Consider the following 144,179-nt stretch of genomic DNA (forward strand, 5'->3'; position numbering starts at 1 on the left):
TGCAGAGAAAATATAAACCATCCAATGTAAACTCTATCCACTCTCACCTTCACTCCTGTCATCGTAGAGGAACTGTCTGTCTTCCTGTCAAAAGTCATCCCTTCCCAGGAGCTGTCCTCTTCTCCTCACACTTCCTCAAGGATAGCATTCCTGAAGACTTCCTATTCCCTGCCTCATCACTTTTTCCCTCTACAAGGCATCATTCCATTAACATTCAAATATGTTCAAATAGCTTCTTTCTTCAAACCAAACCAAACCAAACCAAACCAAACCAAACCAAACCAAACCAAAAGTATCCCTTAGTTTCTACTGACTCTGCCCCAAGGCTTACTCCTTGCTAAGCTGGCCAATTCTAACCACCGTATCTTTTAATCTGATGCCACCTGCAAACATAGCAAATGTTTACCAGCTTATCAATTCCTAGATCAGCGATCAGAACGAGCCTCACAAGCCCATTACAGGGACTAAGACGACTCTCACTGACGACAGCTCTGGAGCTCTGGGCGTTATCGATGGCGATGGGAAGATTAGTGTGGGCACTGGCGCAAACGCGCCCACCTGTGCTCTAAACATGGATGCGCATCACTGTGCGAATTCTACCTCAAATGTAACAAATAAATAAACAAATAATAAATGCCGGCTGTGTGACAAGAAAGCCGAAGGCAACGGGTATTTTCTGAAACCGATTTAACAGAAGAGGCCCGCGGGAAGGTGTCACTGGAGAAGGGCCCCTCCCCAGGCCTCCTTCTCCCCAGGTGCCCCCACCTGGAAGCCCCCCCTCAGGCCTTGCCTAGCAACAACTCATTTCGATCTGATCCTTAGCTCCGCCCACATAGTGAGTCCTGGACAGTTGGCCCTGTTGTCCGGTGGCGCTGGACGCTTTGGGCAGAGCGACCAGGTCAGTTCTATGACCCCCAGCGATGGCCACTCCCTGGGGCAAGTGAGCGGCTGTGTGGCTTCCTTCACAGACACAGCTCTAACTTCACAGAAGAGGGGCTGCTGGAGGATCAGAAAAAGAGGAAGAGACACCTGACGCTGAGAGGAAGGAGGTGGGAGCCACTCCGGCAATGTTAAGAGCAGAGAATGTGAGACCCGAAACTCTCTGTGGTGACCTAGAACAGAAGCATGAAGCGTCAGAGCTTCAAATGCAGCAGCAAACTGCTCCTTGCTGACATCAACTACAACAGAAAGACTTGGAAGTCAAACTTCTGAGAGGAAGACAGAGCTAAGCAACAAGGTGCAGGAGCTGCAGTCAGCCCTTAGACAGGAAATTCTGGAGCTGGTTGTACCATCAACCCCTGCATCGCCTTCACTGGTGATGACATCAACCCTCAGGCTACCGCTGCTTACAAAGACGTAGAAATCAAACTTCTGAGAAGAAGACAGATCATGCTAAAGAATAAGTTGCAGAAGCTGCAGCCAGCCACTTAGGAAATTGGCGCGGGGTGGTTGGTGGGGGGCGGGGGCAATGTAGCCGGCCAGCTGAGCACGTACCAGAGCAGGCACAGCACCGCACCCCAGAGCCGTCCCGTTCAGTGCTTCCACACCTGCACCTGCGTCCCCCCTTCCCTGTACCCCTGCCATCCTGCCTGGTCATGGGCAGAGGTCGGGCAACGGGTGCTAAGGCAGGCAAAGCACCGCCACCCGCTGCACCCGCCCGGCTCCCCGCCATCCTGCCGGAGCCGCAGTAGCGGTTGGGCAGGGGCTGTCGCTGGCACGTGCCCGCCTGAGAGCAGTGGCTAGTGGGGTGGCAGGTCACGCGCCAGGCGCGCAGCAGCGGTGGGAGCCCCGCGCACAGCGCCAGGATGTGGCACAGAGAAGGCAAGCGGAACGCAGAGGCGCTCGGGATCAGCTCTCGACTACGCTCAGCAGGTACCGGAGCAGGCACAGCACCGCCGCCCCCCGCCCCCTTCTACCTCAGCGGCCAGCCATTCCAGTGATCTTGACTTTCCCCCCCAAACTGAGCTGAACTGTGCAGCACCGGGCCCGAGAGCTTCAGTGGCGTCTTACTCCTTTTCTGTGATTCAGGTCTGAGTGGATTTCTACAAAGCCTGGAGCCATGTACGTGGCGTATTTTCAACAAGGGTACATAGTGCTTGATGTCTCCCTCTGTCAGTTATAAGTTCAGAAACCCACGTTTATGAGCATGTTTATGCTTAAGGAACCTAGCAATGCATGGGTAGTTGGGACTCAGGAATGATTCGTCATCAGTTTAAAAATCCTTGTGGATTGTTTGCATCTCTTTATCCTTTATTAAGTAGGTTCTTTCAAATCAGCTTTTTCCAGGTGGCAGAAGAATATAACTGCAGAGAGCTCCCATGCTGAGTCTAGCTCCTTATGTTTCAAATGTTTTAAATCTCAAGGTCTCTAAGTCAATAACACCATTTGGGCACAGTACTCTCCCTTCTGCCAATCACTGGTGGCCAGAGAGGCGGAATCTGAGATGCAAGCAGCTCTGTTGTGAATATAATACAAATGAAAGGGGTATCTCCCCCAAAGAAAGGCAGTATTAGGCCTCCACATCCACCTCTCTAAAATGCTTTTGAGAAGAGTTTGGGAGGCTCCCATTAAAAAACAAACACACACCTCCATGCCAAGCACTCTAGAAGGTACTTTATATAAATCATTCAAATTCCCCCAATATTCCTGTGACATAGAAAACGGACTCACAAATGTTTAGTAAACATCACACGGATCTAGAACTTTTAATGCTTTCATTTTACTATTTATAGTTTCTTTTATTTACAAAACTGAAAGAAATACAAAATAATTTTCACTGTACTCTGCACTAAGCATATGCTAAAGTTAATTTAAAAAATAACCAAGAGACTACACGATTGGCAATAGTATTTTTTATTATTAATTTTTTCTTTTTAAAGGAGAAGCATGCTTTTTTTTTTTTTTTTTTTTTTTTTTTTTACAGCACCTGTAAACAAGTCAGTGAGTGTGGAGTTTCTGAGTTTTTATATATATTTTTTCCCACCCACCACGGAATGTTAGCATACTACACCACCAAACTGCATTACATAATAGTTATGTAGGCAAAAGTTACTAAAGGCAAGTTAGGCAAAAACAAAGGTAAAATTTCATGGCTAAAAATATAGCAGCAACTTCTAAAAGATGATTTTATTAAATCAAGTCATTGCACTTGGTCATTTTATTGCTACAGCAAAACAAGGCCATTAAGTTTGTAACACTTCTCATTTCTGGTTTCAACTGATTGTCTCCTTCTGTTCATACATTTCAAGTTTAAATGCAAGCATAAAATGTTTACCAACACCTAGAGAGCACTTGGGTTTGGTTTCAATGATCACAGTAAGAAGCATATAAAAAAGAATCATCTGTTACTCCAGGCCCACTTTCCTTTCTCCCATCTGCAGACTTAGATTTTCTGAAGAAGCTTCAGAATTAAATTCTGTAAAGGAGCTTTGTGGTCACATACGCGTGCACACACGTACTACTACTGATACTGAAGCACAATTAGGAAAATTAGTAATATTGTGTTTCAAAAAACAGCAACCTGAACGATACATTCACAAATAACTTGGCAATGACAGATTCCGTGCTACTCACCCGTCTGTCATTTATGTTCTCAGAGCAAATAATAATGATTTACCCCCAAGTAAAGGCTGTTATTGTTACACACCATTTTGTGTTATAAACTTTATGAATAGGAATTAACAAAATTCCCATATCAAGGACAAATACTGGTAACTTGCTAGATTTTAGTAACCAGTTTTCCCTTTGAGTTTGTTTGGTTTTCTCTACTTTTTGGTCAAAGGTAGAAAAATAGAGACAGTACTTTAATTACTTTTCTATTCTGATTGAGGAAGTTTATAAGCAAACACTTTAAATGTATTTCTGGACTCATGACCATCTTGCCTTTATGTGCTAGTGAGAAAATGACCAACAGAAACTAACAATAGCCTGAAGTCGGCTGGAAACTTCCCCACCCCATTATTAGGGGGAGGAGGGGCCATGTAGAGGTTTTTTTCAGACAGAAAGCTGAGGATGATTTCTAGGACACACTGTTTATTTCTACTTGTGGACTTTCATTAAAAGAAAGTAAGGTCTAACTTATTTAACAAGAAGGAAGTCATTCATTTGACAAGTCATTTAAAAACATTAGAATAGGAGTAAACAATTTTGTTCAGTAATGACCTCATCAGAAGAGCCCAAGGACTTGAAAGAGTTAAAACATACATATTCAACACAATAAGTTTGCTCCAAACACTCGTGTAAGTTGTGAATCTAATATGAAGTAATTATGAATTGGAATTTCTACTATTTTTGGCTTTAGTTATTTTATTTGAAATGTAACAAAATTAATACAAGATTTCAGAATTATAAGATCAAAATTTTAAAGGAAAAATATTGGTTTGGTGCTTTAAAATAACATAAAAAGGAAGCATGATAGAGGGTACTCAAAATCTAAATCATTTGCAATAAAAAAATCTTAAAATCTAAATTATTTCGCAAATGAATGTCAAATTTCTACTTTTATTATAAAAACGGACATTTTCAGACTACACATATAACACTTTAAAATATCCAACTGTTCATAAATGACTCTGAAAGAACTGCTAATTCATCCATTTTGTGAAAATGCATTTTTAATATGGTCAACTATATTTGGTTTTAAATAAGGTACGATTTAATGATATATTAACACTCTTTATGAAGTTGCTTCCTAAATCACAGTCCAAAATATCTCCACCACTTAGTTTGGTCTATTAGGTCAATTAAACATTGTAAAATCTAGCATTTACATAATGATAACTTGTCAAAGTATGAAACCTCACACTGAACTTCTGAAAGTTTTGAGTTTTGTTTACAATTATTAAAAATCAGAGGAAGCGGCATAAAGGATTAAATCACAAGATTATGAAATGGGTAATAGAGAAGCCTGTAAAATAAGCAGAAAAGCACAGCAATAAGGCTGGTGTTTGCATGTCATGTATGTGCTGTAGTTTTTAGGCACAACAAGTTAAGGGTTAAATTGACATAAATTGACATTTTCAGTTCTTTATACCCAATGAATTTAAAATATAGCTCGTATTTTTCCAAATATATTTAACAATCCAATATATCTTAACTAAATTCCTTTTATAAATCCTATAGTGCAAGCAATATGAAATATTCTAAAAGCAGAAGAAATTATTTTGATTAATTCATTAGATATTCCTATATGCATGGGTGAGTAATCTGGATACAGCTAGAAAACTCCCATTACATCGCCCAGAATATAAACAGCACTGCAAACAAACAGGCACAACAGTGTCATCCTGGGTAAGAAGCTAAAAGTGAAAGAAAAAATACATATTTATATATATACACACAAAGTACATATCCCCTAAGTATAACGTAGTGACTATAGTTACTATAAAGCTAATTTGTCCCTCTCAAATAGTATATTTTACAGATTATTTGTAAAGATATCACCATATTTATAGTATAGATCTCTTTAAAAATAATACATTTCAATAAAAAAAACTATTGTGAATTTTCCTTTTTATACAGATTCAGTAGTATTTTCAAGCAAACTAAAAAAGAAGTTTGCAATCCCAGCATGTAAGAAATAAGGCCTCTTTTCCCCCTCATATTGGCAAAGCAAAATATATATAAAAAATTCATCCTCCCCCTACTTTTCTATAGATATTATAGTTCATATACTCATATTTCTTTCCCACAACATCAGCATTTGTTATTTTTAAGTAACAAGTCAATTGAAGTTCATAGTGTTGCCTCTGAATCCCCATTTCATTATAAATACTGGGTCTGTGCCTCTTCAAGAAGACAGGACAGCTTTTTTCAGCTTCTCGATTTCTACCTAAAATACAAAACATAAATTGAGCAGCAGAGACAATATCTTTACCCTAGTCAAGTTTTTTTTATTTTATTTTATCATATGTCATTAAGATCTGGTCATACTTTCAAGCCTACAGGTGCTGATTTCCAGTCTAAATCCAGTTTCCAATGGTGTGTACAAAGTTCAACAGAAGAAAATGTCACCATGCAAGTTCCTAAATGGCAGGCAACAACAACACAAAGGCAACTACAGTTGTTTCAGCCAGAAAAAGGTTATGCCACGTGAGCGTTTAGAAGAACTGTAAGAAAATCAGCCCCACAAAGAACGAGGATCTTTGAAACCAAATTAAGAATTTATACACAGACCTTTAACAAAAGGGACAGTATAGAACAGCAATAATTATAATAATAATAATAATAATAATAATAATAATAATAAAAATATATACATAAAGTACCAGTTTAGTTCTCTTTTTCATGTACAACCAATGTGATATTGGTAAATCACTTAATCTCACTTGGTCTCAATTTCTGTACCTGCAAATAACATCTTCTAAATTGTTATCTTTAAATCCCAGAAATGCATTTAAGATTCAATGTACTGGAAATATTTTGACCTGTAGGCAAACTCTATCCTTCAATTAACAGAAGTTCGCAATTCAGAAACTTAAGAAAATTTGAAAAATTCATTAAATTATCACAATAACTACAGTTATGTAATTTTGATATATTACAACTAAGTTGAGGCTCAAAGAGATTAAATACCATGCCAATGGTTTCGTGCTAGTAAGTGGCAGAGAACTTGTACTGATAAAGTCTAAGGCCCTAAAGCACTGTTTTTATAGTCTCTTCACATTGATATATTTTGATCATCTTTGACCTTTCCTGGCATGTGGAAATATTTAGGCCTTACCATCTCCTGAAAGCATCATCCCTCTACCCAAAAGTCTATACATGCTATGGCTAACCTCTGACAAATAGTTCATTATTAAACAACTAGAGGCCCAGTGCACGAATTCGTGCACCAGTGAGATCCCTTGGCCTGGCCCGAGGGATTGGGCTGAAACCGGCTTTCCGACATCCCCTGTGGGGTCCCGGATTTCGAGAGGGTGCAGGCCAGGCTGAGGGGCCCCACCAGTGCACGACTGAGGCCAGGGAGGGACACGGGAGGACTCCAGAGCATGTCCGGCCCATCTTGCTCAGTCCTGATTGGCTGGACCCCAGTGGAGTGTCTGCCCCCTGGTTGTCAGTGCACATCATAGTGAGCGGTTGAGTGGCCTTAGCATATCATTATTGTATTACACTTTGATTGGCTGAACAGCTGACCAGGCAACCAGACACTTAGCATATTAGGCTTTTATTATATACAATGAGCATTTTTGTCAGTAAAAAACTGTAATTCAATATGCTCACAATCCTCTCCAAGGGATTCTAACCATTCAAGAATGGTCTGTTGCCAGCCATGTGGCTCAGTGGTTGAGCATCAGGAGGTCACAGTGTGATTCCCGGTCAGGGCACATGCCTGGGTAATGGGCTCGATCCCCAGTGGGGTGGAGGGGGGCTAGGCAGGAGGCAGCCAATTGATGATTCTCTCTCATCGTTGATGTTTTTATCTATCTCCCCCTCCCTTCCTCTCCGAAGTCAATATAAATACATTTAAAAGAAGAAAAAAAAAAGAATGGTTTGTTAATTCCAGGATCTTTCTTGATATTATTATTATTAGACTAATATGATTATTATACATTTTAGCAGCATTGGATTGGGACAATTCTTAGTCTTCAGACTGGATGAAGACAAAATTGCTCAATGGCCTGCCTAATATGCTATTATTGTCTCTAGTCCAAAGATACATTGACCAACTGTACCAATTTTAATGGGAGAGGATACACAGAAATAGAAAGAAAAAAACACTGATAGAAGAGAGAGTAGGGGGTGGAAAAAATAATCCCACGTGCAGTCAGTAATACTCCTGACAGACTGTATAAATTTAGAAATTAGGTAAATACTTATATTGCTGGAGTTTCTCTCATCTAGTTCTTTTATGTTCATTATTCATATGTAGTGCTATATAATGCTAACTTCATAGTAACTCAAAGTACTACTTTTAATTTTGGGGGAAATATAATTTCTCCTCTAAACAGATGATTCTAAAACTCAAATGCCTAAAGAAGAGTGCTTTTACAAATACGAGTGAAAAGTTTCCCCATTAGGGAAAAAAAAAAATAGTACAAGTCACCGAGTGGCTAATAGCTGATTTGGCTAAAAATAGTGAGTCAAACAACTTTCTTCAAAAACTAACAGTTCTGGCCCTGGCCAGGTAGCTCAGTTGGTTAGAGCGTCGCTCCAATACAGCAAGGTTGCAGGTTCGATTTCCGGTCAGGGCACATACAAGAAGCAACTAATGAATGCATAAATAAGTGAACAACAAATTAACATTTCTCTCTCAAATCAATTAAAAAACAAACAAACCCAACAGTTCATTTGATTCTTGTAATATTTTTTAAAATATTTTTTCCCTTTATTGAATAAGATATTACAAATGTGTCCTTATCCCCCCAATGTCCCCTCATCCCCCCAATCCTGAGACTCAACACTGTATTAGTTCCTCTTATCTATATCTTATTTTCATATATGAATATAAATGTGTATGTATAAAATGTAAGGAATAAAAATCAAGAAAACATTTTAAAATTTCTCAATTTCTACCGTGTTACACACTGGAAATTTAAGACCTTTTTAGCATGTATCCTCTAACATTTATCAATTTGACAAAAGTTGACTAGCTATCTAATATGTACATAGCACTGTGTTAGAAGATATGGGCAAAGATGAAACAGACATAGCTCCTGTCTCCAACAGTCTTATAGCTAAAAGGTAGGCAAAAAGAAGTACATAATGTAACAATGATAAGATAAAATTAATTTCTTACAAAACTAAAGTATATGAACTTGGAGAAACATAAATTAATCTTAATCAGAAAAGACTGGTACCAACTTAAGGTGACTGAGCTGGGCCCTGAGAATCTGTAGAACTTGGGCATGAGAAGATGAAACAAAAGGAAAATAAACAGGCATAGAAGTTCAGATGATTAACTGTAAGGGACAATGGAGGATCAGCAAGTGAGGAAAGAGAGATAAACTAGGATCAGGTCATAAAAGACATATGCCGAGTCAAGAAGGTTAAACTTTATTCAGCAATTAAGAGAAAGTTCTTAAAAGTACCGAGCAAGGAAATCTGAGATAAGAATGAGAGAAGTTTCACCAAGCCAAACAGAAGATAAAGAGCATGAGAAATAGTGGGAATAAGGAGATAAATGTTAGGATGTGAAGCTAACAGGCCTGAATGGAATGGAATCAGAAGAGAACAGAAGTACCATGTCCAAATGCTAGAAGGGCAACAAAACCATTGACAGAAACAAAGAATCAGAAGAGCAGGAAAGGAAGATGATAAATTTCACAGGGGACATGCTAAGTCTATGTTCAAGTGGAACACCCAGGAAAACTAATAGCTAGAAACACAAGATAGAAGATGGGACAAGAAGGATTAGATTTAGATGGCGATGCACTAGAGCTAATCAAGATATTCAGGGGCTCAGAGAAGAAGAGGGAATGCATAGAAAGGAGGATCAAGGACAGTACTGAGGGAGCTCCTCACTTACGCCACAAGAAAGGAAGAAGAGATGGAAAAGTTAAAGATAAAAATGCAAGATCATAAAAATCAAGAAAATCCTTGAAAGAGTGGCAATGTCAAAATGTGAAATGCCGTGGTAACTGCAGACACTTTGGAGTTGCCATCAGTAAACTAAAAATGCCAGGGGTGAATTCAATGCCAGGACTGAATTAAAAGTGAAGAATTAGAGACTGCTAATGTGTGCTTTTTCTTCTTCTTCTTCAATAGATGAATCCCAAATGAAAAGAGAAAACTACAGTAGATCCAGAAGGTATCTGGACATGAAAACGGGCTTTTCTTTGTTTTATTTAGACTAAAAATAAAAAATAAAGTGCTTTCATGGAAGAAGGGAAAGAGCCAGTAAAGGGGATATCTCTATATTTAAAAGCCTAATATGCTAAGTGTCCGACCGTTCGACCAGTCGCTATGATGCACACTGACCACCAGAGGGCAGATGCTCTGACCAGTAGGTTAGCTTGCTGTTGGGGTCCAGCTGATCAGGACTGGGCAAGACAGGCTGGACATGCCCCAGAGCCTTCCCACGGTCCCTCCCCGGCCCCAATCATGCACCGGTGGGGTCCCTCAGCCTGGCTTGCACTCTCTCACAATTCGGGACTCCTTGGGGGATGTCAGAGAGCCAGTTTTGGCCCAATCCTCGCAGGCCAGGCCGAGGGACCCCATCAGTGCATGAATCCGTGCACCGGGCCTCTAGTGTCATATAAAGGTAAAAACAAAGTTTTGATAATTGACTAAATATCTTCACATATAACACCTCAACAACCAAAACCAAATAAGGCTAAGTGACTTCCTCAAGTTCAAACTGTATAACTTAATCCCTATGAGCAAAGGTTCTGAAGTCTGGCTGCTTTTGTTAAAAATTTCAGCTCTACCGGTGACTTAATAATTCTAAACGTTCTTCATCCTTAAAATGGGAATAATCCTACAAGTTGTTATGTGTGTCCAATGAGATAATGTACAGGAAGCACTAAGCCTGACTAACCCATGGTTTAGAACTGGAAGTCATGAGTAGAAGCCAGAAGAGGAGCTCAAGTTTTTAATGGCAAGTCCACGTCCTCTCCATGTCTCAGTGCTAACAGAAGAAATGGGTAAGTGTAATGAGGCAAGGGAAAAGTTGGGGAAAGTATAAAATAAATAGAGAATGGAATGAGCCTCTGAAAAAAGGCAGGACACACTTTCTCTGACATATGCAGAAAAAAAGACAAATGAAGGCCAAAAATCAGTGAGAATGGGGAAAAAGTTAAGGAAGACAAAGAAAACAAGTGAAATTGTCAGTCATCAGCACAATGAAGACAATGACATTACAGTTATAAAGTAAACTCAGTGAGAGATTCAAGTTAGCAAATCTATAGCCATCCCATTACCACCACCACCACCACCACCAGCTTTGCTCCCAGCAAAAGTAAGTTGAAAAAAAGAGAACTTAGCTCCAGTAAGAAGTAGTGTTGAGTGCAAAAGATCTAGAAGTAGACACTCTTAAGAGGCAAGAGCCATGCTTTACCCACGTGCCTCATGCACCGCCAATGAGAGGTAGTGCACAAAGAGCATGTGCTCAATCACACAATGGAATGTGACAGGGAGTCAGCAAGAGGTTAATTAAATAGTTACAAGCAGCAAGGAGTGTCCAGCTGAAGTAGGATAGCATCATTTGTAGTGGAACCAATCACCAAGTTGGGATGGAAAAAACACATCTACTTTATCCTTCCTGCAATCTCAATGCTGGCAGAAATGAGTTACCTCTAGATTACTTCTCAGTGCCTTCTCTTCTTCCAAATCTTTTCGTAGTTTTTCCAGTTCTTTCCTAAAAACAAAGTCTTAATTACTGTTGAGGCTTTCAATTAAAATATACATTTGACTAACGTTACCAGTCTCTGTGTTGCCTGACATCCAAAAACATGGGGGAAACTTTTTAAAGGAAAGAGCCATGTTAATTGAGAAAAATTTCAAAATCTCTACATGGAATGGTTCAGTATAAGAGGTAATACTCAACAAAACATGGCACAAGTACTTGAGAATAAATTTTTTTTAAAGTGAATACAGAACAGCTCATGACAAAATAACAACTTGTTTTTAGAAGCAATTGCCCATATTCAGTTACCATGCATTTCCCAGGCCTAAACAATTTGGTAAAACGATTGTCAAAATATGCCCCTGTATAAGGCAAATTATAGTTTATTAAATAAGATAGATAACCATTTCTCTTCTCTATTTTTTAAATTAAACGTTACATTAAAATCCCAAAACCAAACCAATATACAAAATAATTTCAGCCAACAATCCCTCTTCTTGAACTCATGTGTTCATTTTGCTATGTTCTATCTACCTCTTTATAGTCATTTTTCCTTCCACACATCTCAATATATATTGTATATGTGTCTTTTTCACAAAGTATTTTACACAACATTTCCATGTTGCTAAAATTTTCATATTTCTGATGACTGCTGTTCGGTATTCAAATATTCAGGTTTTTTGTTTGGTTATAGTTGGTTTTGGGGGGGGGGCAAAAGAAATTGGAGGAATAGGAACTTTATTTAACATCATGAACACATCAATAGATCAAATTTCTAAAGCAAAAAGTGTGGACATTATCAGCCTCCTGATATACTAAGAAAATTATCTTCAAGAGTATTGTAGAAATAGTTTGAGAAAACTGAAAATTCTCATGAAGAATATATGAGAAAAAAGGAAGTTTTAAATTATATAACATCAAAACTAATTTCTTCTGTGGTTTCAATGATTATAAAGCTATATTGTGATTAAATTTTCTACTAATTTTTAAAATATTTAACTCATATTTATGTAGCGTTAAGTTTGATATGTGATATAAAATGTACTTCTAAGCTATTTAACTTCCTATTTTGATAAAGTTTTCATTAAATAAAATAATGCTCCTTTTGTCCAATTATTCTATTATTCTGAATTTATTATACATTTAATTTATATCTAAATTAGGATCTACTCCTAGAATATTTATCCTGTTCTCTATATCTATACTTATAATATTGTTACATTATTCTAAGTATCTGTTTTGATAATTTAGAACTACTTTCACAACTTTATTGCCTTTCAAAAACACATGTACAAATATAAGCTTTTTACATAGCATTGTTTTCTCTTTACAAGAATAAGATCAAACTACACACCTTGTCCTGTAACTTTTCTACTGAAAATATAAATTACTGACTCCATCACTCTTTCCATGGCAATCTCCCTCAGTTTTTTAATGACTTGTTCTATGTATTTGAGGTTTTAATACTGAATGCATAAAGTCTATTTATGCATTAAAGATATAATAACAAAGCAAAAAGCTAAGAACTCCAAGTCAGCTTAGGAAATAAAATATATAACACCAGTACCTCTGATACCCAAAAGTGACCCCCCCTCCTCAATCCCATTTCTCCCATCTCCTTCATAGGATGAGTTTTATAGTATTTATTGTTCTTTTTCTTCTTTCTAATTCTGTTTTGCATACAAATATATCATGAAACAAAATACTGTTTTGTTTTTCAACTTTATGTAAATAAAATAATACTGTATGTCTCTAATTTACTTTTCCTGCCCCCCCGCAAACATTTCTTAAATTCATGTTAACACATGTAGCCATAATTCATTTATTTTTATCACTGTACACTGTACAGTATTTCTCTGCATCAATATACATACATATATGGAATATATATATACTAGAGGCCCATTGCAGGAAGATTCTTGCAAGAATAGGGCTTCCTGAGGCCGGAGTGAAGCAGAGAAGGGAGCGAAGCCCGCCTTGGCAGGCTTCGCTCCCTTCTCCGCTGCCTCGTTCCCTCCCGTCTTCGCTGCCTCGGCTCCCTCCTGTCTCCGCCGCTTCGCTTCCTCCCTTCGCTTCCTCCCGTGTCTCCGCTGTTTCGGCTCCCTCCTGTCTCCGCTGCCTCGGCTCCCTGCCGGCTCTGCTGCTTTGCTCCCTTCCATCTCCGCTGCCTTGCTCCCTCCCGTGTCCGCTGCCTCAGCTCCACTCCCGTCTCTGCTGCCTCAGCTCCGTTCCCTTCTCCACCACTTTGCTCCCTTCTGCAGCACTTGGCTTCCTTCTACACTGTCTTCAGTCTTTGCTCCGTGCCTGTGTATGCAAATTAACCTCCATCTTTGTTGGGTTAATTTGCATATCGTTCTGATTGGCTGGTTGGCATAGTGGAGGGATGGTCAATTTGCATGTTTCTCTTTTATTTGTGTGTGTGTACACACACACTCTCCTGTGATGCTCTTCTTTAGTTTAAATTACTGCCATTCATTTCATTTTTCCAGAGAAAGTAAAGACTTCTAAAACACCTCATGTTTAAAAATATACATCATGCCCTAACCAGTTTGGCTCAGTGGCTAGAGCGTCAGCCTGCAGACTGAAGGGTCCCAGGTTTGATTCTGGTCAAGGACATGCACCTTAGTTGTGGGCACATCCCCAGTAGGGTGTGTGCAGGAGGCAGCTGATTGATGTTTCTTTCTCATCGATGTTTCTAACTCTCTATCCCTCTCCCTTCCTCTCTGTAAAAAACCAATAAAATATATTACAAAAAAAATAAAAAAGAAATAAAAATATATTTAAAATATATTTAAAAACATATACATCATAAATATTTTATTCATTTTACAGCTAATTTAAGAGCACCTACAGGAAATTTGTATATGTAATTATTAGTTCATTAAGCACACCTCGTATCAAAAATGTAAAATGTCAAAATCAACAAATCAGGAGAATTCTTGGGTACATGCATGGTACTCAGTAAATATTTCTTAGATGAAATAACTTACAGTTTATAATGCGTATATTACAGAATCTGTGGAAAAAATAGCCGAACTCAGAAGAGAAAAACTAAAGGATTCAAGAAAGAGCCATTATATATCAAATTACAAATACTCTCCCTACATGATATATATGCATAAAATAATTTAAGTAGTCATTCAAGATAAATTTTTATTTGTATCCAAGAGATGTTTATAAAAATGCTCTGCAAACTACAAATACACTCTATTATTCATCTCAATATTGTTTTTATTAAAGAATCCAATGCCAACTGAGTATTGGGGGAGAAATGGTACATTCAAGCTCAGAGGTAACATGATATCTGGTACGGACTTTTACATCAGATTCCAGGAAATACTTGTAGAGGCTACAGGAGACAGTGAGAAAGGAAAAGAGCACCTGACCCTTCACCCTCATGCAGTTAGATAGCTGATCTTTGATCTGTTTAACTACTGGGCTTTTGCAGAAAACGTTCTTAACTTTCACTGAGGGTATTTGTCAACATACGCCATTATCAAAAACTTTCAGGGGTAAGAGATGGGTCTTAGAAGCCACCTATCCCAACCCATTTGTTTTATAGACATGCAGCTTGGCTCTAGCAGAAACAGTGATCAAAGTCCTCTGAGAAATAAACATACAAAAAGATATACCCAGATCCAACATACAATATGGTTTTCCTAATTTTTTAAGTTTAATTAACTCCTGAGTTTGGCCAGTAAATGTCTAGCTTTAAATGATAGGTATGTCTGTACCTTTCCTATAACTGGGCTACCTGGACAAGTTTTCTAATTCAAGTTTTTGCCAAGAGGAGACAAGCACTATCAATGGAAATTTCTTTGAAAACATACTTGTTGGTACCAGTAACTTGGAATACTACATCTGTACTTCATATGATTTGGAAGAATTCTTTACACAAGTGTCAAGTAGTACTCCAGGAAGCAAACCAGGGCTTCTTACCCATGCTCCTTTTTCAGTGCTTCCACAATGCACAGCAGTTCAATCATCTCAGCTTTAATTTCATCCAGGGAACTTTTTTTCCCATCGTCTGCTTCTAATTTAGCTTTGATTTCTAATGGAGTTAAAAAACTAGCCACATTTGGTTTTGCAGGACTTGAAGGTGTTGAAAGGTACAGAGATGGCTGAAAAAATAATAGAAATTATTATAATTTTATTTGTATTTAGATTTAAGTCCAAAAGGTTTTTACAGCAAGGTGATGAATAAAGCAATATGTCAAGATAAATAGTAAATTTGGAATACTAAAAGCAGTCTGGTGTTCACAAATGGAAAACACCACACCAAAGAATGAACTTGCAAATCACTAAGGTATTTTTGTGAGAATTATCAAGGGTTTTGTTTTCTTTAAAAAAAAAAAAAAGAAAAGAAAGAAAATACATTAGATTTACATTATGAATGGTTTGCCTAGTGGAATGTCTAGAAGCAAGAATATACAGTCCCTCCTTTATCTGCAGTTTCCCTTTATGCACTTTCAGTTAGTTGGAGTCAACCTTGGGCTGAAAATATTTCTTTTCTGTCTTAAAATATTAAATAAACAATTCCAGAGATAACAATTCCTGTTATCTAAATAATAATTTTAATATGGAGGATCAAAACAATATTGTAATGGTGATACAGTATTCTCCCATTATCTGTGGTGGATCTGGCATGCACATTCTGAGTAGTGTGATTAAATCTCGAGTTGTCTCGTTCTGTCCTGCCCAGAATGTGAATCATCTGTTTGTCCTGGTGTCCAAGCAGCATATAGGCTACTTGACTGTTAGTGACTTAGTAGCCATCTTAGTTATCAGATCAACTGGTCCTGGCAATTGATACGCTAAAGAGAAGCCACTGATGCTTCCCAAAAGGAAAAAGGTATGTATGCATATACATATTAAAAATAAAATTATAGGAGACCTGAAAACAGATCCACCACAGATAATGGGAGAATACTGTATCACCATTACAATATTGTTTTGATCCTCCATATTAAAATTATTATTTAGAATATCCAAAGAGCTTCACTTACAAGTAATTATGAAGTGCATATAGAGGCATTAAAATGAAACATGATTTGACAACCTATTTTTACTATTTCACTAAAATAACAGCAAATAAAATTTCAATGGACTGCTAACAGCTCAGAGAATCTGATTACGTGTATCTGATAAACTGGAATAGCAGCCAAATGCCCTGGAATGAATGGAAGGAAGAAATATGACCTTCTTAAATATGACTCCATTGTGGTAATACTACTTTAAATAAAAATGGCAAGAGTTTAGAAAAGGGTCTTAATATCATAAAATAGATGGGAGGAACCATATATTCCACCACTCATTCCAGTGCTTATTATCATACCAAGCATCAAGCTAGATAAGAAGTGAACACGTGAATGCTTCTGCCCTAATGAATATGTTTCATGAAAGTAAAATAAATGAATAGATCTATGCCTTAACAAATAGAAAACATATAATATTCTTATATTACGCCTTTAAAATAATGTGAGGTCTTTAAAAAAAAAAATCTGCAGAGAACAGTGTGACAGCTTTAACAATTCAATTTTTTAGCAGGTATTATTTTATTTCTTGGCAGAAGAGATATTTCTTAAAGGACACTTCAAATTACACAACTTTGATGTTTAAAAAGAATCTTATATAGTATATAAATCTTAGACCACAGCGCACACCTCACCTTTGGAGAATTGCAAGAATCCTTTTTAAATTCATATGGCTTTATGTTGGCACTATCTTCTTCTTTGGGTGACTTCAAGATTTTTTCTGGGCTTTGAGTTGGCTAAATGATTTTTTTAAAATCAAGAAACAGAAAACACCAAAGCAGGAAAAGTTAGTACTTGATAATAAAATAAATAACTTTTCTCTCTGTTCTCTGCACCTACTGTTCCATTATTATTAACTGGATGTTACATAATTTCAAGCTGAATAAGACATTTGCATAGCTTGAGGGAAAAACAGGTTCCCTCTCAGCAGTGAAAATTTTCTCTAGTTAGGTAATTTAAAAGCACCACAGTGCTTAAAAACGAATATATTAGCACTAAAGCATTACTAGTATCCCCGGCAATGTATAAAAAGCATAAAAGGAAGTTCCACATTTATATACCAGGATTTGTACTACATGAATCACTTCCTACTTCAAGGAGAAAGATGTTTTCCATCTTTCCTAAAATGTGTATGTACCACTCAACTCTAATTATTGTTGTTGGTCAGGCAGATTATACAATATACCATGTCCTCTTTTGAGTGCTCTGTGGTTATGGTCTCAGGACACTCTTTCTGATTCTGGAACCTTCCATTCCCAGCTCTTTAAATGAGCAGGACACATTCCCCACATCTCCTTAAATACAACCATGTACCACTTGAGTGCAACAGCTATCTTCCAGTTTTTTAAACTTCAGTAAAGCTATAGAGTAGTGATTCTCAACCTTCCTAATTCCGTGAGCCTTTAATACAGTTCCTCATGTTGTGGTGACCCCCAACCATAAAATTATTTTCGTTGCTACTTCATAACTGTAATTTTGCTACTGTTATGAATCATAATGTAAATATCTGATATGCAGGATATATTTTCATTGTTACAAATTGAACATAATTAAAGCATAGTGATTAATCACAAAAACATTTTGTAATTATATATGTGTTTTCCAATGGCCTTAGGCGACCCCTGTGAAAGGATCATTCGACCCCTAAAGGGGTCGCAACCCACAGGTTGGAAACTGCTGCTATAGAGCCTCCCTCGATCTTATCTTCAGAAGGATTCTGGAGCTGCTAAAGTCCTCGTTTTACAACAGTAAGTGTAACTCACAGAATGCCCGCCATTGAAGCGGCCAGGCAACCTTCTTCCAGGCATCTTCGGTCTGTTTGCAGTGAGATGGAGTAAGTTTTCTGAGGAAGCTATGTCATCAAAATTCACAATATCTGGAGAATAAAATTCAATGTATACACTAAGAGATAACTGTGCATTTTGAAAGGTAAAAATATTTCTGAATTTTTAGCAAGCTTTAAATTAAAGGACTCACAAGTTGACCTGTGCTTTTCATATGCATTTAGAAAACAATACTCACCCTTAGAAAACAAACTTCCTCTTCACCTGATACATTTTATAGCATAAGACTTTAGTAACAATATAAAGTTCATGCTTTTAATAGACTTAGACCACAGCAAAAAGTTCTTGGAAGATATAAATCTGTACTTGTCACAAGCTGTTGTTGCATAAAAGAGCTGTCATCTTAAGTTCTTCCTTATAAAAAAAATAATTTATTTCAACTCAATTAATTACTGTATCATATAATAAAATCAAAAACTTTGTTTGAAACTTCAGGTAGTACCCTGATATTCAAATTTTAAGGATTCTACTATATCTGGGACCCACACTGCTGCTTTCCAGTTGCTTTTCTCAATGTGAAGTGAAAGTACAATTTAATGTGTTTGATATACTGTATGTATGCATGTAACAGTATACTGTAGCTGGGATGCACACTGTTTATAGTTCACTGCACTTCTGCTGAGACATCACCATGTTTAGAAGTTATAAGGTAGTTATAAATCTAAGGCAGATGGGAGATCAAGGAAAAATCCTACATAGATCATCCACTTGTTTCCCAACCATCAAAGGCTGGCTGACCTTCGATCCAATAACAGATGTAAAGAGAAACCTAGTAATTCATATCTCTGAAACAATAATGTATAATGCCTTTACTTTTTCTACATGATCCAGAAAACCTTCCCAAAGAAGCTGATCTTTAATTTTGAAGCACAGGTATCTCTAAGTATACAAAAACCTTAAGGATAATTGCAGATACTTCCACTGTCACTGTTATCTTCCTTAAGCCCAAATTAAAAACTAGGGATATTAATCACAGTCAAGACCCTTGAAATGGCAGATTTCTTTGGCCTAGTCTTCCAGGTATCGAATCATTCTTCATGTTATCGTTACCTGAATGTTTATACACTTTCTGTCAAATATTTAGATGCCCCACCTCAGTTATATTATTTTATAAAAGAATCTAAAGATTCTAATCATTACTGCCCTCAGCTTATTCATCAATTTTCATATTCAAAGTAATTCATTTATATTTTTTTAAAGGGATGAAGAAAAAAAGGGTAAGGCAGAGGAAGTTAGGTATCACTGTTTGGCAATATGCATTTTGTGACACCTTTAAATGTCTGTTGACCACTTAATTCCTCTTCACCTTCACATTTTGGAATTATATTCTGGGTTCTATTTTATATCTAGTCACTAGGTTAATACATCACAATAGGCAATCCAATGTGCTTGGTTTAATTATTGTCTTGAGTCAAATAATTGTCTGTAAGTAATTATAAAATATAACAAATCATAATAAACAGTGGATTTAATGTATAAGTCATTATATAGTGTGAAAGACCTTGAGTGTGTGTGTGTGCATATAGTGATATATCACACACATACATATATATCACTTTATCTGCAAATGTCACCAATAAAGTAAATAATCAATATTTTTTAAATGTTAAAAATATACTGTAGTATAAAGGGTGAAAAAATATTTTTTACACTGATGTTTATTGAAAACCTAAAAAAAATCCTTGAAAAGTATAATCCAATCATTTTGGTCCCCGGAGATTATTTTCAAATGCATATTGAAGCAACTTGCAGAAAGAAAAAGAAATAAACAGAAAACCATAGAAAGGAATGAAGATAAATGAAACTGAAAAGGTAAATAAAAGGTAAATTATACATCATGCTCATGTAAAAAAGGCCTTTTATGTGTCCAATTTTGGGCTACAACACCAAGATAAATGATTTTACTATTCTAAAACTCTCTCAGGTCCTCCATTGAAGCCATTAGGTTAACAAAATGAAATAGTGCACATCTTGGACTCATGATATATTAAACACTTTTCAATTTCTCTGAGTAATAACAATAGATTTAGACTGCCCACATGGCATAAAAGGCATGACAACCACTTAACTCTTGCAATCATAATGTCACTCTGTCAGCCATTTAAATTTCTAAATACTGCCTAAGACGACATGGAGTTTTTAAAAATCACAATGAAATATCAAATTGGGGGAGAAAATAAACTGATTTTTATTATTTTCAAGTAAACAAAAAACTTTTATCAAAAAATATCTTAAAGTGACCAGGAAAATCTTCCCAACATGAATTTCATTTTATTTTAAAATGGAAAACCAAAGGGTTAGAATAGACAGACAAACATGTAGACTTTTAGTAAAATTACAAAAAAATATCAATGTGCACCACCTATTTATACTGAATATAATATTTTGATTTCTTTTATAAATTGTTATCTTACCAAAATGGAGAAAGGTAGAATAATTTTCTGACACGTAAGAAGGGAAACATGGCAAACAGGCTAGGAAACAAAATCTGGAAAGAAAAGTCAAGGATAGAAATGTCTAGAAAAAGGACTAAACCAAAAAAATTATTTTACAAAGCAGGAAAAAGGAACAGTTGTAGAACGAATAGAAGCAGTTCAATGTTTAGCATATACCTATTACAAATAATCTAAACTTACATAAGATGTGTCCTGGATTTTAGATTTTTTCTTTCATTTTTCAAAGGGAAAATTATGATGGGTATAAATTTCAATAAATTTCAGATATTTTTTAAACAAGCATTTTTTTTATTACTCACTGAACACTAAGACAGTTTCCAAAAGGATGTTTTAATACTAAAATTAGTGGTCAGAGTAATAAATCAATATATTAACAACTCAATACTAGTATAGCTGTTACTAAAATTAAACTACCTTTTGATTAAGTTTTAGTCTTCAGCATATAGTAAATATGAGAAAATTTTAATTCTATGATCTAATAAAAACTATATTATTCTTTTAAAATATTTCAGTATAAAAATGCAACTTAGTATAACACTTGAAATCTCATACATATGTAAGTGAAAATTCATTAATATAATAACTCTCTAGAATGACATTGAGGAAATTATTAGAAAATACAAATTTTAGCCCAAGAAGAATTTACCACAGAAAAACAATTTAAAAAGATAAAATACACCATGACCCATGTATCTCAGTGGTTAGAGAGTGGCCCTGCATACAAAAGGGTTGCAGTTTCAATCCCCAGCCCCAGTTGGGGCATGTGCAGGAGGCAACCAATCTCTCTCTCTCCCCTTCTCCCTCTCTTCCAGTCTATCGAAAAATCAATGAAAAAAAATATCGTCAGGTGCGGATTAACAACAACAAAAGGATATATGCTACACTCTAAGAATACTTCATCATCTGTGCTTTTGACATAATTACATTACCACTAAATTTTCTATTTTAAAACTAATTGTCAACTGTCTGGAAAATTAACTATTTAGGCCACATAAAGTTTATAATTAACCAGTAGTGGCAGCGAGATTATCCTAACCATTTTTTATGAAGTGTTTGAAAAAGCAATTAAAACATGGTTGTAACAGCTCTACAATTAGTAGTACTATTTTATATAATATAAGAGGATATTTATAAACTTTTCAAAAGAAAAATAAAACCAAATTGACTGTTCTAGTAATGTTTTTCTTATATGTACAAAAGTCAGAGTCTGTACTCATATACATACATGTGTTTTATATGCCTTTATATACAGGAAAATCCTATCTGAGAGGAGGATCAGGAATTTACATCCTTCCTAGATAGGAGCAGAAACAGAACGAGATGGGGTTAACAATGGAGGAGGGGAGCAGAAAGGAAATAACTTTATACCAACTTCCATGTCAGGCATTCTAATAAGTATCATAGAAGTTTTGGGCTGTTCAGTTGTTACTTAAGCAAGAAAATAGATTAATAGAAGAAACATGCCAATAATGACCATCAGCTAATAATTTACAACCCACATTTTTTAATAGCAAGGACAGTGTACTTTCTACTCTGTCATTTCACTTGAAATTATTTATTACTTTACATCATAATGAAACTCTAAGAAGATTTTTGTATTTTTAAAAACTTTCTGAAACTTGTTAAAGGGCTAGACTGATATGCTGTTTAAAAAATTTAAAACCTGAGTCAAAAATATAATTTAAAATAAGCCAAATTTGAGGCTGTATTTGATGTAGAACACAGTTTCTGAAGAAGAGGTAAAACACCTTTCTACTACATGTACTAAGATCATCTGATATTTTAATAAAAAGAAAATAAGGAATAACCTGAGTTATGGTCTGAGACATAAGCTACTGTCGGCAGCTATGTCTTTTTCGTTGACACACTACTTATGCCTAAAACAGTGCTGAAGAGAGAACACTTCTTATTTAGTAAATATCTGCCACTTAAAATGAGCTCAATTTTCAAAATTTATATTTTCTGAACTTTACAGGGTGTAAGTGTGGTACACCTAGCGCAGACTGATAGCTTTATTCCTGAAAGAATAAAGGACAGCAGCTGGAAAGTCAGCTGTTAGTTTCTTGACCATATATATAAGTCTCAGCATCTCTAAGTTACTCCCTTATTCATTTGATAAAGAAAGAAATCAGAAAATTTCAAAACCCTGTTCCACAAAGCCTTTTTGGTTTTTAATGAAGACTGAATAATGGCTATGGATGTAAGATAAGAATTGGGACCAAAAACAAGGCAAAAAGTAGAACTTTTCAACCACCAATACTTTCACACTGTTACACATCATTTTTATTAGAAATGTAGCAAAGGAAACAAAATTTACTGGTGATCGTATATAGAAAAAGTTTGGAAAACTAAAAATGGTTTTTATTTACTTACAAAGGAACAGAAAAATACGCAATATAGAAGCTCTAAATATTACTTCTTCAGCTCCCAAAATGACATTAAAATTTGACTTCTGATAAAAAGTGAAGATAATTGTGGAAATTAAAAAGGTAATGTCCATGGAGTTTTTATTTCCAGAGTTAAAACTGTGCACTTAATCTTTATTTCTCCAACTATGACTTTTGAAAACACATTTCTAGCAGTATTTTACATCAAACAGAAAACAATAAGAACTGATAAAATCATATTTTCACCACTAACCTCAACAGAAAGGAGTATTTTTAAAAACACAAAGAGAATTTTATTTTATTTAACTAACAATGAATATGAATAATTTCGTCAGATAAAACACACTGAACATATTTGAGTGAATGCCTCTAAAGTACAACCAACATCTCAAATTCCAGAAATTATTCATGAATATGGCTTCATCAAGAGCAAGCAGGATCCAAAATACATAATAAAAGGATCTATAAAACACTTAAATTAAAAAACTGAGAGAGGCCATGTTTAGGTCAGAGCTTTGGCATTGGCAAACTGAAAAGAGGAAAGACAAATAAAATCATCTGAAGAATTTTGGAAGTTGGTAAGTAGTACATTTTCTAATATAGTGACAAAAAAAAATCTAAGTGTAACTGACCTTGCGTTTACATCAACACTGAAACTAAAAATGTATTTAAAATATTAAAATTAAAAAAAAATATTTCATAGAGTCCTTAGTATAAAGGGGATTTAAAAAGTTCCCTTCTGGTTTATGTGATCTTGAACATCTGATGTACTTTTAGCTTACTCTGTTTAGATGTAAAATAGAAAAATTAGTATTTGTCTCTTACAGTTACTGTAAAGATAAAATAAGAACATATATGAGAAAGTGCTTTGAAAATGTATAAAAACTAAAAACAAATTCTAAGTACTATACAATAACCATTACCACAAGTGTACAGCGCTTTAATAGTGAGACCTTTGATTTGTATCAAGACTTTCTCTGTTTCAAGTGTTCCATTTTAGAACTAATATGGATAAAAGACTGGAAACTAATAAAGATGGTTAACAGGCTAAAAAAATCAGTCTGAAACTTAATGAACAACATTTACCTAAAGAAGTAAAGCCTGCTGATATATAGAAAGAGAGTAAGTCACAAAAAGCCTATTTGTCTGAATTGAAAAGTATATTGGTATTAAGTAGAAAATAAAAATATTCTTAAATGTAATCTAGTGCTGGCATTAAAGTCTACATCACCTCTTTATTTTTAAACTTCTAAAACTAAAACATCCTCAGATCTGCCTGACTTAGGTGGTGTGGTCTTTCTATTCTGAAGATACAGAACGATAAATGGATGAACTCTTAATAGCCACCTCAGTCCTCTGGCCAATAAGGAAGTTTATGTGAATCATAAATATTCTGCCTGTTTATCTTCTTTTATGTTTTTCTATTTTGGCTTCATAGATTTAAAACAAATTTGAATTAAGTTCCACTGTATCTGTCCACACACAAATTGTATATACAAATTTATTTTAAATCGTTTCTGAAAACTATACCGGCAACTTTTAAAATGTACCACCTTTCTACACGTTAACTTACCTGTTTCTTTAAAGCTCCTAATTGTAAATGAATCTAGATCTACTGATTTTGGTCTAAGTGGTGACTGTTCAGAATCTAACTTTGGTTTTGATACTGGCTCAGTTTCAAATTTTGATGAAATGGCAGGCACTTCCCCATTAATCCTGAAATGAGAAAATCAAACAGAGGCAAAAATCACTTGTATGTGAAACATGACCATTTTGTAACATTTTAATTTAATGACACTAAAGATGTTATAGCATAATACCGAGTTTTATTTCTGTACTATAAAATGATTTCTATAAACATTGACTTCTACCTTAAAACTAATCCTAATAAAATCAGAAATGTAGCCCTAGCCAGTTTGGCTCGATGGATAGAGCTTCGGCCTGCAGACTGAAGGGTCCCAGGTTCGATTCCGGTCAAGGACACATGCCTGGGTTGCGGGCTTGATCCCCAGTGGGGGGTGTACAGGAGGCAGTCCATCAGTGATTCTCTCTCATCATTGATGTTTCTAACTCTCTCTCCCTCTTCCTTCCTCTCTGAAATCAATAAAAATCTATTTTTTAAAAAAATCAGAAATGTAAAAATCTATTTTTTAAAAAAATCAGAAATGTAATATGAGTATAGTCACTGAATATAAGTATGAATATAAGGTTAATATTTAACAGAGGAATTACTAAAATATATAGAAAAAACATGGAAACCAAATACTTTAAAATTTTCTTTGAGATTTACTAGTGGAAAGGCATTGATGTCAAAGGCAGGTAAATTAATAAACTACTTAAAACTTACCTGGCTACAGGTGGTAGTGGAGGAACTGGTTTCTCAGGTCGCTTTGGGTATACTGTTCCAGAAGATCTCAATAAATTATTGACTTTGGTGGGTGGAGTAGGCTTCTTCGGTGGAACTTGTGGAGCAGCTGGTTTAGAAGGTTTCTGGTCCAGCATGGATTTTTCATCTGATTATTTAAAAATAGTTAATAAGTTATTAACAATGAGAACTGTTTTCTATGGCTTAAAGCTAAAGCCAGGCTGGAAAAGTGTGAAACAGAGAAGAGAGACATATTAGTAAGTGAGCATGAGCACACTGTTTTATGTTTTAAAGTTATAATAAGCCTAAATGTCTAAAAAAGTTTACTTTGGTGGGGTGGGGGCCCCCAAATAAGCCCTAATGTACAAATAATGCCTGCTTCTTATTGTCTTCTCAGCATCCTTTGCTTTTAGGAGTGGTATTCCACTCAAATATAACCACTCGTAATTTTACTCTAAGCTGAGAACAAGATTATCTAGACTTAAGTCCATCAGATCACTTAGTAAAAATAAAAGAGGGAGCTGAAAATGAGTAGGAATCCTAGTGCCATTTAACGTAATTATTCTGAAATAATCACAATGACAAAGAAAAAAAAATCAAATGTTAAGAGACATTTAAGAGAAACTGATGCTAGACTGATTAAGCAAAGGTAAGAAAATTACAGGCTTGTATTTGTAATTCTTACCTTGGTATTAGGAATTTTATTAACATTTAATTTACTAACTCTATGAAATAAATTTGAAAATATGCTGGACAAAACAATACTGAGGACATTTTTAAACAATGTTAGGAAAAACAATTTTATCACCAAAAGTGCATGGTATTGACACACTTCCTTGATCACATGAAATATAGCTTAGTCTTTAAAACCCTGGCCATCCAAACTTAAATTTCTATAAAACAGTTAAATAGATGTCTTATAAAAAATATCAGAAAAAATGTTAAAGGATAGCAAATAGAAGTTCAGTGATTAATTTTTTTTTAATTTTATTTTATTGTTTAAAGTATTACAAATAGTAGTACGTATGTCTCCCCCCCCTTTTTTTATTTGCCTTTTTTTTTAAATTAAATCTTTATTGTTCTGATTACATTTGTTCCTCTTTTTTTCCCATAACTCCCCTTCTCCCAGTTCCCACCCCACCCTCCGCCGTCACTCCCCACCCACTGTCCTCATCCATAGGTGCACGATTTTTGTCCAGTCTCTTCCCGCATCTCCCATTCCCCTTCCCCCCCCCCCAAGAATAGTCAGTCCATTCCCCTTCTATGTCCCTGATTCATTGTAATCACCAGTTCATTCTGTACATCAGATTATTTATTCACTTGATTCTTAGATTCATTTGTTGATAGATGCATGTTTGTTGTTCACAATTTGTATCTTTACCTTTTTCTTCTTCCTCTTCTTAAAGGAAACCTTTCAGCATTTTGTATAATACTGGTTTAGTGGTGATGAACTCCTTTAGCTTTTCCTTATCTGTGAAGCTTTTTATCTGACCTTCAATTCTGAATGATAGCTTTGCTGGATAAAGTAATCTTGGTTGTAGGTTCTTGGTATTCAGTACTTTGAATATTTCTTGCCATTCCCTTCTGGCCTGCAAAGTTTCTGTTGAGAAATCAGCTGACAGTCGTATGGGTATTCCCTTGTAGGTAATTGAGTCTCTTTCTCTTGCTGCTTTTAAGATTCTCTCTTTGTCTTTTGCTCTTGGCATTTTAATGATGATGTGTCTTGGTGTGGTCCTCTTTGGATTCCTTTTGTTTGGGGTTCTCTTCGCTTCTTGGACCTGTAAATCCATTTCTTTCACCAGGTGGGGGAGGTTTTCTGCCATTATTTCTTCAAATAGGTTTTCAATATCTTGCTGTCTCTCATCTTCTGGCACCCCTATTATTCTGATATTAGTCCGCTTGAAGCTGTCCCAGAGGCTCCTTACACTATCTTCACACTTTCGGATTCTTTTTCATTTTGCTTTTCCAGTTGGGTGTTTTTTGTCGAATCTTTGGTTTGATTCTTGTGCTCCTCTGGTCTGCTATTTGGTATAATATTCTTTATTTCAGTCCGTGTATGCTTACTTTCTAATTTCTTTATCGTAGCATCGAGGGTCTCATTAGTTTTCGTGAGGCTCTGCTCAAGTTTATAGCAAGCCCTCAAAATTGCGATTCTTAGCTCCATATCCTCCATTTCTGTCATGTTTTTTTGTCTCCGCATCTTTTATGCTTTCTTGGTGCACCCCCTTTGGGTCTTTGTGCGCAGTCTTGTTCTAGCCAAGCCTTAATTGTTGTAGTTAACACTAGAGGGATTTGACCACCAGGCCGACTGGCTGTAGGAATCAGCTGTCCAGTGATTAATTGAATATACATTCTTCTTTTAACAGATAATATTCATGGAAAGCAAATGTATCAAAAATAAGATTCACCATCCCTGGTATATCTGAGATTAAATCAACTATAGTATACTGATTTATAATACAGGATGTCCCAAAAAGTGGGTACATAATTTGAATGATTATAAAGTCAATGTTTATTAATATAGAGTCCATTTTCAAAATTTTAAAAAATCTACAGAAATTGTTTTGTCAATGCCTGTTTTCAAACTGATAACCATTCTGGTCCAGGCTCTGCTGATAACACAAAGCAATGGAATTACAAACATTAAGAATCATTTCCTTTGGTATTTGTGCCCCCTCAATTCGTCGACTGTTCCTGGTTTTGTACTGTAAACTTTATCTTTTATGTATCCCCATAAAAAAAAAAGTCTAGTGGCACTTTAGGATAAATTTTTTGTTCAAAGCTTAGTCTGGCTTCACCCATTATTTCAAATTAGTTTAACCCTGAAAGGAATGAAAATTAAGTGAGTTAGCAGCTTTTAAAATGTGTATACATTTTTGGGGACACCCTATATAATTAATATATGATGGCAATGTATTTGTGTACTAGATTTTAATTCAGGTAAAACTTACATAAAATTAACCATTTTAAAGTGAACAAATCAGTGCCATTTAGTATATTCACAATGTTTTACAACCACCATGTCTACCTACCTCTAAAACCCTTTCATCTCCCAAAAGAAAACTTTGTTCCCTTAATCATTTACTCCCTTTTCCCTCCTTTACCCAGCCCCTGGAAACTACCAAGCTGCCTTCTACCTATATAGATTTACTTATTCTATATATACATGGAATCATACAGGATGTGACCTTTTTTGTCTGGCTTAGTTCATGTAGCATAATAATATTTTTGAGGTTCATCCGCATTATAGCAGGTATCACTATTTTTTTTCTTTTTGTGACTGAATAGTATCCATGAATATAGCATAATCCATTCATTTATTGAAGGATATTTGGTTGTTTCCACCTTTTGGCTATTGTGAACTGCGCTGCTATGAACATTTGTGTACAACTATTTGTTTGAATACCTGTTTCCAATTCTTTTTGGTATATATCTAAGAGGAATGGCTGAAACATATGGTAATTTTATGTTTAACTTTTTGAGGAACTACTAAAAATTTTCACAGCAACTGACACATTTTATATTCGTATCAGCAATATACGAGGGGTTTAATTTCAGCACATCCTTGCTAATATTGCTATTTTCCATTTTTAATATTATAGCCATCCCAGTAAATGTGAAGCGGTAGCTCATTGTGGTTTGGTTTTCATTTCCCTAATGACTAATGACACTGAACATCTTGTCATGTGCTTGTAAGCCATTTGTGTATCTCCTTTAGAAAAATGTCATGTTGCCCTGACTGTCACTGTCAACATTGTTGTAACCACACAAGGGGAACCAATTTAGAAGATAAAGTAAACACTAGGTTGGCAGAATGAAGAGAGAAAGAGATAATCCAGGTCCATCATAAATTATAGAGTTTGGGGTGAGGGAGGTCGGATGACCCCTACTTCTGGACTTCTAATTACCTAAGACTGTTTCCCAATTGTTTAAGTAAGTTTAAATGAATGTTTTATTTTCTTTGCTTTTAAAACGTCCAACTTTTTTTATCCATACCACCACATCTACCTAAATAGCATGAGAACAAAGTTTCAGAAAAACATATCTAAACAGGTCACACCAGTGTTTAAATTATACAATAAATATTGTACTGTGTATCCATATGCATTATAAACCTACTGTGCAAGGACCTACAGAACCAATGTCAAATAAGATTTAGACACACACACACACACACACACTCCCTACACCTGTGTCTTTATGAAGTTTAGTCACGTGAGAAAACAAAATAAATCTAAACTAATAGGTGACATATAACAATGAGTTATATCTATTTTTAGATAGAGTAATTAAAAAAACTAATTCAAGGAGGTGACATACACTGGATATTATAACTGAAACCTGAAAAATAAAAAGGAATTAGCCATAAAAAGTTTCTGCAAGGAGTATAAGAGAGATAGGATTCCAGGGAAAGAGTACTATACCATGTAACTCTGAAAAAAAAAATACTGGTATTCTATAAACATGATATAGTGGGGGAGTGTACTACACACAGTGAGCAAGAAAAGAAAATTATGAGAAATATTAGAAAAGTCAACAGAAGCCAATCACTCAAAACTTGCAAGGCTAGGCTAAGGCTAAAGTGATCAAGAAAGTCTGCTTTAGAGAAAAAAATATTATAAACTGGATATTTCTCCCAAATGCAATAGGAAGCATTCAAACACATTAAGTTGATGTGTTATATATAACATACACATATTCGAGGGAAAATACACATACACTATTTCCATAGTATAAATTCTGAAACCCTTATCACTACTTTAAATCCTTTTTGGAGCAGGGCAAGATGTAAACAGACTAGAGGCCCAATGCGCGAAATTCATGCAAGGGGCTTGGTCCTCGTAGCCCCGGCCTTGTCCGGAAGATCGTCCAGCTGTCTAATTAGCATATTACAATTTTATTATTATAGTTAAATACATGCTACATCTCATACCATTGAAAGGCCTATCATGAACTACACAAATGGTTCTCAATTTTGTCTTCAGATTAGAATCACGTTATATAGGCTAAAACCTGAGCCCTACCCTATAAAATTCTGTAGAGGAACCTAGGCATCGACATATTTTTTAGACACCCCAGTATTCTCACATGTGACCAGGATTGAGGACAACTGTACCAAGCTACCTGTCTAGCTTAGTTCCTCAAAACTCCTCCTAGGTGCCTGGAGCCATTTCCTGAATATGCTATGCTTTCTCTCATTCTTTTTATATTCTCTTTCTGTAGAATCACCTTTGCTTTTCTAGTCAACACATTCTGCTCATTTTCTAAGTCTCTGTATAATCACAATACAGTAGTTAATGTCTATTAACTATTCAACTAGCAATGGTCAGAATATTTTTTAAAATGAAAAAAGAAACTTTTTAATCTTCCTAGTAATTAGCAGAAGCAAGTTGCCTCATACATAACTGACTGAATTTATGTTATATGTTTAGCATTTGTTAAGTCTGTTTCAGGTATGGTTATAAATAAATATAGTTTGCCACTTCTTAAGAGGTCAAGATTATTTTTAGGTTCAATCTGGAGAGAGAAATTAAAGATATCAAAATGTCCTTTGTAGAACATTAGAGATAAGTATCATTTCCTTTTTGGTAAGCATGCTAAATATAAAATACAATAGAGTCCTGCCACAGCTCTCAACTCAATGTCTATGTACTACAGATTGTGCCACAAATTGAAAGACACCTCCAATAATAAATGATCTTCAATGAGTCTGGTTATGTTTGTTCTGTTTAGGAATCAACTGAAAAATAAGAAGGCTGACCCCAACTTCTCAAACAGAGAAGAAATGCTCCTCAAGGAAAAGTGAGCAGATTCACTGCCTCTAATAATAAAAATGTGGAACCAGGCGAGGCTTCAGCAGCCAATTCTGTTCTTGCTGTGGATGTGCCTGGGGCCTTGGGGAGGACATGATAAAGGTTATCATTTAATTGATTTTTATAAGCCTGATAGAGCTTTTATTATATCCTATCCTACACTTCCTTGCCTGGCACCCCAAAATAAACATCAGTTCATCCCTTCCTGTCATACATATTTCATGCCAAGGATGAGAAAGTACACCAAGAATGAAATAAACTACTGATAGGTATGCCCAGGAAAGCTTTTCCAAAAAGCAAGAGAAAAACTTACACTCCAAAGTGCTGATAGTACCAGTCTTCTGAGGCACAGCATGGTTGTCATTCAAGGTACCTCTGAGAAAATCAGCGGCATAAAACTGCTAAGTAGATCTGAGAAGATACACATGGCGTCTTGGGGCAAGGAGTAGACAGTGAAGATTTAAACTCCATTCTTAAGATTTGAAAAAGTATCCCAAGGAAAAAAGCATCCTCACTTAAGAGTCAAATGTAGGATGATCAGATGCATGTCTTCTAGTGGCTCTTTTTCCCCCTCCCCAACACAGCAGAGCTTTTCAAAAAATATCTTCTGTGCAATTAGGATCATAAAAGACAAAAGTCATGAACACATGTACTGGTGAAATATACTTTATTTCCTGTCAGAAAGCTAAGGCTCCTAATGTGGCACTTGACATGGCTTGAAAAGGCTTGCTCTGTTGACTGTGGAACAAGGATAGAACTTTAACATGCCTATTTTTATTTAAAAAGGGTTAAATTAATCTGCACCAATATTTAGTATCATATTGAAACTGGCTCTTTCCCCTAGTCCATTTTCCCTATTCCTTGCACCAGATCTATCAAAGTCATGTCAAGTTAACAAAAACATTTTGAAAAATATTAAGAGTTTTGTCCCTTGTTATACATTAGTCTTGTTTCACTTATAAAACAACTAGAGGCCTGTTGCACGAAAAGATTCGTGCAATAGGCCTTCCCTTCCCCTGGCTGCCGGCATCAGTTTTCCTCTGGCACCTGGCACCCAGGCCTTCGCTGCTCGGCTTTGCACCTACGTATGCAAATTAACCGCCATCTTTGTTGGCGGTTAATTTGCATATCTCACTGATTAGCCAATGGGAGGCGTAGCGAAGGTACGGTCAATTACCCTGTTTGTCTATTATTAGATTAGATTCTTATATTTGCACTTAAACTTTGAAACCAACACATAAATTTTAAAATCTTTTCAGTGAAGCCCTGACCGGTGTTGCACAGTGATTAGAGCATCGGCCTGCCCAACAATGAGCTGTGGGTTCGATTCCCAGTCAAGGGCACCTGTTTTGGTTGCAGGTTTAATCCCGACCCTGGTTGAGGTGTGTGCGAGGGGCAACCAATAAATGTATCTCTCACATAGATGTTTTTCTGCCTCCCTCCCTCTCTCCCTTTTACTCTCTCTTAAAAAAATCTTTTCAGTGAAATTTTGGTATTAAGATTTAAAACTAAGAGAACAAATGTCTTTTCTATTTATTTACATATTTACCACTTCTGGCATTCCTCATTACTTGGTGTACATCCAAACACCTACATAGCATCATTTTCCATCACCAAAAAATAACTTTTAACATTTTCTATGTAGCATATAGTTTGTTGGGCATGTGTTCCCTCAGATTTTGTGTGAAAGTTTTTATTTTGCCTCCATTTCCTGAAAGGTATTTTTGCTGGGCGACAACTCAAGGTGGACAGTTATTTTCTTTCCAACTTTATCCGCTCTTCTCTTTGTCATTGCTTTAGTCAAATGCACTGATATGCCTTAAGGTAGTTTCTTATATGTTTCTTCTGCTTGGCATTCATTAAGCTTTTTGGATCTATAGGATTATAGTTTTCACCAGATCTGAAATCTTTTCAACTATTACTTCTTCCAATATTTTTTCCTGTCCCCATTACTTATTTTATCAATAAGTAAAACCAATTGATATTGTCTCTCAGGTCACTGATGCTCTGTACATTTTTTCCCCCTAGTCTTTTCTATACATTTTAGATAGTTTCTATTGCTTTATCTTCCAATTCATTAATATTTTCTTCTCTATTCTCCAATCTCCTGGTAATTCCATCCAGTGGTTTTCATTTCAGATATTGTATTCTTCATCCACAAAGTTCAATTTGGGGTTTCTTTTTATATTTTCCATTTCTGACAACATCATGTTCAAATTTCTTCCACTTTCTGGAATACATGGGATACATTTACAATAGCTCTTTTAATGTCCTTGCTGCTACTTCCTTATGTCTTATCATTTCTGGGTCTCCTTAAATGGACTGATTTTTCTTTAAGTTATTGGTCACTATTTTCTCCTGTTTCCCCCTCCCCCATACCTGATAAATTTTTTTAAAATCAGATAAAGGACATCGTGAATTTTACACTCTTTAGTGATACTGTGGGTTCAGTTCCAAACTGCTACAATAAAGCAAGTATCACAATAAAGCAAGTTGTAATCTTTGCTGGTAGGAGGATTTTGCCTTCAATTTGTAAAAGAACACAACATCTGTGAAACACAATAAAGCCAAGCGCAATAATAATAAGAAAAAGGTATGCCTGTAGGCTGTTTGTTTTTGTTTTTTGAATTTTGTTCTAAAATTAGTTTCATTTGTTTCCAAGATAGGTGCAGAGCACCTACGGTGAGATACTTTATTAGAAATTCTATCTAATGCCTTGAGTTCTTTCCAAGATGGCTTGTAGGAACAAAATTTTTGTGAGTTCCAGAAATTGCTTCACCAAATGCTTTTCAGCACTTATTTCTCCAGCTATCCAAGTTCTCTTACACATGTGTGTAATTCAGTACTCAGCCAAAGAAAGCCTCATGGTAAGTTCCACAGGATCTGAGTGCTCTCTCCTGTGCAGTTACCGCCATTCTGGCACTCTGCCCCACACACTGTAGCTGCCTTGGCCTCCTTAATCCCCAATCTCCTCAACTCTGCAGAAAAACTAAGCTCTGTCTGGCTTCCTCTTTTCTGTTGCTTATAAAATGCTTTTAGACAATAAGCCGGGAATCATTTCAGGGCTTGCCTTTCTTGTTTCATTGACAATTTCTCTCAGTATAACAATCCTATGCTACTTGTTGTTCAGTATCTGAAACTGTCAAATATTTTGTCATTTCCTAGTTGTTTAACTCAGGAGGGAAAATTCAGTCTTTGCTACTTCATCATGGCCAGGATTCTGAGGACATAAATGTAAAAAAAGCAGCAATTATCTTTGTTTATAAGATCAACTCACAGAGCTCAGAAAATATGAGAAGTCAGCATCTGAATTTTAACAAACCACTATCTATTTGATGGAGAGGACTATAAGAGAAATATCATAATGTAGATGAAACCAGCAATACACTTCTACATATCTGCACATGAGTTTCATGAGGGACAGATATTATAACCAAGTACTATAATGAACTGACCCAAAAATCAGACCTAACAATAGCGATACCACAAAGGACTAATCTGAGATTAAGAAATGCTTTTATTAAGTACTAGAGGCCCGGTGCACAAAATTCAGGCACTCAAGGAGGGGGGGTCCCTCAGTCTGGCCTGCGCCCTCTTGCAGGCCAGGAGCCCTCGGGGGATGTCCAACTGACAGCTTAGGCCCACTCCCCTTAAGCCATCAGTCAGACATCCTTAGTGCTGCTGGGAAGGTGGGAGAGGCTCCAGCCACCACTGCTGCTCTCGCCAGTCATGAGCCCAGCTTCTGGATGAGAGGCGCTCTCCTTGTGGGAGCGCATTGAACATCAGGTGGCAGCTCATGCATCGTGTGTCTGCCCCCCTGGTGGTCAGTGTGCGTCATAGCAACCAGTAGTTCCGTGGTTTGGTCGATTTGCATATTAGCCTTTTATTATATAGGAGGATAAATTACTTTTACATCATAAATAAAATTCACAAATGTAAAAAAAAGGAATAGGGAAATCTTCCATATTGTATGGTAAATGGGAACATGGGCCCCCTCCCATGCTCCACCTCCCCCTCCCACCCTGTGGGGAATATAGTGAAGGCCATCAGTAAGTGGACTGTGAGACCTTGGGAGACGAGCCAGCTTCTCAATCAGAAAACAGCTAGTATTTTGATCTCACACAGCAGCTGTCCCCCTCCCCCTGTAGGCTCTGTTTTTCTCTGTTTTCTTTACTCTATAAAATCCTGAGTTGGGAAAGTCTGGGTGGTAGCAAAACAATGGTACTGGCCGCCTGCCCCCTGTGTGGCCTATCTGTAGGCCAGATGGGAGTTAATAGCTCAACTTCAAAAGTGGTAGCCGGTGCAGCAGGAAAAACTTTACCGCATGGCCCTGGTGTGCATGTACCAGTAAGTCCTAATAAATCCATGCCTTTCACAGCCAGTTCTCCAGGCTATTTCTTTGGAATTGGCAAGCATTACCCTGAGGTTTTACCAAACCTCAGCGCTTTGCATTACACACGCAGAGCTCAATTACTGAATAAGAGATAAAGCTATGAAGGTGCATAACATATTCAGGGAAAAGACTGGTTGTTGCATTTAGTGAGTGAAAACAGTAGAAGATGGTAACAAAAATATAATTTGGAGCCGAAACCGGTTTGGCTCAGTGGATAGAGCGTCGGCCTGCGGACTGAAAGGTCCCAGGTTCGATTCCGGTCAAGGGCATGTACCTGGGTTGCGGGCACATCCCCAATAGGAGATGTGCAGGAGGCAGCTGATCGATGTTTCTCTCTCATCGATGTTTCTAACTCTCTATCTCTCTCCCTTCCTCTCTGTAAAAAATCAATAAAATATATTTAAAAAATATATATATATATAATTTGGAATCAGTTCCCAACAATACCAAATATTGGACAGGATATTGAGCAATAGGAGCTCTCAATCACTGTTGGTGGGAATGCAAAATGGTACACACACTTTGGAAGACAGTTTGGTGGTTTCTTATAAAACTAAACATACTCTTACCATATGATCTAATAATAACACTCCTTGGTATTTAACCTGATGAAATGAAAACAGATATATAAAACCTGCATGGAGATGTGAAGAGAGCTTTATTCATAACTACCAAAGCTGGAAACAACCCTTCAGTAGCTAAATGGCCCCAGATAATAGAATATTAATCAGCACTAAAAAGAAATGAGCAATTAAACTCTGAAAGACTTGAAGGAACTTTAAAGACTTATTACAAAGTAAAAGAAGCCAATGTGAAAAGCTACACATTGTATGATTATAACTACATGACATTCTGAAAAAGGTAAAACTATGGAGAAAATGAAAAGATCAGTGGTTGTCAGGAATTCGGAGCAGAAAGAAATGAAAAGACCCCTCAGAGAGGATTTTTAGGGCAGCGAGACTATTTTGTATGGTATTATAAATGTACACTTACCAAATTACACATTTGTCCAAACTCGTAAAATGTACACCAGGAGTGTACCCTAATGAAAACTATAATCTTTGGATGACCATGATGTGTCAATGGAGGTGAACTGATTATAACAATTGTAGTACTGTACTACTCTGGTGCAGATGTTGATAGTGGAGAAGTTTGTACATGTGTGCAGGTAATTAGTATATGGGAACTCTGTGCCTTCCATTCAATTTTGCTTAACTCTAAAACTGTTCTAAGCCCTGGATGGGTTTCTCAGTTGGTTAGAGCACTGCCCCCAAAAGTCAAGGTTTCCGGTTCGATCCCTATTCAGGGCACATACGAGTACCAATCAATGAATGCATAAATAAGTAGAACAACAAATCAATTATCTTTCTCTTTTTCTCCCTCTCTCTCAAATCAATTTTCTTTCTCTCTTTCAAATCAATAAATTAAAAAAAACTGTTTTAAAATATAGTCTATTAAAAAAAAGAATTCTGTAAAGATATAAAATATAAGCAAGACAAGGAACTAAAGTAGGGGAAATCAGTTAAGAGAGGTCAGTCACAGGTTAGGTAAGAAACAAAGAAAGGCAGCAGAAACAAAACCATTCTAAAACAGTATTCATGTTTTTGCAGGTAAATATAGCCTCATCTACTAGATATAACCATTCCAGATCTTTCTGTACAAAGGAGGTATATTCTACAAACTAATAATAGCCACAAAAATAAGTAATGAAGTAATGTTTTTTCTTTGTTTTTAAATATATTTTTATTGACTTCAGAGAAGGAGGGAGAGATAGAAACATCAATGATGAGAGAGAATCATTGATCAACTGCCTCCTGCATGCCCCACACTGCAACCTGGACATGTGTCCTGATTGGGACCTCCCGGTTCATAGGTGGATGCTCAACCAGTAAGCCACACTGGCTGAGTTGGAGTAATGTTTTTTAACAAAATACATACAGGTATCCTGAATAACATTCAAGTTTACATGATAAGTGAAGTGAAAATTGAACAATACATAATTAATCACTTCCATGTTTTAAATAACCCTATTTTAACAATGTTTCTCAACTGGGGCACTATAAAAATAATAAAAGTATGAATGTTTATGCTTAGTTTTCTTATACATTATTTGAAATAACTATGAATAAATACTAAATCCTTACTAAAAAAAAAATGGTTTAACATTTTAGTGGATATAAATTGGTGTCAGTTTGAGTAAAATCTTAACATCTTATGGATCTTGACAAACTATTCCTCCCAGAAAACACCAAACATTGCAAAGTAAATACTAAACATTTATTAAATATCAGTATAAATGGCTCAGTGTGGCGAGACAACAAAAGAAAGTTATTTTTTTTTTTTTAAGTGGAAAAATTAGGCATACCTCTTTCTTCAGGCTTTACAGGAAAATACTTTTTCTCTGTAGATAGCGGCTCAGGCTTTGGGGCTAAGGAAAAAAACAAAGTTCATACCTTAAAAAAATCATTTTACAGCACAAAAACCATTTTAGTAAAGGTTCATTTAAAAATAACATCAGATGAAAACATGGTCAACAAAAAGAACAATAAAGCAGAATCACTAGGCTCAATTTAATGCTAAACCTCCCACTGTTAGCATGAGTAAGTAATAACTCTGTAATCTGAGTTTTTTGTTGTTGTTGTTTTTTTTTGTCAAATGAAGGTATTCATGTCCTCTACACCACCACAGTCCAGAGAACTAACTACAGTGATGGAAATATTCTATTGTTGTGCTGTCTGATATTGACTGTTGAGACTTGAAATGCTGCTACAGCAACTGTGGAATTTGGTGTTTTATTTTATATAACTAGAGGCCAGGTGCACAAAATTTGTGCAGGGAAGGTTCCCTAGGCCTGGCCAGCAATCAGGGCCTATCGGGGCCTTCCGGCTGCTGGCCAGGCCCTTCCTTCATTCCGCACCTCCCCCTGGTGGTTAGTGCATATCATAGGGAGCCGGCAAACTCCCAAGGGGACACTTTGCATATTAGCCTTTTATATATATATAGAAGATTTTAATTAACTTTGTAGGACCAATTTAACTAGTGTCTAAAAAGCCTCCAAAACTATCTTATTTAAAAGTTATTTTTAACTTGTGTTTTCCATGGTCTGGGATTAGGTCAGCAGATACAAGGCTAAAACTATTGAGCAGGAAAGGACTTGCATTATTCTATAAAGAGCAAATCTTTCAGAAAAAATTGTACTGTATTTATAAACATCAGAAATTGGATGCTTTGAAATTCACAGACATAGACAAAGAGCCAGATTATAAAGCATTAACTCTGGAAAATTCTTCTAGATTTGTTTAATTCAACTGTTTAAAAAAATAAACTCTTCTAGTTTCTTTAATCCCTAACACACTTCCTTAAGGAAGAGTACATAAAAAAATCAGCATTTGTTTGAGACATTAAAAAATAAATTTCATCTGAAAAGACAGAAAAAATAATTTGTCAGGTCAATATATTAAATTTCTCAGCAATTCTTAGTCAATTCTCTTAATAAAAATGACATAGAACTAAAGTATATAAATTATTTTCAACATTCCTACTTCATACCTTGATACATAGCACATACTTTTTTTGCTAATGAAAATAAACGGTGTACATAACACCAAATTTCACCATTTTAGAATTTAAAGATATGAAAACAGCAAACTGAAAAAACAGTTTTCTTACATACCTGGACCCTTAGCAGGAGGTGGTGGTTTCTTTGGTTTCTATTAAAATAATAATGGTGAAAACAGTTCAATACTTACACATTAAATATACTTAAAATAAATTCTGATCATTAAAAATCAAAATTATATGAACATCTCCCCTTAATCCCTACCTGCTAAAAATTATAAAATAAATCCAACAACTCCACAAAAGGTCATGGAGAAAATTTTATTCTATTAGAATACCTCCTTGGTCAAAATTCAAAATTTATCAGTGTTAGATAAAACTACGAATTCTTGAAGAGCAAAACTGTTCTGTTCTGCCTCCTCTAGTTTAAGATTTCTATGTACCATTTCACTGTGTTTAGCAATTGACACCTGGGTGGGGAGGGTTAGCAGGGAAAGGAAAAGAAATACTCATCGTTTAAACAACAAAAAGAGCAGCTAGTAAATATATGTAGCTTTCATTCTTGATTCTTCAGAATGATCAAAAAGAAGATAAAAGCAAAGGTATATGTTTCATTAATTTATTCAAATTCTCTTAGATTTATAAGGATTTACCTAATGAGTTAAAAAAATTGAGACACCTTTCTAAGTATGTGAATTTGGTTTTTCCAAATTTAAAATAACTAATAATCAACAGGGTATAAGCATCCAATAAAAGACCAAAAAAAAAAAAAAAGTATTCATTACGAAAAAGCCCTGGCCAGGTAGTTCAGTGGATTAGAGCGCCATCTCCATACACTAAGGTTGCGAGTTCAATCCCCAGTCAGGGCACATACAAGAATCAACCAATAAATGCATAAATTAATCGAACAACAAATTGATGTTTCTTTCTCTCCCTAAATTCAATAAGCAGGAAAAAAAAGTATAAAAATAAAGAACACGGGAGGCTGAATCAATAGTGAATCAAATACAGCTAAGGAAGGGCCTCAAACAGTGTGAGCCTCCACAGAGTAACCTCTGGCAATTTACTTAACTAAATGAGAGACTGAGAAGATTAGAGAGCTTTGCACTGCCTAAGTCAAATGTGGTAGACTGTCTTGCTGTGTATCTGCACTCTAACTCCCTTCCCCCCTATACATTTTTAAAACTCAATTAGGTTCATCCCTTCATGGGGGAAGAAGGGATCAAGGTGCACAGAAACAAAAGATTACTGATGAAACTCAGATTTACTTTATTCACCGTGAGAAGTAAAATAGATACTAGTATAATAAATCCTATAAGGAGGCAAAGACTGCTTTTTATCCTACCAAAAAATGAACTGACAGAGTAACAGTAAGATCTACATTGCCTTATTTTCAATGAATTAAATAAAAATATAATGTCTTCCAGCTAAGTGCTAATTTATCTAACTAGAATGGCCAGCTTTTTTTCTTTTTCTTTTTCCATTGCATGTAATATTTTATTTTTTTATAATTTATTAAGGGTATCTGTTTCCATATTAAAAGGGGTGTGTGTGTGTGTGTGTGTGTGTGTGTGTGTGTATGTGTTGGTGTTTCTTTTCTTCCCTTAAAAAAAAACTTTTAATGTTGACATGATTGCAGGTATCCCTCTCCCCCCACTGCTTTTCCCATCTCCACCACCTCTGACTCCCCTCCCACTTAATTAAATAAAGTAATGAGCCCAGCTAGTATGGCTCAGAGGTTGAGCATCCACCTATGAACGGTTTGATTCCCAGTCAGGGCACATGCCTAGGTTGCAGGCTCGATCCCCAGAGGGGGTCATGCAGGAGGCGGCTGATCAGTGATTCTCTCTCATCATTAATTTTTCTATCTCTCTCTCTCTCTCTCTCCCTTCCCCTCTGAAATCAATAAAAAATGTATTTTTTTTTAAAAAGTAATGAGTCAAAGGTTACTCTCCAATATTATCAGCAGGGAAAGAAAACCAGGAATAAAGGACAGAACTGAAATACTGTTTTGTTTTTACTATTATTCAAATAAGTTACTTGAAGACATGAATCTAAAACACCCTCATAACAGTATTCAGTAACAATGTAAACATTCTGTTTTTTAAAAAATATTGAAAAAAGGTTCTTTAAACTATTATCATCATTGAAAAATAAAGCTTACTGGAAAGTCCTTATCCAGTTCATTTATCTGAACAGCAAAATTGTCCGGAAATACTCCTTCTTTACCATTAAGTTCACCCTTCCACCAGCCAGTTTCTCCAGTCTCCTAAAATTCAACATGAAGAATAATTAAAATAAGGGTTATCTTTAAATAAGAAAAAATTATAGAAAATTATTGAATTCCATTATTTTTTACAAGAAAAAAAAAAACCTAAACATATCATGAGATCCTCCTAATAAAAAATATTCCTCACTATTGCTTCTAGCAGCAGTTATAAAGTTGGGTTTATAAGTCAAGTGTTTTAAATTTAATTTACAAGGATAGAAAGTTCTTGGGGAGGAGAAAGGAAAAAGAAAAGGAAGTAGGAGAGGAGGGTGAAAAGAGAATATGAATTTCCAAACTGTATCTTACTAAATATTCTTCCCAACATGTTAATACTCAATATTAATCACATTATTCACTTGGTTTAGAAATTAACAAGTTCTTCAATTTCTTCCAAATGCCATCCTTCCATGAGAAATTAATCCAAACTGTATGAATATTCAAAATGGCATACAGTGAATCAGTTGATCATTAATTTAAAACAATAGAAATAAATTTCAAAAATGATTCAATGGGGTTACACCAAAAACAAAATATTTATAATTTTGCTCTCTTACAAAGACTAATTATAGGATTTTGCCTACATCCCAATAATACTGTTTAGCTGCACTACTTTCCACAGGATAATTTTTACATGTTGAGGGACATTTAAATTGTTTCCTCATTATTCCTTGTGGGTTTTTTTTTTTAAATATTAACACGTTAAGCGCCCAGCCTGTTTTGTCTTCCGGACAGAAAGTATAGCGTCAGTCACAGTGACTTACTGGGCGCTTAATGTGTTAAAAACAAAACAACAAACAGTAGGTTCAAATAAAATGGGATGAGGTAAAAGAGAAAGTACGAACAGAAACCTGAAGGTGGGTTAAGGTTAAAGAAAAACGCAACATGACGGTAAAAATAATTCCCAATAATATCAATTACAACAAAGTTTCCTAAACACACACACACACACACACACACACACACACACACACACTCGCGCCTCTCACTATGTGCCAGGTTCTCAGGACACAGAAACAAACATGACAAGTCCCAGCACTTCCAGGGCTCAGGTGCTAGGGGGAATATAAGAATACTGAAAAAATGTTTCTATGAATAAATTACATATGATTTTCAAACCAGAGAAAGATCTTACCTTACTTATCAAGTGGATTATGTCTCCCTCTTTAAAAGTAAGTTCATCTTCGTTAGTACCTTCATAGGCAAATAACGCTCTACAATATTCCTTAGCTAAAATAAAGAATGTAAGTAATATAACTTATATACATTGATTCTTTCTACAAATACTTAAGTTTCTATCTAGTGCAAAGTAATGTATACTAGAAACTATTAAAATGAATTTAATAATTTCAGCCAATACCATATGTGAAATTAAGTAATAATTTCATTAATCATATCCATTCAACTGCTTACGAAGTTCCTGCTATGCTCTAGGCACAGTTCTAACTGTCATGGTAGAACATCAGTGAACAAAGCATATTAAAATCTTTGACCTCATGATACCTATAGCTAGCAGGATTTAATACTCTGATTAAGTGGTATGGTGTTGACAAATGCCTTCAACAAATAACAATTTCTGAGCATGTTTCATTCTTAATATGAAGATTTTATTGAAACACTTACCTTTTGTTTTACCTTCAGTGTCTGATTTTGCTATCTCCGTGTTCTGAGTTCTGGATCCTAGTGACTGTATGATTGAGGGCTACAATAGAAAAGGATGAGATCAACTATTTTAAGTTAGAATAAAGAAAACGCTGTTAAACAAAGTTTACATTTACAGGTATCCAGTTTTCCCTAATGGTACTTAGTAACATGACTGAAAACTCTACCATAAGAAAGAGAAAGATTTCAAAAGTGAAATGATAGCTCAGAACATCTAACTTTTAAAACTTCCTGGTTTTATGATAAAAAATACTGATACCCATAATACATTACCCTAATTTTAGAACCTCTAAAATAACAATAGCATTTAAAAACTTACTATGGGCCAATCCCTGAGCTAAGAACTTTACATTCATTATAACTTAGTCTGCAGAACACCCTGCATAAGGAAGGCACTATCATTTGTTCCTTTTATAGACTAGGAAACAGTTACATAATCCGACTATGAGAAGAGTAATTTAGCAGAACCCAGATTGAAAGTCAGAAAGTGAGCTCTTAAACATCATTAAACTTCCTTCAATGAGACAGGGGTAGAGAGAGAGAGAGAAAGAAAGAGAGAAAGAGAGAGTGAGTTTTGGTACTTCATTGTTCCTATTGCAATGAAAATACCATTAAGGTCATTATAACGATAGTCATTATTATAACTATAGTCTAGTAGACAACTTTCCAATATAATTTACTACAGTTAAGTCCTTTGCCATTTTATACCATTTCCTTGAGTCCTATTCCCAGAAATAACATTCTATTTGACCTTAGATTTCATTGCTTTAGTTAAAAATCTGAACACATTGCTAACTTACCCACTGACTTTAAAGAGAGGAAAGGGGAGGGAGGCAGAGAGAGAAAAATCTATGTGAGACAAAAACATCAATAGATTTGCCTTGCTCTAGCTGGTTTTGCTCAGTGGGTAGAGCATCAGCCTGTGGACTGAAGGGCCCCAGGTTCAAGTCCAGTCAAGGGCACATGTCTTGGTTGTGGGCTTGATCACCACTAGGGGATGTGCAGGAGGCAGCCAATCAATGACTCTCTCTCATCATTGATGTTTCTATCTCTCCCTCTCCCTTCCTCTCTGAAATCAATAAAGATATATTTTTAAAAATGTAAAAAAAAAAATGTGTTTGCCTCCCATACATGCCCTGACCAGGGATTAAACCAACAATCTAGGTATGTGCCCTGAATAAAAATCGAACCCACCTGGCCAGGGCTGTTCTGTTTAAATTTTAAAACACTTTAATTCCTCCTAATTCTAACCACCATATCTTCCAATCTGGTGTCATCTACAAACATAGCAAATGTGCTCCCTACTTTATCAATTCCTAGGTCAGTGATCAAAGCAAGCCTCGCAAGTCCATCACGTAGGGTGACCCTGAGACTACTATCATAATCACAACTCTGGAATAGTGGACATTATAAATGGCAATCAAAAAATCACTAGTGTCGGAGTCAATACGCAGGCACAGATATCTACCAAACATCACCCATTTGTGCTCTTAAGATGAATGTGTGTCACTGTGTGAATTCTACCCCAAATGTAAAACAACAACAACAACAAAAAAAATGGTGGCGTGGAAATCACAAGCTGCAGGACAACACGAGCTGTGTGACAAAAAAGTCAAAGGGAATGTGTAGTTTCTGTTTGCCTGCATGTAGGGAGAGTTTGAAGGCAATGCCTTCACAGTGGCCATAGTGGCAGTAGAGTTTATGTTGGTGGAGTGGAAACAGTCACTGGGACAGAGGAGCCCACCTTGTCAGGCCCAGGCCAGACCTTTCAGCTCCCAGGTGTCCCCTACGTGGAAAGACCCTTCCACCACTCAGGCGTGGCCTAGAAATGGATCATGATTTGATCCTTAGCCCTGCCCATGCAGCAATTCCTGGACAGTTGGTGGGATTGTCCCTGGGCACTGGACATTTTTGGCAGGCGGATTAGGTCAGTCCTATGACCCACAGCAATGGCCTCCTGGTTTGGTGGCCTTGGCTCTGGCTAAGGCCATTCTCTGGGGCAAGTGGACAGCACTGCGGCTCCTTTCAGAGACTTATCTCCAACTTCACAAAAGAGGTGCTGATGAAATAATAAAAAAAAAAAAGAGGAAGAGCCTGGTCGGCGTGGCTCAGTTGGTTGAATGTTAACCTATGAGCCAGGAGGCCATGGTTCAATTCCCAGTCAGGGCACATGCCCAGGTTGTGGGCTAGATCCCCAGTGTGGGGCGTGCAGGAGGCAGCCAATAAATGATTCTCTCTTATCATTGTTGTTTCCATCTCTCTCTTCCTCTCTGAAGTTAATAAAAATATATTTTTAAAAAAGAGAGGAAGAAACACTTGACTCTAAGAAGAAGGAGGTGGAAGCCACTCAGGCAATTTCAAAAGCAGAGAATGAGAAACTTGAAACTCTCTGTGGTGACCTAGAACAGAAGTATGAAACGTCAGAGCTTCAAATAAAGCAACAAAAATGTTCCTTTCTGACATCAACTACAACAAAAAGACTTGGAAATCAAACTTCTGGAAGGAAGACAGATTGTGCTAAAGAACAGGGTGCAGAAGCTGCAGTCAGACAATCAGTGAGAAATTCTGGAGTTGGCCTGTACCATCACCCCTGCATCACCTTCTGTGGTGATGACATCAACCTTCATGCTTCAGCTTGCAATGGAGATAACATGGGCTTTCCTAACCTGATTTCATCACAAGGAAATAAACTGTCAAATAAAACTGTAATACTTGAGGCTGAAGTTAGCCATTAGAGGTGTTTTGTTCAGACATCCACAGCCAACAGCTGTGATCACCATGAATTCTACAAATTCCAATAAACCATCAAGAAACTTAAACAGAAGCAAAACAAGTATATTGATAAACATCAATTTGAAATGGCAATGCTACAGAATGTTCCCAAACAAAAAGTAGAATAAGTAAGGGGTAGGTATCTACACTACTAATAAAAAGATGCAAATTGACACAACACCCACCAGCCAATCAGGAGTATGCAAATTAACCCAACAAAGATGGCAGGTTCATTTGCATACACAGGTGCTGAGCAGCTGGGTAGGTCAGGACACTTACATGGTCGCCATGGCGACTATGCAGGCGTTCAGCACCGCCACAGCCGCTCGGGGCCTCTGGGCAGCATGGGAAGGCGGAAAGGCGGCTCTGGGCCTGAAGGAAGGCAGAAAGGAGGCTTGGGGATGGAGCAAAGGTGCAAAGGTGGCTCCAGCTGGAGAGCCAGGGGAAGGAATGCCCATTCTTGCACGAATCTTCGTGCATCGGGCCTCTAGTCATAAAAAAAAGAATATGAAGAAAAAATTGAATAACTTGAAAACCTGTTACAGCAGGGTGGCTGGGGAATCTGAGAAAGTGACCTAAATATCACGAAATCTAAAATTTATGATATGCAAAAGTCTATTCAAATTCTACAAACAGAAAAAAACACACAAAAAAACAGTTCATGAAAAGACCAAAGGATTTTAAATCAGAATTAAATTCCTCAAGAAAAAATTACCTTCTGTACAAAATGAGAGATGTTTCAAGAAGAGAACAAGATGAAAAGAATGAGGAAAAGGAAAACAGCTGAAGAATGTGAATTGAAGCCTGATGTTACAAAGCAAAATAGTGTGACAAGAAAGAAAAAAGTTCTTCCCCAAACTACATTCATGGAAGAATCACTGAGTGCAACAAGCACTGTCTGCAGCTGAAAATAAAATAATGAGACGGAGTAGCTTAAACCAAGGTAACAATCTCATTGAAAACAACCAACTTTTGGAGAAGGAACCAGCATTAATTCAGCTCAGTGTAAGGCAGCTCTGCTCTTTTAGGTCAGTTGAGCTTATTTTACCACAGCCCTCCACGGGGTCAATGACCACAGAATGCACTCTCTCTGAAGGCAATGAAATCTGATGAACTCAATGAGTCTTCTAAATTGCTCCCAGAAGGGCTTCAAGGGCTGAGAAAATCAATGCAGGAAAAAGGAGCAACAATTAGAACCCTCCAGAAAGAGAGAAAGATCACCAGAGATTGATTCAATTGCTGCCACCTCTGAACCAGAAAGAAAACAACGTGAACAAACTGATTCAGAAATTAAGCAGCTAAAGGAGAAACAGGATGTTTTACAAAATCTAAGGAAAAAAGAGCTCTTATTCAAAGCAAAATGTGATGAATTTCTTTCTTCAAGTGAAAATTTCACTAATTAAGTGAGTGTAAATAAACTTCTGAGGTAGATGGTAACCAACCTAAAGGAGGAGACTACTGAATTTTGAAGTCAACATATGGATAATCTAACAGAGAAATGAAAAAATAGTAGAAACTTCACAGGAAAAGCAAACAGAAAATCAAGCACTACAAAAGACAAATGTGTGGCTTTCTATGGTAAAAAAAAAAAAAAAAAGAATTGAAATATGCTGCAATGACGAAAAAGATTCTTGTTTTAGAGTAATTATTGAAAGAAAGAAGAAGAAAAAAAAAAAAGAACAGGGCAGAACCAATTAAATCAGCTCTTAAAGGCAGTCACATCACTCCAGGAAGAGAAAGTTATGTTTCATCAGGAGAGAAATGAAGTCCTGTTTGCACTGAAACAGAAACAAATGGAAAACTGTGCCTTATGGGAAGGAGGTTCAGTGTATATGTGACAAAGAATTACACTTAAAGCAGGAGCTGGAGAGATCCTATAACCATGCTTTAGGATCACAAGATTTCCCTTTGCCAGAAGTCTGGGCTACAGAAGATGGAGCAGCTAATCTGAGAAGGAAAGTCACAGTGTTGTAGGAAAAGCCAGATTCACCTTCTAATGCAAGCCATCGAGTCAGTCAGTAGGTAGAGTCATTGCAGGAACAATGGAATGTTGTCACCAAGGAGAAAGATGAAAGTGCATTACAGCTTTCTGTTTCAGGAACAAGAAAAGCAGTGTGCTCACACATTAGCTAAAATAAAGCTGGTACTAGCTGAATTGATACAGAAGGCAGACAGTCTAGATTAGCAGTTCTCAACCTGTGGGTCGCGACCCCTTTGGGGGTCGAATGACCCTTTCACAGGGGTCGCCTAAGACCAATGGAAAACACATATATAATTACATATTGTTTTTGTGATTAATCACTATGCTTTAATTATGTTCAATTTGTAACAATGAAAATACATCCTGCATATCAGATATTTACATTACGATTCCTAACAGTAGCAAAATTACAGTTATGAAGTAGCAACGAAAATCATTTTATGGTTGGGGGTCACCACAACATGAGGAACTGTATTAAAGGGTCAGGGCATTAGGAAGGTTGAGAACCACTGGTCCAGATGGAAAACTGGGAGCGTTGGGTGGGGGGTGTCTAGATAAAATGAATACTGGCTTGTATCAGAACAAGAACAAATTAAAGAATTTAACAAAATGAGGTCCAACAGAAAGTACTGGATAACATAAAAAAGAAATTAATTAACTTACTAAGTAGCACAGAAGAGTCCAAATGAGAAATCTTTTTGCAGTGGTTCTCAACCTTCTGGCCCTTTTAATACAGTTCCTCATGTTGTGACCCAACCATAAAATTATTTTTGTTGCTACTTCATAACTGTAATGTTGCTACTGTTATGGATCATAATGTAAATATCTGATATGCAGGATGGTCTTAGGCGACCCCTGCCAAAGGGGTCGTGACCCACAGGTTGAGAACCACTGCTTTAGAGGATATTTTCAAACACCTAAACATGAACATCATGAAATGTTACAACTGATGGGAAGCACCCTGCATATCAAAAGCAAGGAAATGGAACAGTTGTTCAATAAAGAGCAAGGCAGTGTTACTAGGTGGGTGACCAAGTGGCTTAGATCAAAAAGTGTCCCCCACATAGCTCTGAGACCAATACAGCAGTTGTGCATAAGGATTCTTTTTCAGAACTTTTTGTTAAATATCTAGAAGCAAAATTTCATTCAGCTTTTCCAGCAGCAAAACACTCCACTTCGTAATATGAAGCCTTGAGATTCAACAAGAAAGACAAAATGAGCTAAAAATGTGCCACTAAGTCTTCAACCTTCCCGAGGATCCATACCCAAAAAACAGGTGTGAATCCCTGTTCCACAGCTGTGTCTTATTAATCCACCTGAACCTGCAACTGGTGATCCTGGGCATCATCTTCTAAATGCCACTGCTAATGTTTTGCACACATATTCACCTTTACTACTCCTACCTGACAAGAGCGTTCAAGTTGTCCTGAAAGACCTTCCAAAGCAAAATAGATGATTCTCAAACCAGAGATAAAATGGCACTTTGAAACAGTGGCCTTTAAAAAAAGGCACATATTTGTTTTTGCAGTTTTACTTTGTTTAATAAAAATATTCTTAATAATTAAAAAATGTTAGTGTCGCCGAACCAGTTTCGCTCAGTGGATAGAGCGTCGGCCTGCAGACTCAAGGGTCCCAGGTTCGATTCCGGTCAAGGGCATGTACCTTGGTTTCGGGCACATCCCCGGTGGGGGGTGTGCAGGAGGCAGCTGATCGATCTCTCTCATCGATGTTTCTAGCTCTCTGTCCCTCTCCCTTCTTCTCTGTAGAAAACCAATAAAATATATTTAAAAAAAAAATGTTAGTGTCGTCATTAATCAAATGAAGTGTTTCAATATAATCCTAAACTGTAGAGTTGATAAGAGACCCCATATCATCTATTCTAATGGCTCTCCAATGCAGACATTGCCTCTCCAACATTCCTAGCTGTTATAGCTACAGCACCACTCCAAAATCCACAAGAATTCCAATCTTTATCTTGAAAACCAAGAATCAATTAGGCCCCAAAATCTTAAGGCTAGAACTCTTATAGCTAGGAGAAGATAAGGTACAAAATACAAGTTTTCTTTCCTGAACCCAAATCACAATTACATGAGAAAATATGTAGCAAGCTAAGAAAGAAATAAAAAAAGTTAAAACTAAACATGTTAGGAGAAAACTTAAATATATATTTCACCAACCAAAACAGTCTTAAAGTGAAATACAGCTAAACAAGGCAAGTAAATACTGAAATATTTTAAACTTTTAAGAGTTAAATAAAGACATACAAAGGAGAACTAAAAAGGAAACAATGCCGTAAACATCACAGGAAAGCCTCCTATCTGAAACAAGTACTTTATCTAAAGCTCCCAGATATTAATTAACACCAGGAACAACAGCTTTGAAATAAATGCCCTTCAGATTGTAGCTATTTTCCCCCCAAAATAAAAACTCACAAGATTTAGTTTTAAATCTCTTATTAGAGCTTAGAATGTATGGTACATTCACTTTGACCTATGTTACAATGCCAGAGAAAAGTTAAGCAGTGCCTAATACACTTCATATCTCATTTTTAAAGCCATTTAAAAATGGTCCATTTGAGACCTACTTCAAATTAAATATGTAATTTTAGTTTTCAAAGGAAAAAAAAGACTTGCCTTTTCTACTTTTAAACTGTGACAACTAAAACTCTAAGGCTTCCACTAAGGAGAGTTTGTGTTAAATTTTACCACAAAACATTCTAATTTTATAAAAATCAAATGTAAACATTAATCACTGTAAACTTGAAGAGTTTTCTATCTTCTTAACCAAGGATCAGCGATCTCAAAAAAGAACATTTAAGAGTTGCAAAGTGATTTTTACATTTTAAAAAATGCTTAATGAGAGAAATGGTGATATTAATCTAAGTAAAGTTTATAGATATTACCTTTTCTGATTTTTTCTCTTCTGTTTCACTACTGGATGCTCTTGTCCTAAGTTTCACAGAGCCTTCTTTAAAAATATCTCCAAATCCAATCCCTCGAATTTTCTTTGGCTGTGTCACCGATCCGGGTGCAGTTTCATTCCCATTCCCCTGAGAGGGGAAAGATAAGGTGGGCCCAGTCCAAACAGATTCTGAAAGAATAATTCGTTTTTGAAGAATGACAAGAAAATCTTGATACTCCCCCCGCCTTCCATAGTGTTTGCATCCTATGCCTCCTAATAAAAAATGTCAAATAAAAATAATAAATTAAATGACTGAGCACTAACATATTCAAAAGAGTAAGATATACTTTATCCTGATGTTTTTCTGGATGTTGTGTGAAACAATAACAATTTAGGTATTTTCAATTAGTAAAATGCTAATTAAGAAATCCAAGAAATCATAATATACAAAATCCTTAACAAGAGCATGTCAAATTTACAGCTTCTGTGCTCAGCCAGTGTGGCTCAGTGGTTGAGCATTAACCCAGTGGTTCTCAACCTTCCCAGTGCCACGACCCTTTAATACAGTTCCTCATGTTGTGATGATCCCCAACCATAAAATGATTTTCGTTGCTACTTCATAACTGTAATTTTGCTACTGTTAGGAATCGTAATGTAAATATCTGATATGCAGGATGTATTTTCATTGTTACAAATTGAACATAATTAAAGCATAGTGATTAATCACAAAAACAATATGTAATTATATATGTGTTTTCCATTGGTCTTAGGCAACCCCTGTGAAAGGGTCGTTTTATCCACAAAGGGGTTGTGACCCACAGGTTGAGAACCGCTGCCTTAACCCATGAACCAAGAGGTCAGGGTTCGATTGCCAGGCAGGGCACATGTCAGAGTTACGGGCTCAATCCCCAGGGTGAGGTGTGCAGGAGGCAGTCAATTGATGATTCTCTCTCACCGTTAATGTTTCTATCTCTCCCTTTCCCTTCCTCTCTGAAATCAACAAAAATAAGTATTTTTTAAAATTTACAGCTTTGGGCAAAGATATGAAATGTAAGACTTTAAGCATTAAAAGAGATAAAGTTAATCATTTTTAAAAGTGGTAGTTTCCAAATACAAAAACTGGTAATATTAAAAAAATTTTATCTTAAAAAGTCAACAGTTCAAGATCTGTCCTTTTAACTCATGGATAAAGTAACGTAAGTCCATGAAATTTTCCATTTAATGGTAAAAAAAATGAAAGAAAGTCTAATGTTATATGAGTAAGAAAGTTGTTTCTACATTCTTGCTCAGTAGCAAAGGTTCTTATTCAGAGGCCTCAATGAGTCCATGACCAGCCCCAAGGAAAAGTGTGGATATTTTTTCAGTTCATTTTTCTGGGTAAAAAAAGCACAGCTCATAACAAATTCTCAAAGGCCTTATAATCTAAGAAATTAAGTTCTAGAGTAAATCATCAAAGAAAATTTAAGAATAATTTTCCTAAAAATCCGTGATTATCAGCTCATTGATATTTAACAGTAAGAAAGCAATGAATAATAATTAAAATGGTAGTACCATTTATTCCGGGCTTATTCTGTACCAGGCACTTTCTAAGCACTATACATGAATTGTATCTAATTTGTATAACTACCCATAGGCTTAACATTAGCATTATTACTCCTCATTTTGAAAATAAGTAAACTAGGCAAAGAGATGTTAGGAACTTTCCCAAGGCCACGGTAACAAAGCCAACATTTGAATGTAATTCTAGATGACCCCAAAACCATTTATTTTTATTTATTTTTTTATTTTTAAATATATTTTATTGAGTTTTTACAGAGAGGAAGGGAGAGGGATAGAGAGTTAGAAACATCGATGAGAGGGAAACATCGATCAGTTGCCTCTTGCACATCCCCCACCGGGGATGTGCCCGCAACCCAGGTACATGCCCTTGACCGGAATCGAACCTGGGACCTTTCAGTCCGCAGGCCGACGCTCTATCCACTGAGCCAAACCGGTTTCGGCCATTTTAAACATTTTAGTGTAATGATTCAACAACAAAGCTTCTTGAGCCAAAAACCTGGTAGTCACTGGCTCTTCCTTCCAATCATTCACAGTTCCCATCATCACATGGTGTAGTTCTTTATATCACCTATTTAGCTCCTATTTTACCCATGCTTCTTCATTCCTATGATCACTCCTAGTTTAAACTGATACTAGCCGAAACCGGTTTGGCTCAGTGGATAGAGCGTCGGCCTGCGGACTGAAAGGTCCCAGGTTCGATTCCGGTCAAGGGCATGTACCTGGGTTGCAGGCACATCTCCAGTGGGAGATGTGCAGGAGGCAGCTGATCGATGTTTCTCTCTCATCGATGTTTCTAACTCTCTCCCTTCCTCTCTGCAAAAAATCAATAAAATATATTTTAAAAAAAATAAAAATAAACTGATAGTATTTCTACCTTAATTATCAAAACATTCTCAGCTAATCTCCTTATCTAGTCTTTACTCTTCTCCAAACTACTTTCAACAATGCAACCAAACCAATCTATCTAAAAACAATCTAATCATTTCACTCTTGGTGCCTGGATTTAGCATTTTTGCATTGTTTTCTTAAACCTGACCCAAAAATTTCTCCAGCCTCAACATTCACCACATCCAACTATACACTCTACAATCCCTCTGAATTGAATCTCTTTCAGGATCTTGAAAATACTATGCTCTTTCTTTATCTTCTGTCACAAACTTGCCTAGGGATCTCCTACCTATTTTGGGATCTCAATCTGTAACTTCCTCTAGGGCGCAGTCCCTCATACCCTGCTAACTTTGGTTTCTCTAACATACATCTATAGCACTCTAAAGTTTCTGTCACAAACATTTCTCATGTGGAATTATAATCACTTGTTTAAGTCTTTTCTTTCCCAAAGGACCAAAAGCTTCAAATATGGAGAAGAATCATGCCTATGTTGCTCACTACTGTATTCTCAGAACCTTGCACATTATGCTCACCAATAAGCACTCAATATATTGAATAAACAAATATATGAATTTTGAATTAATTAAATTTATATTAGGAATTTTCCTTCACTGGCATTGACTTTCAAATTTAGATTTAAGGATACATTGACTCCATGGGAAATGCCACTGATATCACTGCTCATAATTTGCATAGGAATAAAAGTATATGAGAAGACAATTCTACAGGCATGATTTTTTAAAATTAAAAGACAACAGGCAAACAAAGGGATAAAATAATGAGAATCATCTAATATCCATACCCCCACATGATAAATAGCATAGTGAATTTAAAAGATCAGAACAGAATTCCAATTGTGACTTTTACCACTCCATGGATAAATAATCTCAGAGTTACAATTTCTTCACCTTTAAAAACAGGAGTGAACTAATCTCCTCCAAAGCTATGAGATTTTAACATGACAAAATGTTTGAAAAGTTCTCTGTAAACCACAAAAACTATTCATTCATTCATTCATTGAGCATCAATGTGTCAATGTTCCAGAAACTGGATATACAGCAATGAACAAAACAAAATGTATATTTAACACAAGGGTACACAGTCAATAAGAAAATTAATAAGGACCAATAACAAATATGTCAAAGATCAAAGAAGAAAAGGAAATTAGAGTGGAGGATGGGAGCTTTTGGCTGTTTTATCCAGAGCTATTAGGAAAGGCCTAACTGAAAAGGTGACTTCTGAGCAGACTATTGAAATCAGACCAAAAGCCATAAGGAAATCTCGAAGAACATTCCCAAAGATATACAGCAAGTACAAAGGCTGTGAGACTAAAATGTTCCTGACTTCTTAAAACACGTAACTACTAGAAGTGAGCACCTGAACATTCAGAAGGAAAGTAATGGCAAATAACAGGCTGTTACAATTATACAGCAAAATAAAACTTACACCAGGGTAGCAGCAGTGGAGGTAGTAAAAGAAAATAGATTCTGCACATTTATTTAGTAGGTGACAAGTAGAGTGTAAGATTAAAATAGAAGAGTAAAAGGTGAATCCAAGTCTTTGATCTAAGTAAGAGAGAGATGGAGTTGTCATTAACTTGGATAAAAAGACTGTCTAGAGCAGATCTGGGTGCCAAGAAAAGGACAGAAGATCAGTTCTGACCATCTTAAATTTAAGATACTTATTAGACATAAATGGAGATTTTGCAGAAGAGAACAAATTATGAATTTACCACACTCCTATAAAAATGTAATAGTGGCTCTTATAACTTTTATTCTATGGTCCTTCAATAAAAACTAAGGGCATAAAAATAAATTATCCATGAAGGATCAGGAAATATTGTCTAGCATCAGAATTATCTTGACAGTAATAGCTAGAGTTTAACTGGTGAAACCAAGAACATTATCCCATTTATTTCAGTTTATTGATTAAAAGAAAAGAACAGAAGAACTCTATTAAATGAAAAGAGGGTAAGGAGAAACTATGTAAAACAATCAAATTGTGGTGGATATGGCATTACAATACTATAAGTAAAAAATAACATTTCATAATATATAGTCAACTATAATTCCTATAACAGCTACTAGAAATACACGCTACTACCTAAAAAGACTGTTAAAATACCAATTATAAACAGAGGCTATTACACTTTGTTAGGACACAAGAAGAGTGAAGGTCAATTCTTTAATGTATAAGATCAAACTCTTAAATTAAAACTTAAAGGATTATATACTTTTATCACTAAAGTTCTAAAATCTTTATAGCACACTCACTTCCTGGCATTCAAATCAATATTCAAATATTCTCTGCCTAAAACCTAGAGTTTAAAAAAACAGGAATTATAGTGCACTTAAACCGTTGTCTTACCACCCCATAATCACAAAGCTCCACATTTAGACGCTTGTTATTGTAAACGGGTTAAACAAGCAAGGAAGTGTATTTTTAACAGATATAACTGCAAGGTTACTAAAATTCAAATAAGGCAAACAATTCGAGAAAAAAGCCCAAAATATTTACAATTATAAAAATAATAATCTACATCCAAATTTAAATTTGATTTCTTTTGCTAGTGGTCCCACTTGGACTTTAAATTTTGTACATATTTTAAGGGCTCAATTTATATAGCATTATAAGAATCATTTCAAGATAAGTTTTAATTAATACCATATTCTAATGTTAAGAACAAATATCAGAGGATCCAATAGCTATAAAACATAAGAAATAACAATATGGAGCTAAAGTAAATCAGGGGACAGTCTGCTATGGAGTAAGTGTACCATTAAATTTAAGCCAGATGTTTTCAGGACTTGTTTGTTCTCTAATGGTTACTATACATCCTTAAAACGTAAGTTTTGACTTCAGAACTGGTACTAATCATTCTCAAATAAGTGTAACGTAAAATACTAAGTCTATTTGTTATGAGTCCTCTATTTATTCCTATCTCAATGATTTTCTATCTTTCAATGGAATCAGTATCTGCACTGAAGACTGACTTCAGCACCTTTGACTTGAGGAATTTCTAAAATTGTGGATAGGCTATTTGCAAAATCAGATCAAAACTGTATAAAGCCTGGCCAGTGTCGCTCAGTGGTTGAGCATCCACCAATGAACCAGGAGGTCATGGTTTGATTTATCCATCAGGGCACATGCTTGGGTTACAGGCTCGATCCCCAATGGGGGGCGTGCAGGAGGCAGGCAATCAATGATCCTCTCTTATCACTGATGTTTCTATCTTTCTCTCCCTTCCTCTCTGAAATCAATAAAAATATGTATTTAAAAAAACTGTATGTAAGCATATCTTAAGTGGGAAGAAATAAGATAAGTATTATCACTTCACAATCAGAGTACAGTACTATAGGTTTACTTCAAGCTAAAGCAGACATCAGAGGAAAAAACATTGTTATTTTGCCTACTTAGTTCATTTTGAGACCCTGTCATAAGTTATTGTTGGTGGGTTTTTTTCTTAAAGTAGATAAACCAAAGCTCACAGTTCAAAAGTAAAAAAAGAGATTCAAAAAAATATAAAATAAACACTAACTGATATATAAGTTTATTTAAATCTATTAAAAAATTTTTGAGTTTACCTGAATCCTCCTGGGCTTCATGAGTTTCACCATCATCTGTTATCTCTAATTCTTTCACAAAATTTGAGGGAAACAGTCCCAACTTATTGTTCAGGGTTCCACTCCACCAGCCTTCTTCTACCTGAAAGAGTTCACAACTCAAAAATTAAAAAAAAACTTCTCCTAAATGAGAATCTTCCCCCTATGGAAAAATTTAAGCTACAGAAGTACATGAGCACAAAGTTAGTTATGCAAAATAATTCCTTTAAACCTATAAGAAAATACAATGGGAAAATATATTCTACGTAGATTAAATCTAAATAGATTGGATTAACCACATCAACAGCACTTTGCAACATTTGTTATGAGAACTTGTAATCTATAAAGAAATAATTTTCATAAAAGTATCAGATAACCAAGAATAATGTATTAATAGCAAGAAAATAGTTTTCTTCTGGAATCTTACTCTTTTAAAGACTACTGAGCCTTGGTTTGTAATTATGACATAATATTTAAGTATTTGTAAATTTTTGATTTGGAAAAAGTTTGATGAATATTAGAATAATAGACACATGAAATTCCTCAGCCTTTTACTTGAATAGCAAGTCTTAACCCAAGTATAAGAAAGAAACATTTACTTTTAAAAGTCAAGATTTCAGGCTCTACTAAACATTGCCTCCACCACAACCAGAAATATCCTCAGAAACCAAACTCTTTAGAAAAATCTATATTCACTAACAAGGATACTAAATTTTCATGAAGTTACTTAATAGTATTTTTTTTTTCAGGTTAATTTTTAATGTCATGTATAGAAACACATTAAAGGGAATATCACTAGTAAAAAGTCGATCCCTTATTAGGTTTTGAAACAAGCTGTTTGGTTAAAGTGAACCTTTTCTTTACTATAATTAGATATTTTAAAAAGACTAGAAAAAAATACCAATAATAAAGGCACTTGATTCTGTTGATGAATAATTTTGAGTAGCCAACCTCTTTACCTAGTTGTAGGAGTGGGTGCTCAAAGATTAACTTGAGATCCCTGCTCGAAGGCATCCATACACCCGAAAGGAGGGACAGTTGGCTTGGTGCATTATAACTACAAGGTACTAAGAGGCACATAAGAAGGAGAAAAAGCTCAGAAGTAAACCAAAATCTAAAACCTGAGCATTTTCAGGGGGACTCAATTGTGAAAGTAGACCAAACTGAACAGGCACAACAAAGAGGTAAACATAAAAAAATTATTATCTACACCTGGAATCCCAAATTGGCAGCAACTGGGTACTTAGGTAACTAACCCTATAATAATTCCTATTAATTAAGGAATTCTTAAGAGGTAGGTAGTATGGTGGTAAAGAACACTGATTCAAAAGCAGACTGTGTGGATTCAGATTCTAGCTCAGGGGTGGGCAAACTTTTTGACTCGAGGGCCACAATGGGTTCTTAAACTGGACCGGAGGGCCGGAACAAAAGCATGCATGGAGTGTTTGTGTGAACTAATATAAATTCAAAGTAAACATCATTACATAAAAGGGCACGGTCTTTTTTTTTTTTAGTTTTATTCATTTCAAACGGGCCGGATCTGGCCCGCGGGCTGTAGTTTGCCCACGGCTGTTCTAGCTCCTCTGCATGCCAGGCATATGAACTTGGGCAAAGATGTCTGAAACAAAATCTACCCCATATGCTCACCTACAAAATAAACTTAACACATTCCTCCCACCAAGAAGTGATGGCCTTTGTCCCAACCCCTGCCATCTTGCTTGTAACCAACAGAATGTGGTGAAAGTTAGATTATAAAAGGTTATGTTTGCTGAAATGCTTACACTTTAAGAACTCTAAACTGCCCTAACCGGTTTGGCTCATTGGATAGAGCGTCGGCCTGCGGACTCAAAGGTCCCAGGTTCGATTCCGGTCAAGGGCATGTACCTGGGTTGTGGGCACATACCCAGTAGGGAGTGTGCAGGAGGCAGCTGATCGATGTTTCTCTCTCATCGATGTTTCTAACTCTCTATCCCTCTTCCTTCCTCTCTGTAAAAAACCAATAAAATATATTTAAAAAAAGAACTCTAAACTGCCATGTAATAAGTCCAACTATTATGAGACCTCCCCCAACTACAGTAAAAAAGGCAATCCTGATGGAGAAGCTACATAAAGGCTCTCCACAGTCAGTCCTAACCTTCACGTCTTCTAAGCACCAGAAATGTGAGTGAAGAGGCCTTCCCATGATTCCACAAGCACTCAGCCTTGAATCTTTCCAGTGGAGGCCCCAAGACATCAAAGAACAGACACAAGTCATCCTTACTGTGCCCTATCTGAATTCCAGACCCACACACCCATGAACCTGTCTTTACCACAACAGTAAATGGAACAATCACTTATCTCCTATGACTCAATCTCTTCATATGTAAAACTGGGATAAAAATTCCTATCTCTAGGTTGTTTAAAAATTTAAAGGAAATAATACATGTAAAATATTTTTTTAGGAATAATATAGGCTCAATAAACATTATTATCATTGCCAACTAGTAGAAATAAAACAGAATTGCCCTTTGTATAAACACATTGAACTTAACATAAACCTAAGTGATAAACTACATTACATGTTAGGACACAATATCAATCCCTGTGGCACTATATGATATCAAAACATATACTCTGAAAATGAGAATTTCAACTGCCAAGTAAAACTTTAATATTCCTTTAATGGTAAAAGCAGAGATGTGAAATTATTACTTTTGTTGTTGTCATTAATCCCCCCTGAGGATATTTTTCCAATGATTTTTAGACAGAGTGGAAGGGAGGGAGAAGAGACAGAGAAACATCAATGTTAGACACATCAACTGGTTGCCTCCCGCACTTGCCCCTGACCAGGGCCAGGGATAGAGCCTGCAACCGAGGTATGTGCCTTTGACCGGAATCCAACCTGGGACCCTTCAGTCTTAGGGCCGAGGCTCTATCCACTGAGCCAAGCTGGCTAGGGCTAAAATATTTTTAAATAATCATTCTAAAACATTAAAATGAGGGAAACATGTTTTTGGGCAATATTTCAATGTGATAATTCAAACCATGCAAAGCTTTTTAAAGATTCTTTTTAAAGTATTCCTTTACTATGTAAAAGGTAAAATTCCTTCTATTTTACTGCTTTGTACCTAAAGTGAATTCAGAATCAAAGGAAAGGTTTATTTATATTCTTAACCACTTAGATTACATTAATTTTTAGTTTAACAAGGTTTTGTCTTCCTAAAGTCAACAAATACAGTACACAAATATTAGATATAGCAAGGATGAGTGAAATTTTATTTCTACATATAAGACAATGAGATATTAAGTCATTAAAGATTCATTTTAAAGTATCTTAAAATTTTTATTAAAAAAGAAAACCAATAAACTTGCAAAAAACTGTTACAAAAAATTAACATCCTTACAAAGCATTTTTCTGATATCCAGAGCATTAATTCTAACTGCTGCTTGATCTCTAACACATTTTCCTTACCTCATCATTAATATCAATAATATCTCCCACTTTCAACTCCAGTTCATCATCATTTTGTGGAATGTACTCAAACAGAACCTTACATTGCCGCTTCTTGATCTCTAAAAAAGTAACATTAAAAAAGTCAGGTTAAGAAAGATAATTAAAATAAGCAATAGCACTTTTATTTACATACTTTACATACTATGTTTGTTGTCAGAGTATTTATATACAAAAACAGAACATGTAAGCATTCTAAGCAACTAACCACAATCAGTTCTTGTTGGCTTTCCAACTTGCCCCCACGTTACAATCTATTTGGCCCCAAATAAATTCAAACCAACTACAAAAAATGTATAAGGATCACAGCAATGAAATAATTTATACACTTGATCCCACCGATTACACAAAAGTAAAATGTCAACTGCCACTTTTGAGACTAAGAATACAGAATATAAAAGACACTGTTGGCACAAAAAATGTATCACATTCAAGTCCTCCATGCCAGTGATTTCCAGACTACATCCTGATCAAAGCCTAGGAATACTAAAATGAACTAATTTAAGAGTATCCGTTTATTTTATCTGTTTCAAGAGATAAAACGAACAAGTCTACAATGTACTTTATCTTCTTTAATAGCCCTATTTTCTGACAGATAAAAATCAAACTCATATAGGAAATGATAAAAAGTTTTATTTTTAGCTCAGCTGGTGTTGCTCAGTGGTGGAGCATTGACCTATGAACCAAGAGGTCACTGGTTAATTCTGGGAGGGGGCATGCAGGAGGCAGCCGATCAAAGATGTTTCTCTCTCCTCAATCCTCACGTTCTCTCTCTAAAAATCATTAAAAACATATTTTTTAAAAATTTTTTTGCGTTAGCTTTTCAAACAAGGTTCATTTATTCAAATAAGTAATGATCACTTATAACCATCCAGGTTTGTGGTTCTCAACTTCTTTCAAACTCTTAATAATTGGGAACTCAGAATCACTCCCATCTTTAAAAGTGAATCATTAAAGCAGCTATGGGTAGATGACCAAGTATGGTTAATTAAAGGACTGCTTCTTGCTACTCAAAGAAATCAAGAGGAGGCTAAGACTTGGAAGAGTAGTAATGGAAGAATTCGAAGAAATCATGAAAAACAAGTGGTAGTGAGGATGTGGAGAAAAGGGATCCCCAGCACACCGCTGGTGGAAATGTAGACTGGTGCAGCCACTATGGAAAACAATAAGGAGTTTCCTCAAAAATTTAAAAATGAGACAGGCATTTGACCCAGTGATCCTACTTCTAGGAATATATCCTAAGAAATCCGAAACACCAATCAGAAAGAATACATGCACCCCTATGTTCATAGCAGCGTAATTTGCAACAGTTAAGACCTGGAAACAGCCCAAGTGTCCATCAGCAGATCAGTGGATTAAAAAAGCTGTGGCCCTAACTGGTTTAGCTCAGTGGATAGAGCATCGAAAAACACATATATAATTACATACTGTTTTGTGATTAATCACTATGCTTTAATTATGTTCAATTTGTAACAATGAAATTGGGGGTCACCACAACATGAGGAACTGCATTAAGGGGTCGCGGCATTAGGAAGGTTGAGAACCACTGCTTTAAACAATAAAGAATCTTAGAAAAAATTATCATTATCACCATTATGAAGCAAAAACTCATATGATTAGGGATGCAGTATCATGTCTACAATATACTTTCAACTGATTCAGTTGAAAATATGTATTTATTTATTTATACATACAGAGATAAAGCTAATTTGACAAAATGTAAACAGCAAACTTAGGTGAAGAGTATACCATGTTCATTGCACAATTATTCTTTCAACTTTTCTGTAAATTTTAAAATTTTCAAAATAAAATAGAAAGTTGGGAGGGAAGGTAGGGAAAAGATTAACCAAAGAACTTATATGCATGTATGCATAACCCATAGACACAGATAATAGTGCAGCATAACTCATGGATACAGCCAAGAGTGCAGTGAAGGCCTGGGGAGAGGGTAAGAGCAGGGTGGAAGGGTTCAATGGGAGATAAATAAATAAAATAAAATATGATGTAAAAAAAAAAAAAGAACACCCTACCCCATTTGTCTGAGAGGCTGTAACTGGGGAGGAGTCATCTGAATGGGTCTTTTTCCCCTTTTGAGTCAGAATATTTTACTGCCAAAGAGCAGAGCCTGAACTAATATGCTCATTGTGAAAAAAATGTAAACTGCAAGTTGTATTGTCAGTGACCATATTTTGATGGTATTCAGAATTTTCATTACTTTCTTCAGTGCTTACTCAAAATCAGGAGGCATACCATTTGCTATCAACTGTTTACTGGGAATGAAACACTGTGTAGATTGGCATTCTAGTCAACTAATTTTTCATGTAGCAACATCATTTCTTTCAGCACAGCTACTAGTGTCATATCACTATCAACCTCAATATATCTGTTTACATGTAAAATAAGCGCTTCTGTGGCATGAGTTCCATTAATAAGGAATAGAAAGTTACAAGCACTGATATCTTCCCTCACACATGCTAAGGTAGATTCTTATCTGACATCTATTTTTTCCACATATAAAGTGAAATATCTACTAATATTCCACAATTAACATTATACAGAGTTGTGATGCTGAAAGATGTCAATTCTTTACTCTCTAAGTAAAATACTCTACACCATCCATTATCTTTGTGCCTGATTTTACAAGGATCTTATAAGTAATGTGAGACTTGTATCTGTTTTGCTCTTCTATAACTTCAGCAACTTCTAACAGTCAACTTTGTCCTGGAAAACATTATTCAATACTAGAGTTTCTAGAAAATACCTGTTTGTTTGACTGAAGAGTTATCATGCTTAACTTACATGCAGTTTCTTTCTTACTATTTTTAAATATGTTTTTATTGATTTTTTTTTTTTAGAGGGAAAGGGAGATAGAGAAAGAAATATCAATGATAGAGAAACATCAATCAGCTGCCTGCTGCAGGCCCCCTACTGGGGATAGAGCCCACAACCCGGACATGTGCCATGACCAGAATCGAAATAGCAACCTCTTGGTGTATAGAATGACACTCAACCAACTGAGCCACACAGGCAGGACACAAAGAAAAGTTTCAATGGCTTCATGACTAGACTCCACAAAAAAGCCAACACTTTTTTGGCTTTAGAGACTATAAAAAAGTAGCTAACAAGTAGCTTCCAAATATTTAACATCATATTATCAATTATCTGAGCTTGTCCTTAGTTGCTTATTCAAAATTCAACACATGCAGATTCACTTGTCTTGGCACACAGATTTAAATTGAATATGCACTCTGCAATGTTTATCACTATAAACCTTTACAATGGTTTTAAGGGTTGTTGTTTTTTGTTTTGTTATCCTCACATGAGGGTTTTTTTCCATCGATTTTTCTTGTTGTTAATCCTCACCCAAGGATACTTTTCCATTGATTTTCAGAGAGAGTAGAAGGGATGGGGAGAAAAAGGGAGGGGGGGAGGGGAGGGAGGGAGAGAGAGAGAGACAGACAGACAGACAGACATCCACATGAAAGAAACACATTGATTGGTTGCTTCCCATACATGCCCTGTCCAAGGTCAGGAATCAAACCTGCAACTGAGGTACGGGCCCTTAACTATAATTGAACCTTCGACTCTTTGGTGCGCAGGTCAACTATCCACTAAGCCAAACCAACCAGGGTTCCATTGCTTTTCAGAGAGAGTGAAGGGGAGGAGTGCGGAGAGAGAAACATCGATGTGAGAGAGACAGAGCAACTGGTTGCCTCTTGCATATGCCTAGACCAGGAGTGGAGAGTAAACCCAGAACCCAGGTATGTGCCCTTGACCGAGAATCAAACCTGCAACCCTTTGGTACGCAGGTCAACACTCTAACCATTTAGCCACAGTGCCCAGGACTTAAGGTGTGATTTTTTAAAATTACACTTTATTGGTTAGCAGCATGCACTATTATTTAACACTAGAGGCCCAGTGCACAAAATTTGTGCACAGGGGGTGGGATAGTATCCCTCAGCCTGGCCTGTGCCCTCTCGCAATCCAGGACCCCTCAGGGGTTGTCCGACTGCTGGTTTAGAGATTAGGAAAAAACCTTGTGAGAGAAAAAGAATGAAACAAAACTGAGGCCACTCCAGCAAAGGTGGGTTCTGAGGAGCTAGGGTTCACTTTCTGCATGAAGATTTGCCAGGCCAGAAAAGAGGGGAGGAATTAGTGTGTGTGTGTGAGAGAGAGACACACCCCCCCAAGACTCCAGACTCTTTTTTTTTTTTTTTTATTTTTTATTTTTTTTATTTTTCGCTTAAAGTATTACAAAGGGTATTACATAAGTATCCTTTCCCCCCCCCCCTTGACAAACCCCTACCCTCCCTTACCCCCCAGTGTCTTATGTCCATTAGTTATGCTTATATGCATGCATACAAGTCCTTCGGTTGATCTCTTACTCCCCTCCCTCCTGTCCCCCAACTCTCTCTGGCCTTCCCACTGCAGTTTGACAATCAGTTTGAGGCAGCTCTGCCTCTGTATCTATTATTGTTCAAAAGTTTGTAATGGTCTTTATTATCCATGAATGAGTGAGATCATGTGGTATTTTTCCTTCATTGACTGGCTTGTTTCACTTAGCATAATGCTCTCCAGTTCCATCCATGATGTTGCAAATGGTAGGAGTTCCTTCTTTTTAACAGCAGCATAGTATTCCATCGTGTAGATGTACCACAGCTTTCTAATCCATTCATCTACTGATGGGCACTTAGGCTGTTTCCAGATCTTAGCTATGGTGAATTGTGCTGCTATGAACATCTGGGTGCATATATCCTTTCTGATTGGTGTTTCTGGTTTCTTGGGATATATTCCTAGGAGTGGGATCACAGGGTCAAATGGGAGTTCCATTTCCAATTTTTTGAGGAACCTCCATACTGCCTTCCATAGTGGCTGCACCAGTCTGCATTCCCACCAGCAGTGCACAAGTGTTCCTTTTTCTCCACATCCTCTCCAGCACTTGTCGTTTGTTGATTTGTTGATGATGGCCATTCTGACAGGTGTGAGATGGTACCTCATTGTTGTTTTGATTTGCATTTCTCGGATGATTAGTGACTTTGAGCATGTTTTCATATGTCTCTTGGCTTTCTGAATGTCCTCTTTTGAAAGGTGTCTATTTAGATCCTTTGCCCATTTTTTGATTGGATTGTTTATCTTCTTTTTGTTAAGTTGTATGAGTTCCCTATAAATTTTGGAGATTAAGCCCTTATCAGATATGACGTTGGCAAATATGTTTTCCCACGAGGTGGGTTTTCTTGTTGTTTTGTTGATGGTTTCTTTTGCTGTGCAGAAGCTTTTTATTTTGATGTAGTCCCATTTGTTCAGTTTCTCTTTAGTTTCAACTGCCCTAGGAGCTGTATCAGTGAAGAAATTGTTTTGGCATATGTCTGAGATTTTGTTGCCTTTGTATTCTTCTAGAATTTTTATGGTTTCCTGTCGTACATTTAAGTCCTTTATCCATTTTGAGTTTATTCTTGTGTATGGTGTAAGTTGGTGGTCTAGTTTCATTTTCTTGCATATGTCTGTCCAATTTTCCCAACACCATTTATTGAAGAGACTATCTTGGCTCCATTGTATGTTCATGCCTCCTTTGTCAAAAATTAATTGAGCATATTGGTTCGGGCTAATTTCTGGACTCTCTATTCTATTCCACTGATCTATATGCCTGTTCTTGTGCCAGTACCAGGCAGTTTTGAGAACAGTGGCTTTGTAATACAGCTTGATATCTGGCATTGAGATCCCACCTACTTTGTTCTTTCTCAGGATCGTTGCAGCTATTCTGGGTCTTTTTTTATTCCAGATGAATTTTTGGAGAGTTCGTTCTAGATCTGTGAAGAAGGCCATTGGTATTTTAATGGGAAGTGCGTTGAATGTATAGATTGCTTTGGGTAGTATGGACATTTTAATGATGTTGATTCTACCAATCCAAGAACATGGTATGTTCTTCCATCTGTTTATGTCTTCCTCTATCTCTTTTTTCAACGTCCTGTAGTTTTCTGAGTAGAGGTTTTTAACCTCTTTAGTTAAGTTTATTCCTAGGTATCTTAATTTTTTTGGTGCGATGGTAAATGGGATTGTTTTTCTGATCTCCCTTTCTGAAAGTTCACTATTGGTGTATAGAAATGCCTCAGATTTCTTGGGGTTAATTTTGTATCCTGCTACATTGCCAAATTCATGTATTAAGTCTAGTAGCTTTTTGATGGAGTCTCTAGGGTTTTGTATGTATAATATCATGTCATCTGCAAATAAGGACAGTTTTACTTCCTCTTTTCCAATTTGGATGCCTTTTATTCCTTCTTCTTGCCGAATTGCAATGGCTAATACTACCAGTACTATGTTGAACAGGAGTGGTGAGAGTGGGCATCCCTGTCTTGTTCCTGTTCTTAGGGGAAATGGTGTTAGTTTTTGTCCATTGAGTATGATGTTGGCTGTGGGCCTGTCATATATGGCTTTTATTATGTTGAGGTATGATCCTTCTATTCCCACCTTTCTGAGAGTTTTTATCAAAAATGGGTGTTGGATTTTGTCGAATGCTTTTTCTGCATCAATTGATATGACCATGTGGTTTTTTTCTTTCAATTTGTTTATGTGATGTATCACATTTATTGATTTACGGATGTTGTACCATCCTTGCATCTCTGGGATGAATCCTACTTGGTCATGGTGTATGATCCTTCTGATGTACTGCTGGATCCGATTTGCTAAGATTTTGTTGAGGATTTTGGCATCTATGTTCATGAGGGATATTGGCCTGTAATTCTCTTTCATTGTGATGTCTTTACCTGGTTTTGGTATTAGGGTGATGCTGGCTTCATAGAATGAGCTTGGAAGCGTTCCTTCCTCTTGAATTTTTTGTAGTAGTCTGAGGAGGGTAGGTTTTAGTTCTTCCTTGAATGTTTGGTAGAACTCCCCTGTGAAGCCGTCTGGCCCTGGGCTTTTGTTTGCTGGAAGCTTTCTGATGACTGCTTCAATTTCTTCCATAGTTATTGGCCTATTGAGGTTTTTAGATTCTTCCTGATTGAGTTTTGGAATGTTGTATTTTTCTAGGAATTTGTCCATTTCCTCCAGGTTGTCCAGTTTGTTGGAGTAGAGTTGCTCGTAGTATTGTTTAACAATCATTTGTATTTCTGTGGGGTCTGTTGTTATTTCGCCTCTATCATTTCTGATTTGGTTTATTTGGGACCTCTCTCTTTGCTTCTTGGTGAGCCTGGCTAGGGGTTTGTCAATCTTGTTTATCCTTTCAAAGAACCAGCTCTTGGTTTCATTGATTTTCTGTATTGTTTTTTTGGTCTCTATTTCATTGATTTCTGCTCTAATCTTTATTATCTCCTTCCTTCTGCTCACTCTGGGGTTTTCTTGTTGCTCTCTTTCTAATTCTTTGAGTTGTAGAGTTAGATGATTGACTACCATTTTTTCTTGTTTTTTGAGATAGGCCTGTAGAGCTATAAACTTTCCTCTCAGGACTGCTTTCATTGTGTCCCAGAGGTTTTGGATTGTTGTGTTTTCATTGTCATTAGTGTCCAGGATGTTTTTAATTTCTTCTTTGATGTCATCGGTAACCCAATCAATATTTAATAACATGCTATTCAGCTTCCAAGTGTTTGAGTATTTTGGGTTGGTTTTATTGTAGTTTATTTCTAACATTATGCCATCGTGGTCTGAGAAGAAGCTTTTTATGATTTCAATCTTCTTGAATTTGTGGAGACTTTGCTTGTGACCCAATATGTGGTCTATTTTTGAATATGTCCCATGAGCACCTGAGAGGAATGTATATTCCGCAGCTGTGGGGTGAAGTGTTCTGAAGATGTCAATTAAGTCCATCTGATCTAGTGAGTCATTTAGGATTGCTGTTTCTTTGCTGAGTTTTTGTCTAGTGGATTTATCCAGTGATGTCAGTGGTGTATTAAAGTCCCCTACTATGATTGTATTGTTGTCGATCTCTCCCCTGATATCTTCCAGAAGTTTTCTTATGTATGTGGGTGCTCCTGCATTGGGTGCATATATGTTTACCAGGGTTATATCCTCTTGTTGTATTGATCCCTTTAGTATTATGAAGTGGCCTTCCTTATCTCTGGTTATGGCCTTCACTTTGAGATGTATTTTGTCAGATATAAGTATTGCTACCCCAGCTTTCTTTTCCTTTCCATTTGCGTGAAAGATATTTTTCCATCCCTTCACTTTCAGTCTGTGTGCGTCCCTTCTAATGAGGTGGGTCTCTTGTAGACAGCAGATGTATGGGTCATGTTTTTTTATCCATTCAGCCACTCGATGTCTTTTGGTTGGAGCATTTAGTCCATTTACATTTAAAGTTATTATTGAAAGGTATTTGTTTGTAGCCATTTCTTTTTTGTGTGTGTGTATGTGGCTGTTTTCTTTCTGAGCTTGATATTTCTTCTTTTTACACCAGTCCCTTTAGCATTTCTTGCATGGCTGGCTTGGTGGTGATAAACTCCCTTAGCCCTTTTTTGTCTGTGAAGCTTCTTATTTCCCCTTCAATTTTGAATGATAGCCTTGCTGGATAGAGTATTCTTGGATTCAGTCCTTTGCTTTGCATCACTTTGTAGATTTCCGTCCATTCTTTTCTGGCCTGATGTGTTTCTGTTGAGAAATCATTTGATAATCTAATGGGAGATCCCTTGTATGTTACTTTCCGTCTCTCTCTTGCAGCCTGTAAGATTCTCTCTTTATCCTGAACATTTGCCATGGTAATTATGATGTGTCTTGGTGTGGGTCTTTTCGGGTTCACCTTGTTTGGAACTCTCTGGGCTTGTGTGACTTTTTTCTTCCCCACCTCAGGGAAGTTTTCTGATATTATTTCTTCGAATAGGTTTTCTAATCCATGTTCGTCTTTCTGTTGTTCTGGCACCCCTATTATTCGTATGTTGTTTCGTTTCATGTTGTCCCAAAGCTCCCTTAGGCTCTCCTCCTGTCTTTTAATTTTTTTCTCCATTTGCCGTACAGTTTGAGTGTGTTTTGCTTCCTTGTCTTCTAATTCACTAATTCGGTCCTCCGCTTCTCCCAGTCTACTGTTGATACTTTCAATGGAGTTTTTTATTGAAGCTATGTCACTCTTCATTTCTTCTTGGGACTTACTTAAGTTGTTGATTTTTTCATCTGTTTCTTCTAGCTTCTTGCATAAGTAGTTGAGTTTTTCATCTGTTTCTTCTTGCTTCTTGAACATGTGGTGCATGTACTCTAGGAACCTTATTCTGAATTCTTTTTCCGTCATGTTGCATATCTCTGTCTCACTTAGCTGCTTTTCTGGGGAGTCCTCCTTTTCTTTCCTTTGGGGGTTTCTTTGCCTACCCATGTTTGATCTCGCTGACATATGTAGATGTTGAGATGTTCAGTGGCTGCTCCCTGGGTGGCAGGGGCTCCTTGGGTTGTGGTTGCTGCTCAGATGGTTGCGGTAGCAGCTGCTTTCCAGTTGGCAGCAGCTCCTCTGGTGGGTGTTGTTCACAGCTGTGTTGGCTCTTCTGGCTGGTAGGGGGAGGCTTCAAGTACAGTTGCTGTTCCACAGACAGAGGGTGTGGTGATCAGGAGGCTGTGGTGATCAGGAGTCTGCGGTGCTCAGGGGGCTGCTGTTGCTTGGATCTGCGGTCTGGGAAACGCTCCTCTCTTATGGGCACTGCATGGTCTGATCAGTTCCTCAGGATGCCCCCTTTAGTCTCAGTTCTCCGCAATCACAAAATCCAAATCTCAAATCTCCTGGCGCCAGCAAACCCGCGGAACTCCTTACCCTGGTCAGGGTCTGTGTCTGTCCCAAGAGACGCGGCTGGCTGCCATGCGGTCTCCCTCCGACCCTCTGGGCTCAGGTCTGGCAAACTTTCCTGCCCAGATCCCTGGTTTTTAACCTTTCCAGGGGAGGTCTGCCCTTCCAGGCTGCAAGCCGTCTCACCAGCTGAGTAAATTTGCCAATTCGGGGTGGGTGTTATTAGTTTCAGCTGCTTACTCCGTTTGCTCCGGGACAAGACCTGGGACGCGTCTGCCTATATCGCCGCCATCTTCCCTCGACTCCAGACTCTTTTGTTCTAAAGCACAAAACTTTGCTTTCCCCACATTTATCGCATGTCTAAACAAACCATCGTGTACTTCAAGCAACATGTATTAGGGAAGGAGAATGCAGCCTTAAAGCAAAGGGTGGGGGTGTCAGAAGTAACTCCTCTCATCCCCCGAGCTGAAGCTCCTTGGGGTCCTGCCTCTTTGTGAATCCACATTTATCTCTTGGCCCATGGGAAGTTAGGGAGCGCAGCATTATCCTGGGAGGGGAAGGTCATGGGACTGCACCCATGTTATCACCCCAAGTATCATTTCCTCACCCTGCCGGGTTGCTTTCCACCCCACCACTGATCCAGTTAATGGGGTCGGAGGTCTGAGGCTGGACGCTTCCAGGCAGAGAGCACGCTGGGGGCCGGGTGGTCCAGCTCTGTGGCCGCCTGAGGGCAGCGGCTCAGAGTGTTCTGCCCCCCCATGCTAGACTCAATCCGATTGGGTGTAGGGAGATTGGGCAGCTCCGCAGCTAGCGCCTTTGAATTGCGTGCTGCTGGGGGGGGGGGGGGGGTGCTCCCCAGAAAGAGGTTTTTCAAAAGCCAACCAGGAGGTTGGCTGGCCAGGGCCTTCCTCCCCACAGCTGCAGGCTGCTGGCCTCACCCTCTGGCTGCACTCGCCTTGGCCTGGCGCCACCTGCGTCTGCTGCCACCCACCCCTGGTCCCCCACTCCCCACCGGGCAATTGGCATCTGCCGGCCTGGGGGAGAAGAAAGAGAGACTGGGAGGTTGGCTTGCAGAACCCAATCAGGTGACCAGGGTGGTAAGTGCACGTCATAGCAACCAGTCGTTCTGGTCTTTCGGTCGTTCCTCTGTAACAGTCGCTTAGGCTTTTATATATATATAGATTGCAATGAACCACTTTTTAAAACTAGTCTATTTTGTGATTGCAGGATATGATGCAAACTAACAATAACAAAAAAAAATCAGATTAAAAAAAAACACCACATAAGCTTGCTTTTCCTGGAAAAGTAATCTGAAAGCAAAAACAACCTGCATCCTGTTTTAAATGTTAGCTAGCACCAAATGACCAATTTAGTCCTTCTGGCACAGGAACTTAAAAACTAGTTATAGAAGATCCTTAGGAAAAAAACCTAAGCTTCCTGGCACCAATGACATATTTTTTTTCTTTCTTACAAAAAAAAAAAAAAAAAGGAATTACATCCCATATGAGGAAGATAAAATTTAGTATGTCTTTATCTATTAGGAGACAAAATAAAATACTCATAACCTTTAAGCCCTTTGTCTAGCCTTCACTTAAAAAGAAACCTATCTCTTTATAGCTCAGTAAAGCTAAAAAAGAGGTAAGTGAATTTTAGAGTAGGCAGAAGTCATAAATAGTCCTCCTGTGGGCCTAAGAATTCTCCTTTTGCACAGAAATTCTACATAGAGCTTCACCTGTAGGATGTGGACACACCGTTAATTGTTCCCAATCTCCAAACAAACAGAATTTCAAAATTCAGGACAATTAAAACTACTGAAACTGTCCATCTTCAGCCAGTGCATGTAAAGATTACAGGTAATATCAAAATATGGTTTGTACGTTGCATTTACTGGGATACAAAGAACATATAGAATGATTTTACTGATCTGTCTCAGTGTCATAAAATGTGTTGCATTTTTATGAAAATCTGATTTTATTTTATGAAAGTAATCAAAGGGTAATATAACCCAGAAAGTACAGGTTTCCCCCAAACTTCAGACAGTAGCATAGAAAGTAACAGGTTGAAATATAAGGAGACTATAAAAGTCATACATTTTTCTTACATTTGTGAAATGTATATAAATAAGATTTGTTTACAGTAGAGTACGTGGTACTGCAAGAGATTTGAAGACCACATATCAAAGACACTAATTTAAGATAAATGTGGTTGAACACTAACTTACTACTTATTAAAGTAAATTGGACAAAGTAATTAGTAATCAATCTCTCAAGGAACTTCAGAATTTACTATGTTAAAATGCTATCTGCTTCCATAAAGGTTGCACTTCTTTGTACATGTTTAATACTTTCTGGTACAGTCTTTCTCAAGATGTCAAGCTCTTTGAGAACAGCAATATTATCCATCTTTTCTAACACTTTCTCACCAGTAACAAAATAAAACTGAAGAGTTTCAGGTTGGGAAACGTCTGGCCTGTGGGCTGTATAAGGCCGGAGAAATCACTTGGTCTGGCCCTGCCAAGGCATTAGGGGTGAGTTAATTAAATGTTTGACCAAATACAGCAGGCTAATTTTTAAGTTGATAATTTTGTATGGCCTGCAAATGATATTATAAATATCCAAATGGCCCTTGGCAAAAAAAAGGTTCCCCACCTCTGGTTTAAATGATCTAAGATAATAAGACAGACCCCAACTCATGTCTGATTTCAAATGTGGTGCTGTTCCTCTATGCTAAACTGTTCTTCTAACATATTTGCAGAGTGCCAAATATTTAAAAGGCACTCTCTTGGGGCAATCACCTTGGAAAACTGAATGTTTATGTTCAGATGTCTAACCACTAAAGAATCATACTATTGATATCCAGAAAACCAAGATGGCGGCATAGGTAAACACCGGAAATTGCTGCCTCGCACAACTATTTCAAAAATACAACTAAAAGACAAAACGGACATCATCCAGAAGCACAGGAAGGCTGACTGAATGGAAATTCTACAACTAGAAGGAAAGAGAAAAGCACACTGAGACTCAGAGGAGCTGCAGAAGTAAAGTGTAGAGGTACGGAGGCGCACGCACGTGGAACGGGAAGGAATCTCAAGCTCACAACTGCTCTGAACTCCAGTTCCGGGAGAGTCTCTGGGGACCCAGACTCATACGGGGAGAAACTGGACTGTCTGGCATCAATTGGAACTCAAGGGCGGCTTTCTCTCACAGGTGCTTGCAGCTTGCAGCGATTACCAGGACACTGAGAAGCGGGGCCTCTTAGGGCAGGACTGAGGAGCAGCCATAGCTGCTTGCTGTGCCCTGGTGATCCCCTGGGACCCCTCCTCGCCCAAGCTGTGCGCTGGCTTTTGCATATGAAAGGCCTGGCCCTTTGCAATCTGAAAATTACCTAACAAACTGCAGCTGGGTCAGAAAGACCCAGAACTTCCAAAAGAAGGCCCAAGGCCCCACAGCAGCTTGCACTGCTTCACAGCTGGGCCTCATCTGGGCACCTCCAAACCCCAAACAAAGAAGAGGAATCTGCAGATCTCTCCATAGCTCCTGCTGGGTAGCCTCAGACAGAGGCTAAATTAGCACCTCCTTAGAGATCCAAGAGCCAGTGTACCCAGAGGTCAGAGTGGGACCATCCAGATTACAACTCCTCAGATCCATAAGGGATACGCTCAGGGGGCAGACTCAGTGAGCACCAAAGCCCCACTGAAGCAAGTCTTGACCCAGAAGGGTGTCTCCAGCACAGAAGTTCTCCCACTGCAGACACAGCTGATTCTCACAGCCAACTGGCCTGGAGGTCAATTCCTCCCAGTGATACCTACAACAATCAAGGCTTAACTACAACAAGACTGTGCACAAAGCCCACAAAGGGGTGAACCAAGAGTGTCCAACTCAGGTAATTGGGGAGGCTGAGCCACTGGGCCCTATAGGACACCTAGCACAGAAAGCCACTCTATCAACACAGGGAAGAATAAAAAATGCGGAGACAAAGAAACAGGTCACAAATGACAGAAATGGAGGAAAGCAAACTCCTGGATATAGAGTTCTAAACCACACTTCTAAGATTTTTCAAGAATTTTCTAGAAACTGCCGATAAATTTAGTGAGACCCTCAAGAAATCTAGTGAGACCCTCAAGGTTATGAAAAAGGACCAACTAGAAATTTAAGCATACACTAACTGAAATAAAGAATATTATACAGAGTTCCAACAGCATACTAGAGGATCGCAAGAATCAAGTCAAAGATTTGCAATACGAAGAAGTTAAAAACACCCAACTGGAAAAACAAAAAGAAAAAAGAATCCAAAAATATGAAGATAGTGTAAGGAGCCTCTGGGACAACTTCAAGCTTACCAACATCTGAATTATGGGGGTGCCAGAAGAAGAGAGAGAGCAAGATATTGAAAACCTATTTGAAGAAATAATGACAGAAAACTTCCCCTACCTGGTGAAAGAAATAGACTTCCAAGTCCAGGAAGCACAGAGAACCCCAAACAAAAGGAATCCAAAGAGGACCACACCAAGACACATCATCATTAAAATGCCAAGAGCAAAAGACAAAGAGAGAATCTTAAAAGCACCAAGAGAAAAACAATCAGTTATCTACAAGGGAGTACCCATACGACTGTCAGCTGATTTCTCAACAGAAACTATTCAGGCCAGAAGGGAGTGGCAAGAAATATTCAAAGTGCTGAATACCAAGAACCTACAACCAAGATTACTTTACCCAGCAAAGCTATCATTCAGAATTGAGGGTCAGATAAAGAGCTTCACTGATAAGAAAAAGCTAAAGGAGTTCATCACCACCAAACCAGTATTATATGAAATGCTGAAAGGTATCCTTTAAGAAGAGGAAGAAGAAAAAGGTAAAGATACAAATTATGAACAACAAATACACATCTATCAACAAGTGAATCTAAAAATCAAGTGAATGAATAATCTGATGAACAGAATAAACTGGTGAATATAATAGAATCAGGGGCACAGACAGGGATTGGACTGACTATTCTCGGGGGCGGGGGGAAGGGGTGTGGATGGTACTGGACAAAAATCGTACACCTATGGATGAGGACAGTGGTGGGTGGGGGGGAGTAAGGGCAGAGGGTGGGGTGGGAACCAGGTGGAGGGGAGCTATGGGGGGAAAAAAGAGGAACAACTGTAATAATCTGAACAATAAAGATTTAATTTAAAAAAAAGGAATCATACTATCAAAATTCTTGCATCTACCTATACTGCTTAAGGATAAGCAGACACTTAAGCTTTTCAGTAAATAAATAGTATTAAAATAAATTTAAGGCAAAGGGTTAACAAGTCAATAGAGCCTTAAACACTAATAAGAAAACCATTCCCACACATAGTTGTCAGCAACTCATATAAAGAATTGACTACATGGGCCAGTAACTGGTAACATGAGAGTAAGTGGGAAGTTTCTGCACTCAACTGCAAAAGGTTGAGCTAATTTTTCATAACGTAATTTATGAACAGCTAGAAGACATCCTTCTATTTTGACTCAATTTATTAAAAGTAAAGAAATTATTTACATACTTTTTTTAATGTTTTTAGTTGGTGGATGTGGCTGAATTCCTCCAGCTGGAAGTCCATAGGTGCTTATTCGTTGCACAAGACTTGCTACATTCCCATGCCTTTCCCGTCTGATGGGCAAATTGTCATCCTTGGATTCTGTTTCTCTCTTAATTTCCTATAAAAGGGAAAATCAGGAAATAGGAAAATTAAGTTATTTTATTAAATTCTCTATTGTAAAATGACAAAGCACAGGTACAATGATCTATAGTAATAAAAGTGTAATATGCTAATTAGACCGGACAGCCAAAAGACCTTCCAGACATCATTCTGGACGAAGCTGCTATGGCAGGGGCCGAGGAAGAGGCGGTTAGGGGCGATCAGGCAGGCAGGTGAGCAGTCAGGCAGGTAGAAAAGTGGTTAGGGCAATGAGGCAGGAAGGCAGAGTGGTTAGGGGCGATTAGCCAGGCAGGCAGGCAGAGTGGTTAGGGGAGATTAGGCAGGCAGGCGAGCAGTTAGGAGCCAGTGGTCCCAGATAGCAAGAGGGTGCAGGCTGGGCTGAGGGGAACCCCCACACCTCCATGCATAAATTTTGTGCACCAGGCCTCTAGTTATTATATAAAACATGATATCAAACGTTTCCAAACTTTTTCTCTGCCCACACAAATTTAAAGAATGCAACGCACTTCGGTAACAGTGGCTCACTATGAGTTTAGGTCTTATCAGAATTGGAGATATAGGTAAAGAAAAGGAGGCTAAAACACCACCTCCACCCCAAAATACACATGGCACTCTGAAATACATAAACAAACAATGACAAACAATAATTCTAAGTCAGGGGTGGACAAACTTTTTCTATAAAGGATCAAATAATAAAATATTTTAGATTTGTGGGTCATTCAATCTCTGTTGAAACAATAGACTCTGCTATTTGAAGTGTAGACACAGCCACTTACTTGAATGAACATAACTATGCACCAACAAAATTTTATTTATGAATACTAAAATTTCAATTTTATATAATTTCGCATGTCATTAAATGTCATGCTTCCTTTGGTTCTCCCCTCCCCCATTTATAATATTCTTAGCGAGCATTCTCGGCTCATGAACTACAAAAACAGGTGGCATTCAGATTTGGCCAATGGGCCATAGTTTAATGAACCATGTTCTAAGTTAGAGGCTAAGAGAAGATATGCAAACCTTCATGAAAAGAAGTATAAGAGAAAAGGGAAGTTATGCCATGTGCAGTGATTTTAAAAACTCAGTATCACAAAGATATCAAATCTTCCTAAAACTGATGTAATGATGCAATGCAATTTCAAAAATATCTCACAGATTTAGGAGAGCAATTTAATAAATAGTTTCTAAATTTGTATACAAGAACAAAAGGTCAAGAATAGCCAGAACACTTCAGGGGAAAGAAAGTGAGGGGAATTTTTCTTTTTTACTACGATATACAGAAAAACTATGTGACACTATAAATTAGTACAGTACTGGCATAAACAGACATAGTGATAAATGAAACAAAATAAAAGTCCATAAACAAACAAACTTGATTTATAACAGACAAAAAGTAAGAAAAAAGTAGATTCTTAAAATACATAGTACTTGTAAAACTAATGTTCCCTATTTAGGGTGTAGGGAATGAAACTGGACTCCTAATCTCATACATTTAATATTAAAATTAACAGTTTCTGTTCATTACAATTAAGCATTAAAAAAAGTGAATCACAAACCCGAAGACATTTTTCACATACAAAGTTAACAAAGAATTTCTGTCTCTAGGTGTTTGTATCTACCACAATGTTAACCAGTTGTTACTTTCTAACTAGTAGGATTTCAGGTAATTTTGACTCCTTTGTACTATACAAAAGTGTTTGATGCTTGCTTTGTGTTTTTTTTAAACAATGAATATCGTCTTTCAATCAGAATAAGTTTTTCATTTCAGGAAAACTGTTAAAGTTGGTGGAGAATTGTGAAAAATTGTTAAAGTACAAATTACAGAAGACAAAATACTTTATAATATAGACGCTTCATTTTTATGGTAATGCATTTAGGGAAAAATACTTCAATTTACTATTAATAGTACATGACATTTCAACATTTGAAAACCTTACAGTTTTCAGACTGCACTAAGTATTTTTCAAACATAAAACCTATGTGAAAACTGGTAGTTTACAAACTCAACATGCCAAACCTATTCATTTTGGATTCTCCTGAGCTAACAAGGTTTTAAACAAATAAAAGCCGTACCTCTGAGAGTTATTGTTGCTTTTAGTACAAAAGACCAAGAACTTAGCTTGATATTCAAATCTTGTTCTTCTAAGAAAGTAAAGCTAGTTTAACTTAAAATGATTAAGTACAGGATCAGACCCTAGCCCGTTTGGCTCAGTGGATAGAGCACCAGTCTGCAGACTGAAGGGTCCAGGGTTTATTCTGATTAAGGTCACATGCCCAGGTTGTCGGCTCAATCCCCAGTAGAGGGTGTGCAGGAGGCAGCTGATTAATGATTCTCTTTCATCCTTGATGTTTCTATCTCTCTCCCTCTCCTTTCCTCTCTGAAATCAATAAATATATGTAAAAATAAATAAATAAAAGTACAGGATCAGGAGACAGATGACTTGGGTATGAATTCTGGCATTATCCTGTTTACTAGTTATATTACTTTGGATATTTACGTTATTTTTAAATAAAAATTATGTGAATAAATATATTTGAGACAATGTTTCCCATTTCTATAAAATTAATTCACAACATATTGCTCAAGATTTAGAAACATTTTAAGGACCTTCAAAATTCTTTGAAACATAATCACATCCATGAATATTAGATATAATAAATCTGAGGGCAAAAGATATAAAAAGAAAGGGAGAAGCAAGCTAGAATATATATACAGTTTACCCTACACATGGAAAACTCAGGTTCCAAATACAAAGTACCAACTAAGATATGACAAGAACCAAGTGACCTCCAGGCTATAAGCAAAATTACAAATAAAGTTTACACTGGGCTCCTCCTCCACCTCTTACTGATTCTATCTACCACCAGGCACTTACTTACTTTCTCTCTCTCCCTCCCTCCCTTTCTCTCTTCCTCCTCCTCTCTCACCAACCTACTAACCTAACTCTCTTTTCTAGTTCCTAGATACATAGTGCCCCCAAATTACTCTTTGGCTATCATCTTCAACAGCAATTTTATTGAGTACTTTTTTATTAATAAGGCGTCCAGTGTTTCTTCTTCTCCCTTTACTGCTTTCCACTTAATTAGCCAGTAAATAAAATACATATTAATCCCGTAGCATCCACTGTCTACCAACTTCACTTTTTTCCTGATTTTGAAAATGACTTCAGGAGATCCAGTAACAAAAAAAAAGAGTCCTCACTCAGAGAGTATCATGTCTTGACAAAACAAACAGAAAAACTCTGAATCTCATTCCACAAATGAGGAAAGCCTCCTACATAATAAGTAATCCAATTTTTCAATCCAAAATTGACCAAGAAAAAATACACAATAGGGATAATTTCCAAATAGATAAGAATGTATTATATTGATTGATTTTATTTCATAAGGAATAAAAAGTAACAATTAAAGGAAGTAAAAAGTAAAAGTAAAAGAAGATGAGAAATATAAGCAAATGAGGAAGCTAAAAAGATTGGAGAGAATATAGTTATTCTTCACCTATTAAGGTAATCCAAGATACTTAGCTCTGATTGCACTAAGCAAAACCAGGTAACTTGAAAGATTATCAACAAAATTCACAACCTTTCCTTCATGTTGTAATATATCTATACAATAATTTGGTTATCTGATCATGGCCAGTGCCATGATCAGGATTTGAAAATAGAAATCACTTAAGTTCCATATCATAAAATCAAAGGTTGCAAAGAATAAAAACAAGGTAAGAGCTTCTTTTTTCTTAAATGAAAGAGAGAATATCTAATCACCAAATTCCTAAACAGAGTTACAGATCTGCTTATGTTAATTAAAATTAAGGAATATACATAATTATTTTAAAGTTTACATTCAGGATTTGCAAAAAGTGTTGGAAATCCTGAATGTAACCTCCAACTTTACAGAAGCATAAATCAGAAGGTATGGAAAAGTGACATTATTAAGAATAAGAAAAATAAGATTAAATGTTTATTTGGAACCGTATGCTGTTCTAGCTAACAAGATAATTAACCCCATTCTTAAAAACCTTTTATGAAATCTGTATGTATCGCTGAATGCTAGCATATCAGAATCATCAAGGAAAACAGTAAAAAGATAATGTAGGACGGCCATTTTGAAAGTTTCTAAACTTATTTTTCTCCTTCCCCAAATAAACTATTCTCTATGTAACCACTGTCTCTTCAACTTGGACAAAGGGCCTCCCTATTTCAACTGTCCCTCCCCCATTTGTAAAAGGGAAGAGTAGGAAAAGGGGTGGGAGGATTTATGTATATTTATTGGCATCCTACTCCTTTCCTTGTCCTATCACAAGAATGCTAATGACAGCCAAGTGAAGTAGATTAGAAAAAAACACAATGAAGAACTCTTCTACCCATATTCTTTCAGACATACCACACTGATCGAAATGAACTGGAAATACCTCAATAATTTATAATGGTCACACTTTTCATACTAGTTTTATTAATTTTTAAAAAATGCTATTTGTGTTTTTAGCACTAGGATAAAGGAGTTTTAGAATAAGAACAGCAGGGAATGAGGGATAGTCTATGACTCAAAAGTCACTAAGCCTACATGGAGATCCTTCTCTCAAGCCTCCTAGACTCCCCTGAGGCCACAGATGACAGTGACAAGCAGGCAATGAGGAATACTGACCTAATAAAAAGCAAAACCAGGAGATATCCCAGAAGCCCACGTTTTGGCAATCAAACTTTCCTGGTTTAAATCATTACAACTTGAAACACTTTTGCAGAAACAAAATATATTAACTGCTTAAGGGAAAAAATTAGATTTTAACTTTCCAGGTAAGTCCCAGGTAAACACTAACATGATTTATATCACAATGTCTCAACTTGAAATTTATGGTGTGAAAAATAGGAGATAAAGGGGATGAGGGTACAAATAATTCAGTTTAAAAGAGTTTCTATAGAAAACAGTCTATAAAATATCTACCAAATTCCTAAATGTAAAAGGAGGTTTTTGAAGGAGGGTTTTGAGAAAAGAAATGTATTTTTCCCATTAAATACTGCTATACTACTTGAGTTTTGTTTCAGCACGTATTACTTATTTTTAATAAAAAAAAACTTGGTGTGCCCTCAAAGAATAGCGCTGTAAGTCAAATTGTTTCAGAGCATTTAGAAAGATCTTAGGTGTGTGAGCACACATTACAAAATCTAAATCCTTATACCTCTTTTCTAACATTACCTGTATTAAACTATTTCTCTAACTCAGTAAATATAGTCTATATGGGATTCAAAATATTATCAAAAGTTAACCCAAGTCACAAAACAAACTGCTCTAATCAGTGTGTATAGTTAATGTTTTACAATATGTAACAGAAAATGTACTATGAGGTAACATGAATAACTATATATAACTTTTGCATTATATCCGCTATTTTTATTGTAATTCCCAATAAGCAAATAAAAGTTGTCTTCTATTTAATATTCTGTTATCTACAGAGTTGTTTTCTCCTCTCCTGTGTTTCCGATTTACGAAAATAAATCAGTCTTCTTCTCCTGATTTAAAGCTAGCTTTCTGAACTATTTTATTAAAGCTACCAACAAATCTCCTACTGCTCAACAAAATCACTGAGGTTTATCTAAGCAAATTAATAGTTTTCACAAAGTAAGGGATTTAAAAAAGAAAGTAAAATTGTCAATTCCTTCACTCAAATAGTAACTCCTCTTGTTGAAACAGTGGAATACCGTAAGATTTAAACACAATATCAGCACTCTTCCAGAAAAAGAAGTTATATTTAAAAAACAAAAAAATCTCTAAGACCTTTTCCAAAGTAGCCATGTACATCAGATCATCTTATTCCCCATTTTGCTACTTAGTATTTTTAAAGAAGCCTTTTAAAAGGTTTTTAAATACATTTGTAATCTATATAATCTAGAAATAAAATGAAATTTTAAAATGCAAGATAAGTTGTCAAACTGCCAATTTTTTTATCTAAAAAAAGCAGATTCGATCATTTAAATCTTTTTCCTAAATGTGAAAAAAAAAAGCCTGCTAGAAATTTAGGTCAAAACACATCCAAATGATTTTTATTTACTTCACAGCTTTTGTTTCTTTGTTTCTTATTATATCAAAAAGCCTAAAATACTTTATAAAGTTCCAAGGATTCTTCAAAGGAGATCAAACTTTCATTTAAAATTTTAAAATATAATAATACACTTACCAACTCCTGAGACATCTTCTGTAAACATATCCACTTGTTTTTTAAAACACTAAAGTAAAATCACCATAACAGTAACCAATCCTATAAAAACCAGTAGCACCTCCAAGATCAGTATAAAGTCCACAAGAAAGCTGTTTGGAAGCTGGTATCCCCAATCCAAAACTACTGTCCTAACACTCTTTAAATACAACTAATGTTTCTGCTAACCTCTTTTGATATCTCATTTCATGACGTTTCTCTGCTTTCCCCATAACCTCCTGTGCTTCAATACTTGTGAAACTACCAAATGTGCCTTCTACATTGGTGCCCAACCCCTTCCCTCCCCAACTTCCTCTGACTCATTCACTCAGGTCATCAGACTATGTACTCTACCATATATGAAACTCAATGAGCAGAGTTCACTAACATTTATTAAATGCCTATAACTAGCCAACTGCACTATTACCTACTTTCATGTGTTATCTTAATCTTCAGAAGCAAGTCATAAAAGAAAATAAAGGTATCAAGTATGCTTATTACCTTTTTACTGAATGCTAATCTATTCTTGTGCTAATATAAGTATTACTCATTTTTCTTAGCACTTTATAACAATGGCTTAAGAAAAAACTATTCCTACACCACTTCCAAAAGAAGAAACTCTTCTAGATTGTGAGATTTTAGACTGTTGAGGATGTGCATTACAATCTCTACTTAAAGGCATCATCATCTTGCTTTCCCGTTACAGAAAGATAGATATATTTTTCCCTATTCCTCCCATTAAGTACAGTTAAAAACTCTAGATACTACTTATTTTTAAAAATAGATAAAAGCATTGTGAAAAGTGGAGGAAAGAAGGTAACACAAGCCAAAGAGACCAGGTTCCTCTGAACCTGTTGAGTTCACTGGATTTTCTTTCTTCCTCATATATTACAGACTGAGTACTGGAGGAGCTGGCAACCTGGAAATGTCAATAGGCAGAGAGAAAAAAAAGCTCCAAGAAAAGCCTTCTCTCTTTAGCCAAAGGACCAAGGAAAGGATAGTCTAGCACAGTGGTCGGCAAACTCATTAGTCAACAGAGTCAAATATCAACAGTACAATGATTGAAATTTCTTTTGAGAGCCAAATTTTCTAAACTTAAACTATATAGGTAGGTACATTGTTATTAACTTAATTAGGGTACTCCTAAGCTGGCCTTTGCTAAAAACGTCCTCAATCTGATTGAGGTACATTCGCTGAGGTCGACCCCTTCCAACTCTCCCATCCACACTTGTCTTGTATACTTGTTTCTCAGTGGTCGGCAAACTGCGGCTCGTGAGCCACATTCGGCTCTTTGGCCCCTTGAGTGTGGCTCTTCCACAAAATACCACGTGCGGGCATGAACGTATAGTGTGATTGAAACTTCGTGGCCCATGTGGAAGAGCCACACTCAAGGGGCCAAAGAGCCGCATGTGGCTCGCGAGCCGCAGTTTGCCGATCACTGGTCTAGCAAGACAGAAAGCTCTAAGACAATAGCCACTACACTGCAGTCAAATATCACAGGAAAAAAACCTACAGCCCCGACCTCACCCACACCAACAAAGGCCAAGTAGGGAGCCTACATTTCCACCCTTAACAGGCTGTAATGAGGTATCCCAACTACCACCCCTTCCCCATGTCCCCAGCCAGGGTAGTATCAAAGGCGGCCAAATGGAGAGCCAAAATTCCCCTCCCAACCAGATAGGAATGAGCCCTCCTCTCCCACCTACTATGAAGGCAGAGGCAGGCCACAAGGCAACACTGAGGAACACCTGCCCCTCCAGGGAGGAGGGTATCAGTGGAGGCTACTGGAGCCTGAACTCCTACTCAGCCAGAATTAACAAGAAGCTTCTCCCCCTCCAAGTGACAATGGAGTCAAGTAGGGAATCTGAATTGGAGGTAACTTTTTTTCCCCCAGCACAAGTTCCCCCTTTAGTTAAATAAAGTCTATGTTTTGATACCAGGTCCTCAACCAATATTCCGATTTTTTAAAAGATATTTTTACCCCCAGATTTCTGCTTTCTCATCTTATAACTGAAGCAACCTTCTAAAGGCATTTTATCTTAGACCCTTATCTTCAAAGAATGACTTTTTCCCCCCAGAGGACTCAATAACAACAAGAACAAAAAAAGATAATTTCCACCAGGTCATTTTTCTATAAATATGATTAGTTACACAGAAAAGACCTATCACAATTAGTGTTATCCTAAGGAACTATAGCTTACTCAAATCCTAACCACCAAAAGCTTTTTTTAGTGTCTAGTTTTTCATCCAGTCGGTCCACTTTTAAATAAACTTAATCTGTTCTATCGCTACTACCACCACCGAGACAAAATGATTTCCCTAGGCACATAGGCTAACCAGGCTGCTTGTTCCATATTTTCTCATTTTAATTACTTTCTTCTTTATTTTTGTCCTTCCTTTAAAACTATTCACTTTTTCTAAAGAGCAATTAGTAAAGTTCTACCTTATTTACCTACTTTTATTATTAACATTCAATAGTACCCGGACTATTACAGGCACAAAAACAAAACAAAAAAAACCCTAAATATATGTTGACTAAATTAACAATTTAGCTGATTTTCTTCTCCTATTTCCCCTTTCCAAAATGGATGAAATAATAAACTCCATCATATATCTACATGCAAGACACATAATCAAATACCTACCAATAACCCAAACAAGTGGAATACCCCACTTACATAGGAAGAAATGAATGTGCTAGAACAGTGGTTCTCAACCTGTGGGTCGCGACCCCTTTGGGGGTCAAACTACCCTTTCACAGGGGCCGCCTAAGATTATCGGAAAACACATACATAATTACATATTGTTTTTGTGATTAATCACTATGCTTTAATTATGTTCAATTTGTAACAATGAAAATACATCCTGCATATCAGATATTTACATTACGATTCATAACAGTAGCAAAATTACAGTTATGAAGTAGCAACGAAAATCATTTTATGGTTGGGGGTCACCACAACATGAGGAACTGTATTAAAGGGTCGTGGCATTAGGAAGGTTGAGAACCACTGCTCTAGAGCAAGCATGTCAAACTCGCAGCCCACAACAAATATTTCTGCGGCCCAGCCAATCTAACTGTATGTAAGAAACATTTTAATAAAAATTTTGTAACTTAATTATTATAATATTCTGTTATACATAATTATTAATAACGAACTACAACGCTCATTAATGACTGACTACTATAATCGTGTTGCATTCATTTCCCTTACGCGCCTTACGGGAAGGCACACCATTTCTCTCCACTAATAATAGCAGCAAATATTGTAGCAGCCAACTGCCACATCATTAGTCTTGTGCTGACTTGTTTGGTGTGCTCAACAGGAAATATTTCGCTTTCGGAGAACAAGAAAAATAGGTTTATCTGCGTTACACTTATTAATTTGAGCAGTTATTCAGTGTCTGGTAAGTTAATGTTCAAGAAAAAATACGAATTTTTATTAAAATGTTCTATTGTTTTATGTTAACTATTACTCATTTATTTCAGCCCTTTGTATTCAGCATGTCTCTATCGAAATAAATCTACAAAAATTGAAGCTTTGTTTATTTGTGTCCCACATAAGCTTAAATCTTGTTTATTTGGCCCATGTTAGCCTTTGAGTTTAATATGCTTGTTCTCTAGAGAGAAGTGTCTTCAGGAAGAATACAAAGCAGGTATATATGTGGGTATGAGGGAGATGAAGAAAGAATCAAATCCAGGTATATACACCGTGACTCCGAAGACCACATTCCTTTCACAATGCCATGCTATCTTCTTGATGTACCTCTAGTACAGTAGATGGAAACCACAACCATCACATTGAGCCTACCTTCCTCTAATTTCAGGGATCTTTCTCAAAGGAAATAAATGCCTTATCTATTCCACATTCTTCTGTGATTTATTGGCCAAATAACCTCAGAGATTTTATCCCAGAATGGTATTGATAGTTTGACCCAATTTAAACTATCAATGTCATTTTGCATCCCACCACCACTTATTTCTTTCAAAGTACACGTGATTATCAAAAATTATCTTCATCTATTTCATTTACTTTTTTAAGATGTCTGTTTTCCCCCACCATTAAAATATAAACTCATGAAGAGGGAACTTACCTGTTATTCACCATTGTATCCCTAGCATCAACAAAAAGTCCTAGCACATAGAACATCTACACTAATAAAAGAGAAACATGGTAATTAGCATACAACCGCTACCCTTCCCATTGGCTAATCAGCATATCCTTATGCAAATTAACTTCCAGCCAAGATGGCAGCCATGCACTGAAGCGAACAGGGAGGCTTGCTTGCTCCAGTGACGGTGGACTCCAACGTTCCCCGCCTGAGTTGCCAGCCTCTCAGCTGCAACTCTAAGCAACTATGTTGCAAATATAGAAGCTAAACAAAACCCCAGAAACCGGCTTTCAGTCAGCCGGGCTTCAGCCAGCCTGTCCGCAACACTGTATCAATGTTTTCAGCAGCGAGGCCTCAGAGCTAAAGCTGGCCCAGAATTAAAAAAAAAAAAAAGAAAAGAAAAAAAGGAGCAGTTGGGAGCTTCAGTCACCCGCCAGCCTGAAAACGGCCCTCAGCCCCTCAGCCAGACTGGCCAGGCACCCCAGTGGGGACCCCCACCCTGATCCAGGACACCCTTCAGGGCAAACCAGCCAGCCCCCACCCGTGCACCAGGCCTCTATTCTATATAGTAAAAGGGTAATATGCCTCCCAGCACTGGGATCAGCGGAGCCACGAGGCCTCCCGGCACCGGGATCAGCGTGACGGGGGGGCAGCGCCCAAACCCCCTGATCGCCCTGTGGCTCTGTGAGTGACAGGGTGCGGCGCCCCAACCCCCTGATCAGCCCTGCTCTGTGCCTGATAGGGGGGAGCTCCCCAATCCCCTGATCGCCCTGCGGCTCTGTGTGACAGGGTGCGGTGCCCCAACCCCCTGATCGGCCCTGCTCTGTGTGTGACAGGGTGCGGCGCCCCAACCTTGCCGCCCCCCCCCCCCCCCCACGGGCCCTGCTCTGTGTGTGACAGGGTAGAGCCATAACCTCTCCATCGGCCCTGCCCTGAGTGTGACAGTGGAGGTTCCCCAACCCCCTGATCGGCCCTGCTCTGTGGGTGATAGAGGGTGGTGCCCCAACCCCCCTCCATGGGCCTTGCTGTGTGTGTGACGGGGGAGAGCCATAACCTCCCCATTGGCTCTGCCCTGAGTGTGACAGGGTGCAGTGTCCCAACTCCCCTATCGGCCCTACTCTGTGAGTGACAGGGGGGAGCTCCTCAACCCCCTGATGGGCCCTGCTCTGTGCGTGACAGGGGGGAGCTCCCCAACCCCCTGATCGACCCTGCTCTGTGTGTGACAGGGGGCAGCGCCCCAACTCCCCAATTGGCCCTGCTCTGAGCCTGACCAGGGGCTGCACCTAGGGATTGGGCGTGCCCTCTGCCACCCGGGAGCAGGCCTAAGCCAGCAGGTCGTTATCTCCCGAGGGGTCCCAGACTGCGAGAGGGCACAGGCCGGGCTGGGGGACCCGCCCCCCCCCCCCCCCCCGTGCACAAATTTTTGTGCACCGGGCCTCTAGTCTATAATAAAAGTGTAATATGCTAATGCTAATTAGACTGGATGTCCTTCGGGACGACCTTCTGGACAAAGCCGGGGCTGTGAGGGGAGCCGGGGTCCCGGGTGCCTGACTGCAGCCAGAGGGAAGCCAGTGCCGGCAGTCGGAGGAAAGAAGGCTTACTCTTAAACGAATTTCATGCACTGGGCCTCTAGTCAATATATATTTATTTGAACAAATAAATGAATGACAAACCAAAAAGAATAAAACACTTGAAAGGGATGGTATAGAGCAGTGATGGCGAACCTTTTGAGCTTGGCGTGTCAGCATTTTGAAAAACCCTAACTTAACTCTGGTGCCGCGTCACATATAGAAATTATTTGATATTTGCAACCATAATAAAACACAGACTTATATTTTTGATATTTATTTTATATATTTAAATGCCATTTAACAAAGAAAAATCAACCAAAAAAATTAGTTCGCATGTCACCTCTGACACACGTGTCATAGGTTTGCCATCACTGGTATAGAGGAAGATATGTTACCATATTGCTACTGATTTTGCTAAAAAATAGCTTAATAGAAGGAACCAGGGGAATTTAGTTTCTTATCAGGGATACTGAAGTTGAAAACCCTGCTATAACTGCTTCAAGATGAGACATGTAATTGATAAAAACTACATGCTTCAAAGAGACCTTATTGAGAAGTATCCTTATTGGTTCTAAAGTTGCTGTTGATCTTGTTTGCAATGGATAAAAACACAGTAACTTCTGTATGGAAGCATGTACTCTTCCTTTTTGTGTGTGTAATTCCAAAATAGAGATTTTATTAAGAATTGGTTTCTGGCCCGAATAGTGTGGCTTAGTGGTAGAATGTCGACCTATAAACCAGGAGGTCACAGTTTGAGTCCCAGTCAGGGCACATGCCCAGGTTGTGGGCTCAGTCCCCAGTAGGAGGCAGCCGATCAGTGATTCTCTCTCATCACTGATGTTTCTAACTCTCTCTCCTTCTCCCTCTCCCTTCCTCTCTGAAATCAATAAAAATGTAAAAAATAAAAAAAGAATTAGTTTCTGCATAAAAATCTCCAATTGTTCCTCATTGGGTTTTTACCACACATCAATTATTTGGGGGGGAAAAGGGGTCTTCTAGTCAGCCCAACGCTTTAAAAAAATACAGCTCTTTTTAGCACCAGGAATGACAGTTAAGGCAGTGAGGCATTTCCTTGGGTCTCAGCATCTTGAGGGCTCATGGTCTTCCCCTTGAGAGAATACACATGTTAGGGAGCTTCTTAGGTTGGAAATGCTGGCCCTGAAGAAAATAATTATGCATAAGAATGCAAATACAGTCATCTCTGCTCAATTATTTGTACTTGATAGCTTTAAAATAAAGTTCCATTGGTCATGGTTATCAAAGGCTTGCTGATTGTTTTCAGCTATAAAAAATTGTCTAGAAAAAGTAAGAAAGAGCAGGGTCTATAACAGTGATGGCGAACCTATGACACGCATGTCAGAGGTGACATGCAAACTCATTTTTTTGATTGATTTTTCTTTGTTAAATGGCATTTAAATATCTACACTAATAAAAGAGAAACATGGTAATTAGCGTACGACCGCTACCCTTCCCATTGGCTAATCAGCATATCCTTATGCAAATTAACTGTCAGCCAAGATGGCGGCCAGCAGCCAGGCAGCTGGAAGCGAACATGAGGCTTGCTTGCTGCAGTGACTGCAGACTGCAACGTTCACCGCCTGCCTTGCCGGCCTCTGAGCTACAACTCTAAGAAACTATGTACTATGTTGCAAATAAGAAGCTAAACAAAACACCAGAAACCGGCTTTCATTCAGCCGGGCTTTAGCAACATTGTATCAATATTTTCAGCAGCGAGGCCTCAGAGCTAAAGCTGGCCCAGAATAAAAAATAAATAAATAAAAGAAAACAAGGAGCGGTTGGAAGCTTCAGTCACCCGCCAGCCTGAAAACAGCCCTCAGCCCCTCACCCAGACTGGCCAGGCACCCCAGTGGGGACCCCCACCCTGATCCAGGACACCCTTCAGGGCAAACCAGCCGGCCCCCACCCGTGCACCAGGCCTCTATCCTATATAGTAAAAGGGTAATATGCCTCCCGGCACCAGGATCAGCGGAGCAGCGAGGCTCCCGGCACCGGGATCAGCGTGACAGGGGGAAGCGCCCAAACCCCCTGATCGCCCTGCAGCTCTGTGTGTGACAGGGGGTGGGGCCACAACCTCCCTATCTGCCCTGCTCTGTGCCTGATAGGGGGGAGCTCCCCAATCCCCTGATTGCCCCGCGGCTCTGTTTGACAGGGTGCAGCGCACCAACCCCCTGATCGGCCCTGCTCTGTGTGTGACAGGGTGCGGCGCCCCAACCTTGCCGCCCCCCTCCCCCCACGGGTCCTGCTCTGTGTGTGACAGGGTAGAGCCATAACCTCTCCATCGGCCCTGCCCCGAGTGTGACAGTGGTGGCGCCCCAACCCCCTGATCGGCCCTGCTCTGTGGGTGATAGAGGGTGGCACCCCAACCCCCCTCCACGGGCCTTGCTCTGTGTGTGACAGGGTAGAGCCATAACCTCCCCATTGGCCCTGCCCTGAGTGTGACAGGGTGCAGCGCCCCAACCCCCTGATTCGCCCTGCTCTGTGTGTGACAGGGGGCGGTGCCCCAACTCCCCTATCGGCCCTACTCTGTGAGTGACAGGGGGCAGCGCCCCAACCCCCCAATCGGCCCTACCCTGAGCGCGACTGAGGGTGGCATCGCAACCTCCCGATCCGCCCTGCTCTGTGCATGACGGGGCGGCGCCCCAACTCCCCAATCGGCCCTGCTCTAAGCCTGACCAGGGGCTGCACCTAGAAATTGGGCCTGCCCTCTGCCACCCGGGAGCAGGCCTAAGCCAGCAGGTCGTTATCTCCTGAGGGGTCTCAGACTGCGAGAGGGCACAGGCTGGGCTGAGGGACACCCCTCCCCGCCGAGTGCACAAATTTTTGTGCACTGGGCCTCTAGTATATATATAAAAGCCTAAGCGACCACTTGACTGGTTGCTATGACATGCACTGACCACCAGGGGGCAGACGCTCAATGCAGGAGCTGTCCCCTGGTCATCAGTGGTGCTCCCACAGTCGCCATCTTAGTTGGGTTAATTTGCATATTTGCTCCTGATTGGCTTGTGGGTGTAGTGGAGATACGGTCAATTTGCATGTTTCTCTTTTATTAGATTAGACTAGAGGCCCGGTGCACAAAAATTTGTGCACTCGGGGAGGGGTGTGTTCCCTCAGCCTGACCTGTGCCCTCTCACAGTCTGGGACCCCTCGGAGGATGACCATCTGCTGGCTGAGGCATGCTCCCCAGGGGATTGGGCCTAAGCTGGCAATCAGACATTCCTCTGGCAGCCTGGCAGTCATTGGGGGATGTCCACTTGCCAGCGGGGAGCAGGCCTAAGCTGCAGTCGGACATCCTTGCTGAGTAGGCAGGAGAGGCTCCCACCACCACCGCTGTACTGGCAGCCATCAGCCTGACTTGTGGCTGAGCAGAGCTCCTCCATGTGGGAGCACTCTGACCACCAGAGGGTAACTCCTGCATTGAGCATCTACCCCCTGGTGGTCAGTGTCTGTCATAGTGACCAGTCATTCCTAGTCTTGCTGCTGTTAGGGGCAGTTTGCATATTACTCTTTTAATATCTAGGATAGAGTCCTGGTGCACGGGTGGGGGCTAGCTGGTTTGCCCTGAAGGGTGTCCCGGATCAGGGTGGGGGTCCCCACTGGGATGCCTGGCCAGTCTGGATGAGGGGCTGATGGCTGTTTTCAGGCTGCCCGCACCCCCTTCAGGGTGCGGGTCCCCACTGGGGTGCTGGCCAGCCTGGATGAGGGGCTGAGGGCTATTTTCATACAGGCCAAGCCTGCAACTGAAGCTCCCAGTCTCTCCTTTTTTTATTTTTATTCTGGGATTTATTTACCTTCTATAGCTGTCACTGGAACTGAGAGCCAGCTCCAGCTCTGAGGCTCGGCTCCAGCTCTGAGGCCGGCTCACTGAAAGCAGGTATCTGGGTTTGTTTAGCTTCTATAATTGCAACATTGTTGCATCCGGAGCTCAGAGCTGGGCCACAGCAGGCGGGGAACCTTGGCTTCCTCCATTGCCGGGGCAACCAAGCCTCATGTTCTCTTCAGTTGCGTGGCTGCCATCTTGGTTGGCAGTTAATTTGCATATCACCCTGATTAGCCAATGGGAAGTGTAGAGGAAGTATGGTTAATTACCATGTTTGTCTATTATTAGATAGGATAGCCTCTACTCTTTCCTCTTTAAAAACTTTTCCTTCTCACTCAGATTACCTTTAAGTAATATTCACAATGTACTGTACCACTGGCTTTAATCCACACTTTTGGCCTTAAATCCCATTACCCGCATCCCCAATATGAAAACTTTCATTCAACTGAAGTAGTCCACTTAATTATATTTACCACAAAACACCTTTTGCCATTGCCAGACATACTACAATGAATATTAATCTAACTCCCCATTATTAAAAAACAAGTCAAGTGTTACTTTTAATATATTTACTGAATGATATTTTTCCAAGACCCTTTAACATCCATCTCTTTACCAGACATCTAACATTCAGTCATTACAATTTACCCTCCTGTTTCCATACTGTCATCTTCCCATATAAAATAAAATGTGGGAAATACTCTTCACTCCATACCACAAAGCACTTCATAGTCAATTACTAAGCACTTATTTACTGGAGTGTTTATTTTGTTTCCTATCTCAATTATAAAGCAGAAAGTCTAACGGCAGAGTGTCAAATATCAACAAAGACATGGATACTGAATCTCAAAATTTACACAAAGAAATAAATCACACTTCATTCTCTACTTTAGTCTAAAACACTGAAGTAGAAAGATCTGATAAACCAGAATGTTTCTTCTCAATTTTGACTTCTTAAACATTATATAAATCAGTGAGAAAAGAGTAGACTATCTGATTAACTTTTCATGCAGAAAAAATGTAACCAGTGCCCTAATCATATATGTACAAAAAAGCAAGATTGATGAAAGATTCATACTGAAAACCAAAACTTTAAAATAAACACAAAAAAGAATATTTTTAAGACTTCTCTGCTCCCTTAGTTATAAATATAAGTTATACTTAGACTAGAGGCCTGATGCACGAAATTCTTTACGTAGACTAGAGGCCCAATGCACAAAATTCTTTACTTAGACTAGAGGCCTGATGCACAAAATTTGAGCAAGAGTATGACTTCCTTTTCCCGGCTGCCAGCACCAGCTTCCCCCAGCTGCTGGCACCGGCTTCCCTCCGGGACCCAGGACTCAGGTTTCCCTCCAGCTGCCGCAGGCTCCCGGGATCCAGGCTTCCCTCGCAGCCCTGGCTTCATCCATAAGGTCGTCCGGAAGGACGTCAAGTCTAATTAGCATATTATGCTTTTATTATTATAGAAGACAAGTCACAAAAAGTGCTTATGATGGGTAGGACATAAGCAAAAAGAAGACAAAGGACTAATATTTACAATATATTAAGAACTACAGCAGGTCAATGAGAAAATGTGCAAGAACTCAACAGAAAAATGTATAGAAATATATGAACAAATTATACACAAGAAAATAAATTTTTAACTCCATTAGTAATTATGAAAATGAAACACTGAAAAATGTTGACTACTACTGTAGATCTATAAGATTAGTCTCCCTGCTTGTCCCCCCAAAATCTGATGATATCAAATGTTAGTGAGAATGTGAGAAAGGTACTCTCTTATATTAGTGGTAGGAGTTTAAATTGGTATACTTATATAGTGAGAAATTTGACAATATTTAGTACACATGAATATGTGCATACCCTAGGATGCAACAAATCCTCTGCTATGTAAGATGTTTATTGCAGCATTGTTTTTAATAGCTAAAAACTGGGAAATAGCCCTAACTATTCATATACAATGGAATATAACACGACTATTTCAAAAAAAATTAGTTGTAAACGAGCCTCTGCCATAACACTAGATGTGCATTCCTAAACATCTGACATTCTGAACACAGGCACACTAAAATACCACTGATTATGTGAAAATATCTAAACCAAACACTAAAAATACTAGTAATTGTGTAAAAAGTTGGGTTTGGAGAAGACCACTCTAAACCTATGCAACTTTAGAACCTGAACACTAAAAATGAAAGTAAATAACAGTAATTGGAACCTCAGAAGATAACTTAGGACTGTCCAAGCAGTTATGACAATGGATTCCTAGGGAAATACTAAAAATGCATAAAAATAATAAGGAATGTTGACTTGTGAATGCTAAAACAGTGCATTCACTGAAGTGGAGGTGAGCACCAGAAGTTAAGGGCCCTACAATGCTAAGACTGTAACATTAAAGAGAAAAAAAAGAACACTAAGCAGACAAGCTGAGAGCCTACCCCTTTCCCTTTCTTGCTAAAATTATAATTATACACTCTTTATCACATTTCTCCTTACCTAGAAAATAAAGTAACAACTTTCCCACTGACCTAACATCATTCCTGTATTTATCAATCACTTGTGAGGTAATTAGTTTCAGAATACAGGTGGTTGGAAAAGAGAAATAAGGGGGTAATAAATAAATTTTATCTGTAATGTGTGTGTATATACAGATATGTGTGTATATACACACATTTTTTTTTTTTTTACTAACAACAGAAACAGAAATGTCTGACAGTTTTGGAGACTAGAAGTACAAGATCAGAGTGGCAGCACTGTCAGGTTCTGGCTAAGGCTCTCAGGTTGCAGAGTGCTGACTTCTTGCTGTGCCCTCACATGGTGAAAGAGGCGTTCTATATTCTTCATAAATTATTTCTTAGGTCATGTAAAGATGAACTAACATTGTAAAGGGACACTAAAATGGACATGTTTGTTTTTCACAAAACAAATTTAAAGTGTTGTATAAAAGGCTGCAAAAATGATTTGACCTTTCTATCCACCTTCCAGCCCAATTTGAGTATCAAGGGTCTTCAGTATAGATATCTGAAACAATAACAGGGATATGAGTTTTCCATAGGAAGCCTAATTCTACCATTCGCTCCATAATCTCACACTTAGAAAATAGCAAATGTACCTTAATGTCCCACTGAGCAGCTCATTTTCAAGTAGACAATGATTAAAAATTACAACTTTCCCTTGAATCTTCTTTCATACATCTGACGTGCTAAAGCCAATTATTACTGTCAACTAAACTACTGACTTTATACAGATTTCATTAGTTTTTCTACTAATATCCTTTTTCTGTTCCAGAATCCAGTCTAGGACACCACAATGCATCTGGTCATCATGTCTTCTTAATCTCTTCTGGTCAACATCAGTTTCTTAGTCTTTCCTTATTTTTCATGATGATGTTATTCTTTATCACTTGTTTCAGGTAGTATTTGCCAGGTTTCTTCATTGTGAAGTTACTATTTTTTTCTTCCATCTATTCTTTAGTTCAGCCCATACCTGAGGGATGCTTCTGAAGGGGGCAGGAGGTTAGGAGGTTATGGGGAGAAGATTCATCCCTTCTCCCTTATTTATGTATTTATTCAAACATTTATTTATATCAGCATGGACTCGTTTATATTTTTGTTCTACTTTGGGTAATTAATAATCAAATACTAGATTATTTTGTTGCTCATATTGTTCCTGCTCTAGACACTGGGAGCTCTTTCAGATTGGCTCCTGTGTTGCTTTGACATGGACCCATCATTTTTTTTCAAGTGCTTCCTTACTTTCTGGCACTACTAGATGCTCTAGTGTCATCTTGTATTTTCCTTGATACATCCATAAAATCAGCCATTTCTCCAAGGACTCCTGCTTGCTTTTACTTCAGAATAATATTTAGAAATCAAGATCTGGGCACTGTGTCTACTAGCTTCTAGAGCAGTGATGGCAAACCTATGACACGCGTGTCAGAGGTGACACGCGAACTCATTTTTTTGGTTGATTTTTCTTTGTTAAATGGCATTTAAATATATAAAATAAATATCAAAAATATACATCTTTGTTTTACTATGGTTGCAAATATCAAAAAATTTCTATATGTGACACGGCACCAGAGTTAAGTTAGGGTTTTTCAAAATGCTGACATGCCGAGCTCAAAAGGTTCACCATCACTGCTCTAGGGATTGAATCTTCAACCCAGGCATGTGCCCTTGACGGGGAATTACACCCTTTGGTGTGTGGGCTGATGCTCCAAACACTTAGCCACACAGGCCAGTTTCTTTGGTTTTTAATCCCAGACTGAGTTTCCCTCTAATACCTAGCATACTCAAACTGTATCCTCTATTAGCATGCAGTTTATTAAACTCAAGTTCTAGTATTAGTTTTACTGAAACAGGAAAGTAAAATACATTTCAAAATAGAGTCCCATGAGAGGTCATCTCCAGTGCTGGGACTATACATCAGCACACAACTAGAACTATATAAAAATATATATTTTTTATTGTTTTTAATCAGTGTGCTGTTATTTCAATATTCACTGATCCTTGAACAACATGCATTTGAACTGTGCAGGTCCATTTAGACACAATTTTTTTTCAATAAATACTCTAATGTATTTTCTCTTATGATTTTCTTGATATTTTCTTTTTTCTAGCTTAATCTGTTATAAGAAAACAGTATATAATATACATAACATACAAAATATGGTTAATTGACTATTCATGTTTATCAGTGGGAAATCAAGTTATATATGAAGTTTTGACTATGAGGGGGGAGAGAGGGACAGAGGGAGGGAGGTGAGGGGTCAGCACCCCTAACCCTTGCATTATTTAATAGTCAACTGTCCTTGCTCTGAAATAATAAAAGCCATTTTCTGTTAAAGAGAGAGAGAGATAGAGAGAGACACACCAATGTAATGGCTTACTATGTATATAGTATAAATATACCAGCTTAAAGATAAGAAAATAGAGAAATTATGTGACATGCCCTACATCACACTACCAGCAAAGAGCTAAACTAGAACTTAACTGTTTAAATCCAATTATTCTACTCCAGTTTCCATGGTATCTGTATCACACTCCATTTTAGGTTATAAAAAAGAAGTCAATTTATAAAATAAAAACAAAAGTGATCTTCTTGTTTCAAGAGATAAAATGTAGTTAGTTCACCTTCTAAAATCAATTAACAGAATAAAGTATACATTCATACTTAAGAGGCAAAAACACAACTAAAATAAACACAAATTTATTTAGGGAACGAGTATTTACTTAACAACTACAAACAAGCTGGACAAATATGACACACATTCTAGCTTTCCCAGAAGAACTCATAATCTAATGATGCCAGGGATGTGGCAGACTGTCAAACTACAGTGGGAAGCCTGGGGAGGGTTTGGGGGGCGGGTTAAGAGATCAACTGAAGGACTTATATGCATGCATATAAGAATAACCAATGGACACAAGACACTAGGGGATAGGGGAGGCCGGGGGAATGTCAAGAGGGGGAAAAAAGGAGACATATGTAATACTCTTTGTAATACTTCAAGAAATAAAAGTTATTAAAAAAAAAAAAAGAAAACTAATCTAGAAAACAAGACAATTTAAGTGAAATGCAAATATACAAATATTCTTCATTTTCCTTTTCTTATAACTTTATCAGTTTATAATAGATGTTATTGTTTACTGGCAGAGGTAACTAGACTACTAAAAAGAAATGTTTGGTTATGATTGAAGTATAACTGTTACTTTGCTAGATTAACTGTTGCAATACTGAAAAGCAACAAGATACAACAAGACTTAAATAGAGAGGCAACAATCCTGGATTTCAGTTCAGATTCTATGTCATATTAGCTATCCAACATTGGGAAAACCATTTAGCCTCTCAGTCTATATATCGCCATATTTAAAATGGATATATAGGATACACACACACACACACACACACACATACATATCTCACTTCTTTCACAAGACTTTTGAAGGCTCAAGTAAGAATTTCACGGTAAAACTTCTTTGTAAATTATGAAGTGCTATTTAAATGCAAACTACTACGACCGTTCAACCGGTCAACAGATTGACCAGTCACTATGATGCACACTGATCACCAGAGGGTAGACGCTCAACACAGGAGCTGCCCCCTGGTGGTCAGTGCGCTCCTACAGTGGGAGCACCGCTCAGGGAGCTTACTGAGCAGCGGTGGCAGGCACAGAGGAGCCAAGATGAGTGGGAGCGGAGCGGCAACTGGTCTAGGCTCCAGCTCCTCCCGGGCCGCCTGCCGCTTAGCACACTACTACATCCATCAGTGGGATGTTGAACTGCTGAGAATCAGGCTGAAACCAGTAGTCCGACATCCCCCGTGGGGTCCCAGATTGCAAAGAGGACGCAGGCCAGGCTGAGGGACACCACCGGTGCACAAATCCATGTACCAGGCCTCTAGTTAAGATATAATGCTAAAGATTAAATCCTATAAAGCAATAGCTAAATGTTTTAACTGAAAATACCTACCTTAACAAAATTATCAGGAAACATTCCTCTTCTCCCATTTAGTTCTCCTTCTAGCCATCCTTCCTCCTGTAGCTTTTTCACATTCCTGATGATTTCCCCAACTCGAATAGTTAATTCATCATCATGCACAGCATCATAGTCATACTCCACAATATAGTCAACTAAAAAAAGAAACAATAGATTAATGTCTAAAACTTATTTATATAACTTTCAAGTTTTATTATTTATATAATCATCCATTGATTATCTTAGCTAGATCTCTGGATAATTTGCTGAAGATTCCACATCAGATGGCTTCTTTCTTTAAACCTCACGAACCTCTGCTAGCATCAAACTTTTCTTCTGCAGTCTCCTCTCCTCTCAGTCTTCAGATCCTGGTCAACACACCCACTGAGTCACACTGGCCGGGCTCAGTTTACTTTTAAAGTGTGAAGAAAGCAATACAAATTGTGCACTGTTGGTAAGAATGTAAATTGGTACAGCCACTATGGAAAACAGTATAGAGTTCCTCAAAAATTAAATACAGAACTACCTATCATATGATTGAACAAATCCACTTTTGGGAATTTATCCAAAGACAAAAAACTAACTTTTAAAAGATATATGCACAACCATGTTCAATGCAGCATTATTTACAATAGCTAAGATATGAAAACAACCCAACCTCCCATTGTTGAATAAATGGATTTTTTTTTTAAAGAAAGTGATATATATACACAACAGAATACTATTCAGCCATAAATAGAAGGTTATATTGCTATCTGCATCAACATGGATGGAACTTGAGGGCATTATGCTAAGTGAAATAAGTCGGACAGAGAAAGACAAATACCCAAATACCATAAGATCTCACATGTGAAATCTTAAAAAATAAATAAAAACTAATTTTTAAAAAATAGCTCATAGATGGAGAAAAGATTGGTGGTTGCTGGGGGAAAAGGGAATGGATGAAGGTCAAAAGGTACAAATTTCCAATAATTAAATAATATACAGCATGGTGACTATAGTTAGTAATACTGTACTGCATATTTGAAAGATGCTAAGAGAGTAAAACTTAAAAATTCTCATTACAAGAAAAAATTTTGTAACTATGTATATAGGTAACAAATGCTTACCTAGACTTACTGTGGTGGTGATTTTGCAATATATACAAATATTGAATCATGTACAACTGAAAGTAGTATGTTATATGACATATAACATAATAATAGGAAGAAAATTAAAATACAGAAAGATTAAAATAACAGCAGCGGTACAAAAATCAGGAGAAAAAGTATTCTAAGATGGCCCTGGCCGATGTGGCTCTGTTGGTTGGAACATCATCCTGTGTACCAAAAGGTTGCAGTTCCCAGTAGGGGTGCATATAGAAGACAACTGAGTGATGTTTCTCACTCACATCAATGTCTCTTTCTCTCTCTCCCTTCCTAAGTCAATAAATTTTTTTTTTTTTTTAAATACGTGACTCAGTTTTAGCTCCAACATGTAAAAATCTTGGAAGTTGTCACTCTCATCCTTCTCATCCTTACAAGAAAAAAGCTAAACAAACTGAAAATCAATGACTTTCTTTGAACCCATCAGAGAAATGAGTACACAGAGCAAACCACCACTTCAAGATATGGAAAGACAGACATATTCAGAGAGTCACAGCCATCATCTACTAGATCACATCCAGTAGAACCACTAGAGCCATAAACTGGGAGGAACACTGTTACCAGTCTCCCAAAGCTGTTGTAACAAACTGACACAAACTAGGTGACTTAAAATACAACACTGTTCTCTCAGTTATAGCTCTGGAGGCAGAGCACAAAATCAGGGTATCCAGCCGGCTGGAACTTTCTTAAGACTCCATGGAAAAATTGCTCCATACTTCTATCTTGGCTTCTGGGAGCTGCCAGCAATCTCTGGAATTCCTTGGCTTGCCTAATTCCAATCTCTGCCTCCATCTGCACATGGCCTTCCCCTTATATATATGTCTCAGATCTCCCTCTCCTTAGTCTTAATAAGGGCACCAGTCTTTGGATTAATGGCCAATCCTAAACCTACATGACATCATGTTCAGATCATTAGTTACATCTTCAAAGGTTCTACTCTCAAATAACGTTGCATTCATACTTACCAAGAATTAGAACTTGAACATTACTGTTTGGGGGACAAAAAGTTAATCCATCACAAATACTTTCATGGTAATTTCAATGAATTCCTGGAGGCTGAGTGTGGAATACCATGAGAGTGGGAAACTTCTGGGGACTGTAGTCTTAGGAGAGCCCCATACTTTTGTGGGCTTTCCTTCCAGGAATCCCATCCTGTTCTCACCCTGAAGAGCCCATAGATATGTCTTTGTAGTTCTGGCAAAGGGGAAGGAAAAAGTAATCACTGTGAAATAACCAAGAACCAGAGCATTCTCCATAACAAAGACCTACACTCCAAGGAAATGACCTAATCAGGGACTTATCCCACCTGTGGAAAAGGCATTTCTCAGATTCCAGTCCCTTCTCTTCTGTGTTGGGGGTGGAGGGAAAGACAACAACTAAGAAAGGCTTATAATGGTCACAGTCCCAGGACAGAGATCCACTAAGTTTAAGATTTAATTCTAAGATTATAGGATGCTTCCTTTCTCCTACACCTTACCACCACACCAATGGAGCTCCAGTATAAGAGTTAATTAATGCTGAAAGAGCTGCACAATGCAAATACTATTTAGAAAGAGTTCTTAGGGAAACCCAAATACATTAAGAAAGACAGTAACAAGGACTCTAAAAGAATCTGAAGCCTCTGGCACTTACAGCTAGAGCAAATATTAAACAAAATACAATCCCTAGCTAGAGTAATGTAAACCCTTACACTAAAGACCTACTTACCTCAGCTCCTATTGCCTAATACATCATGCCCAACTGTCAACAACAACAAAAAATTACATCATGCTTTTATTTATTTTTTATTGAATTCAGAGGAAGGGAGAGGGGGAGAGAGAGAGAGATAGAAACATCAATGATGAGAGAGAATCATTGTTTGGCTGCCTCCTGCACGCCCCACACTGGGGATCGAGCCCACAACCTGGGCATGTGACCTGACGAGGATCAAAGCGTGACCTCCTGGTTCAGAGGTAGACACTCAACCACTGAGCCATACTGGTTGTGCCACATCATGCTTTAAAAGGCAAGAAAAGACACAAATGCAAAGCAAGCATCAGAGCTGGACTCAAATATTTTTGGAATGAGACAGGGTATTTATTATTTTTTAAATATGTTTTTGTTGCTTTTAGAGAAAGGAAGGGAAAGAGAGAGAAAAAAAAATCAATGAGAAACATCGATCAGCTGCCTCTTGCACGCCCCCTCCTGGGGATCAAACCCCAAACCTGGGAATGTGTCCTAACCAGACATCAAACCAGCAGCCTCTTGGTGCAGAGGACGACACTCAACCAACTGAGCCACACCAGCCAGGGCCAGAGGGGGAATCCTATCTAATAAAAGAGAAACATGGTAATTAGCCATACGGCCGCTACCCTTCCCATTGGCTAATCAGGGCGATATGCAAATTAACTGCCAGCCAAGATGGCGGCTGGCAGCCAGGCAGCTAGAAGCGAGCAGGGAGGCTTGCTTGCTTCAGTGACGGAGGACTCCAAAGTTCCCCGCCTGCGCTGCCGGCCTCTCAGCTGCTCTCTAAGAAACATTGTAACAAATATAGAAGCTAAACAAAACCCCAGAAACCTGTTTTCAGTCAGCCGGGATCTCAGAGCTGGAGTCGCAACAAAGTTTCAAATACAGAAGGTAAACAAAGGCCAGAAACTTGCTTTCAGCAGTGGAGGTCTCAGAGCTAAAGCTGGCCCAGAATAAAAAAAGAAAAAAGAAAAAAAGGAGCGGTTGGAAGCTTCAGTCACCCGCCAGCCTGAAAACGGCCCTCAGCCCCTCACCCAGACTGGCCAGGCACCCCAGTGGGGACCCTCACCCTGAAGGGGGTGAGACCAAATGCAAACAGCTATCATCCCCTCATCCAGGCTGGCCAGGCACCCCAGTGGGGACCCCCACCCTGATCCAGGACACCCTTCAAGTCAAACCAGCCGGCCCCCACCCGTGCACCAGGCCTCTATTCTATATAGTAAAAGGGTAATATGCCTCCCAGCACCGGGATCAGCGGAGCAGCGAGGCCTCCCGGCACCGGGATTGGCGTGTCAGGGGGCAGCGCCCAAACCCCCTGATCGCCCTACGGCTCTGTGTGTGACAGGGGGTGGGGCCACAACCTCCCTACCCGCCCTGCTCTGTTGGTGACAGGGGAAGGCGCCCCAACCCCCTAATCAGCCCTGCTCTGTGCCTGATAGGGGGGAAGCTCCCCAACCCCCTGATTGGCCTTGCTCTGTGGGTGATAGAGGGCGGCGCCCCAAGCCCCCCACCCCCAACGGCCCTGCTCTGTAACAGAGGGCAGTGCCCCAACTCCCCTATCGGCCCTACTCTGTGAGTGACAGGGGGGAGCTCCTCAATCCCCTGATGGGCCCTGCTCTGTGCATGACAGGGGGGAGCTCCCCAACCCCCTGATGGGCCCTGCTCTGTGCTTGACAGGGGGGAGCTCCCCAACCCCCTGATGGGCCCTGCTCTGTGCGTGACAGGGGGGAGCTCCTCAACCCCCTGATCGGCCCTGCTCTGTGTGTGACAGGGTACGGAACCCCAACCCCCCTGATGGGCCCTGCTCTGTGCGTGACAGGGGGTGGTGCCACAACTTCCCAATCGACCCTGCCTTGAGTGTGACAGGGGGCGGTGCCCCAACCCCCCAATCGGCCCTACCCTGAGCATGACTAGGGGTGGCATCACAACCTCCTGATACACCCTGCTCTGTGCATGACAGGGGGCAGTGCCCCAACTCCCCAATTGGCCCTGCTCTGAGCCCGACCAGGGGCTGCACCTAGGGGTTGGGCCTGCTCTCTGCCACCCGGGAGCAGGCCTAAGCCAGCAGGTCATTATCTCCCGAGGGGTCCCAGACTGCAAGAGGGCACAGGACGGGCTGAGGGACCCCGTCTCCCCTCCGAGTGCACAAATTTTTGTGCACCGGGCCTCTAGTCCTATCTAATAAAAGAGAAACATGCAAATTGACCATACCCCTGAACGCTTCCCATTGGCTAATCAGCAGGATATGCAAATTAACTGCCAACCCAGATGGGAGCCAGCAGCCAGGCAGCTGAAGCGAACAGGAGGCTTGCTTGCTCCAGTGAAGGAGGAAGCCAAGGTTCCCCGCCTGCTGCTGCCGGCTTCTGAGCTTGCACTCTAAGCAACTATGTTGCAATTATAGAAGGTAAACAAAACCCAGAAACCTGCTTTCAGGCATCAGAGCTGGAGCGAGCAGGAGCGAAACAATGTTGCAATTATAGAACCCAAACAAACCCTAGATTCCTGCTTTCAGTAGCAGAGGCCTCAAGCTGGAGCCAAGCCTCAGAGCTAAAGCGGGTTCTCAGCTCCAGTGACAGCCATAAAAGGTAAATAAATCCCAGAATAAAAAAAAAAAAGAAAAAAAAGAGAGGTTGGGAGCTTCAGTCACCCGCCAGCCTGAAAATGGCCCTCAGCCCCTCACCCAGACTGGCCAGGCACCCCAGTGGGGACCCCCACCCTGAAGCAACAAGATGGCGGCTAATTTGCATACTGAAGGTGGGCGGCAGCGGGCAAGGCTGTCCGCAGTCCGGAACCCGGATCTGTGACCTGCTGGGTGGGGGGCAGTGCTTGAGGCTGCCCACGGTCCGGGACCCGGATCTGTGACCCTGCTGGGCGGCGCAGCAGCACTTGAGGCTGTCTGTGGTCTGGGACCGGATCTGTGACCTGGCGGGCGGGGGGCAGTGCTTGAGGCTGTCCGCGGTCTGGGACCCGGATGCATGACCTGCTGGGCGGGGGCGAAGGGGGGGGCACCGCGGGAGGCTGTCTGCAGTCCAGGACCCAGATCTGTGACCCTGCCGGGCAGGGGGCAGCGCAGGAGGCTGTCCGCGGTCCCGGGACCCGGATCTGTGACCCTGCCGGGCGGGGGGGGCAGTGCTTGAGGCTGTCCACGGTCCCAGGACCCGGATCCGTGACCCTTCACGGCGGGAGGCAGCTCGCACAGGGGCGGATCAGCCGGGGTTGGGCAGGGCAGGACGCCTGGCTTCTGCCCAGCCCCAGTCACTCTGTGCAGGTGAGCAGCGCAGAGAGCCTCTGGACAGGGGAGGCAGGCCGGCAGAGGGCGGCCTGTACTCCCACAAGGCGGTGGTGACAGCTGTGAGCGCGCCAAGCAGAGCCTGCAGGCTGAGCTGAAGTAGAGCCTGCAGGCCATCAGCGCCCAGGGGTGGTTGCGCAAGATCCGCCTCCTGGCCCAGAAGGTGCAGGATCGCAGGGAGAGCCACCGTGGCGGGCCAGACTGACGTCCTCCTGGCTGTACCATGGGGGTTTGCAGACCTGCAAAGCCAGAGGCCTCCGGTGTGCACATCCCCCCCTGGCGTGCAAACATCCCCCAGCACACTGTCACCCTCCCACGCCTGCAACAGTTGCAAACCAAGGTGTGCACAAGTTCCCCCCGCCTCTCCACCACACTTCCATCAACCCGGCATGCCTAACACCCCCACAGGATGTGCACACATCCCCTCTGATGCGCTCACGTCCTTTGGACAGTGTCTGGGTGTTCTGGGTGCTGAGGGTGGATGCCTGTGAGATGACAGTGAGAGGGCGGAGTGGTGATGCCCTGTTCCCATGGAGGCCAGTGCAGCTACGAGATCACCTCTGGGGGGGTTAATGCAGGTGCTGAGGCAGGAGCAGGTGCAGATAGACACACCTGGTGGGCGCGGGCGGCCCTCTCTGAGGTGCCTTCGGTCAGCGTTGAAGATCAAGAACCCAGAGGCAGAGAGGAATTCCGTCCTCTCAGTGAAACAGTGGGATAGTCGGGGCTACTGTAGAGGAGGAATGTGCACTTTGGGTGCCAGCACCCATGAGTGAAGGCTGCCCAGACTGAGCCTTGCTTGCTTGGGGCCTAGCGCACTCCTGCCGGGCAGTGGGTGACAGGATGTGCTTTTCCGAATTAATGAGAGAAAACATTGATTTTGCTGCTGCCCACAAAGGTGGAAAGTGAAGTGGGGAGACATGTGGGGAGTGAGCAAGGTTCCCTGCCTGGGGGTTCCAAATCTGCTATTGGTTTCTTTCACCACTGACTAGAAATATACAGGGGGTCCCCCCAAAATGTATACACACTTTGAATACTTACTAATTCCAATGGTTTTAAGCATAAGAAAGAAACAACAATGGAGCTGTTATCTGTTAAAAGTGTGGGCACAAACAGGTAGCTGGACATTCCCTGAGGGGTCTCAGATTGGAGAGGATGAAGACCAGACTGAGGGGCCCCTTCTCCCCCCCCCCCCCACCCCAGTGCACGAATTTCGTGCACCAGGCTACTAGTGTAAAATAACTATGCTAATATGTTACTAGTGATAATGGAAAAAACAAGAATATGCAAGCACAGTTAGTAAGGTAAGCAGATGAATAATCACGAGGAAATACAAGAAATCAAAAACTCTGTAACAGAAATAAAGGATGCCATTGGTAGGTTCAACAGCAGACTAGACACTGCCATGGACAGAATCAGTAAGCTTGAAGATAGGTCAATAGAAATTTCCCAAAAAAATGCAAAGAGAAAAAAAATCATTAAAAAAACAAACAACTACAATAGCAAAAAAACAACAGAACATCCAAGAACTGTAAAGTAATTTCAAAAAATGTTACATATCTGTAATTGGAGTACCAGAAAAATTTCTGCAATTAATAACATACACCAAGCTACATATCCAGGAAGCTCAGAGAACACAAAAGGGGATAAATGTAGGAAAGTCTACACCTATGCATACCATATTCAAACTACAGAAAACCCAAGACAGAGAAAATCTTGAAAGAAACCGCAAGATAAAAGCCTAAAGATGAACAAGGATAAGAATTCCAGCCTTGGTTTGGCTCAGTGGATAGAGTGTCCGCCTACAGACTGAAGGGTCCCAGGTTCGATTCCGGTCAAGGGCATGTACCTTGGTTGCGGGCACATCTCCATTAGGGGTGTGCAGGAAGCAGCTGATCTATGTTTCTCTCTCATTGATGTTTCTAACTCTCTATCCCTCTCCCTTCCTCTCTGTAAAAAATCAATAAAATATATTTTTTAAAAATTCCATCAGCTTCTTTCTCTTCAGACACTCAAGCAAAAAGGGAGTGAAGTAAACTATTTAAAACATTGAAAGAAAAATAACTACAAACTTAGAATTCTATTTCCAGCGAAATTAGTCTTTAAAAGTGAAAGAGAAATAAACATTTTTTTCTCAAAAACAAGAACTCATTGCCAGACCTGCCATGAAAGAAATATTAATAGAAGGTCTTCAAGGATCTTGCCCACCTTTTTATTTTGAGTGCTTTTGTCTTTGCTGATGGATATATAAAGACTTAAAGAAACTTTACCAAATTTTGCCGAAACCGGTTTGGCTCAGTGGATAGAGCGTCGGCCTGCGGACTGAAAGGTCCCAGGTTCGATTCCGGTCAAGGGCATGTACCTGGGTTGCGGGCACATCCCCAGTAGGAGATGTGCAGGAGGCAGCTGATCGATGTTCCTCTCTCATCGATGTTTCTAACTCTCTATCTCTCTCCCTTCCTCTCTGTAGAAAATCAATAAAATATATTAAAAAAAAAAAAAAAGAAACTTTACCAAATTTAAACCAAAGTATTTACTAACAAAATAAAATTCTAACTATTTTTCTGGGCAAAAAAACAATTAATGTGGGATATTACTGATTAAAAAGAAGTAGAAATCTTTGATTGTGGGGAAAAAATCATGTAATAGCTATTAACAGTCATTCAGAATTTTTCATATCATAGAGCTCACTGAAAAGCTAATAAAAGATACAATCCCTTTAGCCATAACAATTCCATCACAAAGATCTGTTCAAAAAATTTTAAATATATTTTTACTGATTTGAGAGAGAGGTAGGGAGAGGTAGAGAAACATCAATGATGAGAGAGAATCATGGATCTGCTGCCTCCTGAACACCCCACACTGGGGATCGAGCCCACAACCTGGGCATTTATCCTGACCAAAATCGAACCATGACCTCCTGGGTCATAGGTAAATGCTCAACCACTGAGCCATGCTGGCTGGACCAAAATTTTATGTTTAAAACTGACAGGCTTCTGACATGTTTTCTCCATATCATTTCTGAGGACTAACATATCCCCAATAATTGGTGTTCTCCTTATGAGCTTTTGACCAACAGCATTCATTTATTTGTAAAATGTGACTCTTAATCTTACTTATTTCTAAAGATAAGCATTCTAAACTGAAAAAACAGCTCTCTTATTATTAAGGCCAAATTACACTTTCAAGTAACAATCCAAATGCCATTCAAAGGCCTCAAATTCTCTCACACAAGTAGGCCAAGTGCCCAAAGCCACATTTTATTTAGAAAACAGAATGAAATAAACTCCAGGCCTATTATATGTAATACACTAAATTGAGTATTTTTTCCATTAGAAAATATACTTGCTATTTAATTATAATAAATTATCATTAATTAAATATCTAATACAGAATCAAACAAGGATAAAAATGACTTCTCATTAACAAACCCTAAAATAGTACAATTCCTTATAATTTAAAGTTGTATAATACTTTAAAAATATTTTCATATATGCTCCTTAGATTCAAAACAAATCTATAAAGTTTACATTCTAAAACTAAAACTGCACTGTCCAGCTGGTAACCACCAGCACAGGTATTTACTGAGCACCTGAACTGTGAATAGTCCAAACCAAGATGTTTTATAAAATACACACCAGATTTCAAAACCAGGGGAAAAAAGTACACTATCTCATTAATAACATATTACATATATTTTGAAGTAATGTATTAATTTCAACTATTCCTTTTGGTTTAACATAGCTACTAGCAAATTTATTGGTATGTAATTTACCAATTCAATACACTTCAGAGAACATATGTACACTTGCTTTGCAGCACCCAATGAAGATAGTATAATTTTACAGTTCAACCAACACTGTTCAAGTTATTAGACAAACTTTTTAAAAATATATTTTATTGATTTTTTACAGAGGAAGGGAAAGGGATAAAGAGTCAGAAACATCGATGAGAGACAAATATCGATCAGCTGCCTCCTGCACATCCCCTTACTGGGGATGTGCCCACAACTGAGGTACATGCCCTTGACCAGAATCAAACCGTGGACCCTTCGGTCAGCAGGCCGACACCCTATCCACTGAGCCAAACTGGTTAGGGCATTAGACAAACATATTTAAGCAAATTAATTCTTAATGCCTAAATTTGTTTAACACGATAAAAGTCATATAGAAATATCTCATGTATAAAATCAGCAATTTTCACTTTATTTACTAGAAGTATGTAACATCAATGTAACATACTAGTACATGGAGTAGGCAATCAGCAGATCCAACTGACAAGATGCTTAATATCCCAGATCATTGATTTTCTACCAAAGGGACTTACTAGTAAGAGCCACAATGAGTCAGACAGAAAGGATTAAAGAGTTTCTTTTTAAAATGATAGACTTCATCCACCAACTTGAAACAGGAACTCCACTTAGGCAGCATTCTGTTAATCTGGTTTAGATGGACATATTTCAATATATTTAAATTTTGTATTGTTTATTAGATTGACCCCCTCTCCCCAACTATTCCAAATTAAAGTACTATTGAACTTAGTGAAATATATTTTATTGAACCAATAAATGTCAGAATATACGTAGTGAACACATAGTAGCCTCCAAATTTTGTTACTTATTAAGGGTGTTAACAAATTTTTTAAATAGAATGAAAAAAGTGATGTAGTTTCTGGCATCAATGAATTCAGGACAAATAATGACCAACAGCATTCATTTATTTGTAAAATGTGACCCAATAGTACAATTCCTTATAATTTAAAGTTGTATAATACTTTAAAAATATTTTCATATATGCTCCTTAGATTCACAACAAATCTATAAAGTTTACATTCTAAAACTAAAACTTTGTTTGGTCAACTTTCTATTGGTCATTCTATTTAAAAAACAAATTTTTTAAATAGAATGAAAAAAGTGATGTAGTTTCTGGCATCAATGAATTCAGGACAAATAAGGTCATTACATATGAAAGGAAGAGAATAACAAGAGTTTTTATTTTAGCCTGGTTGGCATGGCTCAGTGGTTGAACGTTGACCTATGGACCAGGGGGTCACGGATTCCCAATTCCTGGTCGCAGGGGTCCTCAAACTTTTTAAACAGGGGGCCAGTTCACTGTCCCTCAGACCATTGGAGGGCCGGACTATAGTTTAAAGAAAAACTATGAACAAATTCCTATGCACACTGAACATATCTTATTTTGAAGTAAAAAAACAAAATGGGAACAAATACAATATTTGTATTTGTATGTGGCCCGAAGGCTGTAGTTTGAGGACCCCTGCTGGTCAGGGTACATGCCTGGTTGCAGGGCTCGATCCCCAGTGTGGAGCATGCAGGAGGCAGTCTATCAATGATTCTCTCTCATCATTGATGTTTCTATGTCTCTCTCCCTCTCCTTTCCTCTGAAACAAAAAGAATATATATTTTTTTTAAAAAGTTTTTATTTTAGCTTTAAATTATGAGCTTCTAAACTATAAATTCAACTGGGTTTTGGTCCCTTTCTTTCCAGCTCTGGCCCCAGATACTACGTCATTGCGATATTAATGCCCAAAAAAACTAGATTGCCATTTATGAACTCCTTTTTAAAAAAATACATATTTATTTTATATTATTATTTTTTTTTTTTAACCCTCACCTGAGGGTATTTTTCCATTGATTTTTAGGGAGAGTGGAAGAGAGAAAGACGGAGAGAAATATCAATGTGAGAGAAACACATCAATTGGTTGACTCCTGCACGCACCCCAACCAGGGCCGGGCTGGGGAGAAGCCTGCAACCAAGGTACGTACCCTTGACCGGAATCGAACCCAGGACCCTTCAGTACACAGGCCGACACTCTATCCACTGAGCCAAACTGACTAGGGCTATGAACTCTTTTTTTTTTTTAATATATTTTATTGATTTTTTACAGAGAGGAAGAGAGAGAGATAGATAGTTAGAAACATCGATGGGAGAGAAACATCGACCAGCTGCCTCCTGCACATCTCCCACGGGGGATGTGCCCGCAACCCAGGTACATGCCCTTGACCGGAATCAAACCCGGGACCTTTCAGTCCGCAGGCCGACGCTCTATCCACTGAGCCAAACGGGTTTTGGCGATGAACTCCTTTTTAAGGAGGAAGTGATGGTGGTGAAGAACGATATTCACATGCTTAAATACTCCCAGCTTGCAGACAACAATGTGCCTAATCTTCATGTCATGAAGGTCATGCAGTCTCTCAAATCACAAAGTTTGCCTGGAGACATTATTACTGCTACCTTACCAATTAGGGCATCCAGTATCTCCCCGGTTGTCTCCACCTGCCCCCTGAAATTCTGCCTGCCACTTTGCCTCTAGCTGGCCTAAGACTGACAGGCCAAGACCCAAAGATCTGGAGGGCATGCAACCTGCATAAGTCACAGGAGAGGAAGCCAAAAGAGACACCTACAGACTATAGAAGGAGTGCTGTGCCTGCTGGTGCTAATAAGGAAGCTGTGGCTGGTGCTGGGTTAGCAACCAAATTCCAGGATTTCGTTGTGGACGTCGTCAATCACCTCAGTAAAGTTGGAGGGATTATTTTGTGCTGAATATTTAAAAATTTAAAAAAATAAAATTTAAAAATAAATAAGTTCGACTGAATTTTATAGAATACCAGAGGCCCAGTGTATGGATTCATGCACCGTGGGGTCCCTCAACCTGGCCTATGGAAATCGGGCCTGAACCAGCTCTCTGACATCCCCCAAGGGGTCCCAGATTGCAAGAGGGCACAGAAGGGCTCAGGGGCGTGTCTGGCCCGTCTCGCCCAGTCCCAATCAGCCGGACCCCAACAGCAAGCTAACCTACCAGTGAGAGCGTCTGCCCTCTGGTGGTCAGTGCCCGTCATAGCGACTGGTCGAACGAACGGTCGGACACTTAGCATATTAGGCTTTTATTATATAAGAAATTCAGGAAATTTTCATGGCAAAGGTTTTACATTTCCATTTGATATTCATTCTGAAAATTCTGAACTGTCAACAGACCTATTTTCATTATTTAAGGTAATTTTCTTAAATTGCTTCAGAAAGTGTGCTTGATAAGAATGGTCTAATTAGTAGATAAGTAAAATGGAATCTTCATCTTAAATAGTGCGTACACATGCACAAGAGCACAAACACACATACACACTCCAATATAGCAAGAGAAAATACTCATCAGAGTACAACCCACTGGAGCAGAGCAGGAATTTTAATGGAAATCTAATATAAAAACTTTGATATCAGCAAAACACAGTTCTCAATAAATTAAGTTACAAAATACAGAAAGATTATACATTTGAAAGACCAACTTTAAATGTTTCCTAAAAACATTATGAATACGTAGTCTTAATTTCACAAATATATAAACTTCTAAACTTATAATCCAAAACAAATAATTTGGCACTTGAGTATTATAATGATCATGATAAGTAAATACTCTAGGAATGACACTGTTATAATTAATAAAATCAGTCTAGATGTTGGGTAAATTTTTGCTTCCGTTCTGGGGCACTGATGGATACTAAGAAAATTAAGACAGTTTGAATAGTTAAGTACAAGGATCTTAAAGACATCATCAGTTCAACTGAAAGTATGCTTTACTCTAAGGACTCAGTGACAGGAGTAGAAAATGTATATATATACTGGCTATGCCAAGTACTCACTATGTGCCTGGTCAAACTAAAGAGAGATGAACAAATCTTACTTATCTTCCAATGTAGGAATCTATATCCTCATCTTCTTTAAATTACTCCTAGTACATTTTAACATACCTCTTGGCATATGTTCTTTTAATGTACTATATATTTCCTCTCTTGTTTGGATTTCTAATGATTCACCTGTTAAGTTTTATTCCTATCTCAACACTGTAAACTATCCCCACACATTCATGACACTCATCAACAAATGGAGGGAAGGAGAGGCAAGAGCATTTATACCAGTTTTCAGGGGTCGTGGAATTTTTTTTTAATCTAGATGATTCTAATAATATACCCAACCCCCAATACTTCTGTAAACCATTTGATGCACCAAAAACTTAAATTGGCCCTAATTCCCTTAATGTCTAGCATGGCATTAATCACATTGCTCATAATAACACAAATTCTTCATTAATCTCTCATCTAACGCTCCTTTCCTTAATGATGTGATAGAAACTTTCTCTTAATGTTGGTGGTAACTGTTTGTTACTGTTACTATGCTTACTAGTAAAGTATTTTTCTACTAGAAACTCGTAGTGGTTAGATGCCACACAGTCTCTTGCAATTACCTGAACACTGAACCATCAAAAAAGAACCTGAACTAAGTGGCACTAAAATAGACACTGAAATTTAGGATCCCATCTTAGTCATCTGTCTTATAAATTAGTTGAGAAACAGAATGGGATCATGATGGTACTTTTAACAAAGTATAAAAAATTTGAAAGATTATGAGATGCAAGTCTACTTGGAGGCATTGGGAAGGACTGACATAGCACAAGTAGGTTTTAGGAAAGAATGAATCCATAACACTGCCATATCTGACACTAGAGCAACATCTTAGGCTAAATATAAATTTAGAATAATGACTTTTTTAAAAGGAGAGTTTCTTCTTAGAGTAATAGCTTCTTTAAATACAAACAACTAGTAAATATGTTTTTGGCTGAATGAAAACGGTGAGAGAGTGGAACATCCAGGTACCCGAGCCCTTCAGAAACTAAAACAAAATCCAAAACAAAACAGAAGTAATGTCAATTTACTCCAAAGAAGGAAACATTTAGGAGCCCAGAGGAAAATGCCTACCTCACTTGGGCTAAAAGTCAAAATTATGACTGAAAAATGAAAGTATTACATATAGCATGGTCTAAGGTCAGAGAAGCCCTAGTAAGATGATGAAAGAGATTCTATCTGCTTAATAATGGTAATAAAGTACTCTATTAAGTTTGAACATCTAACATAAACCTAAAGAAAGCTGGATGAAATGATGTGGGAAAGAGCAAGGGAGGACTGAAAAGGACAAGCACAGACTACCAAAAAAAAAAAAAAAAAAACCCAACAAGAAGTTCTTTCCAATACCCGTTCAACACCACTTCAGTGAAATCAAGGGACCAACAATTAGTACTTTCAAGTTTCTTATACTTCCTTGCTTGTTTATTATGTTGGCAGTTATGAATACTTGACACTATTAAAAATTGTGTGCTTATTTCTGAAACTGAAGGGTATGCTGAAACTTTGTAATCTGCTTTGCACTGGGTCTGAAAGGAGTTGACTCATGAGAAAAGAGATAGCAGCAAAGAAAAAGCAGGCATTAAATCCCTAGGACCAAATGAACAAAGGGAATGCTAAATTGTGACCAGGGAATATCCTCAAACATTGATATAAAAGATGATCTCATTTCATTCCACTTATCTAGGACCATTTATATCATGTTTATAGATCCAACTACTAATATAGACAACTAATGTGGTACCAAGACAAAAAATACAGGAGTCCAACATCCTGTCAGTTTTACTGCTTGGCTCATCTACACTAATAAAAGAGAAACATGGTAATTGGCGTACGACCGCTACCCTTCCCATTGGCTAATCAGCGTATCCTTATGCAAATTAACTGTCAGCCAAGATGGCAGTCGGCAGCCATGCACTGAAGCGAGCAGGGAGGCTTGCTTCCTCCAGGGACTGCAGACTCCAACGTTCCCCGCCTCACTTGCTGGACTCTCAACTGCAACTCTGAGCAACTATTACTATGTTGCAAATAAGAAGCTAAACAAAACTGGCTTTCAGTCAGCCCCGGACCGCAACATTGTATCGATGTTTTCAGCAGGGAGGCCTCAGAGCTAAAGCTGGCCCAGAATAAAAAAAAAAAAAAAAGAAAACAAGGAGCGGTTGGGAGCTTTTAGTCAACTGCCAGCGGGAAAACAGCCCTCAGCCCCTCAGCCAGCCTGGCCAGGCACCCCAGTGGGGACCCTCACCCTGATCCAGGACACCCTTCAGGGCAAACCAGCCGGCCCCCACCCGTGCACCAGGCCTCTATCCTATATAGTAAAAGGGTAATATGCCTCCCGGCACCGGGATCAGCGGAGCAGCGAGGCTCCCGGCACCGGGATCAGCATGACAGGGGGCAGCGCCCAAACCCCCTGATCAGCCCTGCTCTGTGCCTGATAGGGGGGAGCTCCCCAATCCCCCGATTGCCCTGTGGCTCTGTGTGTGACAGGGTGCAGCGCCCAAACCTCCTGATCGGCCCTGCTGTGTGTGTGACAGGGTAGAGCCATAACCTCCCCATTGGCCCTGCCCTGAGTGTGACAGGGTGCAGTGCCCCAACCCCCTGATCTGCCCTGCTCTGTGTGTGACAGGAGGCGGTGCCCCAGCTCCCCTATCGGCCCTACTCTGTGAGTGACAGGGGGGAGCTCCTCAACCCCCTGATGGGCCCTGCTCTGTGAGTGACAGGGGGCAGCGCCCCAACCTCCCTGATGGAACCTGCTCTGTTAGTGACAGGGGGCAGCGCCCCAACCCCCTGATCGGCCCTGCTCTGTGAGTGACAGGGAGCAGCGCCCCAACCCCCTGATTGGCCCTGCTCTGTGAGTGACAGGGGGCAGCACCCCAACCCTCTGATCGGCCCTGCTCTGTGCGTGACAGGGGGTGGCGCCGCAACCTCCCCATCGACCCTGCCTTGAGTGTAACAGGGGGCGGTGCCCCAACCCCCCAATCAGTCTACCCTGAAAGTGACTGAGGGTGGCATTGCAACCTCCCGATCCACCCTGCTCTGTGCATGACGGGGCGGCGCCCCAACTCCCCAATCGGCCCTGCTCTGAGCCTGACCAGGGGCTGCACTTAGGGATTGGGCCTGCCCTCTGCCACCCGGGAGCAGGCCTAAGCCAGCAGGTCATTATCTCCCGAGGGGTCCCAGACTGCAAGAGGGCACAGGCCGAGCTGTGGGACCCCCGCCCCCCCCCCCCCCCCCCGCGGAGTGCACAAATTTTTGTGCACCGGGCCTCTAGTCCTTTATAATAAAAGCCTAATATGCTAAGTATCCGGTTGGCCAGTCAACCAATCAAAGCATAATATGCTAATGATATGCTAAGGCCGCTCAACCGCTCGCTATGACGTGCACTGACCACCAGGGGGCAGACAGTCGACCGGTCGACTAGTCGCTATGACATTCACTGACCACCAGGGGGCAGACTTTCTGGTTGGTAGGTTAGCTTGCTGCTGGGGTCTGGCTGATTGGGACTGAGTGAGACAGGCCGGACATGCCCTGGAGCCCTTCCACGGTCGCTCCCTGGTTGGCCAACCTCCTGCATCCATCTCTGGCCCCACTCGTGCACCAGTGGAGTTCCTCAGTCTGGCCTGCGCCCTCTCACAATCCTGGACCTCTTGGGGGATGTTGGAGACCAGGTTTCAGCCCAATCCCGAAGGCCAGGCCGAGGGACCCCACTGGTGCACAAATTGGTGAATCGGGCCTCTAGTATTAAATAATTCCAGCTCATCCTGGAAACAAATATCTCTACCTTGTATCTTTCACAAGAAACCTGGACTCTCTCTGGTTTCGCTTCCCTATGGCTAGATCTTCAAGGCCTACATACTATCAAACCCCACATCCTTCCCTTTCCCCCAAGATGCCAATCTGAACTGCTACCAACAACCATCCCACTCCCACACCAAGCTGCCTTACTCCATCTATCTGTCTACACACTACCTTTTGCTACACATATCCCTCACGCTGACAAGCTGACTGTAGATATGGACGAACCTCCATCCAGACTTCCCAGACCAGTTTTCTCCCCCACCTAAAAAGACAAGTTCTATTTGAGGTCAATCTGCCTAGCAGTAGTGGATATCAAACTCTACAACTAAGCAAGTCATAGCTCCATCATCATGATTACCCAATTTACCTAACTTTCAGTCATATATTAGGTTTTAGTCACCCTTTCTTTTCAGAACACAAACTAAAACTTTCAGATCTCTCACAACTTGCTTTACCAGTTTACCTAGGAAGCAGATTTGCAGTTCTGTCCTATTTTCACCCAAATCAAGAATCATTACAGCTCTTTCCTTGCCTACCTTCAGGCCCTTAACAAAACACCATTTCTTTATATACATTAGAAAATTAAACAGTTATCACACTTAAAATACACTTAATAGGGGAGACTAAGGAGGGGAGAAAAAAATAACAAATTTGAATTATGTAGCAATAAAAATTTGGAGGCATTTTTTAAAAAACAACAACAGATCTGTATTATCTTTTTTTTAATTTTTTGAGAACACTGGCATTATTATTTAAATATGTTTTTATTAATATTAGAGAGGGGAAGGGAAAAAGAGAGAGAATTCCATGAGCAAAACGTCAATCGGCTGCTTCCTGGACGCATGCATCTTGGTGCATGGGATGACGCTCAACCAGCTGAGCCACATGTACTAGGGCTTGTACGTACTTTTGATTGGCAATATGGAATGCACCAAAAGCATTTCATATTCTATAATTTTTTATATTAAATGCTTTAAAATTCAAAACAAAGAAATTAAAGATTTTTTCATTTTGTGACAAAACCAAATAAAACACCATGTAAATATTTTAACCTGTCATCTGAAAGCATAAGAAATAAAGACTGCTGCCTTGGTAGGCATGTTCAATGGTTAGAGCATCAGCCTGCACACCCAAGGGTTCGCTTTCCCATCAAGGGCATGTACCTGGGTTACAGGTCCTATCCCGCCCCAGTCGGGGTGTGTAGGAGGCGCATGTGGAAGGCAGCCAATGGACATATCTCTGTCACATCAATGTTTCTCTCTCTCCCTCCCTTCTCTCGCTTTTCCCCCTCCCCCTCCCTTCCACTCTTTTTAGAATTAATGTAAAAAATATCCTAACTCCTGAGGAATAAAAAAAGAAAGACTGCTGATAACCAAGCAAATGAGATTTCTATTATAAGAGGAAACTCCCTTTAAATTATTTTAATAATTTTAATATGATTACTACAGGACCAATAAATTTAAAGTATACATAGATATGGAAATATCTGACAAATACCTTTCAAAAGTTAACTACAAATGCCCCAATAAATCTACCTTCGAGAAACACATTCTGGGTAGTCAAAGTGAAAGTACAAGTACGCAACAATCACACTTTACCAAGATAATTTGGCAACTCATCTAACCAGAACACAATGAGAAAGTCACTAAGAAAAGACCTCTGGACAGTCAAAACAGATACTCCAATACCCAAGTATTGATACTCACTTCCTTTTCACATACTACCTAAGGGTCTACTTTATTTTTCCTTTATACAGAACTACAAATACGAGCAGGATCTCCACACGTGTAGAAAACTTGAGAACAGAGTTGGGAAGGGGGACATTGATCTCAGTGGCAAGCACACCCAACAGCAAAGCAGAAAAATACTTAAATAACATCAAAATGCAAAGGAATCTGATCAACACTCCTATATACAATCCACAGGATAACTCCAGGCATGACAGACAGTACCTGACAGATCTGAAATGATGACCCTAAGTCATCAAGAAGATTAATTACATTCTGCATCTCCCACTCAAAAGACAGAAAAGAAGTACATATTTGACTTTAGTCTGATTTTCATTCAAAGCAATTACAGTGATGTTATAATGTGGTGCTTGAAGGAACAATCCTTCGATTACCCAATAAGCTCAAAACCAATCAATCAGAAAGGAATTCATCTGCAAGTTCCAAATACCAAAGGTTTTCCTGCTTCTGAGTATTAAGGGCACTGTGCGCATAAGTCACCTGGAAGTTAGCGGGAGGCGGGGGAACGTGAAAGTGGCGACAAGCCTCAGGAAACACAGAAGCGCGCGGCGAGTTGTCCAGAAACACTAAATGCTTAAAGCCTTTCCCACAAAACGGCGTGTGGGCAAGGAGGAGCCACATCAGCAGTATGCTGCATATGCCCTGCTCCTCACCCATTTGCTGGTTTCATACATTATTCATTTAGGCTAACAGCGTTTCCAACTCCGTTCAACTGCAAGCAGTGCTAGCACCCTCTTCATTGACTGTCCAAGACCAAAATCAAGGTGACGCTGACAGCACATGCTTGTGCCTTATGGCGACGCAAACTCAGGCTTCAAAAGGTGGCACGCTTTGATTTTTATTTTTTTAAGCAGCTCTCTTTCAAACTGCTTTTGATTTTTAAAGGGCCGAGGGAGATCGTGCCTCGCCCTACGCGGCACTCGGTTATCAGCAGAATTGTCACACGGCTCAGCCACCCTCCCTTTCACACCGGGCTGCACCCTCCCCCCTCCCCCGCTTTCCCTAACTTTTCCCAACAAAACTTTTTTAAAGCAAAACAGTAAATAACATAGAAGGCCTTGGACTTTTCCCTCCTCTAGCAAGGAAGTCTACATTCCCAAACAGGAAACTGCTTCTCCAAGGGTTGCACTCAGAAATCCTACCAAACCCCAAGCCGGTCCTCGGGGATTTAATATTTAAATGCCCCCAGACCCGCCTGGGTAGGAACGGAGTCGATTCGCGAGTTCCCACCCTGTCCTCGAGGCACCCCCGGCGGGTTTTTTACGGAGGGGACCGCCTTTCCTCACCCCAAATAAACTTCTTTAAAAGCCTCGAGGGAGATAAAGCAGTTGCAAGTGCTACTGTCAGGTTTTTCGATCACCCTTCCCCGCGGGGGGGAGAGAAAGGGGCCGGGGAGAGAGGGCAGCGGGAGCTGATTAAGCCGGTGGCGGGCGAGGAGGTGCGGCCGGGCGCCCCACTGCCCCCCTCGCCTTTCCCTGCGCACGAAGAGGCGGGGAGGGGGCGCGAGGCGCACCCGCGAGCCCTCCGGCTCCCCTCTCCCCGGGGAGAGCAAGGTGGCCGGCGGGGCGCAGGGGCGGAGGGAGGAGGGCTCGGGCTGGGCGCCCCCCGTCCCTTCCGCGCCAAGACCAAGCAGGGACGCCGCCCTCCCGAATGGGCCGGGCCGGCGGCCGGTGGGGAGCGCCCCCCATTTCTTACCCATGCTGGGGGCCCCCGCGGGGAGAAGCCCGGCGCCGCCGCTCCTCCTCCAGCTGCTCGCGCCGCCGCTCTGGCGGCCGGAGGCGGGCCCGGCGCCCCGCGCTTGCCCCTCCTGAGCTCAGGCGGGGCGAGGAGGTGCCTCCATCAGCCCGCGGCGCTCCCCGGACAGTCCCGTCGGCGCGGCCGGCGAGGGGGAGGCGGCGGCGGCTCCTGGCGCCTGGCCCGCCCCCGCCCGCCCACACAGCGGCTTTCCCACCCGGCGTGGCTCCCGCAGGGGGAGGGGACCGGCCGGCTCCTCTAGGCTGCTGGCTCCAACCCGCCGAGCCCAGGAGCCCGCCCGGCGCGCCTCCCCTTCTGTGAGCGCCGTTCAAAGCGAGCGCGACGCCGAAGACTGAGGTGGAGACGCGGACCGAGGCCGGGAAGGTGTCGGGAGCTGGGCCCGGGAGGAGGCAAATCTCGCGAGATTCCCTCGCACTCCCCGGCCCTCCCGCCCCGCCGGGTGCCGGCTCGCCAGCCCGCCCGCGGCCCGTGCCAGGTGCGGTGACGTCACGGCCGGAGGTCGCGCGCCGCCCGCGTCCAGGTGCGGCGGGCGGATGTCGGGGGCCGCCGGAGGGACTGCGGTTACCCCTCCGCGCTCGAGCCGGGACCCGCTGGGAGGGGGTTTGTTCGGTGGGGCGCCTCGGGTGAACACAGAGAGTTTGCTGGGAGGCAAAGGGCGCCTGGGTTGCCCCACTTTCCGCGGCGGCGACGCGGTGCTGCAGAGCATTTCTTCATGAAAAAACAACCACAACAAAAAACCGGAGTACAAAATAAATTATATTTTACAGGAATAAATTATTGGCTTCCTATAAGACAATTTTTAGACCCCTTTTCTCTTTCATAAGTATAATTTGTTACGTGATATTCACAATTTGAAGTATTGCCAGGTATGTTTTCTATCCTCAGCATGAAGAAGGGCAAAGGATTATTGTAATCAAATAGTGTTTCTTTTCTTTTTTAAAAAAATGAAACATTGGCTACAGTTACACCTTCGCTAAATCCCAGTGTGTGTGTGTGTTTGTTTGTTTTTGTGTTTATGAAAGATTCTTACTGATTTCAGAGAGAGGAAGGGAGAGGGGGAGAGAAACATCCACTGGCTGCCTCCTGCATGCCCCCAACAGGGAATCCAGCCCGCAACCCCGGCATGTGCCCTGACCAGAATCCAGCCACAACCTCTGACTAACCTGGTGCATGGGTCCACGATCAACCACCGAGCCACACAGGCTGGGCTCAAACAGTCGTTCTTAGAATTAGAAACGCTGAATAGAGGTTAAGGAAAACTAACAGGTGGGGGGAAAGTATAATTAATTCAGCCGGCTTTTTTCCTTTCTTGTTTAAGTATACCCAACCCCCAGACAGAAGTGTGTGACAGCAACATTTGTTGAATGCCAACTACTGTGCATAGTGCTTTTTAAAAAAAAAAAAAAAAAAAAAATGTCATTTAATTCTAACAATCATCCAATAGTAAAACTGCCTTGCCCTTTGAAACCAGACAGACCTAGGTTTCTGAAACTCAGCATAGCCATTTACTTTTTGTGGAATCTTGGATAAATTAATTAACCTCCCTGGACTTCAGTTTCTTGAGTCTTTTGAAAAAAAATCTTCACAATGCAAAGCACAGTGTCTGGCACAATGTAGCAGCCTTGTAAATATCCGTTCCCGCTGTCTCCTTTAGGCCTGCTTTTGTGAACTTTTAATTCCTTTATGACTTCTAAAATGTTGCATGTGGTATCTTTATAAAAAGAATTGCCAGTTATAATCAGAAGCCAGAAAGGAGAAAAGAAAATAATTTAATATGCACACCTAAACAAGATGTACATGTTAGTTGTGTTGTATTGAAACCACAGAATATATTGTGCCTTTTTCAATCAAATATTTGAGAATTATGTTCATTGTCCCCTACCAAGCAAGCAAACAAAAACAAAAAGCTGAAGTACAGCCCTTATCCTCAAAGATTTTGCATTCCAACTAGGAAGTGACACATTAACACAGTTTATTAATAGTATGAGGTAGGGAGGGTCAAATGCCTGAGAATTTAAAGGAAAAATAAATTACTATGGGCAAGGCAAGTTTCAGGAAGAAGGTATAAATAGAACCAAAGCTTGGGAGAAGGCAATAATTTCAGCCTGGAGGAGTCCTAGAAGACGAAGTGTATATGCAACAAGAACATTCCTGAGCCTTAAAGAAATCTATGAGGCTCCAGCTGCCCCTAAGAAAGTAAACCATTTCAGATTTAGAAGAGTGAGGATGGTGGGAGGCAAAAGAAAATTCATGAAAGGAGAGAAAGAATAATAGTATATTGGAAAAGAACTAAACTCCCAGGTCTCTAGAATCCTAGACATTTCAAGAAGAAAGGCAAATGAATAGAATTGAATAGAGGTTAAGGAAAACTAACCTCTGGAAAAAAGACCACTGGATTTGACAATACGGTTATGTTTAAATGTGTAATTTCAGAATAGATATATAGATATACTGAATATATAGAATATGTAACAGAAAAGTTAAAAGTCAGTTAAAGGTTTTAGTGACTAAATGAGTGGTAAGGAGTGGAGGCCACAAAGAGATAAGGTGACCATATTTTCTTAACCAGAAATCAGGTCATATAATCTGACAACAAGATAAAACATTTAGCCCTGCTCCCAGCTAATGTGAGTGTGGTTGAACGTTGACCTATGAACCCAGGAGGTAACAGTTGGATTCTGATGCCCAAGTTGAGGGCTAGATCCCCAGTGGGACGTGCAGAAGACAGTTGATCAATGATTCTCTCTCATCATTGATGTTTCTCTCTCCCTCTTCCTTCCTCTCTGAAATCAATAAAATCATATTTTAAAAAAATAAATAAATAAACATTTACCCTGGCCAAGTGTCTCCTGTACACCAAAAGGTGGTTGGTTTGATTCCTAGTCAGGGCACATACCTAAATTTCAGGTTTAATCCTCAGTTGGGGTGCGTTCAAGGGGCAACTGATCTCTCTCTCTCTCTCTCTCTCTCCATAAAGCATATCCTTGGGTGAGGATTTAAAAAAGAAAAGAAAAGATAAAAGGTTTACAATCAGTTCTAGCCTAGAAATGTCAGAATCTGTATTATTTCCATTATAAGTCATGTACTTTAGATGTTAGAAAATTAAAATAAGCAAAATCACTGCAAATTCAGGGACAATATCCCATGAGATATTGCTGAAATATTGGATCATAAAAGAATTGAAAGGATCAGGGGAATAGGACCCATAAGAAAGGTTGAGAAAACTGAAGTAAAGTGCCCTAGCCGGTTTGCAGGCTCCTCCCTGGCCCGGGCCCTTGTTGGAGCACCTGCAGGAGGCAACCAATCAATGTGTTTCTCTCGCATCCATGTTTCTCTCTGTCTTTCCCTCTTTCTTCCACTCTCCCTAAAAAAAAAGAAAAAAAATAAATGGAAAAATATCCTTGGGTGAGGATTAACAGAAAAAAATAAATAAATGAAAAATTAAAAAAAAACTGAAGTAAAGCTATAAAATAATCACAATCCTAGAGTTAATCCTATCTTCTACAGGTAAAGCCAAAGGAAACCCCAATAGAAGAATGAAATCAGAAATGTATTTTTTAAACTTACAAAATGGTATTGTTGGGGTCCAGCCCCAGCAGGTCCAGGGGTTCCCAAAGGTGTGGATGGAGTCAGCGTTCAGTTGATCAGCATAGTGAGGTTCTCTAGCCAGTTTCGGTTCTTATTGTCCTGTTACATCTGTATTTATACCAGTTGATTTTAACCCTATCCATTCTATTCCAAAGGTTAGGGTGTTTGTTAATTTAGTTCCGTTGAGTTTAATCCTGTCTAGGTTAATCTCTGTGTTCCATTATAAGGGCTATTCCAAGGTCACTGCTCTACTGATAAGCTACAAGGAAGTGACTGAAGGAGATTATCCTACGCAGTAAAGGTTATGTCCTCCCAGCCTCGCTCCTTGCCTTCCCTGGGACTGCCCTGTGTCAGTGAGTCTCCAGGGGTATAGGCTTTGGTGCTTTCCCTGGTGGGCAGACCCCTGGGGATGTGGGCCCAACAAATCCCAAATTTATTGCCAACAGTCTTAGTCCAAGTTCTTCATAAGTAGTACATGGCATTTCTGTAACACTAGGGGGTTTCACTGATTTATTCTCTTCCTTAGTCCTGTTAATCCCTAACTCCAGGGAAAAAATCCTCACCTGAGGAAACAACCTTTCTCTGGGAGGTGGGCTTGTTTAAAACACATAGCGCTAAGAGGGGGAAGCAAACATATTAAGAACAGTATGCCATATACGCCAGGTCCCTTGAAACATATGCTGTGCAGATGTTTCTTCCCTGCAGCGAGTGTGTCAAGCAGCAAGGATGAACCGACTTCCGACAGGTACGTAAAAACTACACTCCAAATTCCAAGTACTAAGCAAATATTACCTATTAACACTTGGAGTGCGGGAAACGAGTTAAGTCGGCTCGCGTGAATTGCGCATACTCCGCGGGAGCCGTCTTTAACTCGGTTCATATAGATTTGCGGTGGAGTGCGGGAAACGTGTAAACTCAGGCTGATTGTAACTGTGTATTACCAAATATTTGTTTGTAATCCACCCTTTTGGTGGATGGAACAAAACCAAAAGACAGAGCCATCTTATATTTTGGCGGGAAATTCACCCGCACTCCAAGTGTTAATTACTCCATGGAGTTCTTTTCATCTTGTCTTACCTCCCCAATGAGACCTTCAAAGTATGCACTATCTCCATATATAAAAGCCTAAGCAACCAAATGACTGAACAACCAAACCACTGGTTGACTGGTCGCTATAATGCGCATTGACCACCAGGGGGCAGGCGCTCAACGCAGGAGCTGCCCCCTGGTGGTCAGTGCACTGCTTAGCTAACCGATGGGAGCCAGATGCAGGGCTCACGGCTGTTGAGCACTGCTGCGGCGGTGTGAGCCTCTGGATCAGGACTGACTGGGCATCAGCACGCAGCAGGTGCAGCAGGGCTGGGATGAGCGGGATCGGGAGTGGCAGGCAGGAGTGGCAGGCAGTGTTGGACTGACGGTTTTGCCCCATCCCCCCAGGCCACACCGAGGGACCCCACTGGTGTGTGAATCCGTGCACCAGACCTCTAGTATTTTATACATTTTTATATAGCTAACACATTATTCAGCTCAAAACACTGGTTTCCTCAGCAATAACTATTAGAAACTATGGTGAGAAGATAATCTCATATTTATCACACATTTTAGATTTAACCTCAAATTTCAGCTAAAAACAGATTATTTTTCTTTTTGCCTTTATTTCCTTTATTGTTATCTTATAATGAATTCGTTTTTTTTTTCCATTCATGTGGCCTCAATATTCTTTGTATTCCCAGACAAATGGACAAATACTCCCTTTTTTTAAAAAAAATCTGCTAATGTGTCAATCTGGTATCAAAGAAAATATTACAATCTCTGTGAAAATGATACAATTTCACACCAACCTAATCATGTTAAATTGCTATCATTTCTTCCTACAATTTGCTTAGAAATTTACCAGAGGATAAATATATTGAAAAAATTGTCTACCTTCTTTCCTTCTGGTAAAAACTATTCTAACCAGGAAGATCATTCTGAAGAAAATTCAATTAAATATCAATTCAATTGTGTTATTTTTAAAACACTCATTTAGCTCAAATTTTATAACTATATACAGGTAACTAATTGTTTTTTGTGTCTTTATTCTTAGTTTCATAGTATGATATTTCCTGGACATTTTCCTTATTATCTTGTTTTGGCTTGGCTAGTTTATAGTATACTTAAGCACAAATTACATCAATGTATAACCTGAATTTTAAAAATCATTCTTTAGAAACCAATTGCAGGAAATAATAATCTCAGACACAATGCCTATATTGTGGTGTCATTAAAGCTGGAAAATCGCCCCACTCAAACTGACCCATCAGCTGGGGACAATATCCTGCTACTCTGCTAGCAATTTTGGGGATGTGCTCAAACAGATAACCACTCTCAGCACTTTTCATTATTGCACATTAAGGAAAAGTTTAATTAAAAACATGATGAGGCCAGCCGAATGTCTCACCACTTTGCCAACTGAAAGGACCGTTTTAACAACGTTATTTGCACTGTATTCTGATTGTAGTGTCATTATAGAGCTCATATATGACAGGTAAGTCTCAGAGCTTTGTAGGTCCTCAAAGAGAGTCTCTTTGAAGAAGTATTACTTTTTCAAAATGTTAAAGCTAGACTCTGATGAAGTGTCAGATATTTTAAGCAATCTCAAATACATTTGCATTTTCAAATATCAGGCAATTCCATGATACACACAATATTATGTAAAGAATTTCCAGTCATGCATATACATTCATTTAACTCCACAAACATTTACTGATCACCCGGTATAGATCAGCACCTGCTCTGTGATAAATATAAAGATAGAAAATACAGTCCCTGCCTCTAAAACAGGAAAGATTGGAGAGTCTTTGAGGGTACATTGGAGTTGCCCAATAAGGATAAGGAAGTGTATTCAGACAGCCAGGACAACAGGCAGGTGTACCATGAAAGCCCTAGGATGCCTTTTGGGGGGCCAGGCTCAGGGAACGAGAGTCTAACACAGAGGGCCCCATGTGTTATGGGAATGATTTGTGATGTTCTTCTAGAAGTTATAGGTAGTTAATGAAAAATTTTAAGTAGGTAATGGATTTGCTCTTTCAACCATGTCTCCAGTCACAGAAAAAAAATCATACCTCTCAAAAATTCAGTTATGAAACATTTGGTTCAATAAGCATTGGCTAAGCACCCATACTCTTGATCAATTAGTAAATATGTTTTTACTAATATAAAAATATTTAAGCTAATATAATATACAAGGCACTATGTATTCTGAGATTCAACATAGCAATCACAAACTCTGCTTTTAAGAAATGTGATTTCCAGCTAAGACGTTTAAGATATGATTATCTGTTTTGACGTATGCTAATTGACATAAAATTCACCTCATTGAAGAGAGTCCGCATTTAGAATCATCATGGCACAACTACCAAACTAGGCACATTCTCATTTTAGTCATGAACTTTCACTATTCTTATTTAGATCACTTTGCAAATTTTAAGCTGTAAATACAAATAACCTGTTGCCCAATATTCAGAAGATATTTGAACATATCACAAGTCACTAGCACAAAATAGCCTTTTTAAAAACAAAAATATTAGTAATGTGTGTTTTCTTCCTTTGTGAATTTGTATAAATGACCAAAAAAAGGAAATTTAAAAAAAAATAGCCCTAGAGAGTACTCCATAGAGGATTCCATCTATAATCATTATCCTTTGGTCACTACCGTTTCTACATCTGGCCTAATGTGACACTAAAAGGCACTCATCAAATTATTATATTTCTGTGCTTCTGAAACAAGAAGTGGAAACTTTATTACAATCCCTGTAACTTCCTTAACTGCACAGATGACAATGTGGGTTATGTCCCATCTGACACTGGAGCCTTTAAACTGCCTGTTCTGCCACTATTTTGATGCCTAAAATTAAATGCCTGCCAAAGCAAAAGAAGCTCATAACCCAAGATGTTCTTCTCTGCCTATTCCTGAGACTTCACATTCTGTCGTTCTGCTGGTTCCAGGCTACATCTCGCCACTCCACCTACTGTACCACATTGTATATGTGGCTCCTAAGCAGGTCTCCTCAACCTCCTTGTTAGCCCACACCTCCTTGCCCAGTTTTGCCTTTTCTCTGATCTCCTTAAATATCTGAGGGTGAATTCAAGTGAAACCTAGAACAGTACAGCTTTCTTATTCCTGAAGCTTATGCTAATTCCTCCAGTTTGCAACCAGGTAAACGAGGCATTCTAAATGATCTTCTGCACACTCTGTCTACACCAGGGGTGGGGAACCTTTCTTTCTGCTTAGGGCCATTTGAATATTTTTAAAAACATTCAAGGTTGCCCTGACCAGTTTGGCTCAGTGGATAGAGCGTTGGCCTGTGGACTGAAAGGTCCCAGGTTCGATTCCAGTCAAGGGCATGTACCTTGGGTGCAGGCATATCCCCAGTAGAAGGTGTGCAGGAGGCAGCTGATCGGTATTTCTCTCTCATCGATGTTTCTAACTCTCTATTCCTCTTCCTTCCTCTCTGTAAAAAATCAATAAAATATGTTTTTTTAAAAACATTCAAGGTCCATACAAAATTATAAACTTAAAAATTGGCCTGCTATATTTGATCAAACATTTAATTAACTCACCCCTAATACCTTGGCAGGGCCAGACCAAATGATTATACGGTCCTCGGGGCCGGATGTTCCCCACGCCTGTCCTACACAATTGATTCTTCAACATCAAGATGACTCCTTTTGTTCTCAGAACAGTCATATCTCTTATTTGGACCCTCATAACTTCATAAGTTATACTTTATACTTTATACCTTTTCTTCACACTTAATTTCCTAGATTGTATCCTCTTCCTCCTTTTTTCATTCTTCCTTCCCAGCCTTTTTTCACTATCTTACAGCATGTCTCTACTAACTCTTTAACACTGTCCTTTGATCCTCAATCCAGTTTGCCCGGTCTAGTAACCTCTACACATGCAGCCTCTTTGATCTCCTAACTCTCCTTCACCACCACAAATCTTCTCACAGAATAATCTTGGACCTTATTGAATCTATTATAAGGTAACAAAGGTTTTTACACATTAATAGCACATAATCTCAATGTAGTCCTTAAAGTAAATCAGTGAAGTAGCTCATACTACTTCTTGTTTTACATTAGCATCAAAGCAGCGTGATTAACAGCTAACACGATCTGACCATTTTAAGTCTTGGGCACTGACCTACACACTTCATAGACCTCATCTAATATGATCCTCATTACAATTCTATGAGTCATTTTTTGTGTTATTGTTTTTTTTTTAAAAAAAAAAACAACGACTTTTTAAAGAGCAGGAAACTGAAACCAGTAATTACCCTGCCTAAGATCACATAACTATTAAGAAGCAGAGCCCATGCTTGAATGCAGCACTAATTCTATAGCTAATGTTCCAGCCGAACTCAAGTCCATTTGCTCCTTGAGCCAAGATTTCTGCTCCCTCCCTCCCTTTTTTTAAAGAGAAGGTGGGGGAAAGAGAGAAAAGGGTAGGAGGAGCACCTAAAAGAATTCTCCTTCAGTGGCTTGTTATGAAGATCAACCAGAAAAAGACCTAACACAGAGTAGATACTTGACACTAATTTCTTTCCCACCATTAAGCATTCATTGAGGACCTACCCTGTGCCAGGTACGGTAGAAGGTGGGTGTATAAAGGAGACATGGTCCCTACCTTCATGGAGCTTATGGTCTAAAGGAGGAAGTTGTATTTCCCAAGTACACAATATAAATCATCTATATTACTTTTCACACGCCTTCTTTGGCTCCTTTCCTCATAAACACTGTGTTTATAACTCTCCTAGGACATTTGATGTATTTTCTCTCTTAATATAGTCATTATCATACAACTTTCATTTCCTGTCATGATGGTGATGGCCTTGAAAATTGGGACTATGTCCTCCCTATTTTTGCATTTTTTAAAAAATATATTTTATTGATTTTTCACAGAGAGGAAGGGAGAGGGATAGAGAGTTAGAAACATCGATGAGAGAGACACATCGATCAGCTGCCTCCTGCACACCCCCTACTGGGGATATGCCCACAACCAAGGTACATGCCCTTGACCGGAATCGAACCTGGCACTTTTTAGTCCGCAGGCCGAGGCTCTATCCACTGAGCCAAACCGGTTAGGGCATATTTTTGCATTTCTGCCAGTTATTAACATGTAGGAGGCTCTCAATAATTTGTATCACATTTATCAATAGAAAGACACTGTAAAATTATTTTTCAGTGTCCTCAAGATTTCAAATCAAAGAAGGGTTATTTCAGTGCTTAGATCAGATTCTTCTTCTTATGAATGCTGTCTTATAAATGAAATATTTGTTACTCTTCTTGAAGTGATAAGCCAAGATGTGATTACCTAAGACATATGCTTAACTAAGTGTCCCCTTATCTTTTATAGTGAAGACAGACCTTCCCAAACAATTAAATAATAATTTTAAGTTAATTTTTGCATACCTGAATTTTCTTAGAAATATAATCTCAAAAAAGCTGAAGAAGTATGTTTAGAGTGAACACATTCATTTATTATGTCATATTCTTTTCTAAGAATTATAGGGTGGGAGATGGGAGGAAGTAGTGAAATAAACACTGATAAAAGAAATGCTAGAACAATCTTATCTATCCTACGGTCCACAGCAGAGCAGCCACTCCTGACAGGTGATGCCTTGGTTTAATCCTTGGTGAGGATTAAAAAGAAAAGAAAAGATAAAAGATTTATAATCAGTTCTAGACTAAAAATGTCAGGGTCCAACCTCAGTGTAGATACACCCTAGTGTTTCTATGCATGAGCATATTTTCTTTCCACTGTGGAATCCCCCTTGTTTTTCAAACCTCACTTCCCACCCTTAAAAAGTATATAAAGAACTGGGCAGCAGAACTCCAGGCTATTATAACACTAAAAAGTTGTGCTCAAAACATATTAAAGAGTCAAGACTTGCTGGTAAGGAAATTAGTCACTCACCGTTTTACCTCAAATCAGGTAACAAATGAGAATCCAGGATTCAGAGATGAGCTCAATGTTTCAGAATCCGATTAAGCAATTAAATAAAATATTTGCAAAAGAGAAAGTTGCTGTGATCACCACACAGCAGAGTTTTGTTAAAAGGCCAGCAGGTTTCCAAGGCGCAGGAAAGGGAAACTGTGCCAAGAGAAACAGTCTTAGAGGAATTACCATCTATAATAATAAAAGGGTAATATGCTAATTAGACCAGGCATCTTCCGGATGTCATTCCAGACGTCCTTCCTGACGAAGCCAGGGCCAGAGGGAAGCCAACCCAGGTCCCAGGTGCCTGCAGGTGGCCAAGGAGGGAAGGCCTACTCTTGCACGAATTTTTGTGCATTGGGCCTCTAGTTTCTATTATAAACTCACATACAGATCTCTTTCCCAAATGAAAGTATTAGTTAATGAGTCCATTTGAATATCACTTAAACCAAATGAATGAAAGGGAAAGGAACTTCATGACAGACACTTTGTAGAGACAGGAATTGAAAGCACATAGGGACAGTTTCATCTGTGGGGGGAGAACGCTGAGAAAGAGGAACTTTCTTGCCAGAAGCCAGTCCACCCTTGCTGCTTGACACAGTCACTGAGGGGAAGAAACATCTGCACAGCATATGTTTCAAGGGACCTGGCGTATATGGCATTCTGTTCTTAATATGTTTGCTCCCCTTCTTAGAGCTATGTGTTTTTTTTGTTTGTTTGTTTGTTTGTTTTTAAATATATTTTATTGATTTTTTACAGAGAGGAAGGGGGAGGGATAGAGAATTAGAAACATCAATCAGCTGCCTCCTGCACACCCCTACTGGGGATGTGCCTGCAACCATGGTACATGCCCTTGACCGGAATCGAACCTGGGACCTTTCAGCCTGCAGGCAGACGCTCTATCCACTGAGCCAAACCGGTTGGGTACAATGTCTTTATTTTTTATGATGATACCATCTCTAGATATCTTTCATATATTTTTAAAATTATTAAATATTAAAATACTTCCCAATGGTTAAGGAAAATATATACATGTTTAGTGGAGAAAAAATTCTTATGGTTTCTTAATAAATATTAACAAACATTTTTGTAATATAATCATACTCAAATCTAATATCTGCTTATTGAATGGAACATTCCCCATTCATTTCCAAATGTACTTTTTTTTTTTTTTTTTTTATTGCTTAAAGCATTACAAAGGGTATTACATATGTGTCCTTTTTTTTTTCCCCCCGCCCTTGACAATACCCCGGCTTCCCCTACCCTCCAGTGTCTTATGTCCATTGGTTATGCTCATATGCATGTATACAAGCCCTTCAGTTGATCTCTCAACCCCCTCCCTCCTGCCCCCCAACCCTCCCCGGCCTTCCCACTGCAGTTTGACAATCTGTGTGAGGCAGCTCTGCCTCTGTATCTATTATTGTTCAAAAGTTTATAATGGTCTCTATTATCCATGAATGAGTGAGATCATGTGGTATTTTTCCTTCATTGACTGGCTTATTTCACTTAGCATAATGCTCTCCAGCTCCATCCATGCCGTTGCAAATGGTAAGAGTACCTTCTTTCTTACAGCAGCATAGTATTCCATCGTGTAGATGTACCACAGTTTTCTAATCCATTCATCTACGATGGGCACTTAGGCTGTTTCCAGATCTTAGCTATGGTGAATTGTGCTGCTATGAACATATAGGTGCATATATCCTTTCTGATTGGTGTTTCTGGTTTCTTGGGATAAATTCCTAGAAGTGGGATCACAGGGTCAAATGGGAGTTCCATTTCCAGTTTTTTGAGGAAACTCCATACTGTCTTCCATAGTGGCTGCACCAGTCTACATTCCCACCAGCAGTGCACAAGTGTTCCTTTTTCTCCACATCCTCTCCAGCACTTGTTGTTTGTTGATTTGTTGATGATAGCCATTCTGACAGGTGTGAGATGGTACCTCATTGTTGTTTTGATTTGCATTTCTCGGATGATTAGTGACTTTGAGCATGTTTTCATATGTCTCTTGGCTTTCTGAATGTCCTCTTTTGAAAGGTGTCTATTTAGATCCTTTGCCCATTTTTTGATTGGATTGTTTATCTTCTTTTTCTTAAGTTGTAAGAGTTCCCTATAAATTTTGGAGATTAGGCCCTTATCAGATATGACGTTGGCAAATATGTTTTCCCACGCAGTGGGTTTTCTTGTTGTTTTGTTGATGGTTTCTTTTGTTGTGCAGAAGCTTTTTATTTTGATGTAGTCCCATTTGTTCATTTTCTCTTTAGTTTCAACTGCTCTAGGAGCTGTATCAGTGAAGAAATTGCTTTGGCATATGTCTGAGATTTTGTTGCCCTTGGATTCTTCTAGAATTTTTATGGTTTCCTGTCGTACATTTAAGTCCTTTATCCATTTTGAGTTTATTTTTGTGTATGGTGTAAGTTGGTGGTCTAGTTTCATTTTCTTGCATATATCTGTCCAATTTTCCCAACACCATTTTTTGAAGAGACTATCTTGGCTCCATTGTATGTTCTCGCCTCCTTTGTCAAATATTAATTGAGCATATTGGTTCGGGCCAATTTCTGGGGTCTCAGAGCTATGTGTTTTAACCAAGGTCACCTCTCCAAGAAAGGTTGTTTCCCCAGGTGGGGATTTTTCCCTGGGGTTAGGGATTAACAGGACTAAGGAAGGGAATAAAACCCCTTAACTAAGTGCCAGGATGGGGTAATTAATCACTTTAAATCACTCTTAAGCTACATAATCTTTACTTAGGATAATCTCCTTCAGTTACTTCCTTGTGCTTAACAGAACAATAAAGTAGTGACCTTGGAATGGAGATAAGAAACACCCTAACCTTTGGAATAGAATGGATAGGATTAAAATCAACTGGTATAAATACAGATGTAACAGGACAATAAAGAGAGAACCAACTATGCTGATCATCTGAACGCTCACTTCATGTCCTTCCTTCTTCTCGTACTCCATCCACACCTTTGGGAACCCCTGGACCTACTGGGGCAGGACCCCAACAGGAGGGGCCTGAAGGCAGGGCGGGCTAGAGCCCCTTAGGGTGGGACTGGTGGGTGATCAGTGCCTAACAAGTCTTTTAGGCAGCACTCGCAGGGCTGGTGGCCAGAGCTTCAAGCGCAGAGGGCCCAGCAGCATCCGGGATGCAAGAGCCCGGGTTTCCCACCGGTGAGTCTGGGCCCACCGTGAGCGCTTGGGGACCGGAAGTGGGATCCTGGGGCTGGGGCTGGAGGCTCCTGGGCATCCAGACCAGGGCCAGCTTCTCTGGGAGGTTTGGTGGGTTTGGGGGATGGAATGACACCCTCGGGGTGAGGGCCGGGGGAGGGGAAGCCCACCCGGGGCACTAGCCTGGGTGAGTTTGAGGGCCCCTCAAGAAGAACGCAGGCGCTGTTCCCGGGCCCCTTTTGGAGATGTAGACGCCCAGGCCTGGTGGGCTGTGGACAGTCCTTGGAGCTCCTCTGACGTCGCTTTCCCCTTCTGCCAGGCTCCCGGCTGTCCCCAAGCGCCCCGAGAAAGAGGACGCGGTGGAAGCGCACGGTGTTCAGCGCATAACAGCTGCGGGTCCTGGAGGAATTCTTTGAGGGGAAACCCTATGGGACCTATGAGGAACGCGAGACCCTGGCGGCCAGGCTGAACCTGCAGGAGTACCAAGTGCAGGTACAGCCCCCCACGCCCACCCCAACCCCGGGAGTCACCCCACTCGCTCCCACTGCCCGCTGCCCACCTTCCAGCTCCCCCCCCCCCCCCCATGCCTGCCCTGGAGCCCACCCCAACCCCGGGCCAATAGTTGGGTCTGGGGGCGGAGGGAGAAGGTGAGGCTGGCCCTTCTTCCCGGAGCCTCCTCAGCCCAGGGCGCAGGTGGATGCGCCGAGCTTCTCCCCTCTTACACTTGCTCCCTGTCCCCTCTCTCCCCAGGTGTGGCCAAAGACCGCAGGCTGGAGCGACTGCTCAGGCAGCAAGGCCAGGGAGCCCACGCTGTGCCCCAGGAACCCGGAGTCTGCGCCCCTCAGCCTGCGCCCGTGCCTGTGCCTGCGCCTGCGGGCCCTGCGTCCCAGGAGGACCCTGTGCTCCCTGCCAGCCCCGTGCTGCCTGCCACACCTGAGCGCCCTGAGGAGCCAGTGTTCCCAGCCGGTCCTTTGCTTCCCGCTGGCCATGTGTTCCCAGCCGGTCCTGTGCTCCCCACCAGTCCTGTGTTGCCAGCCGGTACTGTGCTCTCCACCGGCCCTGTGCTCCCTGCGGGCCCTGTGTTCCCAGCCTGCCCTGTATTCCCAGCCGGTCCCAGCTCCCCGCCTGCTTTGGGCTCCTCACCGACCCTGTGCTCCCCGCCACTCCCCTGCACCACGGGGGCCCAGGTTTCTGCAGCCTCCGTCCGCACCAACCCTTGCAAGTCTTCTCAGCAGCAGACCCCAGGGCCTCCAGCTACAGACAGACAGGCCTGCTGGGACCCTGCGCAAGGTGTCCAGGGCACGGTCCCCACTGTACCTGCTCCTGCTCCAGATCCAGATCCAGCTCCAGATCCACATCCAGATCTACATCCAGCTCTAGCTCCAGCTCCTGCTCCTGCTTCTGCTTTTGCTTCTGCTCCAGCTCCAGCTCTAGCTCCAGCTCCAGCTCCAGCTCCAGCTCCATCCGAGGCCACAGTCTCGCCTCAGAGCCCCGAAGACAAGCCGGGAATTTCTCTCCAGACCCTGATTTCACAGACCTGCTCTCACCCGATTGTTCCTCGGAGGAGCCCTTCTCCTCCCCCAGGCCCTGGTACCACTTTGTGGGTGACAGCCACGTGGACATCTTCCAGTTACTGGATCTCTGAGGGAGTGTGTCCCCGCCAAGTCCTGCAGATGCAGCGGGACCAGAGGGGACCCGGGTGTGCGCCCACGCGGGTGCGAGAAGCCCGGGTCAGAATAAAGACAGAACCTGGCTGAGAACCTGGAGAGAACCTGGCTGGAGAACCTGGCTAGAGAACCTCGCTATGCTGATCATCTGAACACTGGTGCCTTCGTTTCCTTCCTTCTTTGCTGACTCCGTCCACACCTTTGGGAACCGCTGGACCTGCTGGGGCAGGACCCCATCACTTTCTAAACAAATTTATTGAGAGAAATGCCAGCCACAAGAGGCCTGAGGGAAAAATCTCTATTTACTCATTCCTTCATTCATTTGGAAGGAGAATTTTTAACCATGACTCAAGATGAATTTTCTTTTTTTAAAAAAAAAAATATATATTTTGATTGATTTCAGAGAGGATGGGAGATAGAAACATCAATGATGAGAGAGAATCATTAATCGGCTGCCTCCTGTATGCCCTACACTGGAGATTGAGCCAGAAACCTGAGCAAGCACCCTGACGGGGAATCAAACTGTGATCTTCTGGTTCATAGATTGATGCTCAACCACTGAACCACACCAGCCAGGTTGTGTGTGTGTGTTTTATGGTGCTTTTATGCCATTCAGAAAGTTTAAATTTGCATGTAATTAAACTTTTAAATAGTTTAAAAATGTTTACTGATAGATAATATATAATCACAAAAGTATATTAGAGGTGTTCTGCTTGCTGAATTTTTATAAACTATAAATTTCTAGTCATGTTATAATTTCACATTTTATATTTAGAGTGATATTGATTTGGGGTGTATAGAGTAAGACTGAAATTCAGATTCAGTTTCCCTTCTGTACTAGCTATTAATAATTGAGAGCAGTCAGCTATATTTCTCCTATGGATTTGTAATGCCATCTTTATCAGATCTTAATTCTACATGTACTTGATCAATTTCTGGACTCTGATCTATCTTACCTGTTAGTATTTAACTATTTCTTTTATTAAAATATGTTTTTATTGATTTTTAGAGAGAGAGAGAGAGGAAGGGAGAAGAATAGAGAGATAGAAACATTGATGATAGAGAAACATCAATATCAATTGGCTGCCTCCTGCAGGCCCCTTAGTAATGATTGAGCCTGAAACCCAAGCAAGTGCCCTGACCAGGAATTGAAGCGATGATCTCTTGGTTCATGGGTCAACACTCAACCACTGAGCCACACCAGCTGGGCCTGGTTCACTATTTCTTAATGTTTTAACGTAAAATTGTGCTAAATAACACCCCCTCACCCTAGTTACACAGCTTCAGAATATGAACTGTCTTAAATCTTTACAGAAGGGCTTTGCTTCTGCAAGAAAGACTGAGTCAATATCAAACACAAGCTCCAGGCCTGCTAGTGTAGTTAATAAGTTGTCTTGTGTAACTTTATTCAGATATTTATCTTTCTACTGCCCGTTTAGCCAGGACTTGGAACATGTAAATATTAAGTGAAAAAGTGGTTTCCGAACCTGGCTGAGCAGAAAGAGTAAACCAAACGCACATTTTAGCTAAATTTCACCTGATTAAGTATTAAAATCAATCGTTATCAGAACTTGTGATCAGAGCTGGTCACAGACTGAATTTCCAGCATACAAGAATAAATCTGAATTTTTCATTAAAAGTTATTATCTTATTTAAAAATTTAGAAGTCAGATTTTTAAGTTTGACCTTATAAAGAAGGAACAATAATGTATCAGTGCTCATGCCAGCTCAGTTGCTCCTGTGGTCATTGTTATGCATATTTTATGATGCTAAATATATGCTCATTTTAACAGTAATCAGTGGGAAGGCAAGTTACTTTTAGCCAACCACAAAGTTTTCAAGTTTTTTTCCTTCTCTATTGGTAATGGATTAGGGCAATGTTTCCATAGCTTTATTTTTTTTTAAATATTTTTTAATTAATTTCAGAGAGGATGAAAGAGGGAGAGAGAGAGCTAGAAACATCCATGATGAGAGAGGATCATTGATTGGCTGCCTCCTGCACGCTCCCTACTAAGGATCAAGCCCACAACCTGGGCATGTGCCCTTGACCAGAATGGAACCTGGGACCCTTTGGTCCGCAAGTCCACTAAGCCAAACCGGCTAGGGCTCCATAGCTTTAAAGTATATGGATTTATCTTCTCAGAGCATTTTTAAAATCTGGTTTTATTGTTTGATTAGTGGTAAAATTGTGTTTGTTATTTCTCATTTTTTTCAAAGTCTTCACTATGTCTGAATGAAGATAATTTAACATGAATAGCGTTGTATGTGATTTTGAAGTTTTTCCTCTCCATAGAACATTGAAATGGTGGAATTGACAGCCTGACTTTAATTTCTTTTCACACAATGGAAAGGATTCCCAAAGAATTTATCTTGAAAAATCAATTGTTTAATTGTAAATAAATAACTAAAAATTAATATACTTCATAAACATTTTCTTTAATGCTGTGACTGTCAGCATTTCCAACACTTCTACAAAAATTGTAATTTGATTGCCCTAACCGGTTTGGCTCAGTGGATAGAGCGTCGGCCTGCGGACTGAAAGGTCCCACGTTCGATTCCGGTCAAGGGCACGTACCTTGGTTGCAGGCCCATCCCCAGTGGGGGGCGTGCAGGAGGCAGCTGATCAATGTTTCTCTCTCATCGATGCTTCTAATTCTCCATCCCTCTCCCTTCTTCTCTGTAAAAAATAAATAAAATATATATTTTAAAAAAATTGTAATTTGAAAAGACAATCTCTTTTTTTATTCCTCCTATTGCTATTTAAAACTTTATAAACATTCACGGCACAAAAGGATACAGTGTTCTTCCCAAAGTCTTTCATATATATATGTTGTTGTTGTTAATCCTTACCCAAGGATATTTTTTCCATTGATTTTTAAAGAGATTGGAAGGGAGGGAGAGAGACAGAAAGAGAGAAACATGGATGTGAGAGAGACACATTGATTGTGTTGGGCCCCAATGGGGGCCAGGAATCGAGCCTGGAACCCAGGTACATGCCCTTAATCGGCATCGAACGTGGGACCCTTCAGTCCACAGGCAGACGCTTTATGCACTGACCCAAACTGGCCAGGGCCCAAAGTCTTTTTTATACTTATTTTTACTCTCAATTTAGTTCATTCCTTGACTAGTGGCTCCTGTCTCTATCCTCAAATCCAGCAACTTTTCATCTCTGATCACTTTTCAGCAGTCTTATCTCCTCTGACTGTTTTCTTTGCCTCTCTCTCTCACTTTTAAGAATCCTTGTAATTACATTGGGCCCACTGAATAAATTTAAAATACTCTCCCTATTTTAGCATCAGTTGATTAGCAACATTAATTCCATCCAATTCCCTTTGGTCTATGCACAGGTGCCATGGTGATGGCGAACCTTTTGAGCTCGGCGTGTCAGCATTTTGAAAAACCCTAACTTAACTCTGGTGCCATGTCAGATATAGAAATTTTTGGATATTTGCAACCATAGTAAAACAAAGACTTATATTTTTGATATTTATTTTATATATTTAAATGCCATTTAAAAAAGAAAAATCAATCAAAAAAATGAGTTCGAGTGTCACCTCTGACACGCGTGTCATAGGTTCACCATCACTGGATTAGGATACGGAGATTTTGGAGGGGCCATTATTTTGCCTACTGCAGCATATACATTTACATACATGTTACAAATCAACATTCAATTGCAGAGAAAATAATCTACTCTAGCTAGGTTAAGCAGAAAAGAACCTATTTCAATGGCATTAGAACTGTTGGTTGATTAACTAACTAGACTGCATTTAAACTTCCAGGAGTCATTTCCAAAGAGCACAGTGCAGAAGTAGGCCACCAGAGAGCTGACATGCAATCAGGTACACGTGTCTGTGGAATCTGGAAGCTGTGGGTGGGGTCGTTGTCTGTAAAAGCTATCAGCTCCACTACAATTAGAAAGCTGCCTCTGCTAAATTGGGAATCCGAGACTGCACTGCTGATCTTGCAGCTTCTGCCATGATTCTATCAGCAAAGTGGTTGTCGCTTGCTCTGTCTCTCTTCTTACAGCAGCTCAGTTTCAAAATCAAGTGTCATACAGTGTATCTGTTTAGGGGAACCTAAATCACTGCAGGAACTCTGGTTATAAGGGAGTCTGGGAGATGTTATTTTTAGCTTCCTAGTGTCTGCAACACCAGAAGGCATACCAACAGGAAGTTGAGAATGGATATTAAACAAATGAGCCAAGATATCTGCTGGAAGTACACTGGGATAGTTCTGTAAGGAAACACAAGAAGCTGGCATGGTGGACGTTGCTCAGGAGGGCAGTTGAGTGGCTGCAGGATGGAATGGGAGGAACACTTTATATCTACTGTATATCCTTTGTAACCATTGAAATTGGTACTTTGCACATGTTGGTTATTTACAACTAAATGATTTTTAAATGGCATAGGGCAAAATGAAGCCAAGTAAACTAAAATAAATAAAAATATCTCCAATCATGCTGATACAGCTGGTCCACAGACCAGGGTAACCAGACCAGTACTTGGTGAAATAAATGTTTTCTATTTGGTCTAGTTGAGGAAGAACATAGGTGAAGCAGTAATTGATCGTTATTGGAATTTAGTTTTATATTATTTTTTACATGAGTGATAGGTAAGAAGTAATCTTTATATATTTTCTTGACCTTGCATTTTGCTCTCATTTGTTACTTACCCGTTTGTTAGTGTGACTCGTTAACAAATATATACACAGAAGACTTACTTTCAGTTATCCATCACTTGAATAAGGCTAACCATTTGGGCTGCACTCCATAGCCAAGAACCACAATTCCACTGTTAGTACCTGTAAAGATTACAGGCATGATGCCAAAACTGAACAGCTCTCTAGTTCTATAGGATTGTCTTACAAAAATAAAACCTATTAAATTTTTATAAAAATGTTTTGAGGAGTAAATTACGTATAATGCTGAGCTTGAGAGAGTATAAAAAGGATCTATTTAAAGAAATGGGGACTGAAATGGGGAATCCAGAGGAAGTGGTATTTTGTCTGGGGAAGAAAAATGAGTTGATTTATGCAGCACTGGGGTTGGTAGTTGGAGATGGTCTTTCAAGTAGCAGAGTCTGGGCAGTCTGTTGAAATGAAGAACTGGAAATTTAAGAGAGGGCAAGTCTGCTGGCCATACGCATTTAATAATCACCCAAACCATTATGAAGGTCTTGATGAAATCTGTTGAAAACAGTTTTCCAACTTACATAGTGATCTGTGCTCATTCTCACTAATATTAAATGAACACATATCACTTCAATAGGAAGTGAGTAGAAATGGTAACCTGAGACTTCCTCTCTTAGAAATGTGGCGGACAGGCATAATTGCAATCAGTTTGTTGATCCCTCTGGGCACTTCCCACTGTATTGGCCTGTGGACTCCCATAGGCTACATCGTAAGTTTAGTCAGCCTTACATCACTACAGGGCCCCATCAGGGAAACCCTATGCCAATTTCCCTTCTATGGCAATTGAGAAATTTCTGAGAGAACAGGACTTTATTATTTCCCCACTCCCAGCTTTATGGAGGTATAATTGGCATACAAAAAACCTGCACATAATACATGTATATAATTTAATGGTGAGTCTGGACATATGTACACACTCGCGTTATCATTACCACCATCCAGGTAATAAACATATGCATTGCCTCCAAAAGTTTCCTTATGTTCCCTTCCCTCCTTTTTTTGTTTGTGTGTTTTTTTTTTCTTCTTGTGGTAACATCTATCTTCTCAACACATTTTTAAGTACATAATACCTTATTGTTAACAACATAGGCACTAATTTGTACAGAAGATCCCTGGAATTTACTCATATTACTACTGACTCAATGATAGTAGTCACAACCCTTTGAAACTGGGCCATTGATTGATAAGGAAAAGGGGAGTGTAACTCTGTGTGAAAACACTTAAAGCAGGTCCTCTATGGCCTACACTCACACACTCACACACACACCCCACTCATACACTTAGGCTAGCTGTAGAAGAGTTGCCTTCAAATGTTAATCACTACACACACAAAAAGAAAGAAAAGAAAGTTAATCACTGACTAGAACCAGGAAGACAACTCTCTGCTGCTCTCACTATTACCAATACAAGCAGGCGGGCCCCAGAAATCTGCATGCCTCTTTCCCCCCACCCCCCACTGGAGAATTCACTGGGTGTGGCGGAAGAAACTGCTCCAAGCAGTGAGCTGACCTGTGACCAGAAATCTGATTCCATCAAGGACAACATTGCACACACTGTCAGAAGCGACCTCAAACGTTCAGCAAGAAGAACTGTGGGAAACAGGAGAAGGGCCGCTCACCTCCAGATGGCTCAGGCCTTTTCTCAGGGGGACCAGAGAAATGGCGCAGTGGGACTATGCATAGAGGGGTCCGGTGACTGTAATGCCCAGTATAAAAGTAAAAAGTACCCATGGGGATATTATTGAAACACAGATTCTGATTCAGCAGCTGAGATTCTGCATTTCTACCAAGTGCCCAGGTGATGCCAGACGCTGGTCCACCCACAAGGGGAGTGAGTCCAAAGCCAGCAGGAGAATGCGGAATGACATTAAACTGTTCCACGAGGGAAAGTATATGGGAAAACTATAAAGCCCCAGACACAGACCACATATTATATTAGTATAACCTACCTGTTTCCTTGTTTCATTTCAGTCCCTGGACTGTGTGTCTACCTGGCAGGCATGAAACGTTACTATCAACAACACAAAACAAAGACTCATTCATACCCCAAATCCATCTGTCCCCTATCTGAAAACACACCACCCATGGAAACATTACTTGGATTTTGTGAAGCCGTGAAAGCTGGGATTATATGTAAACAAACACCAATGAAGACAGGTCTACAAATGGCAGGTGATGAGGAAAAGCTAACAGAAAGGAATCAGAGATCATTTGGTAACTGGAAAAAACCTTATATAACAACTCATATTTGCCTTTGGGTTCAGACGGGATACTCTGTTTAAGAAGTGTTTGTATATTTTCTACACTTGTAATTAAAAGAGCCGTATGTGCCTGGGTAGAGTGGCTAAGTGGTTGAGTGTCGGTCGAACTAGGAGGTTGGGTTCAATTCCTGGTCAGGGCACATGCCCAGGTTGCGGGCTCAGTCCCCAGTAGGGGGCATGCAGGAGGCAGCTGATTAATGATTCTCTTTCATCATTGATGTTTCTATCTCTCTCTCCTCCCTTCCTCTTTCTCTGAACTCAATAAAACTAACTAACTAAATAAATAAAAGGAAGGGTTTTTTAAAAAAGAAAAAAAATGATCTGAATCAATGAATTCATCAACTACCTTTTATTGTTGGGGTGGGGCTGGGGGTTAGGGTGGATAATGGCTAGAAACCATTATTGAACACCTACTACATAAAACTGATTTACATGCATCGTATCTTTTAATATCCACTCAACCTTGAGAACTAACACAGAATCAAAGTACCCATTACACAGTCGATCAATCTGAGGCTCAGAGGTTATAGACCTTGCCTAAATTTATACATTGGCAGAGCCAGACTTTCAAATCCATTTTTTATTGTAAGAATTTAGAACACCAGTCCAATGTATTGAAAGCTATAGATAGATGTTTGTTTGGATGTTTGGCTAGGTATTTTTAGTATCTAGAGGAACTAGAACCACTAGCAGTGGGGTTTGGCCAGGAAAGGCCACATTGAGCACAAATGCTTTTCAAATTAAGTTTTAAAATAAAAAATCTATATAAGCATGGAAACACTCAAACAGTCTATAAAAGTTACAAAATGAAAGTGAAACCTCTTCTGCCTCCCTTCTAGAAGGGGGATTATTGGATCAATGATTCAGAGTCTCTAGGGATGGAGCCCAGCACCAGTTTGATGTAGGAACATTCCATTTTGAGGTACAAAGAAGGTAAGAACTGTGACCTAGATCACCCCTAAAAGAAGACCCTTCACATTGAGGCTGCCGTCACACAATTTATTTGCTTTGAAGGTTTGTTCTCTTTCCTTTTTTTCAAAGTTACTTTGAATCTACCAGCATTTGTTGGGAAAAAAATGCAAATGGAATCGTTTTCCACCAACTAGTGGGTGATCTATTTGAAATCTCAGAACAGAGTTGGTGAACAGGCGAGGTCTGTATCCACCTGTCGGTGCTCCCAAGCAGAAGCATCATGTGTCTGTGAGTCATAAGACCTGGCTGGCAGCTTCTGGCATGTTCACTCAATCCTAAATCTGCAGCCAATAAATGAACAACAAATGAAGTTGTTTGCTTGTGTTTTCATGCTCCTGGATGAAAATTTCTTTTCAAGTGCTATTTTCTAGAGTCTATAGGAAAATTAACACCCACTTGCAAGGACTTCTAGTGGCCCATTGTTAGGTTCCCAAATGTCGTTGACACTCTTCTGGTCTCATTTAACATCTTGGAGCTCAGCGATCAGAAACAACAACGGTGGTTTGAGCAGAAAATCATTGCCCTGGGAAAACAAGTGGAAATACGCAATAACTTGTCAGTCTCCTTGATAGCCTGAAACTGAAGATAACTTGTTTACCAGGTAATTTAGTAAGGCAATGATTCCATGACTGTTTCTTAGAACAGCAAAGGTCAGAAAGAGCTCACCACCTTGGCTAGGAGATGAAATTCGCCTTGTTATGTGAACACTGAGCATGAAGGGGAAAAAAATGGTAGGTGATTGGCTGCCAAGTGGCACACTTTTTAATCCTGGCTAGCTACACTTAAAAAAACAACACAGGACACGTTCTTTGTAAACTTTGTCTTCAAATATCTGTGCAAATGTGGCCCTGGATACACAAAATTAGGGAAAGTAGGCAGAGCTAGGGGCAATGAAGCATGGACACTGTTGAATGAGACTTAGATGCATTTTCCTTTTCAGTCTTTGATCAAGTGGTTAACATTTGTTTCAGGAAAAATTTTGTTTCTTTCATGAAAAAAGAAGGCAAAGTATGTTAAACTTACAAAATCAACTTGTGCATCAGTGACCACCCATGGCTTACTTCAAAGGTTGGTGTTCTGGATATTTAGGATTTTAAATTACGAATGAAGAAATTCTGGACCATACTTTCTAGGATATTCATATCAAAGTTTTAGACTAGAGTTTCTAGAGAGGTATAATTGGACACTAATAAAATGATAATTTTCCCATTTTTCCTTAAAAATGAGGATATGGCCATACATTTATATATAATAGCAATTGTACTTTAAGGTAATAAGCAATTTAAAGTTTGAAATCATTAAAAGAAGAACAACAAAAAAAGAATTAACCATGAGAAGAATATAAGCTATCACAACGAAAACAGCACAGGATTTTGACTATGCCTGATTTACTAAAAGACAAACAAAATTTCTCATATTTTTCTAGTATAGAACTGTACTTGCAACTTCTGCTTCCCTTAACTACTCAACAGTGTGACCCCACAGCAAACTTGGAAACATTCAGGAGATAAGGGTATCATACTCTATCCATGCCAACTATAAAAACCTAGATTGGTGTTACTGATTTGAGCTACAGCTTACAGACAGGTGGCAAGAAAGTGACATACCCACGTGTGGATGAGGACTTGTAACAATTGAGACGAATTGTAACACTAATTGTTATGCATCCTCCAGGGAGGAAAGGCTACCTTCTACGGTTCCTTGCATAATCATATCCATTAAGTCAAGGCTTTCTGTGATATCTGTCCAACTCTGTTACTAATCGACAGGTTCAAATAACAACGTCACATGTATAGCCCAACAGCCTGATAGCACAGCTTATCATTTCCTATCATATATATTGATTTGAAATTTTAAAGATTTGATATTAAAATGACCCGAGAGGTAAT

At 39.4% G+C, this 144,179-nt stretch overlaps 1 protein-coding gene across 2 annotated transcripts; it reads right to left on the bottom strand.

The window, feature by feature from the left end:
- Positions 1-2,837: 2,837 nt before the first annotated feature.
- Positions 2,838-119,219, bottom strand: CD2AP (CD2 associated protein). 2 transcript variants are annotated; one of them, XM_070418449.1, is made up of 18 exons: positions 118,908-119,219; positions 97,818-97,978; positions 75,477-75,630; positions 60,217-60,317; positions 56,748-56,868; positions 50,717-50,904; positions 43,023-43,101; positions 42,535-42,629; positions 41,298-41,402; positions 39,249-39,285; positions 37,941-38,003; positions 25,352-25,517; positions 24,578-24,720; positions 18,081-18,193; positions 16,953-17,054; positions 15,224-15,405; positions 11,233-11,296; positions 2,838-5,830 (listed from the first exon to the last, which is right to left on the bottom strand). In XM_070418449.1, the coding sequence occupies exons 1-18, from the start codon at positions 118,909-118,911 to the stop codon at positions 5,789-5,791; spliced, it is 1,920 nt and encodes a 639-aa protein (XP_070274550.1). In that variant the 5' UTR covers positions 118,912-119,219; the 3' UTR covers positions 2,838-5,788. The 2 variants fall into 2 exon arrangements, with proteins under 2 accessions (XP_070274550.1, XP_070274551.1); XM_070418450.1 differs by lacking the exons at positions 97,818-97,978; positions 118,908-119,219 and adding an exon at positions 81,805-82,092.
- Positions 119,220-144,179: the final 24,960 nt, after the last annotated feature.

Source organism: Myotis yumanensis, unplaced genomic scaffold (genome assembly GCF_028538775.1).
Source record: "Myotis yumanensis isolate MYYU_CA2020_CCGP unplaced genomic scaffold, mMyoYum1.0.hap1 SCAF_6, whole genome shotgun sequence".
Taxonomy (NCBI): domain Eukaryota; kingdom Metazoa; phylum Chordata; class Mammalia; order Chiroptera; family Vespertilionidae; genus Myotis; species Myotis yumanensis.

Bases quoted from the DNA above. Each gene is read 5' to 3' on its own strand.
- CD2AP (XM_070418449.1), bottom strand. The intron at 75,631-97,817 runs GTAGGTATTTTC...TCCCTTTTATAG, and splicing joins TTCCTGATAATTTTGTTAAG to GAAATTAAGAGAGAAACAGA. The intron at 18,194-24,577 runs GTAAGTTAACGT...TTTATTCTCCAG, and splicing joins TAGGAGCTTTAAAGAAACAG to ATATTGTGAATTTTGATGAC.